The 123,869-nt window shown below is 39.3% G+C and overlaps 1 protein-coding gene across 5 annotated transcripts; it reads right to left on the bottom strand.

The window, feature by feature from the left end:
* Nucleotides 1-5,118: 5,118 nt before the first annotated feature.
* Nucleotides 5,119-65,995, bottom strand: CHD1L (chromodomain helicase DNA binding protein 1 like). Of its 5 annotated transcripts, none has more exons than XM_061121009.1 (23): nucleotides 65,833-65,995; nucleotides 50,662-50,774; nucleotides 47,970-48,076; nucleotides 47,300-47,414; nucleotides 46,693-46,724; nucleotides 42,171-42,252; nucleotides 39,077-39,239; nucleotides 37,614-37,769; nucleotides 36,866-36,958; nucleotides 34,042-34,138; nucleotides 32,086-32,159; nucleotides 31,699-31,809; nucleotides 28,465-28,579; nucleotides 27,692-27,845; nucleotides 23,071-23,239; nucleotides 18,560-18,708; nucleotides 17,675-17,838; nucleotides 16,931-17,127; nucleotides 15,419-15,517; nucleotides 7,897-7,967; nucleotides 7,676-7,790; nucleotides 6,829-6,937; nucleotides 5,119-5,938 (listed from the first exon to the last, which is right to left on the bottom strand). In XM_061121009.1, exons 1-23 carry the CDS (start codon nucleotides 65,963-65,965, stop codon nucleotides 5,860-5,862), a joined length of 2,697 nt encoding a protein of 898 aa, XP_060976992.1. In that variant the 5' UTR covers nucleotides 65,966-65,995; the 3' UTR covers nucleotides 5,119-5,859. The 5 variants fall into 5 exon arrangements, with proteins under 5 accessions (XP_060976992.1, XP_060976993.1, XP_060976994.1 ...); XM_061121010.1 differs by lacking the exon at nucleotides 65,833-65,995 and adding an exon at nucleotides 65,490-65,640; XM_061121011.1 differs by lacking the exon at nucleotides 65,833-65,995 and having other exon boundaries at nucleotides 50,578-50,774.
* Between the last annotated feature and the right edge of the window lie 57,874 nt (nucleotides 65,996-123,869).

Here is a 123,869-nt window from a genome sequence, read left to right on the forward strand (position 1 = left end):
AGGAAAGGTTTATAAACTCAAACCCAAAACAACAAAGCAAATGGCAACGGGATCATACTTATCAATAATTACCTTAAATGTAAATGGGTTGAATGCCCAACCAAAAGACAAAGACCGGCTAAATGGATACAAAAACAAGACCCCTATATATGCTGTCTACAAGAGACCCACCTCAAACCTAGGGCCACATACAGACTGAAAGCGAAGGGCTGGAAAAAGATATTTCAGGCAAATGGAGACCAAAAGAAAGCAAAAGTAGCAATATTCTTATCAGATAAAATAACTTTGAAGTAAAGGCTGTGAAAAGAGACAAAGAAGGACACTACATAATGATCAAAGGATCAATCCAAGAAGAAGATATAACAATGATAAATATATATGCACCCAACATAGGAGCACCGCAATATGTAAGACAAATGCTACAAGTATGAAGGGGAAATTAACAGTAACACAATAATAGTGGGAGACTTTAATACCCCACTCACACCTATGGATAGATCAACTAAACAGAAAATTAGCAAGGAAACACAAACTTTAAATGATACAGTGGACCAGTGAGACCTAATTGATATCTATAGGACATTTCACCCCAAAACAATGAATTTCACCCTTTTCTCAAGTGCACACGGAACCTTCTCCAGGACAGATCACATTATGGGCCATAAATCTAGCCTTGGTAAATTAAAAAAAACTGAAGTCATCTCAAGCATCTTTTGTGATCACAATGTAGTAAGATTAGATGTCAATTACAGGAAAAAAAACTATTAAAAATACAAACATATGGAGGCTAAACAACATACTTCTGAATAACCAACAAATCACAGAAGAAAACAAAAAAGAAATCAAAATACGCATAGAAACAAATGAAAATGAAAACACAACAATCCAAAACCTATGGGATTCAGTAAAAGTAGTGCTAAGGGGAAGGTGCATAGGAGTACAAGCCTACCTCAAGAAATAGGAGAGAAATCAAATAAATAACCTAACTCTACACCTAAAGCAACTAGAAAAAGAAGAAATTAAGCACCCCAGGGTTAGTAGGAGGAAAGAAATCATAAAAATTAGGGCAGAAATAAATGCAAAAGAAACAAAGGCGACCATAGCCAAAATCAACAAAGCTAAAGTTGGTTCTTTGAGAAGATAAATAAAATACACAAACCATTAGCCAGACTCATCAAAAAAGGCGGGGGGGGGGGGGGGGATCAAATCAACAAAATCAGAAATGAAAAAGGAGAAATCACAACAGACAACACAGAAATACAAAGGATCATAAGAGACTACTTATCAGCAACTATATGTCAATAAAATGGACAACTTGGAAGAAATGGACAAATTCTTAGAAAAGTATAACTTTCCAAAACTGAACCAGGAAGAAATAGAAAATCTTAACAGATCCAACACAAGCACAGAAATCGAAACTGTAATCAGAAATCTTTCAACAAACAAAAGCCCGGGACCAGACGGCTTCACAGCTGAATTCTACCAAAAATTTAGAGAAGAGCTAACATCTATCCTACTCAGACTCTTCCAGAAAATTGCACAGGAAGGTAAACTTCCAAACTCATTCTATGAGGCCACCATCACCCTAATTCCAAAACCTGACAAAGATGCCACAAAAAAAGAAAACTACAGGCCAATATCACTGATGAACATAGATGCAAAAATCCTTAACAAAATTCTAGCAAACAGAATCCAACAACATATTAAAAAGATCATACATCATGACCAAGTAGGCTTTATCCCAGGGATGCAAGGATTCTTCAATATTCGCAAATCAACCAATGTGACACACTACATTAACAAATTGAAAGATAAAAACCATATGATTATCTCAATAGATGCAGAGAAAGCCTTTGACAAAATTCAACATCCATTTATGATAAAAACCCTCCAGAAAGCAGGCATAGAAGGAACATACCTCAACATAATAAAAGCCATATATGATAAACCCATAGCAAACATTTATCCTCAATGGTGAAAAATTGAAAGCATTTCCCCTAAAGTCAGGAACAAGACAAGGATGCCCACTCTCACCACTACTAGTCAACATAGTTTTGGAAGTTTTAGCCACAGCAACCAAAGAAGAAAAAGAATCCAGATTGGAAAAGAAGTAAAACTCTGTTTGCACATGACATGATCCTCTAGGTAGAAAACCCTAAAGACTCCACCAGAAAATTACTAGAGCTAATCAATGAATATAGTAAAGTTGCAGGATATAAAATCAACACAGAAATCCCTTGCATTCCTATATACTAACAATGAGAAAACAGAGAAATTAAGGAAACAATTCCATTCACCATTGCAACAAAAAGAATAAAATATTTAGGAACAAATCTACCTAAAGAAACAAAAGACCTATATGTAGAAAACTATAAAACACTGGTGAAAAAAATTAAAGAGGACACAAATAGATGGAGAAATATACCATGTTCATGGATCGGAAGAATCAATATAGTGAAAATGAGTGTACTACCCAAAGCAATCTATACATTCAATGCAAACCCTATCAAGCTACCAACGGTATTCTTCAGAGGAGTAGAACAAATAATTTAACAATTTGTATGGAAATACAAAAAAGCTTGAATAGCCAAAGCAACCTTGAGAAAGAAGAATGGAATTGGAGGAATCAATCTGCCTGACTTCAGGCTATACTACAAAGCAAGTCATCAAGACATGGTACTGATGACAAGACAAGGTATGGTACTGGCACAAAAACAGAAACATAGATCAATGGAACAAAATAGGAAGTCCAGAGATAAATCCATGCACCTACGGACACTTTATCTTCGACAAAGGAGGCAAGAATATACAAAGGAGAAAAGACAATCTCTTTTAACAAGTGGTACTGGGAAAACTGGTCAACCACTTGTAAAAGACTGAAACTAGAACACTTTCTAACGCCATACACAAAAATAAACTCAAAATGGATTAAAGATCTAAATATAAGACCAGAAACTCTAAAACTCCTAGAGGAAAACATAGGCAAAACACTCTCTGACGTAAATCATAGCCAGATCCTCTATGACCCACCTCCCATAGTAATGGAAATAAAAGCAAAAATAAACAAATGGGACCTAATTAAGCTTAAAAGTTTTTGCACAATGAAGGAAACTATAAGCAAGGTGAAAAGACTGCCTTCAGGATGGGAGAAAATAATAGCAAATGAAGCAACTGACAAAGAATCTCAAAAATATACAAGCAATTCCTGCAGCTCAATTACAGAAAAATAAGTGACCCAATCAAAAAATGGGCCAAAGAACTAAACAGACATTTCTCCAAAGAAGACATACAGATGGCTAACAAACACATGAAAAGATGCTCAACATCATTCATTATCAGAGAAATGCAAATCAAAACCACAATGAGGTACCATCGCACGCCGGTCAGAATGGCTGCCATCAAAAAGTCTACAAACAATAAATGTTGGAGAGGGTGTGGAGAAAAAGGAACCCTCTTACACTGTTGGTGGCAATGCAAACTAATACAGCCACTATGGAGAACAGTGTGGAGAGTCCTTAAAAAACTGTAAATAGAACTGCCATACAACTCAGCAATACCACTGCTGGGCATACACACCAAGGAAACCAGAATTGAAAGAGACACGTGTACTCCAATGTTCATCGCAGCACTGTTTACAATAGCCAGGACATGGAAGCAACCTAGATGTCCATCAGCAGATGAATGGATAAGAAAGCTGTGGTACACATACACAATGGAATATTACTCAGCTATTAAAAAGAATGCATTTGAATCAGTTCTAACGAGGTGGATGAAACTGGAGCCTATTATACAGAGCGAAGTAAGTCAGAAAGAAAAACACCAACATGGTACATTAACATATATATATGGAATTTAGAAAGATGGTAACGATGACCCTATATGCGAGACAGCAAAAGAGACATAGATGTAAAGAACAGACTTTTGGACTCTGTGGGAGAAGGCAAGGGTGGGATGCTTTGAGAGAATAGCATTGAAATATGTATATTATCATATGTGAAATAGATCGCCAGTCCAGGTTGGATGCATGAGACAGAGTGTTCAAGGTTGATGCACTGGGATGACCCTGAGGGATGAGTTGGGGAGGGAGGAGGGAGAGAGGGTCATGGCTGATTCCTGTGAATGTATGGCAAAAACCACCACAATACTGTAAAGTAATTAGCCTTCAATTAAAATAAGAAAAAAAAGTTAAGGAATCATGAAATTAGTCTTCAACTAAATTGGTTTTCAACACAGATTATAAATTGTTGACGGGTGAAGAGGCCAGGGAGGGAGTCAAATAGAACAGTACAACCCAGATGCTAACAGCATTGCTTTCCTTAGAAGGTCATGGCCCCAGTTCTGAGACCCCCCAGGAGGCAAGGTTCCCTGAATCAAGGGCCCAGGCCTGAGGCCCAGGTATTAAGGGCCTCAAAGCAGCAGAAACCAGGTTGGTTGAGGACAGCCAGCCAAGACTGAGACTTCATGTATAAAAATGTGAAAAGTCGCAGCTTCTACAGTGTCTCCTCCTCCTTCTCTGGTGGTTCTCAGCCCTCTGCCCTCCCCAGTCTGACATTTGCTGTCAGTTTTGTGCCACTTCCACAATTCCCTTCTTTTTATTTTTTTTAAATTCGTCTGTGCCAAGTCTTAGTTGCAGAACATGAGATCTTCCACCTTCGTTGTGGCATATAAACTCTTAGTTGTAGTACATGGGACGTGGTTCTCTGACAGAGATTGAACCCGGGCCCTTTGCATTGGGAGCACGGCGTCTTAGCCAGTGGACCACCAGAGAAGTCCCCACAATCCCCTTATTTCTTGAAGCTGAACTGAATTTAATGGGAGGGGGAAAGCTGATCCTTGGTTTCTCTGAAGCCACATATGTTCCTCTGGATCTGAGTGCTGAACTGTATGAAGAGAAGGCAGGAGGGACTCTGGTTGTCTGGATCAGCAATCTCTCTTCTCAGTCTTTCCCCTAGAGACCTATCTTTCCAAGGCATGAACTGACTAAAGGCATTTCCTTCCCCCAGAACCAACCTGTTCTATTTCCCTTCCTTTCTCCTCAATGCACTTACCTTTCTCACCATAAAGAAATCAGTCTGAGAGGACGAAAACTAGATTGAGGAGAAAACAAGCAAAGACACCTTTAGAGAGGGAAAAGGTATTTATTATTATACAAATAGCTATGCATACTGGGGCAGTGGCAAAGTGCCAAAGAATTTTCCCAAATAGAAGTAAGCCAGAAAGATAAAGAACATTACAGCATACTGACACATGTATATGGAATTTAGAAAGGTGATAACGATAACCCTATATGCAGAACAGAAAAAGAGACACAGAAATACAGAATAGACTTTTGAACTTTGTGGGAGAATGTGAGGGTGGGATATTTCAAAAGAACAGCATGTATACTATCTATGGTGAAGCAGATCACCGGCCCAGGTGGGATGCACGAGACAGGTGCTCCGGCCTGGTGCACTGGGAGGACCCAGAGGAATCGGGTGGAGAGGGAGGTGGGAGGGGGGATCGGGATTGGGAATACATGTAAATCCATGGTTGATTCATATCAATGTATGACAAAACCCACTGGAAAAAAATAATAATAATAAAAAAAAATAAAATAAAATAAAAAAAAAATAAAAAAAAAATAAAAAAAAAAGAATTTTCCCAAATAACTTTTGCATAGCTGTATTACAGGTATTACTCATCAGTAACACATTCAGGAGAACAAAATTAGAATTCAGAAAACAGAGTCTCTCAGAGCCCCACCAGATTCTGATTCCTTGTTGAAATACTCTATTACAGTGGCTTTGAGCAACTAGCTTTTCTTTTCCCCCAGCTTTTTCAGCTGGTTGCTGAAGGCTGGATCTGATGCTGAGCTGATTGTTAAGATACTAGCTGTCCTGAGGATGAAGATGAGGCCTGTAGATGAAGGACAGCAGCTTTGCTTCTAGGAAAATAGTAGCTGAATAGGGTGGTCAAGGAATATTTTACATCACTTTAAAATCAATTGTACTAAAACTACTAGTTCTTTAGTAATTACTGAAATAATCACTCCAGAGGTGTACACCTTAATTTCCTTTTACCATATAATAAATCTTTTCAATATTGTTAGCACTTATTACTGTAGAATTATGATGATATACTAAAACTCTTCTGATACTGTCTGAATTGTGCAAATGTATAAAACCTAACTTCTGTGCTAAGTTTTTATAGTGATTTAAATAAACCCCCACCAAGTGAATTAATTTCAGTAATTGTCTAAGTAAAAGGAGGAAGTTTCTATATAAGTATAGCACCTGGTAAATTCAGCTTCTTCTAATAATTCTGGACTCAGTATTGTGGTTCAAACAATGCTAACTTACAGCAAGCGTATCACTGGAAGAAAATACTAGTCCAGCAAAACTAGATTATACGCTCATGGTCAAAATGAATTTCACACTGCTTAAGAATACACTGAATTGGTTCAGAAATAAAACAGGTCACTTGCTTGCTTGCTTATTTCAGTGAACAGAGTGAAGTTCTTAGAACTAGGCCTTGGTCTGTGGACCTGAAGGATCTCCAGAGAAGTGATGTGAAACATTCAACATGAGGGCAAACGGCAGTTGTTCAATTAATTCCCCTCTTCATGTATCTTTTAGCTGTTGGCACGTAGAAATGCTGGGGTGTGTTTATCTCCTTGGATATAAACATGGTAGAAAATCCTTCTTACTTTTTTCTCATTGAAGTGGGGGCAGAGTGAAAAACATGGCAGAAGAGGACTTGGCCTTGGATTAAAAAATGGCATCAGAAAAATGCAAGACATTTTCCCCTTCTGAGCTGAAAGTGCACACCATTAGGATAATAAAAGGATACATGTAAGTTGGGATGCCTCTTGAGGCCAAGTGTTTCCGAATAAGTCGCTCAGTACCATACCAGTTAAAACCTTTCGTGGCATGTCCAATGCGTGGAAGATGGACACTTGCTGTTAAAAAAAAAAAAGTTCGTGATGTCTTCATCAAATTGAGTAATGTGTATAAGATATACATAGGAGATGATAGGGTATTCTGAGTCACTTTGCTGTTTCCAATGAATAAAATGTATATAATCTTGGTGAGTGACACTCAAAGCATATGATTATTATATGAGGAGTGACTGTAACATGGGAAAACTAATTCTATAGAACACGAGGACCTACATACAGGCTCTGGTAATAAGTAGGTACAATGGGAACAGAATATGATTGATGATTGAGATGTAATTTAAAAAGCAAAGATTCTTTAACAAGTCAATCAGTTCGACAAACTCTGAGACATGCTGGGTTTGGAAACAAAATTAAACTCAGGTCTTTTGGCAGAGAACTGTCTGCTAATGCAGACTGTGACTCTCCGAGAGGGGACAGGATAAAAAGCGTTTCCCAACAGCGTGTGACCAGTTTACCTCATTTCTGGTCCTCTGCTTCCTCGTCTGTAAAATCATGATACAAATACCCAGAGGATGCAGGTGGTCCAGAGACAAAGGATACAGAAGTGATCAAGAAAGGAAAAGGGCTTTGAGAATACAAGATGACGAAAGTGTTACTTGTGTGGGCTCTCATATTGGGGCTTCCCTTCACCACACAGACTGAATGGGATCTTGGCATTTCTCACCTCCCTTTAAAAATCACATCCTATGCTTGGAAACAGAAATTCATCTATTCCTGAGCACAAATGGAAGGACTTACCTTTCCTTTTCTTTGCTGCTAAAAATATCTTCTTCAGGGCCTCTTCTAGGGCTGCCATCTTAATGCCAGACAGGACATTGGTGCGATCTCGGTGCTGGGCCACAATCAAGGCCAACTACGAGGAACAATCATTTACTGAGTGGGAGCAGGAGCAGTTTCCAGAGGAGGTGATGGGAGTCAAAGTTTAGCTCCAATAAATTGATGTGGTTTTTTTCACTTACCAAATCTTGCCCTTCGTTTCTTGACTCTTTATCATCAATAGGAAATAAAAGGACACCTCCCAAACTCAAATCTGAGGTAAAACAAGAAGAAGCAACAGAAAGAACATAAAGTTCACTACAGAATGAGACCCCTGAGGAAGGGCTACTCTGAACCGTCCCTATGCTGTGCCTTTTCCAAAGCTACTCAGGTATATGTAACAGTGGTGCCCTATCTTGTTCCTGATATTAGAGGAAAAGTTTTCAGTTATGTGGAATATAATACATGCTGTGGGCTTGCTGTAAATAGCTTTTGGCTCAGTGGTAAAAGAATTGGCCTGCAATGCAGAAGATGCACAGGAGACCGGGGTTTGATCCCTGGGTCAGGAAGATCTCCTAGAGAAGGAAATGGCAACCCACTCCAGTATTCTTGCCTGGAGAATCTCATGGAAGAGGAGCCTGGTGGGCCCCAGGACACAACTTAGCAACTGAACAATGAAACAAAAAACGTACTGAGGTATGTTCCTTCTGTAACCAATCTGCAGAGGGTATGTCATCATGAATTTGTACTCTGTCAGATGCTGTCTCTACCTCTATTGAGAGGATCACTTTTATCTTTCATTCTATTAATGTGATATATAACATTTATTGATTTGTGTATGTTGAACCATCCCTACATCCCAGGGATAATTCCTACTTGGTCATGTGTGTAATCCTTTTAATAAGTTCCTGAATTAGGTCTGCTAATATTTTGTTGAGAACTTTTGCATTGAAGTTATCAAAGATATTGATCTATAGTTTTGTTTTCTTGTAGTGTCATCTGGCTTTGTTACCAGGCTGAAACTGGCCTCATAGAATGAATGAGTTTGGAAAGGTTCCCTCCTCTTCAATTTTTTGGAAGAGTTTGAGAAGGACTGGCGTTGATTCTTCTTGAAATGTTTGGTAGAATCAGCCAGTGAAGCCATCTGGTCCTGGAATTTCCTGTATTGGGAGGTTTTTAATTACTGAGTCAATCTCTTTGCTCATCACTGGTCTGTTCAGATTCTCTAGTTCTTACTGGCTCAGTCCTGACAGTTTGCAGATTCTATAAACTTATCCAGTTCTTCCAGGTTACCTAGTTTGGTGGTGTATGATTATCCATAGTAGTCTCTTATGATTCTATGTATTCCTGTAGGGTCAGTTATAATTTCTTTCCTGGTTTTATTTGGGTCTTCTCTTTTTTATTCTCACTAAAGATTTATCAACTTTATCTTTTTGAAAAACTCTTAGTTCTATTAATCTTTTCTACTGTTTTTTTTCTGTCTCTATTTCATTTATTTCTCCTCTGAACTTGATTTCCTTCCTTCTGCTAGCTTTGGGCTTAATTTGTTCCTCTTTTCTAGTTCCTTAAAGGCTAAAGTTAGGGTGATTATTTGTGATCTTTCTAGTCTCTTAATATTTGCATTTATTGCTGTAAGCCTCCCTCTTAGAACTGTTTCTGCAGGGCCCCATAGGTTTTGGGGTGTTGTGTTTCCATATTTTTTTTGAGATATTCTTTGCTTTCCCTTTAGGTTTATTCTTTGACCATTGTTCAGGAGTATACTGTTTAGTTTCCACATCTTACAGATTTTCCAGTTTTCCTCATTTTATTTCTAGTTTCATGCCATTGTGAGCAGAAAAGATTACTTGGTATGATTTCAATTATCTTATTTTGCTAAGACCTGTTTTTTGCCCTATTGTATGATCTATTCTTGAAAATGTTCCATGTGCATTTAGAAGAAGTATATTCTACTGTTGTTGGATAGAATGTTCTATAGATGCTTGTTAGGTCCATTTGGTCTACTGTTTGGTTCAAGCCATCATTTCCTTGTTCATTTTCTGTCTGGATGATTTATGTACTGCTGAGAGTGGGGTACCGAAGTCCCCTATTATTGTATTGTCTACTTCTCCCCTCATATGTATTAATATTTGCTTAATATATTTAGGTGCACCAATGTTGGGTGCACATATATTTACACTTGTTACAACTTCTTGATGAATTGATACCTTTATCATTATATAGTGACCTTCTTTGTCTCATTACCATTTTTGGCTTCGAGTCTATTTCGTGTAATACAAATATAACTACTTCTGCTTTCTTTTGGTTTCTACTTGCATGGAATATGTTTTTCCATAATTGGGTCTTGTTTTTTATCCATCTAGACACTCTGTGCCTTTTGACTGATAAATTCAAACAATTTACATTTAAAGTAATTATATGTAAGGACTTACTAATGCCACTATGTGCATTCCAGTTGTTTTGTAATTCCACTGTTTCTTTTTCCCTCTGTTTCTGCCTACCTTTGTAAATAGATTATTTTCCATGGTGGTATGCTCTCGTTCCCTTTTGTCTTTTGTGGATCTGATCTAGGTTTTTACTTTGTGGTTACTATGGGGCTTTACATGAAACATTTTATAGATAGAACAGTGTATTTTAGGAGGACAGCAACTTATAACCAATTGCCTATAAAAGCTCCACCCTTTTACTCCTCCCTTTTATATTATGCATGTCACAATTTACCTCTTAGTATGTTGTGTATTCATTAGCAATTTATAGTAGCTGTAGTTACTTTTACTATTTTCCTTTAAGCTTTATATTATAGTTGAGTGGTTCACACACCATCTTAACACCAAGTTGGTTTTCTAAATCTTACTGTACATATTTTACCTTTACCAGTGTGTTGTATACTTTGACATGTGCTCATATCACTGATTAGTGCCTTTTCATTTTGACTTGAAGAACTCCTTTCAGCATTTCCTGCAAGGCAAGTCTAGTGGTGGTGAACTCCCTCAGCTTTTGTTTGCTGGGAAAGCCTTTATTTCTCCTTCATAGCTGAAAGATAACTTTGCTGTATAAAGTATTCTTGGTTGGCAATTTTGATCTTTCAACACTTAAAATATGTCATTCTACTCTCAGGACCTGTTTCTGCTAAGAAATCTGCTAATAATCAAATAGGGGTTCCTTTGTACATTACATTCTTTTTATCCCTAGCTTCCTTTAAGATTTTTTATCATTGAAAGTCTTGGAGAAGGTCTTTTAGCATTGAGATAACAGGGTGACCTATTAGCTTCATGGACATGCATGTTTTGTCTTTCCCCAGGTTGGCAAAGTTCTCAGCTACTGTTTCTTAAACTCTTTTTCCCCTTCTCCTTCTAGAAGCCTAATTACTCTGATTTGTGTTTTCTTGATTCAGTCTCATAGCTTACACAGGCTTACTTCACTCTCTTTAAATTTGTTATTTTAAAATTCCTATCTCCCACAAGTCACTTATTCTTTCTTCCATATGGTCTCCCCTGCTATACATGCATGCTCAGTCATGTCCAACTCTTTGTGACCCCATGGATGTTAGCCCACCAGGCTCCTCTGTCCATGGGATTTTCCGGGCAAGAATACTAGAATGGATTGCCATTTCCTACTCCAGAGAATCTTCCCAACCCAGGGATTGAACCCACGTCTCTTGCATCTTCTGCACTGGCAGGTGGATTCTTTACCACTGCACTACCTGAGAAGCCTACCTTGTTCTCTATTGTATTCTTCATCTCATCCACTGACTTCTTCAGCTCTACAATTTGTTTGGGTTTTTATTTTATTTTTCCTCTGTAAAATCTGTCTTTTCAGAATTTTTAAATTTCCATTAATTTATGTATAGCAAAATTAATCAATTTTAAGTGTGCAAGTTTGTCACATACACATAGTCATATAACCACTACCATTCAGTTCAAAATAATTTTTAATTTCTCTTATGACCTTTTTCTTTGACCTGTAGATAATTGAGAAAAGTATTGTTTAATTTTCAAATATTTAGAGATTTTCTAGATATCTATGGTTGAATTCTACTTTAATTTTATTGTTGTTAAAGAACATACTTTGTGATTTCATTCATTTTTAATTTAATGAGAATTTTTTAATGACCCAGAATATGATTCATCTTGCTGAATGTATATATTTGAAAAGAATGGGCAGTTTGATCATTTGATGGAGTATTAATAGGTAAAGTGAAAGTGAAGTGAAGTCGCTCAGTCATGTCCGACTCTTTGCGACTCTATGGACTGTAGCCTACCAGGCTCCTCCCACCATGAGATTCTCCAGGCAAGAATACTGGAGTGGGTTGCCATTTCCTTCTCCATGTTTGGGTTTTAAAATTTCAATCTCTTTGAAGAGAAGTCACTATGTTAACATATTTTATTCTTGAATTTATTGAGTTGCTTTTCTGAGTCTTTTTGTAATTCACTGAGTTTCTTCATAACTGCTATTCTGAATTCTTTGTCAGTTAGATCACAATATTCTGTGCCTTTGAGCATGGCTGCTGGAGAACTGTCATTTTCTTTCTGTGATGCCATATTTCCTGATTTCATATTCCTGGTACTTATGCTCTGGTGCTTTTGCATTTGAAGTAGCAGACATCTCCTTAACTCAGTGCTCATTACCTTTAGCAGCAGACAGGGTATTATGTTATATAGTATTGGTATCATCTCAGTTTTTCCTGTATGTTTGTGTTCCACTCTTCTTGCTCTGTCTTGTGGCCAAATTTTTAAGCTTTTGTGTATTCTCTGATTTTTACAATTCACCAGGCTGGCTGGATACCGTTTTTCCCAGAAGGTGGAGCTATAGCTCAAGTCTGTGGTTTCTTCCTTGCCTGCCAACATGACCTGTTTTGAGTAGGATCCTGGTCTACCAGAGTTCACTTTCATGGATACGCCAGGGAGCCTGCACAGGGAGCTGACATCAGAGCTGAGGGAAGGTGTGGGTTTAACACTTAGCGTGTTGGGACTGCCACACACCTGCAGGGAAATTTTCAGGTACTTGTGCATGAACTTTCTACTGAGCACGTGTCTTTGACATCATTTGAAATTCTTATCTGCCTCTTTCCCAATATCCTTCCTCCGCCCAGGTGGGGAACACCTTAGTACTCCAGATGCTGGCAGAGAGAAACAGGTTTTTCCAGCTGCGTTCCACCTGGTGATGGTAGCTGCCAGAAAAATCAGCCCTCGCAGTGTTTTCCTTGGCGGGCCAGGGCTGGGGCTGGGAAAGTTTCCCTTACCACCTATGCTGCAAACAAACTCATATTTCTCTCTTTTCTCCAATGATGTGCGAGATCTTCCTTCAGGAAGGATGGACTTCAGCAAGTTCCATGTGTGAGCACCTGTGAGGGCAGCACTCACCTGTTTTTTGCCCTACTGCAGTGAGAGGGGTCTAGGCAGTTTCACAGGCTCTGCTGGTTCTTGCCTGTATGGAGATTTATCTGTGTCTTACCAGTTACAGTGGTGGGTGAGACTCCTCTTGGAGTCTTTTAGAAGACCCACCAAGGTACTTTTGTTCAGGTGGGGATGTCTAATCCGTGGGGTGAAAAAGAGGGATTAAAAGCACGAATGTCTTTTGCTACCATGTCACCCCCTTCACTCCTGAATTTTTATGCTCTTCTACTTCAATTTTTATGCTCTTCTACTCCTCAAACATTGCCTACGAAGTATTCCTGTAGGCACTGGAGAGTGAATGTAAAACCCAGAAGTATCTGGGCTGGGAGGGGGTGGGTCACTATGAACTTAAAATTCCTTTAGAAGAGTCTGATGTTTGTTTTAAATTATTCAAATACTGTATTCTACTATACATAATTGTATTTGTATATTTTCCTATGTCATCCAAATAAAATTCTCTACAGAAATGTGTTAATTCTAGGCCTTGCATATTTCAGTTTGAACTTATTCTCCTCTCAATCCATCCTGCATACCCCAATCTTTTTAAGTCACTCTAAAATACTGGGCTGGCCAAAAAGGTTGTTCAGGTTTTTCCATATGATGATATAGAAAAACCTGAACAAAATTTCTGGCCAATCCAATATTTGCTCTGCTATGTCATTCTTCTACCCAAATCTCCCATGTCTAGCCATTGGATAAGGTCCTGCCTTAGAATGCCATCTCCCTGGACAAGCCATAAGTCATGTGCAGTCTTCTATAATGCGGCCCAAACCTCTCTTCTTTAAAACCTAACTTTATTCCTCAGCCTAAACTTTCTACTCCAGTCTGTCTGGCCTATACACCATTCCCCTAAAATATTCACTGTGTAACTACCTGGGTCATTCAATACCCCATACTGGGAATGGTGGGGTTACAGGAGATACCAAGAAGAATGAGATATGGTTATGAACTCTCCTACCCTTTCTCTCCACCTATTTAATCTCAACCCATCCTTCCAGGCCCAAGATAACTTTCACCACTTCCATCAAGCCCTTCCTGGTAATTCAAACCCACATTTCATCTACCCTGCTATACCCTATTCCAGTCCTCCTTCAGAAAAGAGTGCACACTCCCATCTGTTTCCTTACTGACCACTTACACCTTAACTCTATGCAGCCAGGTTTTACTTTCCACACTTTCTTCAAAATGCTCCAAGGTGATATGACTGCCCTTGGGGGGGAAAATCCAGTGGCCTTTTCCCAGTGCTCATCCTCACTTCAGTGTCTGACACTACAACCACTTCTTGACACCTCTCCTCCCTTGTACCCCAAAACACTACATTGTCAAGGTTCTCTTATTTTTCTGACAATTCCTTCTTCCCTCTTCTCCTAAATGGAGGTGTGTTCTCTGTTCTGTTCTCTGCCCTCCCATTTCTCCATCCTCTCTCCTTCAGGGTTTTAAACAAGGATCCAAATGGAGACTCCTCAGTCTGTATCTCTAGCTCCAACCTCCCCTGAATTCTCTCCTTTTCAAACTGCCCAGTCAGTATCTAGATTGGGTTAATTATAGCAACACATATTAAGCCCTGTAATGCATTTTAGTAGAAAGACCATTCACTCCAAGTCCTTACATCCCTTTCTACGTTAAAGAAGTGAGCAAAAAAACCAATTTCGAAGAAATCTGAAGAGCTCTTCTCTATTGGACAAGATCCTTTAACCTCTCAAGTTCCACAGGAAATAATCACAATAATCATTTTACTCCTCTTGCCACTTTGTGATTTCACACATAAAAAGGAGGTGTGTGGCCCCTTCTCTCTGTGAGAGAACACCATTCAGCCTTTAAGTTTCCCCAAACAGCTCTGCTTCCGTCTCCAGGGAGTGTTACACCCCAGTCTGTGCTAACTTCATAAAACAACCTCCTTCCTCTCAGCACTCAGCTCCTGTTAGTCCTTCAATGGTATATCTGATTTCTCTCCCACAGGTGTCTGACAGTTCCAGGAGATATTCCCTCAAGAAAAGAGTGTGAACTGGGTAAACAGTGAAATGAACTTCAAGCCAATACTTCAACATGCATGCAGCGATTGACATTTATCAAAATACTTACACATTCATTATCCTCATTATAGTCCCATGAGGTAGATGGAAAAAGTATTATTTTCAAATTACAAATGAGAAGACAGGTACAGGGAGGGGGAAGGGATTGCCTCAAAGTCACGTTATCAACTAGCTTTAACTAATGACAGAATTCAGACTCCAACTAGCTCTTCTGACTCCTCATCTAGTGCTTTTTAATGCACCTAATGTCCTCTCCCTCTTATTCCATCCTTAACCCTTCTTTCTGCGTTGCTCCTTACCTTTCATTTTCCCAGCCAACTCATATCTTTTTCTTGGCTCAGCAGATCTTGTTTCCAGAGCTGTGAATAAACCACCTCTGCCCCAGCGACCAGAGTCATCTGATAGGAGAAAGAGAAGATTTTCTTCTATAGGAGGCAAAATCAAGTCCACAATTTAAAAAAAAGAAAAAAAGGTATGCCAAGTATACTTGATTTTTCAAAGGGCAAAAACAACAATCTAACCTCCAAGCATATTACACACTGGACTTGTCAAGTATGTTTAGGTTTTCTGGAGTATACCTGGCCATCATAATAGAAAAGCATCAAAAGAATCAGTGTTCTGAAAGAGCAGAAGCTCTGTAGTCCTTCTGTAATTCCTGGAAGATGGCTAAGGAAGGATGTAGAGTAGATGTAAAACCAGAAAGAGTTGAAGCATTGATAATACAACAGCTTACAGCTCCCATTTCATAGGTAAGAAAGTGGAAAGGTTAAATGACTTATTCAAGCTGGTACTAACACAGCTGGTTAATACTCTGCATTCAGTCATTCATTCGATCATACTATAAATATTTGTCAGTATTACATGTCAAGAACTCTTTTACGCTCTAGGGTTACACCAAGGGGGGAGGGGGGAAATCACTGTTCCCATAAAGTTTTATTTTCTAGTTCAGTGAAAGTGTGAAAACTTAAGTGTTAGTCACTTAGTCGTGTCCAACTCTTTGCAGTCTCTTGGACTGTAGCCCATCAGGATCCTCTGTCCATGGAATTCTTCAGGCAAGAATACTAGAATGGGTGCCACTTCCTATTCCAGGGGATCTTCCTGACCCAGGGATTGAACCCAAGTCTCCTGCATTCCAGGTAGATTCTTTACAGTCTGGGCCACCAGGGAAGCCCAGTTCAATGAAACACCACATGATACATTATGAATATATTTGCTTGTTTCATTGTTTGTTTGTTCAATGAAACAAACAAGCAAATACATACATAATATGGCACGTGGTGATGTGTCATCAAGTAAAATAAGGTAAGAAAGTAAATAGAGAAAAACAGGGGTGAGTACGGGGTGTGGGAAGTCAGGGGAGACCTCTCTCTGAGATGTAGACATCTGAACAAAGCTTGGTGTGGCTAAGTGGGGAAAGAGCATTCCAGGAACAGGAACTTGCCTGGAAAAAAAAAAGTGCAAAGGTCATGAGGGAAGAACATGTTTAGAGTTCCGTGTTTTCTCAAAGGATTCATTTGGCTTATAGATGTAGCCTCTGTGTGCTCTCTTAAAAAGTTTGTGCAGGGAACAAGGCAGGTATTATCCCATGACACAGATAAGGGAACTGAGGCCTGGAGAAGTTGGATTCAACTCTTACCTTTCTTCTTTACCTGGTTGGGCAACCCTAATCTCCTGGTTCTAAAGTTCACATTCTTTTTGACCACACAAGACTGCCCTAAGCCCATTAAGCACCCCTAAGACAGGGTTCTGCCTTGTCTTCCTTCCCCAGATCTTGGCACCTTGAGGATTGAGCCCCCACCACTTCTACCTACCTACGCAGTGCACAATGACAGCATCCTCCGCCCCAGCCTGGGGGTGGGTGACGTCACCGCTGACATACTTGATGGAGGTTGAGTCTGGGTCCTCATACTCCAGTTGGGCAGAGCTCTCATCTTCCCCGTCCTCTGGTTCGCTCTCCTCAGAAGGCAGGCAGAAGGACTGGTAATTGTTGGACTCCCACCAGGCCATCCTTCGAGAAACCAGAGGGGAGAGGAATTAACTGGGCCTATCACCATTTCCCTCGAAGCACATCCTGGGCTGCGATTCACAAACGGTGAGTACCAAGTGAGATGCAATTAGAAACTCACCCTTGTCCTTCTGCCTGTTTGTAAATAAACAAGAAGCCTTACTGATTAGCCTAACTGCCTCCTGACTACACTTCAAAAATGAGCAGCCACCAGATGTCACTGTTTTTAAGAACATGTGACTAAAAGGAACTGTTCAAGTAAACTACTCTTGTCAGACAGCTGCAATCAAGTCCTAAAATGTTCTCGCTTCAGCTGAATGCATCTTCTTTGCCTGAGGCACTCGGGACTGTTCTCTTAAGTAGATGGACTGCTAAGGTGAAAGTTTAATCTTTATAAAAGTATTCTATTACCAGTGGGAACTACCAGCATTACAGACACTTTCTGCAGTTTTAAAGTGATGTTTGACGGTGGGCTCACTATGCAGTAATGATCCCTTTACCAACTGTGACCTTCAGTTATATTAATAATACCAAAATAACACACACGTACTTTTTCTTATGTTCTGCTTCTTCCTTCTTCTTCCTTTTCTCCTCTAACAGTCTCTTTCTCTTGGCCGCTGCTTCTTGTCTTTTCTTCCTTCTGTCCTCCAGTTCTTCTGGGCTCAGAATCCGCTTCCTTTTGGTGGACCCCTCCACAAGGCCTGGGATGGGAACCTGCAGGAAGAACAAGCTCATAACCAGGGAACTGGGGTCTACCTGTTCCTTCATGAGTCTCATTCATCACCTTGATCAATGTGCTCAATATTTCACCATGGGTGGTGAGAAGTGCTGGCAAGATACTTCAGTTTACACATCTGGTAGGCATGGTAACCAGGATACTATGCTCTAAACTCAACCAAAGCACTGGCATGTCAGTATAGCAATATGTCGTTTTGATTAGTTTCATTAGGAATAAGGTACTTCAGAAAATAACTTGTTTTTTAATCGAAATGCCGATTTAGGTTTAACTAATTTTAATAGAAATATTCCTTAATGTATTTTATCATTCAGTCTTAAACACAATATTCCAACATCATGATCACCTTAACAATAACTAGCATTTAATGTATCCAGACTAATTGCCAAATGCTATGGACATTACAAACATCGTTTATGATTGCCATCCATCCTTAATGACATAGGGTCATGACTGTCAGCAGCAGGGTATGGTATTTTGATGTAAGACAGTGATCCCTTCAAGGGTAGCTTACTATCACCTGCATTAAATGGTAAAATATAACCTCCTTGTTATTATTTTTAGGCCATCTTCTTATACTTTTTTTTCAACAAATAGTTACATTCTTATTTCTTAACAGATCATTCTAAGCATCACTTTCTGTTCATTTTTGTTGAAACTTTGGAAGAATTTATCCTCACATAAATTAACAATTCTTACACTGCCTTTATTTCGGAGTAACCGGCCCTCTTGACTAGTCTTCTCCAAAAGGGTTTTCTGAAGATTCACCAGTTGCTCAAATGATTCTCTGTCTTCTTTACTAGGCTCCTTAGAATAATCTTTACCTTCAAATAAGTACATGTGGTTTTCTAAAAACATAAAACACAGAGAGAAATGTTAGATACTAAAGAAAACTAGATTGATTCTAGCCAAAGCAATAAGGAGGGTAAACAAGAGAATGGTATGTATTCTAAATGGGCCAAGAATAGCTTGTGATGAAGGTACTGGATTCCCATCCCACTAATGCTGACAGATTTGGGATCCACCTGGGGATTTCATATATTTACTTTTTAAAGGAGCAAGCATGGTTAAAGCCCTTTTGGTCCATCTTCAGGTGGTCTGTAAGTCTCAGTTTGAGGCCTGCCAAGTCCTGGATCACTTATCACTCATTCATTCCACACTACTCCCCAGCACAAATCTCACTGACATTAAGATCACCTACCTAAGGGGTAACCAACAGCGCATTTTTTTAAAATTACAAACAGACTTTTAATAACCACAAAAATAATCCCTTAGATTTACAACTTTCTTTGTAAAGCTCATGAAGCATCTTCATGAGCCTCACCACAGTCTTGGTATGATTAACCAAGAAAAAGAGAAAATTGAGGGCTTCCCTGGGGGCTCCATGGTAAAGAATCCACCTGCCAAAGCAGGAGGCACAGCTTTGATCCTTAGTCCAGAATCAGAGAGTAGCCCCCGCTTGCCACAACTGGAGAAAAGCCTGTTTAGCAACAATGACCCAGCACAACCAAAAATAAATAAAATTATAAAAAAAGCAACCCTGAGGTTCAGAGAGTTATTAAGCACTTCCCCAGTTCAAATGCTAATAAGTGAAGAAGACAGGATTTTCTGAGTCTGCTGTCAATGTGCTCTTTTCAGTATACAACTGTGTCTATAGAAGGATGGAAAGATAACAGGCCAGCAAATAGTAACTACAGTAATAACACGAATGGTGATAGTGTGAACTTGAATAGCAGTTTATGCTGTCAGAGCACCTTTACATTTATAATCACGTCTGATTTTTGCTACGCTACTAGCACCACTTTACAGATGAGGACACAAAGGCTCAAAGAGGTTGGGTAATTTGCCAACATCGTGAATCACATGCTAGAAGTCATAACAAGCCAAGCCTAGTGACCAGAGAGAGGTAAGACAACGATTCTAAATTGAAGCATATTTAACAGCACACGTTACTAAAGAATGTATTTTCACAGCATTATAAAATCAGCTATGAATATAAGTATGTTTTTCCCTAGAGAATACAGAAGCAAAATATTTTCATTCTCAAGAGATCAACTGCTTCACACTTGTACCCAAACCCAACCAGCTGTAATTCTAATTGGCATTTACTAATTAAATCAGCAGGGGGCTTTCAATGAGATGCTCTATCAACAAGTAGGGAAGAAAGAGCCAAGAAGAGGCAAATACGATCACACATGTAGCTGCATGTGATTCTCAACTTACAGACGTGCTTTAAAAAAAGACCCTGGCATTCAAGATGAAAGCCATCCTGCTTTTTAACTTTCGTAGGGGATGCTGTAGTTATGAGTCTTTCATGTTCATCTCTATTCTTTTAACCATGCTCTGTCTTCACTCTGCAGCCAAGAAAAGGTTGGAGACCACAGGCATGGACACTCATCTATATCCTGCCAATGGAACCACCTACCACAGACTAGACCTGTACTCACTGATCAAAGACAAAACTCCAAATTTTAATACAACTGGGAAATCTTTCCTGGCAGTTGGACTGCCTGAAAAAATATATATAATTTTTTTTGGCAGTTGGACTGACTGAAAAATATAATTATCTTTCTGGAAAACACTGCAATTTTACTTTGTTCTACTAAACATTAGCAAAATAAGCTGAAATTAATCTAGATGAGTGCAGAAATGAGTGCAGGCTTCAGTACTTAATGTAATCAAAATGCAACTTAAAAACATACATCTATTTCTCCTCCCACCTAAAACCTACATGGCAGTAAAGGGATTTTTAAAAGATATATTACAGTGGACGAAAAGTTCAACAACTTTTTAGAAAATTGTAAGTGGCTCAAAGGATAACAGAATTAAAAGAACAGTGGAAGAAAAACACAGGTGCCTGGTCAAGGGATGATTATGAGAACAGAGACCCTTTCAATCCTCCAAAAGCTCAGAACTTCCACAGACAAGGAACCGCAGGGAGGGATAACTGAGAGAAAGTCTGCACACCAAGTAACAGGAGCTAAAAGAAATATTGTACATTAATGCATATGTGCTTCTAGGAAGCACAGTGGTAAAGAATCTGTCTTCCAAGGCAGGAGATGCAAAAGGCACAGGCTCGATCCCTGGGTCAGGAAGATCCCCTGGAGAAGGAAATGGCAATCCACTCCAATATTCTTGCCTGGAAAATTCCATGGACAGGAGTCTGGCGGGCTATAATCCATGGGGTTGTGACTCAGCACACACAACACATGTATGTGGAATCTAGAAAAAGGCCTAGAAAATATGTATTTGCAAAGCAGAAATAGAGACAGAGATGTAGAGGAAAAAACATACGGATACCAAGGGGTAAGGGGGTGGTGGTGGGATGGATTGGGATTGACCTATATACACCACTACATATAAAATATTTAGATAACTAATGAAAACTGACTGTGTAATATAAGGAACTCAGTGCTCTGTGGTGACATAAATGGAAAGGAAATATTAAAAAGAGGTGATATATGTATACATGTGGCTGATTTGCTCCACCCTACTAACAGAACACTGTAAAGCAACTATACTCCAATTTAAAAAAAAAAAGTAGCAGGAGCACCCTGAACCCCTTCATTCATGTTGTCTCCTCAATCTGAGCAAACAGGCTGCTGCTACTGCTGCTAAGTCGCTTCAGTCGTGTCCGACTCTGTGTGACCCCACAGACGGCAGCCCACCAGGCTCCCCGGTCCCTGGGATTCTCCAGGCAAGAACACTGGAGTGGGTTGCCATTTCCTTCTCCAATGCATGAAAGTGAAAAGTGGAAGTGAAGTTGCTCAGTTGTGTCTGACTCTTAGCGACCCCATGGACTGCAGCCCACCAGACTCCTCTGTCCATGGGATTCTCCAGGCAAGAGTACTGGAGTGGGGTGCCATTGCCTTCTCTGAGCAAACAGGTTACTCCAGACTCTATTCATCTCTTCCAGAAAGATATTAAAGGATTCATCTTTGGAGAAATGGAGTTGCCCAGAGAAAAGACTACAAATACAGACATCTGGGAGGGCCCCTTCAGTGAGAAGGCCAGCTCACCAACCAGTGATGCTGGAATAAGACCCAGGAATCCACATACCTGCTCAGGCCAGACCTGCCCATCAGCTCTGCATTTCACCTGCATACATGAACAGATAGCCAGGGCATACCAGGTATTTCAGAGAAACTACCAACAAGGACAAGACAAATATACAACACGGGGCATAAAGGAATACTTTTTTAAAAAGCTATAATAAAAGTCTTCAGAGAGGATATTCTATTTCTGCAAACAGAACAAGACAATTAAAACAACAAGCAGAGAATCAGAAAGGGTTCTTGAAGAATAAAAATGGAATGCTAATATTCAAAAATGTAAAAGCTAAACAATGAGAAAAGTTAAAGAGCAGTGTCTTAGAGAATAATGCCAGCTGTCTACATTCTGATCTTCCCAAACATCCTATAAAAACCATAGGGAATAACAACGACAACAAAGCCACCCTGAACCCACACCTTCTAAAAAGCTAGGAGTCGGAGAGTACTACAAACTTCAATTTGCAGGAAGGTAGAGAAATGAACATCCCAAATGAGCTGAATTAGCTCCCACGTCCACAGTGGAGTCAGGCGGAAAAGAGGCGGCAGGGTTCTAACATCAGACACAGATCAAATTTGTCCCCCACGAGGAGGACACATTCCAAGTGGGAAAATAATGAGGAAAGGTCTGCAACCAGGAAGATCAGAGAAGCAACTGCTAAGGAACTGACAGGAAGAGACTAGAAAGTACTTGAAGCTAGCAATTTGGGAAGGCACTGCTTCCAGGGGTCGTGCCTTGACAGTTTGGTGGCAAAGGGAAAGAATGAAGCAGGTGATGGAAATTCAAGGTCCTATGGAAACGAAAAAGAATCACAAAACGAGAAGTCATGCCAGCCTACTCTCCACTCAAAAAAACGAAGCAGCATCGGGTAAAGAAACTGCCCTTCTCTGCATGAATGGAATAAAGTACTCTCGAATCAAGAAGCCTAGTAAGACTAGCAGACCTCTCAGCCCATTCCACACTGAATTTGTGTTGCCACTGGTACAGACAAATAAATTCATTACAAAATAACCCTAAGCCATCAAGGAACATCCTTACAAAGCTACCACGTGGAAAAAAACATTTCAAATCAGAAATCCAAATACTACAGAAACAGAAATGGGGACCTGCTCTAGCTTGGGGTGGCCAGGCCATTAGCTGTGTTCTCACCCACCACTTACTTCCTTCCTCTGGCTCTCTGCTTCCTTCTTCTGCTGTAGTAGGCAGGGCATCAGAGACCCAATGGCCATCTTCTGTTTCTCCCAGGATAGACTCCAGGTCTATTTCATCCATGGTGCTCCCCTCTGAGGACAGCAGTTTATCCAAACCAAATTTGAGTATCTCGCTCAACTTGAATGAAGAAAACAAAAAAGTCCGGTTGGCCCTCATGAAAACAAATACTGGGCACCAGTGATTTGCAAAGTGGCTTAGACACCAGGGGTACCCCTGTCCTGACGCTCAGCCTTTCTTCCCTCCCTGTGACAGATGACACCATCAGGGCTGTTCTGTAGTTGGCTGATGGATGAGTAGAGAGGTGATAAATGACAGTCAGAGCCTAACTTTGACAATTCTCAATAAACAGAAAATCTGACCCTCCAATCTTTACTCTGAAGAATAACAGTCACTTCTGGCATCATCTTAGCACTTCTCACAGAGTTTTTCACAGGCATCCTCAGCAGTCACATGAGATGTCACAGACCCTGTTAGCTACTCTCTCACCCCTCCTACTGCCAAACTTCCTGGAATGAGAAGGCTACACAGCATATTTCTTAAGTGACTTTGCTTTGGCAGTTTTGTTCCTACCACAGTGCTCAGTGGAAACCATCTTCACTAAAGACCAGTGACAACTCCTGACCACTAGACGGGAGAGTCATTTCTCAATTCTAACGTTGCTTGCTGGACATGCCTCTGGCATTGCATTACCCTGCTTCTCTTTCCTGCTCTCTAACGAACCCTCAGCCTCTCCCTAGGCTTGTAGGAACCACCTAAAAAAGTTCAGATCATCTTTCCTGGCTGTAGTTTCCTCCTTTCAATTGCGTACTTCCCGAAGTGCTAACTCTTAGGCTCTGAACCAAGCTGCATTCACACTTCGGCTCATTTGCATCTTGTCTTTTTGGGTTAGCTATCTCTAGCTGGTTTATTTTGTGTGAAATCTTATGATACTCTGCAACAACTGGAAAAAAAATTTAGATAGATAGCTCACTGGAAGTTTAACCTTGATATATACAAAAAAGCAACTGACTGGCAACTGGCTTCCCCGATAGCTCATTTGGTAAAGAAAATATAGCGCTAAGTTGTATCCACCTTTTGCCATCCCATGAACTGTAACCTGCCAGGCTCCTCTGTCCATGGGATTCTCCAGGCAAGAATACTGGAGTGGGTTGCCATTTCCTTCTCCAGGGAATCTTCCAGACCCAGAAATTGAACCCAGGTCTCCTGCATTGCTGGCAGATGCTTTACTGACTAAGCTACATGGGAAGTTGGTAAATAATCAGCCTGCAATGCAGGAGACCCCGGTTCAATTTCTGGCTCGGGAAGATCCCCTGGAGAAGGGATAGGCTACCCACTCCAGTATTCTTGGGCTTCTCTGGTGGCTCGGCTGGTAAAGAATCCGCCTGCAATCTGGGAGACCCTGGTTCAATCCCTGGGTTGGGAAGATCCCCTGGAGAAGGGAAAGGCTACCCACTCCAGTATTCTGGCCTGGAAAATTCCATGGACTGTATAGTCCATGGGGTTGCAAAGAGTTGGACATGACTGAGCAACTTTCACTTCAGCAACTGGCAGCAAAGATAGAAGGCACTATTTATGAAAAAGACTGGTCCATACTGGGATACTCCCTTCAGTCTACCTTTCACTTGTGATGTGTCTCAGTTATCAAGGGACCACATGTATTTTTAGAGAAGAAATGTGTGTGCATGCTAAGTCCCTTCAGTTGTGTCTGACCCTTTCATGACGATACTATGGACTGTAGCCCGCCAGGCTCCCCTGTCCATGGGATTCTCCAGGCAAGAATACTGGAGTGGGTTGCCATGCCCTCTTCCAGGGGATCTTCCTGACTGGGATCGAACCCACATCTTTTATGTCTCCTGCATTGGCAGGCGGGTTCTTTACCACTAGCACCACCTGGGAAGTCCATGAGAAGAAATATATTACAGTAATTAAAGGCAAGGGCATGTGCTTGGAGGTTACAGAGTCCTTGGATTGGAGTCTTAATGAATGAACATTCTTAGGCAAATTATTTGAAATGGGAATAAGGTGAGTGCCTACCTCATTCTTCTGTTATTCATATCACAGAAACAATTGGAAAGAAGCACTTCATATGATACTTAGCACACAGTGAGCATTCAATAAATGTTCACTCCATCTGTCTCTGCCTCTGTTTCTATTATGTTCTTCCTGCAGGATAATGAATCCACTTCCTTCTTTGAGGATTTCATGATCCAGTACTTCTTAGATTTACTGAAACACAATCACATCTTTGACTATCGGATTCTTTTTATTAGACAAACCCTGCTTTCTCTGGAGATAAGGGCACTGGGGTGTTATCTTTGCTTCTGGCAACCAGAGATAACTTGCAGAGGCTTGGTAGGTAAGAGAAAAATCAGAAGTAACCTTCTACTAACCATGAGCTGGGAGAGATTCTGACAGAGCCCCTCTCAAACAGCTAGGGGGGGTCTATGTTCCCATTAGGATCTGGCCCATGGCACAGAGACATGTTTACACAATCACACGGACATGCCCAGCAGCCTACGTCACAGGGACACCATCACTGAATCCCCTGAGCCCCTCCCCAATTGGGAGAGAGTTCAAGCTCCTTACTGACAGCTCCCACACACCAAGGCTCAGCCATTCATTCCCCTCACCAGACCAATGAACTTGTCACTCACAGGTTCTACAGAGAACTCATGCTTGGAGAACTGTAAGAGTCTCTGCAGTCTGCCCATACCTTTCTCTCAAGCTGCCATCTTACATTTGTAACTGCCTCTTGGAAAATGTGAACACATATACAATCTGCTTTGCCACCAGCATGGACAAGCGTGCACACATCAATTGGGAACCAAAGAAAAATACAGAAAAAGGGGAAAAAACCACACTTTGCACCTTAAGAGAAACAAGAACCAAACAAGTAAACATACAAAACCCAGGGTTACTTTCTAGTTCAAGTTCCAAAATAAATGAAACCTTGAGCCTTTCCCGTTAAGTTACTGACTTCCTAACAAAATCAACGTGAGCCCTGTCTTCTGCAAAGCAGATGTGTAAAGATACGCACTGGTCTTTGTGGATATGATAACCATGTGAGAAAAACCAGACTGACCAAACACTTGGCAATTCCACTTTTAATAGTAATTTTTCCTTTTAAATACTTGTTGTATTTTCTGTTTGATAAACTAGTCCCTTTAAAGTCTACTCTCTTACAAACTTTTGCAAATGAAATTTTTATCTCTGAGCTTTTCCTCTAACAGTAATTTTTTTAATACGTTTTTACTGCAAACTCTGTTGACTAAAGCCTAAATTATCTTCCCCTTCCTAAATCTCTACCTAACCTTCTTGCTTCCTAATTTCTATCCTCCTCATTATCCAGGCTAAAGACCTTACAGACACCTTTAAATTTTCCATTCTCCCTAGCTTCCCACCTCTAAGCAGCAGCTCCTGTCATTTCTTCTTCTGTAGTGTAGCTCACATCAGACCCTCCCATTGCTACTGCCTATGTCAGAGGTTTATAACTCATTTCATGCCTGGATCTTTCCAGCATCCTAGAAGTCAGTCTCTCTGCTTCCAGCCCCCTATCCCTGGGTCAAAATGGGAGGACCTGGGCTATATCATAATATGGATTCTAATTTAAACCCAAGGGCTGCTACAGAATATCTCCAAGTCCTCTTCCAGAAGAGTTTTCTCTAACATCTTCCAAGCCTGCATCTGCTTCCTAGCTGGTGTCTCCTCCTTTAAGTAATTAACTCTAGTTCTTTCATCTGTTTTTCCCATGGCATAATTCTGAATTCCTGATCTTGTCTACCCTCCCCTGAGTGTGAAGAAGGTGATGTAAAGCACTGATCAAAGGGTCTGGGGTTAAGATGGAGGTACAAGATAAATGATTATTTATTATGCTGAGTTGTTTATTTTACCTAATTCTCTTAAGGCCCACTAATGGAACCTGTGGTATCCTCATTTTCAGAAAGCAAAGGTTAAGCTACCTGCTCAAAGCAACACAGCCAGTAAGAGACAAGGCTTGGATCTGAATCCAAGTAAAAAGGATCCAAAGTCCACCCTTATTCTGTATTCTGCTGCCTTTATTTATCATATTCATTTTCACTCCCACAGCAGCCTGCATGTAGTATAGATATTATCTGCATGCATGCTCAGTTGTGTCTGACTCTGTGACCCCATCGACTACAGCCCGCCAGGCTCCTCTGTCCATGGAATTTCCCAAGCAAGAATCCTGGAGAGGGTTGTCATTTCCTCCTCCAGGGGATCTTCCTATGGCAGGAAGGAATTTGGCCAGGGAACAAATGTGTAGCAGGAGAGAGTGGGTGGTTAATTCATCTACTTTCTCATCCATGAAAGCACTGACTAAAACCATGACATCTTCTAATATGAAGAACAGGGACTTCCCTGGTGGTCCAGGAGCTAAGACTCCATGTTTCCAATGCAGGGGCCCTGGGTTTGATCCCTGGTCAGGGAACTAGATCCCACACAATGCAACTAAAAATTCCACATGCTGCAAACAAGACCCATTAAGGCCAAATAAATAAATAAGTTAAAAAATAAATAAATAAAAACAAAGTGAAGAACAGTGTGTCTTACCTGGAGGTCGGCATCCGCAGCAGGTTTCTGGGCTCCCAGAGTGAAATGGCCCCCTTCTATGATTATGTTGGTGAGCTGCAGTTTGGAGGCCGCTTTCCTATAGACAATCTCTTCCACAGTGTCTCGGCCAATCAGCCGAATAACTTTAACAGACCTGTAGAGAAATCACAGAAAGCTAATGTGCTAACACAGAAGGGTCTGCAAAGAAGCACGCAAGCATGCCAGGTCAAGACACAAAAAAGGAAACAAACCTAAAATGCCGTGTTCAGGGTACAACTAATGGGGGATTGTTGTACGTGAACCTGAGTTATTTGTTAGAGAGAATCTGGCCTCTAATTCTCACTGAACCTTTCCGAAAGAGTCAAGGGAGGGATGACGAGGTGGTCATGATTGGGGTTCCTTATCTGTGGTAGAGGAAAACCTCTGTTAGATCTAAATCATCACCAGGTCAGAGAGTAAGACTTATCTTTTTATTTTAGGTCCATAAACCCATAACTTCATTTTTAAACTGAATCACACCTTAACTCAGAAAGGATGTCAAATAATTTCTCAAAGTTCCTCCTAGTCCTTTCACAATTTGACTTTGCTTTTTACCAAAGCAAGTCCCAGCCCAGTACTACTCTGGAGTCAGCAACAGAGATGGGCTAAAACCTACTGGTCTCTCACCCTCCAGTCTAGAACTGTCACCAGCCCACATTCTTCACCTTCCCCCCAAACCCAGAATTACTGAAGAGCCAAGGAAGTGGAGCCAGAGCTGTGCTTAAATCTCTCACTTGTTCTGGCCAATTCGGTGAGCCCGGGCAGCTGCTTGCAAGTCATTCTGAGGATTGAAATCACTGTCAAAAAAAATAACAGTATCTGCTGCCGTTAAGTTCATGCCAACTCCACCTGAAAACAATACAAAAAAGAATGTTAGCAGCAGTACTTGGGCTAAGGACCAGACTATGATGACACAGGCCACAGCATTCAGACTGATAAACTGAAAGCAGCCAAAATGACTGGTTTCATCCTTCAAACTGACACCCCCATCCTCAACGCTAGACAGAGCTTTGTAGTGGTTAAAAGTCCTACCTGGGCTCTTATTGCCTGACTCAGGAAAGTTTAACAACTGCAAGTAACGGAAATGAGTGGAGCAGGGTAAGGAGCAAAAGTAGGTACTTAAGTTAGCACCCTGAATCCATTTTAAATCTCTTCTGTTTAAAAATCTTCATTGAACTTCGTTTAGAATAGTCTGTGGAAAAGGACACATGCTCTTTCAGAAACAGTTTTAGATATGAGCGAGGTCTGGCTGTGGGCACCAAGAGAAGACCTCTTAATGTCCACTGCAAGTTATAACCAGGCAGCACAGGCTCTGAAACAAGTTAACGAGAAGAGAAGATGTCATGCATTACACCCCCAAGCAGAGCAGGGGGGCTATCTCCCTCTGATTAGAGAAGACTTTAGGAATTCTCTTCTGTTACTTGTCTCCACATTAATTAAGGAGAAGGTAACAAAACCAACCAAAGGGCAAAAACACTCCCTGGGACAACTTCCCAGTCTTTCTTTAGGAAAAGGGCTGTGGAGGCTCCTTAGACTACAGGAATTAACGAGAAGAACTATGAAGGCAAATTATAGCCTTCTCTTTGATTAATGTGGAAACAAGCACAAAATGGACTCCCTCTTGCCAGGGTCATTACAGCTCGTTGCTGAAACAAGCAAGCCTGAAATGGCTTGTTCCTGGAGCCAGAACTAAGGACTAACTTCTGAGATGGGCTACTGCCTCTAAGCTGGATCTTAAGTCAGGCAGGAACATTCTAATTAAAGCCTTTATATAAAATTAAAGTCAGAATAAACAGATAATAAAGACTGATTACCGAGAGATGCTAATATGCTGAATAACAATGACAGCTACCCAGGTGCTACGCTTTACTCTCTGCAGGCACCATTCTGAAGTGCTTTACATATATTAACTCCTGTAATCCTGGCAACAATCATGGGTACTCATTTTATAGATGTTGCAATGGAAGCACAGAGAGGTTAAGGGATGATTGGAAGCTGCAGAAAGAGCCAGATTCAGTACCACACGGTCTGGCTTCAGAGCCTATGTTTTTTAACTCCATAATACTCCCAGGCACTTATTTCATTGAAGTGTTTTTAATTTTTTTATGAAATTTTTATTTCATAAAAGTTTTCTTCTTCTTCTTGGGTTACTGTTAAGTTCAGCTCTTCTTCATTAAGGGGTGATATTTTATAAATAAACTATAGCCAGAGTTGTCTGAGACATATTCATGAGCTCTCACTGCCACCTGCTGGCAATATGACTCAATCAGAAATACCTAAAAGTCGGAAAGAAACTTGAATAAATGATAATGATGCAAATCAACAACTAAAATGTGACAGCAAACAGGACAGCTAGTGTTTGGAAAAGGCTCAGGACTGCTTTGGCTCCTATGAGATCCCTCTGTTCTGACTAATTCTGAGAACTCCAAAGAGATTAGTTGAAAAGCAGAGATCTTTCTTCCTAATTTCAGATGTTTCAAACAATGCTGCTGAGTATAACGGTGTTGAAATCAGTAAGGCATCAGTTCAGTTCAGTTCAGTTGCTCAGTTGTGTCCGACTCTTTGCAACCCCATGGAGTGCGGCATGCCAGGCCTCCCTGTCCATTGCCAACTCCTGCAGTCTACTCAAACTCATGTCCATTGAGTCAGTGATGACATCCAGCCATCTCATCCTCCATCATCCACTTCTCCTCCTGCCTTCAATCTTTCCCAGGATCAGGGTCTTTTCTAATGAGTCAGTTCTTCACATCAGGTGGCCGAAGTATTGGAGTTTCAGCTTCAGCATCAGTCCTTCCAATGAATATTCAGGACTGATTTCCATTAGGATGGACTGGTTGGATCTCCTTCTAAGATCACAGACTGCACCCTCGATCTCAGCCACTTACTCAGCAACTTATTATCAGGTTACCTAATCAGTCTCTCCTAAGACTACGCCAAGACAACTGCAACATGAATAAGGGGCTGAGATCGAGGGTGCAGTCTATGATCTTAGAAGCAAGCAGGACCAAATGAATTTCACTATATCTCTGTAATACAGAGATGAGACATACACAGGTAAAACAATCTCCTTATGGTCAAGGATTATATTCAACACTCCATTTTAATACCCTATAGTACCAGGCACTTAATAAATACTTAGTAACTAAGACTGAACTCTCTTCTCATAAATATACTGATCTCTTTACAATAGAGGACATACATCCCTTTAGAGCTCCTAATTCTATTCCATCAAATTTAGGTCTACCAAAAAAAGAGAGAGAGAAAAAAAGAAACTTAAGATTCTGTGAATTCAAAATTAATTTAAGGTCTGCTTGTTCCATGACATGAGAATAATTTCATCTCCAAGAGCTGACACTATTTAAGTAAATGACAGTATTCCATAAGTGGTATGGAACTACAAATGTCATATAAAATATTTATGACTTAAGTCATATACAGACAATGTTACAATTAATTCTAAAGAGCTGGAAATTTCATTACAATCACACTTTTTTAAAAGCAAATTTTTTACTAAGTTTTCACAACACTTTCAGAGCTACTTGTCAGAAGGACAACTAGTAGGCAGGTTGCTATCTCATTTCCCAAATTCATGGTTGGGAAGGACAGCTGTCTCTATTGAACATGACGAAAACTAAAATTTCTATACAAAAGTATAGAAATCTTTCAGGATGATCCCAGGTCATTGGTCAAAAGAGATCAGAATTACTTTCCAACAACCCCAGGTTTTAGCCTTACTTCTCTGATGAGATGAAAGCTTAAGTCAGTTTGACAGAAACGAGTACCATGCTAGTCTAGTACAGTGATAAACTGATGTAACCTACCTCAATTCCCTCCACCCCTTTTTTTACACTCCTCAGTAAAAACCTCACCTTTCAGGGAATTAAGGAAAAACATTCTAATGATTAGGATTTAAATGTACTGTTTCACCCTTTAATTTGTCTGCTTTCATCAACAGGGATGTGGCTTACCTGCCCTGGTACTCAAGAGAAAAGTAAAGATGGGCTGCTGTCCAAAGTTCTTAATGGCCAAGTGTCTCTCTTCTCCTCTCACAGAACCATCCACACGCTCATAGCTGTAGCCTTCACACACAGAGGGAGAAAACAGAGAAATAGAAAGCATTTTCAGTTACTCACTGTGGAGTAAAACACTGTCTGCTCAAAACCAAACTCGAATTTTGTCTCTTCTCATATACAGGCATGCCCCTGCTGTAAGCTATCTTCCTTTGATTCTGAATAATATTCTTACACTGTTGTTCTCTGTAACATCCCCACACCCCAGATAATTCTTCACGGGCCCATCTGGACTGTTAAGTCTAAAAGTCTTGAGTAATGTAATGAATGGCCAAGGGATGTCACCTCTATAATCCAGGTAGTCTTGGAGAATATCCAACATCTGGGTCATCTGGGAGAAAAGTAAAACTCGATGGCCTCTGGCAAGAAAAAGAAAAGGAAAAACTGCCAACTCCAATAGTATATAGGGTGGATTCCCTGCAGGTGAAACTTAGCAAAGAATCCAAGTTTACAAAGAAATGAAATCCTGAAGTAGAAACATAAGCATCATAAACATTTACAGAGCCTTCTTCAGTAATGTGAAATGTTTTATATAAGGATGTAACTGCACCAGTAGCTGAGTCCTTACAGCACTTCTCACTAGTGTTGGGATATTCCCAGGAGTCTGTGTCAATGCACCAGAGGGTATAAGAAGCCCTAGATAACCAAGGTGCTTCTTTCCAGGATGGCAATTACTAAATGGAAAGAAACATACAGTTTTAACAGCAAAATAAAAGATATGTGAAGAGAAAAATGCAAAATTCAAATGTACAAAAAAATGAAACAAAAACTGATGACCCTAAAGAGCTTGTGGCTGGCACTCCATAGCTCTTCTCTACTTTGGGGTGAAAGTCACTATCCTTTCAATTACAGCTCTATTGGTTGAAAATTTTGAGAAGCATCACTTTAGAGAAGCAAGAGGCAGGTGGCATTTCATATCCATATGATACATGAGAAAACTTACGCAGGGAAAGGAGAGAAGAAAGGAGGTGGCAAAATGGATTAGGTCAAGGACAAATTCAAGGGAATTCCCTGGTGGTCCAGTTATTAGGGCTCTGCACTTTTCTCTGTCAAGGGCCAGGTTCAAGCAAAAGCTTCACGGTATGGCCGAAAAAAAAAAAAAAAAAAAAAAATCAAACCTACAGCCCCATGGTTATCAGCTATTAAGTTTTCATAAACAAAGAAGTACTGTACGGCACTGTCTAAACAACATTCTAGTAGGAAAACTAATTTAATCTGGGTTTGCGATAGGTGCAGATGAACAATTATGAAAAACTCCTTCAAGACTCTAGCCTCAAATTGGTAGAAAAGGTATTGAACTTAAAATCTAATCCTCATCTAATCCCATTAGATTAGAACCTCATCTAATCCCATTTCTGTCATTTGCTGGCTGTAGTGGCCTCAGACAATCCACTCAGCCTCTCTGGGCCTGTTTCATCACCTGTGAAATGAAAAGGTCGAAGAGAAGCTATTTATGAGTCCTTCTGCAACACTAGGACACTTAGAGGAGATACATCATAGCCTATAAAATACAATCAGGCATGCAGTTGTCTGACTTGCACATTCCTACTGTTGGACACTTTTGCCAAATCTGAGGTTTTAGGTTGGTTCAGGCCTTCCTGGGTCAGTTGTCCCAAAGGGACAACTTAGAAATCCTTGGGAAACTGGGATGTTTTTCTAGACTGCTCTGTCCCTCCGAGGACCAAAGGATCAGATACAGGCCGGACACCAGGCCACTGAATACTTAGCTAAATCTTTATAGGCCCCCAAAGTGGCTTATTCTTCCAATACCCAACTTGCATCTCAGGGAGAGTCCCCGAGTTCTCCCTGAGTTCAAATCAAGCCCCACAAGTTAACAAGAGTAAATATTTGCTAAGTACTTAATATGTGCCAATTCAAAGCAAGGTACACCAGCAGGCCTTTTAAAAAGAAATGTTTGATGGTATCTTTGTCTCTGTAGAACTAAAGAATACAGCTGGAGTGACATGGTTTATATAGCAATTAACCAGATAGCAGATTAAGGCAGTACATTGCCAAGTGCTGGATTAGGATCCTAAGTGCTGTAGGAATTCAGGAAAGGAAAGGATGATCATAGAGGGGATGGCATGGGATGAAGGGTGTACCTGCAGAAAAGGCAGAACCTGAATCAGGGTCTTGGAAAAAAGGAGAACTGGGATTAGTCTCAAGAAATCAGTGAGTTGCTTATTATTCTGGTTTTAACAATCACCAGCTCAGAGTAGAAAATATGAACCTATCACCTACTTGGAATACAGGAATGCCAACAGTTTATCCAGCAGGTGAAGTTTCCCGCTAGCCTCAATCAGGTGGTCTCCAATTTCAAAAGGCTCTGGTTCCACACCTGGAAAAGAAAGGACCCACTCCCAGTAAATGTATTCCCGCTGGGGCAGACTCTGAATGGAGAAGCTGATGGCAAGGCTACAGAGAAGCCACGATCCTTCTGACTGATAATGGGCCAAAGTCTCATATCTCTTTGAGGCATTTCATAATTATTTGTTTATATTATGATACCAGCGCTACCCAACATCAACCACAGAGTCTGGCACATCCAATATGTCTCAGAAATGTTTATCCAAGGAGCAAATCTACTCTTTGGGAAACTGAAACACAGGGAGATGCTAAAGACCAGACACATCCAAAACTGAAGCCTTCAGGTTCTCACTCTAGAAAACAAATCAAGACATAGGGTTAGATATAAATTAGTCATTCTCATGCTGAGGATAGCAAAATAACCTGGAAGGCTTCTTTCGAAATCTACATGTTCCCAACAACTCTTCACATAAAAGAAAAGCTCTGACGTGTACCTCATTAAGATTCTGCAACATTTTTAAACAATTCATACGGCTTCTTGCCATATTGCATTGATCATATCAATACTAGAGCCCTCACAGCATAAAACGCCTGGAACTGTCGGCTACCCATCAGAGTGAATTAAAAAAACAAAACCAAAACCAATTTGAATGAAAATGAAAACACTACATATCATGTGTAGAATGCAGCTAAATTAGTACTTAAAGGGAAATTTACAGACATCCATGAGATGAAATTCCCTCAGCAAAGGAGGCAGAGAAAGAGAAGACATAAGGCAGATGGAAAAGCAAAAGTATTGTCTCAAAAGCCAAAGGAAAAAGGTGTTTCAAGGAGTGATCAATTCTGCCAAAGGTTTTGAGAGATTAACTTAAAAAAAGTGAACTGATAACATCAGTTGAGCCACACAGCGACCACTGATGAACTAGGAATGGTGATGACAAAAAAGGTTCACTGAGTGGGTTAAGACAAAGGGATAGCCAATCATAAAAAAATTCAGAGTATGAGACATCCCATAAAACATACAGCCATGATTCTTCCAAACTGTCAATTTAATGAAAAAGTTAAAAAAAAAAAACAAAAACTGAGGAGTATTTCTAGATGATAGAAGAATAAAGAGACATGACAAATGCACTGTAAGATCTCTGACTGGATCTTGAATTTGAAAAGAACAAAGATGGACACAGGCAGATTCACAGGAGAGAAGTATTCACATGATTTCCCGTAAGTTTCATGTGACACAGGAAGCTCTCCAAAATAAATGAAGACCCAGAAAAGTGGCAAAATTTAAATGCTTTTCTATCATAATGAAATCAAGATTGCCAGGAGAAATATCAACAACCTCAGATATGCAGATGATACCACTCCAGTGGCAGAAAATAAAGAGGAACTAAAGAGCCTCTGGATGACGGTGAAAAAGGAGAGTGAAAAATCTGGCTTAAAACTCAACATTCAAAAAAATGAAGATCATGGCATCTGGTCCTATCACTCACTTCATGGCAAACAGAAGGGAAAAAAGTGGAAACAGTGACAGATTTTATTTTCTTGGCCTCCAAAATCACTGTGGATGGTGACTGTAGCCACAAAATTAAAAGACACTTGCTCCTTGGAAGAAAAGCTATGACAAGTATAGACAGCGTATTAAAAAGTAGAGACATCACTTTGCTGACAAAGGTCCGTATGGTCAAAGCTATGGTTTTTCCAATAGTCACGTACAGATGTGAGAGTCAGACCATAAAGAAAGCTGAGAGCCAAAGAATTGATGCTTTTGAACTGTGGTGTTCGAGAAGACTCTTGAGAGTCCCTTGGACTGCAAAGAGATCAAAACAGTCCATCCTAAAGGAGATCAACCCTGAATATTCATTGGAACGATTGATGCTGAAGCTCCAATACTTTGGTCACCTGATGCAAAGAGCTGACTCACTGGGAAAGACCCTGATGCTAGGGAAGATTGAGGGCAGGAGGAGAAGGGGGCAAGAGAAAGGAGATGGTTGGATGGCATCACTGACTCAATGGACATGAGTTTGAGCAAGCTCCAGGCGTGAACTATAGGGAAGCAAGAGAGCTGCAGTCCGTGGGGTCACAAAGAGTCAGATATGACTTAGTGACTGAACGATGAACAATTATACTGAACAAAGAGAAGCAGTTGTGGAAAAGGAACTACAGTATGTGAGGAGGCTGAGTAAAATGAGAATTATGTTTAACAAGGTCTGTTCATGTGCTCAGCCACTCAGTCATATCCAACTCTTAACGAGGTCTACTTATATAGAATTCTCTGTCTCCAGTTTCTGCCCTTGAGGATAAACATGTCACTCCTTCCAGCAGAGGGAGGAGATCTTCATGGTGGGAGGGGATGGGGGAATGGATATGCTATCATTTCTGGACCTGCGGTTTTGGGGGTTGTAGTGTTTTGTTTTTGCTATTGTTTCTTTTTTAAGTGTTCATAGCTCAAAATGATAACAAAATGTAGATCAGATCCTATCGGTCCCCTGATTAAAAATTCTCCTGTGTTTTCCCATTGTATCTAAAATAAAAATAAACTTGCTTTAAAAAGATTTTTTTAAAAAGTCATAAGGGACTTTTAAAACTGAAGAAATCTGAATATGAACAATACATTAGATAATCAACATAAAAAATTAACAACAGAAGATGGGGAAAAATAGATAGTAAATATAGGCAAATCTTTTGAAGAACTTTTCTATGAGGTTGGCCATAAAACGACAACAAAAAGTAATGCTGAGAAAAAAGGGCACTGTCTCACCATCAAACAAATATGGGTGATCCACACACTTCCGAAGCTGGGACAGGACATTCTGAAGTTTAACTTTCTTCGCCATCTCATTTTCAAATGCATCTGAAATTTAAAAAAGAGAGAGAGAGACGGATTACTGAACAAAAACAAAAAACCCTGCAAGTTTCCATACATAACCTTACTTATTTCAATAATGTATCTTTCAAATCTATATTAACCTCCCAAATTTCACTGAAGTGCATTAAGAACAGCACACTGATAAGAAGTTTTCTTAACCATCAGCTTGTTTTAAGACAGAAAAGTAAAGTGTTAGCTGCTCAGTCGTGTCCAACTCTTTGCGACCCTATTGTAGCCTGCCAAGCTCCTCTGACCATGAAACTCTCTCAGCAAGAATACTGGAGTGGGTTGCCATTCCCTTCTCCAGGGGATCGTCCCAATCCTGGAATCAAACCCGGGTTTCCTGCATTGCAGGTGGATTCTTTATCATCTGAGCTACCAGGGGAAGCCCTTTAAGGAAAACCAGGAGTGGGGGGATGGGGAGGAAGTCTCACAAAGTCAACGAACAACAAAGTCATAGTTACACTTTGACTGGCAAAGATACTCTGCCAGTTTCACTCTAGTTGACCTGACTACTATTCAGAATAAAAAATCCCATCCCATATTCTTGCTATACAAACTGAGTGTGATTATAAAATATTTCCTTGCATGAAAATCACATCCTGATTAGTTTCTAAATGGACAAGTACCCTCTGATTACCTAGGTCTTTCATCAAAATGGCCTTGTAGTATTTTTTCTGCAGTGCTGACATGCCGTGGTATATCACTACTTCCGTCTTCCTGGGAAGCTCTGTGGCTACCTCAGCCTTTACTCGCCTCAGCAGAAATGGCTGCAAGAGTTTGTATAGCTCACTTGCTGTACAAGGAAAGAAAAAAACACACACAAGTGGTGTGGGACAAAAGCAAAACCAAGGCAATGATCTATTAGAGAGTATACCACAGTTTACTTTTGCTTCTCATTTTCATACCAATTCTGCCTTCTAGGCCAGCAAGGTGATTTTTCACAGTATTTCGTCCTTCCTTGGATTCTTCTTTCCAACTTCTTCTGTTTCTAACAATCTCATTTGCATAGAGCTATTCTTTTTCCAAGATACTTCTGCATTTGATCAGCATAACAGCTCAGAAATGTAGGCAAGTTGGTAACATTGTCCCTATTTGTATAACTAAGTGAAGTTCAGAGAGGTTAAATCCCTCATCCAAAGTCACACAGCTGGCTGCTAAAGGTGCTAGTACTCACACTATGTTCTTTGACTTCCATACCCTTTTTCCCTCCTGAGCTGTCGGAAACTTTGAAAACTAGCCTAAACTGGAATTACACTGCAAGCAGGATTGCCAGATACAGAAAATAAAAATACAAGTGCCAGTTAAATTTGAATTTGATAAATAATTTTTAAAAGATCAGTATGCCCTGTGTAATATTTGACTTGGAATATTTTATATAGCAACCTTAAACATGGGAACAATCAGAGTAGGTTCCCCAGGTAAAATTCAATCTGTGGTATGGAGATTTCTGCTGTGAGAAGCCTTTCCAACTCATCCTCAGCTAGTACATACAGACCCACTAGTTGGCATGTCTATCAGTTATTTTGAATAATGATCCTGGGATAGTATCACATAGATAGACAATTTTATGAGGCAGAGGAGCAAAGGTATGAGAGGAAAACTAAGAATGACCATTGTACAAACCAGAATGGCTTCCTCCTTTACTTCTACCACCATCCAGCACAGACTTTTGGTTCTTATGCACTGATAAAAAGTGTTAAAAGAAACACCAGTGCTAAGGAACCCTGAATGACAGTTTCAGACTACGGCACACACATATTTCTCTGCCTCAAGAAGTACCATGGGAAGTTATCCAAGTCCTCACAGAAATTACATGTTGGAAAAAAAAAAAGTCTGCAAACCAGCAGACACCCTTTCTTCTGATAATGACCCAAATAAGCACTATTACAGAGTCACGTGACAAATAAGAGACTCACGAACAGCAGGCACCAGGAACAACAGGGGAGCTCTGACATCACCTCATCTTTGTGCGGCTCTTTATTTCCCCAGCAGGGGTTCTCTGGTTATGGATTCTCCTTCTTTTCTATCTATAATCCTTAAGCCCTAGGGAAGTTGCTGGGCCCAGACCTCTTGGACGTGATTTCTAAGAAGGGAACTTGCCTGACTCAGACTCTTTCTCAATGTCCTGGTAACGCTGAACAAAATCTTCCACCTGCTCCTTGGAAAAGAGATCAGGCTCCACAAAACTGAGGAGTGCGTAGAGCTCCTGGAGGCTATTCTGGATGGGTGTTCCAGTCAGCAGGAGGCTGAAGACAACTGAGAACTCAGATACAGAAATGAATAAAGTGAAAATCTGTAATGCTGGAAAGCAAGACTGAGTGACCCATTACAACCTTTACAGAGAGAGGCATGATTCAGTGAAATGAATTCAGGGACATGAAGTCAGAAAGCTCAGGTTCTAAATGTACATAGCTATTTGATGTAGGAAATAATACCTCTTCAGTTTCAACTATAAGAAGGGGATAATAATCCTCTGAAGGAGATACCATTTATAAAGTAAAATCACTCTGTGAATGCTAATGTACTGATGAGTATTCAAAATGGTTACTGTTATGCAACCCATGTGGAAATTCAAGCACACAGTAAATACTCATGCAGTTTGAGAAGCCCAAAACTACAGCAGCAGGACCCACCACTACAAGAAAGAAGATATGTTTTTTAAAAACATCCTTTTGTAAAACTTAACACGTGTAGCCAATGCAAGACATCAAGAATTCTGGACATTTTTGGACTATATACCACCCAAAATGGAAAGACACTTGTTAAATTTTGAGCAGAGGAATAAGAACACCATGAATAACAGACTAATGAAGTAAAAGGTTAGGAAAAACAGTAACAACATTTGTTAGGTCAAGCAAAGGACAATCTCTTAGCTAACTTAACAAGACCTTATACTATTTGAGTTAAATAATACAGCACAAAGAGAAAGCTATATCCTGTGTGTATATATATATATTAAACATGGACATACAATACGTGTGTATATATGCACATATATATGCATGTATATACTGAATTCTGATATTTAATATATTTTTATTTTTTTAACAATGTTGGAGAAGGAAATGGCAACCCATTCCAGTATTCTCGCCTGGAGAATCTCATGGACAGAGGAGCCTAGAGGGCAACAGTCCACGGGGCCGCAAAGAGTCAGACACGACTGAAGCAACTTAGCATGCACACACACATATATTTAGGTTTGGGTGCACACATGCGCTGCAAAGAACGTGGCAGCATATATACCGAATACTAATATACACAGTGGAATAGGATTATTGGCGGCTTTTACTTTTCCTCTTGTGTTTCTATACTTTGATTTGGGAGGGGGTCATAAGAAGATATCAAAGGTGATACAATCAATGAAAAACTGTTTTCAAAATCTTTTGGGGGAGCACTTTCACTTGGTTTGTTTCTTTTTAAATTGTCTAATCAGCGCCCACCCACTCATGCCTCTTGTAGTGCAACATAGTCACAATATTTCAAGTATGGAAAATGGTTAACAATGAATGTTTCCAATAACTAAATCACATTTTTACAATATGTCCAAAGAACTAAAGTAGCCAAAAAATATGAAGTCAACAAGGATAACCAAGGTTGTCAATCACTAAAATGAAATTACACTATCACATGGATTAACATTTTAATTCAAAGCAGTGTTCATTTCAGCATCAAAACTTATAACTGGGAAAAAAGAAGCCTAGAGACAATCTCTGCTTGTATAGAAAACTTTGGAAACTTTTTTGTATAAAATATTTTGCAAATATTTTATACATTATTAAATATTCTTCTACATAATTTTTCATGGCAGCCTTACTCTGTAAATATAATGTATGGGTATACCACAAATTGTACAGTATAATCGATTCCTATGTTGACATTTAGGTTTCTTCCAAATTTTACAAACAAGCTGAAAACAGTATTTGGAAGAAGAGAAAATAAAAGGCAGTACCCTTCTGCCCACCTCTCAGCCCAATCAATAAATGTGTTTTTTTTCCTGACCAACTAGCTGTCTGCAGTTCAAACCTCACCTAAAAAGGAATACTCAGATAACATAGAACAACCTCCTCTGAGCCTGTTTCCTTATGAATAAGAAGAAAAGGCTCTGGAGCCAGCAACAGACTTTAGCTTCCCCACTCCAAACACAGGCTTCCTTTACTACACCTGCTTCTCTTACCCACTATAAATCAATAAACCGGCATAGCAGTTGATGAAGCCCTATCTTACAGTCTCTTGGGTGCCGGGTATGACAATCTCTTGGGAAAGAGACAGTGTTAGGCAGTCCTTAAAAAGAAGGCAAAGGCCACCACAGAGCAGGGGGCGGGGGCCCTACTAGGGGACAGCAACCTTTGAGATCGGGGTAATAATAATAATAATAGTGGCCATATCTGCACTTAAACACTAAAAACTGTAACTTTTAACCAGTAAATAAAGAATTCAAATATAAGGCTTTCCTCCAAATGACCTCTAAATTCATTAATTGATCTATTATAGGAAAGGGACCAAAAGTCAATGACGATCCCAGAAATTTGCACACGAGGTCGCAGGAATGAACAAGCCTTTACTAGGTCAACAACAAGCAGGGCACTTCATACTCATAAGCTGTTCCACTGGCTCCTCAGAAAAGAGGGCAAATCTAAGGCTATGATGCCATTTCTCATCTGCTTTGCCAGAATGATTCCAGAGAAGTAAATGGAGTAAGATCAAAGGTTTCATACTTAAAAAAGTATGACAGAGACAGGTGAGACTGAAGGGAATATTCAATGGCATGAAATTAGTCTCTTCATGACTCTGAATTGTCAAATTTTTTAAACAGGTAAATGGGGGAGTGGTACAATAAATATGTCAGATATGTTTGTTATTGCAGACAGAAAAACTACAGTAAGATTATTTTTAAAGACACTAAAGCTCAAAAAGACAGTTGAAACATTTCCAAAAATACAACGTATTATCCTGGGGTAGAGTCCTATTCATTTGACAACCAGATTTTTAATAAACATTATCTCCTATGTAAAAGACAAGAGAAATTAGGCCATGTTAAGTATTACTTCTGTCACCATAAAATGTTCATTGAACCCTGCAGAAATCTCACTGAAAAAAATGTGCCAATTTAATTGGCTCTATATGGGACCAAACTAATATTAACATTTTTTAAAAAGGGAGTGATATACAACCTAAAAGTATCCGATGAGTTTACCTCTGAAAGAGTCTTATGCAGCAAGGAGCTTTGGTTTTTCAACCTGTGAGCTTCATCCACAACAAGAACACTCCAAGGGAAGCTGTGAGGGAAAAGTCCATGTTTTCAGTTTTGTATAACTCAAACACATATCTCACACTCAAAAGTCTTACTACAAAACTAAGACTCTGGGAAGACTAATATCAAGCCATTCTGTTAGAAACACACCCAAATTGCCTTCTCCAAGAGCCGACGAAGTACATCAGGCAGTATCTGGATAATGTAGTAAAATTAAGGGAATTTATTTTCTGAGATGGGAAAGTTCTATGCATTGAAGGTAGAAAAGAAGGTGCTGGAGACAGAAAGCAAAAGGAAACACTAATGACCACTTACTATGTGCCACTTTAACATACCTAAAGCTTGGGGATTTAGGTATGTTATTTAACCCCCAAAAATAAAATGAGTAGACATACTGTGCCCTTTTTACTAACATGGATACTAAAGCTCAGAAAGGCAGATGACTTGGTCAAGGTCATAAAGTTAGTATGAGGCAGGACTAAGATACAGACCCAGAAGAAAAGTCAAGACACAATGATGTCACAGTAGCTAAAAAAAACAGTGTGATTTTAACATGGGGACATGGTAGACTTCCCAGGTGGTACAATGGAAAAGAATCTGCCTGCCAATGCAGGGAACACAGGTTCAGTCCCTGGTCTGGGAAGATCCCACGTGCTGCAGAGCAAATAAGCTCCCACACCACAACCACTGAGCACACAGTCTCGAGCTCACGAGTCACAGTCTCTGAAGTCCATGTGCCCAGAGCCTGCGCTCTGTGACAGGAGAAGCCACGGCAACGAGAAGCCTGTGCCCCACAATGAAGAGCAGCTCCTGCTCGCCACTACTAGAGAAAGCCGTCAAGCAGCAAGGAATACCCAGTGCCACCAATAAACAAATAAATTATTAAAAAATGCGGACGTGGTGAACAGATCAAATGTTACAACAGGAAGATACATCACTGGCTCTGTTAATGGAAGTCACTGGTGGCTATGCCATAATAGTTATGACCACAAATTCCCAAGAAGATATCCTCTGTATACACTCCTGCGAAGCTGTTTTGCCCACAAAAAAATTTAAAATATGTATGTATTAATATGTTCAAAGCTGCATTATTTAAAACAGCAAAAACCTGAAAATAATAATAGGTCCAATGATGGGTGATGAAACATAGCATTTAAAATGATAAATACGATTATGTTATAATTTCAAAGGCCTATGTAACTAAAAAAGATATAAATATTATATATATATATATATTTATATAACATATATTTAATAAAACCCATGCAAAAGATAATAAAGTGGAAGTTATAAGGCTCTTATCTCATTTGTAAATATTCTCTAATCCCATTACATTATTCTTATACTTAAAAAACTAAATGTAGGGGACGCCCCTAATGGTTCAGTGGTTAAGAATCTACCTTCCAATGCAGGGGACGCAGGTTTAATCCCTGGGCGAGGAACTAAGATCCCACGAACTGCAGGACAACTAAGTCCATGGTCCACAACTACTGAGCCTGTGCACCTCAACTAGAGACCCCAAGGGCCGCAAACTACAGAGCTTACACACTCTGAAGCCTGTGAGTCACACCTAGAGAGAAGCCTGAGCATCGCAACAAAAAGCCCATGCACCAGCACACCACAATGAAAGATCCAGCAGGCTGCAACCAAGAGGCTGACACAGCCAAAAATACATATATACTCACAAATTAAAAACAACTAAATGTACTTGCAAGTAAAGCAGAACACTGGAAAGATATATGGAAATCAAAATCCCTCAAATATTAGAGGAAGATCTTGAGCAGAGGTTGGCCTTAAAAGAGGAGGAAGCCTTCTTCCTCTGAGGCCACAGAGAAAATTCAGAAAATGGGTACAGAAACAGACACCTAGGCCCATTCACGTACTGAGTGCTGAGTGGTGCAGACAGAGGGAAGAACTGGGTCCAAGAGAGGGTGCAGGAATCAGGATCATTCCTGCCGGGTAGCAGGAGTTGCACTGAAGGATCATGAGGAGTAAGAGTCCAGCTGATCTTGGACACTGGTCATGGCATGACAAGTGTGTGAGCCCTTTTCAAGGGGCTACAGGAAAGTGCCTGGCTCCTGTTTAAATTGCCATTCAACATAGATTAGGTATTAATCTATTAAGATCATTACAGTATTGTTATGGCATTAAGAGCTATATATTCAGATTTTTTAAAATTTCTAGTCTTTTAATTTATTTTGCCACAGAGTGTGGCATGTGGGATCTTAGTTCCCCAACCAGGGATCAAACCCATGCCCCTGCAATGGAGGCATCAGTTGTTCCTAACCACTGGACCACCAAGCAAGTCTCAATATTCAGGTTTTTACATACAGAAGCAACCAATAAAAAGTGTGTTTAATGAATCAGACTATAAGGAGGTGGATTTGGACTCAGTGACAGAAGGTCATCAAATTATTCTCTAAAGGACATGCCAAGGGATGCTCCCTGGAGAGGAAGAGGTGGAGGGAATTTCAGGACTGAATGGAAAGTGGGAAAAGTAATTTCTAATCCTCTTGATCCAAAGATTTTGTAAGTTTATTGTCAAAAAATTTTCCTATTTTTCATATTGTTACATGCACAGTCTCAACCCTCCCTAATAAGCCTCTTTAGGGCTGAGATTGCATTACACTTTCAGGATGTTCTCAGTATGCAGTACAGTAATACACAGTATAACCTTGCCAAAAACATCAAAAGAACACAACTGTGTTCTTAGGGGTCATACTGAGTAAACATTATAAATGTCCCTTTACTACTTAGTTTCTTAAATTCACTAGGAATGGATTCACGATAATGATCTAATATAGAAAGATTATATTTCTACTGAAAAAGTGAAACTCCAGTGCACCTAGATACTTTGGAAAGTTCTCTTTAAAAAAATCTCTACAACAAAGTGGGTTTGGATGTCTGCTTTGCCATTTACTAGCAACGTGCCCTGGGATGGGTCACACCTAATCTCTTACCATTCTCATCTATTAAATGGATGACGATACCTACTTATTCGGGTTTTCATGCAGATTCAATAGGATAATTTATGGAAAGTACCCAATATCACCTATGTCCTAATCTTCTTGCCTTTTGAGACTTTCCATATATTGCCTAATATTATGGATATCTGTACACTTCTTATTAACTCTACTGGAGTTTATGTTCTCTTGGGGATCACCATATGGTTTACTTTCCTGGTATTGCTGGTAACTCCCAGAACAATGTCTTTCCAGAGGAGAGATCTTTAATACATATAAAGTTGGCTATTGACAATAAAAAAGAAGTGAGAGGGAAAGCACATCCTTTTCTTAAGAAAAGTAAAGTAATACGCTTACTTAAATGAAACATGAATGAAACAAAACACTACATGGAAGTCATGAAATCTATGACTGAGTCTTTAGTGTTTCAAAATAAGATGAAAATAAAGATCCAACTCAGAAGAGCCTGGGTATGTAATAACATTTATAATATTGATAAAGCACTCTGTAAAGGTTCTGAATATTAAAGAAACAAATCCCACCTAACCATAAGTACACATGCTATGAGAATGAAACTGTCAATGTATCTTCTTATTCACCCAAAACTGAGCTCTTGTTCAATGTATAAGGTAACTGTTGGCTTAACCACACACTACAACACAGCATCCCTACCATCGTAAGTACCAGGTAGTATCAGGGGTTACACCTAAGTTTCCTGCACTTTATGAGCTGATTTGAGACCTGTAAGCCAATAACTGGAAAGAAATTTACTTAAAAATTCCTTTCTAAAAAGCTAATTTTAGGGCTTCCCTGGTGGCTCAGTGGTAAAGAATCCACCTGCCAATGAAGGAGACACAGCTTTGATCCCTGGCCAGGAAGGTCCCACATGCTGCAGAGCAACTAAGCCCATGCACCACAGCTCTTAAGCCTGGGCTCCGCAACAAGAGAGGCCGCCACAGTGAGAGGTCTGTGCACCACAACCAGAGAGTACCTTCTACTTGTTGCAACTGGAGAAAAGAAAAAGCCTGTGCAGCAATGAAGACGTAGTACAGCCAAAATAAATCAATAAAATTATTTAAAAAATAAAAAGTTAACTTTATAGTGCTGATGGCTATTTTAGGATATTTCCAGAAAACAGCTCAAATAATTCCCCTCCTATGTTGTAGTAGAATTTCCACACAGCAGTCCTGACAGGCATCTATACAAGTTGTGATGCAAAGAATCTGGTATCTACTAACCGCCCACCACATACAGCTTATCTCACTCAATCCTCACAGCAGCGGTCCTCATTTTACAGATAAAGAAGCTGAGGTTCACAGAGGTTAAGTTAGGGAATCTACGCACACACAGCTAAGGAGTAGGGGCTTGGACTGTAAGACTCCTGCCATACCACACACCCAGTAAGACTCACGGATAACAAACCAGGGGAAAAAATGGGAAGGAAAGACATAACTCACATGACACATTCAGGGCAAATTCAGGAAGTAGTGCAACATACTCACGACTTTAGAAAAGATGCATCTTTCAAGCAAATCTGAAAAATTAAGGAAGACACATTGTAAAGGCTGATATTGATATACTTCTGACATTAATAAGCTAGTCTTTTATTAACTCCTAAACTACCGGATTTATCGGTCTCATTCACCGACTATGTACGAGTTCCGAGCATAACCTCTAGGTGGCAGCATCTTACAGACAAAGGGAGGCATGAACGTGTGGAAGGTCTTGCTTACAGGAGTCTGGACATTCTTAGCTTGAAGAATGAGAACAGAGACAGGAACTAAGTATCTTCACCTTCCTTTCCCATCCTCTAGTAACAGATGATGCCTCAGCCCATCCTACCTTTTTCTACTCATCGGCCAAGAGACAGCTCAGGTGCTGCCTCCCTGGGAAGCCCTCCCCCTTGATCCACCAAGAAAGAGGGAGAGATATCGAACTAACAGTTTTTCACTCCCTTTGCTCACAGGACCTCTGTGAGAATCAAATGAAAACAGATTTTCCTCCTAGAATAACATTAGCCCTCAAAAAAACTAAATATAATCCCAGAGGATTCTACAACTTCTAAGGTCCCAGGTTAAGAATTCTGGCTGTAGAAAAACAAACAGATACCTCATAGGTAGTTAGCAACACATGAAAACGCGACTCCTGCTTCAGGTCTTGCTGTAGGCAGGCTCTCTTGTCCTTGTCACCGGCATATACTACACAGGAAAAACCTGGAGCAAGTCTGAATCCAAGAAAAGAGGTAGATGAACACACAGAGCCATGGACAAGGGGTGCATGTCTGGAAAATAACATTTCATGGAAGGATTGCAGATGTACAGACCCCAGGATGCTCTGCAGCCAGAACAAGTCCTGAGACCCTGAAACCTCAACTAGAGTAATGGGTAAACCTAAGGGTGACTAAGTCCCCATGTAAAGAGGGAGAAGGGTCAGATGAACATCTGAAAGGACCTTGTATTAATTCTTAAAAGAAAAAATATTTTCCCACATTCATTACTTCCTATGAAATGTCACTGTATCACTATGAAAAGGATGGTTTCTCCTTCAGTTCAGCAAAATTTACTAAAAATGAGTACTGACCTTCAAACTGCCAAAAGGCAACAAAAACATCCATTGGACCCTCCCTCATCTGATCCTCATTCTCTATCTACACTGCCTCAGGTCAGAGTTTTCTGGAAAAAATAAACTCATTGCTTAGGACAATATGTTGTTTTATCATATTTCACATAGTACCCAGAAAAAAAAGTAAAAAAAAATTTCAACTACATCTACTCTGTACCTCTCCATCTCTTCTTTCCAGTTGCTCAAAACAGACAAGGGACAAAGAATCAGAAATGGTCCTTCATCATTTAATCTTCCCGCCAAATAAATGAAGAGTGCAATAGTCTGGAACACATAAAAAGAAGGCAGTTTTGATCACCTTTCCACATGAGAAATAATTATAAAGTTCCCACAGCCTTGCAGAGACAATTATAATTGCATCAAAAAGAATAAAGTACAAACACAATCTATTAAACAAGACTGGCTTTACAAACAAATAATGTACAATCTTCCACACATTAGGAGAGTCATCCATTCCAAGAGTGAAATCAGGTAAGCCTTGATACAACTGCCGAAGACATTTATGGTACTCAATTACATCAACAGTCAACAAGCAATAGTGCTCAAAACTTAAGTAACTGAACCTTTCATACGAAGGAAAGCATCAGGAACAGACAACAGAAATCAATGAAAACAATGCAAATGAGGCACAAAGTTAGGAATGCTCTAAAAACATATGCTAAGAAGAATCAAGATATGACTGTGAAGATGACCAACCACACGCTGGTCTCTTCTGTTGGCCAGGTCTCCTAAAGGAGGATATTTTCCCTCCTTCCTAACTTCCCCCCACATGGATTTATGCTAAGCTGCATCGGTCTATCCAACTCAGCAACCCCATGGACTGTAGTCTGCCAGGCTCCTCTGTCCGTGGGATTCTCCTGGCAAGAATACTGGAGTGAGTTTCTGTGCCCTCCTCCAGGGGATCTTCCTGACCCAGGGATCGAACCCACATCTCTTTATGTCTACCTACACTGGTAGGGAGGTTCTTTACCACTAGCATGAGGAGGGCATGGCAACCCACTCCAGTATTCTTGCCTGGAGAATTCCAAGGACAGAGGAGGCTTGGTGGGCTACAGTCCATGGGCTCGCAAAGAGTCGACCACAACTGAGTGACTAAGCATCGCATTACCACTAGCACTACCTGGGAAGCCCGTGCACTAATGGAGTACCCTCTACCCACCAGGCTCTACTCTGAACTCTGGTGTAGAACAGTTAACAAAACAAACAAAACTCCTAGCTCTCCTGGGGCACACATTCCAGTGAAGAAAACAAACAATAAATAATGCTTCGTAAACTCAGGTCAGGGTCTAAATTGAAAATCTCTGTAAAGCCTAATAGCCTATTTTAAGACACGGCTGTACACATTTTTGACTAGAGAAGTTTCTTTAAAAGCTTGCCATGATAAATGGATACTGCACAGGAGACTACGTGGAGGGCTCTGTACCTGAATATAACAGTCCATTGGCCTGCCTCCCAGAAACACTGGGATACTTATCTTTGTTCCATAGCTCTCAGTTCAGGAATATACTAGAACCAGGATTACTGCCTGAGACATCTGAGGGTGATAAATAGCTACCTTGGGGAACCATGCTCAGAGGTCATACTGTACGCTGAATAACCCCAAGATTGATGAGATACATCTAGATTAAGGCATTGCCAACATGGTCAGGGGCCTCCTTGATAGCTCAGTTGGTAAAGAATCCACCTGCAATGCAGGAGACCCTGGTTCTATTCCTGGGTCAGGAAGATCTGCTGGAGAAGAGATAGGCCACCCACTCCAGTATTCTTGGGCTTCCCTTGTGGCTCAGCCAGAAAAGAATCCACCTGTAATGCAGGAGACCTGGGTTTGATCCCTGGGTTGAGAAGATCCCCTGGAGAAGGGAAAGGCTACCCACTCCAGTATTCTGGCCTGGAGAATTCCATGGACTGTATAGTTCATGGGGTCGCAAAGAGTTGGACACGACTAAGCAACATTCACTTTCACTTTCAACATGGTCAGGCTAGACTCTGAGCAGAATTGCTCCAGCTTGATGTTTACTATGTGACGTCAGACTTAAGGGGGGAGGTTAGTCCTTCTAAAACGACTAATGGGAACTTCACTCACTCTGTGGGTTCAATGATGAAACCTTTGGAATCAAGAAACTTATGCTTCCATGGTTTCTGCTCAATTGCCTCTGCTGTATACTCTGACTGCACGGACTTTCTTTGGTACACTACAGAGGAATAAACCTTGTGTGATGAACCCAAGGGGTATCTGTGTCTGGACTTTCCATCAATCCAAGACTGCCACTGACCTCTGTCAACATGAGCTGTACTGGTGATTATCCTACCGGCAGGATCAATCTCAAGACAAAACCTGGTAATCCATGCCCAAGGAAGTCACATCTGATTCTACCCAAGGAGGTAGGTCTGACTCCTAACACTGGAAGGCCAGGTCATTTTAGAAAACAGAGTACCTCCTCTGTAATTCTCTAGCATGGCGGAGAAATGGGAAGTAGCCCCACCATCCACTGAGGGAGACTGATATTAAAGTGATCCAGTTAACTAGTAAAGTATTACTAAAGAGGGAAGAAACAATTTGATCCCTGGGACAGGCATATTTGCTTTAATATAGAAAATCCTGCCCATTAATTGTAATTCTATATGTCAAGGGTTAGATTAAAACAAAGGTAGTGACAGTTCAAAACTACCCCCATAATGAGAAAAGCCAAGTCCAAGGTCATGATCTCATAACAAAGGCTCAGGTATAAAAATACTTGTATATCTCCTAGTATAAAAATACATACCAATAGTTGGCAGCTAAAAACAGGAGTGAGTTGTAAGGAGGTGTTTCAGCAGAGGTAAGCAGTACTTGCTCCACACTAACATACCTGGCAGGTCTTACCCAAGCCCATCTCATCCCCCAGGATGCAGCCATGCTGACAGTGGAAGCACTGGGCTAGCCAGTTGACTCCCTGCAGCTGATAAGGGCGTAGATGTATCCCTAGAAATTTAAAAAAAAAAAAAAAGAAACAAAAAACAGCAAGTCAGAAGAGCAGACATTTCAGCACACACACAAGCTATGTTCAAGACCTTCAACCAAAGAACACAGCCTAATTGCCCATACCCCAAGCCTTACTGGCCGTATCTTTTGCTGAGAAGTTACAGATATGCAGATACTTGCTGACTTCCAAGCTATTTTTGAACGAACTTTGCCACCACTATAGTCAAAGCCCTAAAACAGCCTGTCAGTGTTACAGGATCCGCTTGACAGATGAGAAAATCAACCTGGGATCTGGCCTCCAGACTGCCTGAGTCTCATGCCAGTGTCCATTCTAGGGAATGAGGTTTTACTGATGCAATGTAATAGCAAACAACAACACACGGGTAATACACGTGTCTGCTTGCTTAACTGCAACCACTTAAACCTGCCACCAGATGCTAAAGAGAAAAAAAAAATCAAGACAGGCAGGACTAGATTAAATCAAGTTTGAATCAAGAAGCAGTGCTCTTAAGAATGGAAACAGTGTTGCACAGGAGGTGTTTACCAATGTACAAGGACAGCAGAAAATAGATGTCTGAAATCCATCACCTCATCCCTCATCCTCTGGGGTGGGGGTGAGGGGAAATCCAGTTTCAGAGACTAGTCATATCTTCTGAAGGGGGGAAACCCCAAACATACTTTATAGAAAAACTATTAACAAAAGTAAAACTCTGGTTTGAACTCGTCACCTTTAAAAAGAAACTGGGCAACATACAATTGTAAAACATTTAAAAGATTAACAAATTATTTTTTATGTAGGTACATAATTATAATTTTTATCTAAAGATATTTACTTTATATATGTAATTTTTATTTAGAAAATAATAATAGATTAAAAAAAAAAACCTCCATAAAAATAAAAGGCAGACCTTCCTGGTGGTCCAGTGGACACACCTGCCAATACCAGGGACATGGGTTCAATCTCTGGTCTGAGGAGATTCCACATGGTACAGAGCAACTAAACTCCTGCACCACAGGTACTGAGCCTGCACTCCAGGGAGCACTCCGGTGCTGCCAGCTACTGAAGCCCACACACCCCAGAGCCTGTGCTCTGCACAAAAGAAGTCACTGCACTAAGAGGCGCGCACCACAATGAGACAGTGCACTGCAACTAGAGCAAATCTGCACGCAGCAACGATGACCCAGTGCAAACACAAATAAAAAAAATTTTTAAAAGGCAAATGACAAATGAAGAAAAGACACTGATGGCAAGTAAGGCAGATAAGGGAGTACTATTTTTGATATTATGCACTTACTAAATACCAGAGAGAGTAGTAAACAATGTACATTAATTTACCCAATTTAAAGCTAGTAACAATCCCATGCTGGGTATCATCCCCATACTGTATGTGGGAAAATACAGAAAATTTAAAGAAGATTAAAATATGAACCTTGGAGACTTCTGCTTTTGGGAAGATAGAGATGTTCTTTTCACCATTCCTCTTGATAATACAACTAAAAATTCTGAATATTACAAAGAAAATGAACATAACAAGATGACTCTGAAAAGGTGGGGCCAAAGAAGGCAGACTGGTTAGTAACCTTGGGAGCCACCAAACAACAGTTATGAGTTCTCTGGGTTTCTTTTTGCCTCATATAGCTCAGACTTAGAGGTGAAGAAACTGACCACCCAGAAATGCCAATGTACACAGCAAAGAAAAGTTTAACAAAAGCCTGTTTCCATAGCCAAAGGAAAAAGACAGCCTAGAGAGACAGAACTTTTAAACTTTTGGACAATAACCACTCTAGTTAAGCCAAACACTCAAGGAAAAATCTGTGGCCCTACCCACATTAGCAAAGGCCAAATGGGAGCCTCCACCCTCAAGAGATTCAATGAAGTTCCCATCACCCCTAGCAGGAAGGTACCAGAGACAGCTAAGCAGGCAGTCAGGATCTTCATCCCATTCACCAATAATGAAGCCGTCCCACTTCACTTTTCCCTCCCCTGCAGCGTCAGGGAGCCCACATAGGGAGCCTGAACTTACACTCCTACTAGATCATATGAGCCCCCCCCCAACGGGCCCTACAAACAGCTTTAAAGGAGGCCTAGTGGAGACTCAGGATTTTTATCACTGCCTAGGTTAATGGGACCACCCCAGCACAGTGTCCGTGGGGACCAGATTAGGAGCCAGTACTTTCATTCTCACCCGGAAGTAAGGAGAAATCCCCTCCCTATCCCCAGGTATTAAGAAAAGCTCAATATTCTTCTTCTTTTTTTTAAATGTATCAGTTCAGTTCAGTTCAGTCGCTGGACTATTTTCTAGTTTTTTTAATTGTTTTTAAATTTATTTTTGGAAATCAAGATGTAAAATAAAATAAAACATAAATCTCTGTTCAGATGAAAAAAAAAAAAGATAAGCTCGGGGGGAATCTGATATCTATTTCACCTGGTAGCAACAAGGCAGCAACCACCTTCCCCTGCTAGAGCAGCATAGACAACTCAACAAAAGGTTTAAATGAGACCTTGAGTCTCAACACGTAAAGTAAGAACTTCCCTGGTGGTCCAGGGGATAAGACTTCACCCTCCCAATGTAGGGAGCCCAGGTTCAATCCCTGATGAGGAAACTAAGCAAGATTCCACATACTGAAACTTAATCTGCACACTGCAACGAGGGAAGCCCATGTGCCACAATGAAGACCCTGTGCAGCTAAAATAAATTTTTTAAAAAAAAGGATTAAAAAAAAAAAAGTCCAATTTTAATAAACATTGATTATACCAAGAACCAGGAAGATTTCAAATTGAATGAAAAAAGACAATCCATAGATGCCAACATCTAGATGACACAGGTGTTACATTTATCTTAAACCAGCAATGACAAAAGTGCCTCAACAAGCAACTATGAACATACTTATTAAAATAATTGAAAAAAAAATAGAAAGCATCAGTAAAGAAATAGAAAGTACAAAGAAGGATAATATACTAACAAATACAATAACCAAAGCAAAAAACTCAGAAGATGGACTTAGTAGCAGAATAGAATAGAGAAAAGAATCAGTGAACTGGAAGGCAGAACCACAGAAGTTACTCAATCTGAACCGAGAGAAAACATACTGAACACAGAGCTTCAAGGAACTGCAAGTCTCTAACAAAAGATCTGCATTCATCCATTGGCATCCCAGAAAGAGCTGAGAGACGGGACAGGGTTAAAAAAGTAAGAATGGCCGAAAAATTTCCACAGTTTGGCGAAAGATCTATAGTTTCAAAAAGCCGAATGAACTTCAAATAGAATAAAAAAACAAACCCAAAGAAATATATACCAAAACACATCATAATTAGGTTTCTGAAAACTTAAAAGAAAGTATCTTAAAAGCAGTCAGAGGAAAATGACATAAATTACCAGAAGGAAAAAATCAGGAGGCCAACTGTCAGCTTTCTGCATATTCAAAAAAAAAAAAAAAAGAAAAATGCAATCCAAACACACCTTTATTTGCTTATTTAAGTCAGTAATTAAGAACCTGGAATAAAAATTAGACTCTCAAAAGCACAGTGTAAAAATGTGGATTTATTTCAAAAATAAGTTTTTTGTTTTTTTTAGAAAGGTGAAAGTAAGCTATAAAAAAAGCTAAAGGAGTAATAAAGAACTGTATTACGACAGTATGAGGGGAAATAAGAAAAATAAGAGGGGAAGAAAAAAAAATCTTATTTTTGAAATAAATTCCGTATTTTTACAGTGTGCTTTTGAGAGTCTAATTTTTATTCCAGGTTCTTAATTTTTGCTTTTCTACCTTTTGTTATTAATTTTGTATCTTTAAGAGCCTAATTTTTAGTACCCATTTTCACTTAGGGATTTGGTTATTGGCTTGACCGCTCTTCCCTTTTGACTCCTTTTTTCTCCTCCTGGTCACCTCTCTCCTTCCTCCCTATTCTCTTCTCTTTATAAACTCTGTGACTCCCTTTGGGGTTCCTGGCTGTGGAGAGTTGTTTCATCATTAACCTACGGGGTTTGTCTTTTGTGCTGTGTGGATGGAGAAGTCCTGATGCTACTGTAAGATGTCAGGACTGAAACCCAGAGGCAGGAGGCTCAACTCCAGAACTTCTGACCATCATAAAACTCCTGACAACAGAAAACATTAATACATAAGAGTCCACCCAAAACCCTCCATACCTACACTGAGTCTAAGCTCCACCCAAGAGCCAGCAAGCTCCAGGGCAAGACATCCAAGCTAATCCTCCAGCAAAACAGAACACAATCTGTAACATTAACAGCCAGGCTGCCCAGAGCCACAGCAAATCCACAGATACCCCAAAACTCTCTACTGGACACCGCACTGCCCTCCAGAGAGATGAGATCCAGCTCCATCGACCAGAACACACACACAAGTTCACCCAATCAGGAAATCTTCACAAGCCACTGGTCCAACCCTACCCACAGGGAGCAGACTCCACAACTAAGAGGAGCTACAACCCTCCAGCCAGAAGAAAGGAGACCCCAAACATAGCAAACAAAATGAAAAGCCAGAGAAATACCCAGCAGGTGAAGGAACATGTAAAAACCCACCAAACCAAACCAAAGAGGAGATAGAGTCTATCTGAAAAAGAATTCAGAATAATGACCATAAAGATGACCCAAAATCTTGAAAACACAATGGAGACACAGACAAGCACACTAGACACGTGGATTGAGAAGATGGAAGAAATGTTTAGCAAGGATCTAGGAGAAATAAGGAGCAGTCAATCAGTGACGAGCAACGCAATAACTGAGATGAAAAACACTCTGGAGGGAACCAACAGTAGAGTACCTGAGGCAGAGGAAAGGGTAAGTGAGCTGGAGGACAGAATGGTGGAGATAAATGAAGCAGAGTGGAAAAAAAAAAGAAAAAAGAATAGGAAGAAATGAGGATAGTCACAGAGACCTCTGGGACAATGTTAAGCACTCCAACATTTGAATCATAAGCACCCCAGGAGAAGACGACAAAAGGAAAGGGCATGAGAAAATATTTGAGGAAGTAATAGTTGAAAACTTCCCTAAAATGGGGATGGAAATAGCCACCGAAGTCCAAGAAGCCCAGAGAATCCCATACAGTACAAACCCAAGGAGAACATGCCAAGATACATATTAATCAAATTAACAAAATTAAATACAAAGAAAAAATATTAAAAGCAGCAAACAACATGCAAGGAGACTCCCATAAGGATAACAGTCAATCTTTCAACAAAAACTCTGCAGGCCAGAAGGGAATGGCAGGATATACTTAGAGTGATGAAAGGGAAAAACATACAACCAGGATTACTCTACCCAGCAAGGATCTCAATCAGATTCAAAGGAGAAATCAAAAGCTTTCAGACAGAAAAAGAAGAAGAACAACAAAATACCCAAAGTTAGTAGAAGGAAATAAATCATAAAACTCAGAACAGAAATAATGAAAAGGAAATGAAGGAGACCAAAGCAAAGATCAATAAAACTAAAAGCTGGTTCTTTGAGAAGATAAACAAAATACACAAACTGTTAACCAGACTTGTCAAGAAAAAGACTCAAATCAATGAAATTAGAAATGAAAGTGGAGAAATTAAGACAGACAATACAGAAATACAAAAGATCATAAGAGACTACTATCAGTAACTATATGCCAATAAAATGGACAACTTGGAAGAAATGGACAAATTCTTAGAAAAGTATAACCTTCTAAAACTGAACCAGGAAGAAATGGAAAATGTGAACAGACCAATCACAAGCATGAAAATCGAAACTATAATAAAAAAATCTTCCAACAAACAAAAGCCCAGGACCAGATGGCTTCACAGCTGAATTCTACCAAAAATTTAGAGAAGAGCTAACACCTATTCTACTCAAACTCTTCCAGAAAATTGCAGAGGAAGGAAAACTCCCAAACTCATTCTATGAGGCCACCATCACCCTGATACCAAAACCAGACAAAGATGCCACAAAAAAAGAAAACTACAGGCCAATATCACTGATGAACATAAAAGCAAAAATCCTCAAAAAAATTCTAGCAAACAGAATCCAACAACATATTAAAAAGATCATATAGCATGATCAAGTGGGCTTTATTCCAGTGCAAGGATTCTTCAATATTTGCAAATTAATCAGTGTGGTACACCATCTTAACAAATTTAATGATAAAAACCATATGCTGATTTCAGTAAATGCAGAGAAAGCCTTTGACAAAATTCAACACCCATTTATGATAAAAATTCTCCAGAAAGTAGGCATGGAAGGAACATACCTCAACATAATAAAAGCCAGATATGATAAACACACAGCAAACATTATCCTCAATGGCAAAAACATTGAAAGCATTTCCTCTAAAAGCAGGAACAAGACAAAGGTGCCCACTCTCACTATTACTATTCAACACAGTTTTGGAAGTCCTAGCCACAGCTATCAGAGAAGGAAAATAAAAGGAATACACATTGGAAAAGAATTGACTCTCACTGCAGATGACATGATCCTCTACATAGAAAACCCTAAAGATGCCACTGGAAAATTACTAAAACTAATCAATGAATATAGTAAAGTCACAGGATATAAAGTTAATACACAGAAATCCCTTGCATTCCTATACTCTAACATTGAAAAATCATAAAGAAATTAAGAAAACAATCCCACTCACCACTGCACTGAAATGAATAAAATACTTAAGAATAAATTTACCTAAAGAGACGAAAGACTCATATACAGAAAACTAAAACAGTGATGAAAGAAATCAAAGATGATACAGAGAAGTATACCATGTTTTGCATTAGAAGAATCAATATAATGAAAATGAATATACTACTCAAAGCAATCTACAGATTAAATGCAATCCCTATCAAAACTACCAATGGCATTTTTCACAGAACTGGAACAAATAACTTCACAATTTCTATGGAAACACAAAAGACCCTGAACAGCCAAAGCAATCTTGAGAAATAATGGAACTGGAGGAATCAACCTTCCCGACTTAAGACTATATAACAAAGCTACAGCTATCAAAACAGTATGATACTAGCACAAAGACAGAAAATAGATCAATGGAACAAACTAGAAAGTCCAGAGCTAAATCCACTTGCCTATGAAGAGCTTACCTTTGACAAAGGAGGCAAAAATACATAATGGAGAAAAGATAGCCTCTTCAACAAATGGTCCTGGGAAAACTGGACAACTACATGTAAAAGAATGAAACTAGAACACTTTTTAACACTATACACAAAAATAAAATGCAAAATGGATTAAAGACCTAAATCCAAGACCAGAAACTATAAAACTCTTCAAGGAAAACACAGGCAGAACACTCTCCATCATAAATCACAGCAAGATCCTCTATGATCCACCTCCCAGAGTAATGGAAATAAAAACAAAAATAAACAAATGGGACCTAATTAAACTTATAAGCTTTTGCACAATGAAGGAAACTATAAGCAAGGTGGAAAGACAGCCCTCAGAATGGGAGAAAATAATAGCAAACTAAACAAGTGACAATCTCCAAAATAAACAAGCAGCTCATGCAGCTCAATACCTGAAAAGCAAACAACCCAGTCAAAAGGTGGACAAAAGACCTAAACAGACATTTTTCCAAAGAAGTCATATAGATGGCTAATAAACATGAAAAGATGTTTAACGTCACTCATTATTAGAGAAATGAAAATCAAAACCACAGTGAGGTATTGTCTCAAGCTGGTCAGAATGGCCATCATCAAAAAGTCTACAAACAATAAATGCTGGAGAGAGTGTGATGAAAAGGGAACCCTCTTACACTGTTGGTGGGAATGAAAACTAGTATAGCCACTACACAGAACAGTGTGGAGATTCCTTAAAAAACTCGGAATAAAACAGCTATATGACCCAGCAATCCCACTGCTGGGCGTATACCCTGAGGAAATCAGAATTGAAAGAGACACATGTACCCCAATGTTCACTGCAGCACTATTTACAATAGCTAGGACATGGAAGCAATCTAGGTACCTATTGGCAGATGAATGGATGAGAAAGTTGTGGTACACATACACAATGGAATATTACTCAGCTATAAAAAGAATGCATTTGAGTCAGTTCTAATGAGATGGATGAACCTAGAGCCTATTATAGAGTGAAATAAGCCAGAAAGAGAAAGACAAATACTGTATACTAATGCATATATATATATATATATATATATATATATGGAATTCAGAAAGATGGTACTGATGATCCTACATACAGGGCAGCAAAGGAGTCACAGATGTAAAGAACAGACTTTTGGACTCAGTGGGAAAAGGAGAGTGAAGGATGATTTGAGAGAATGGCACTGAAATGTATAGATTACCATATGTAAAAGAGATGACCAGTGTGAGTCTGATGCATGAAGCAGGGCACCCAAAGCCAGTGCTCTGGAACAGCCTCAAGGGGTGGAGTGGGTATGGGGGTAGGAGGGGATTCAGGACTGGGGGGACATGTGTGTAATGTACCTATGGCCAACTCACGTTGATGTATGGCAGACACCATCACAATATTGTAATTATCTTCCAATTAAAATAAATAAAAATGAAATTAAAAAAATACACTTCAGTTCAGTTGCTCAGTCGTGTCCGACTCTTTGCGACCCCATGAATCGCAGCACACCAGGCCTCCCTGTGCATCACCAACTCCTGGAGTTTACTCAAACTCATGTCCATTGAGTTGGTGATGCCATCCAGCCATCTCATCCTGTCATCCCCTTCTCCTCCTGCCCCTAATCCCTCCCAGCATCAGGGTCTTTTCCAATGAGTCAACCCTTCTCATGAGGTGGCCAAAGTATTGGAGTTTCAGCTTCAGCATCAGTCCTTCCAATGAACACCCAGGACTGATCTCCTTTAGGATGGACTGATTGGATCTCCTTGCAGTCCAAGGGACTCTCAAGAGTCTTCTCCAACACCACAGTTCAAAAGCATCAATTTTTTGGCACTCAGTTTCTTCACAGTCCAACTCTCACATCCATACATGACCACTGGAAAAACCATAGCCTTGTCTAGACAGACCTTTGTTGGCAAAGCAATGTCTCTGCTTTTTAATATGCTATCTAGGTTGGTCATAACTTTCCTTCCAAGGAGTAAGCGTCTTTTAATTTCATGGCTGCAATCACCATCTGCAGTGATTTTGGAGCCCCCCCAAAAGTAGAATCAATAGCAGGACAACTGAGACAGGAGAATGAATAAGTGAGCTAAAAGGTAGAATAGTGGAAATAACTGCAAAGGAGCAGAATAAAGAAAAAGAATAGAAAGAAATGAGGAGAGTCTCAGAGACATTAAACTCACCAATGTTCAAATGACAGCGATTCCAGAAGAAATAAGAGAAAGAGAAAGGGTCTGAGAAAATATTTGAAGAGATTATAGGCAAAAAATCCCCTAACATGGGAAAAGAAATAGCCACCCAAGTTCAAGAAGCACAGTGGGATAAACCCAAGGAGAAACATGGCAAGACATATATTAGTCAAACAAACAAATACTAAATTCAAAGAAAAAATACTAATGCAAGGGAAATGCAAAAAAAATAACATACAAGGGAATCTCCACAAAGTTATCAGTTGATTTTTCAGAGGAAATTTGGCAGGCCAGAAGAGACTGGCAGGATATATTTAAAACAATGAAAGGGAAAAACCTACTTTACTCTACCTAGCAAGGATCTCATTCAGATTCAAAGGAGAAATTTTTACAGACAAGCAAAAGCTAACAGAATTCAGCACTACTAAATCAGCTTTACAGCAAATGCTAAAGGAACTTCTCTAGGCAGGAAACACAAGAAAACAAAAAGACCTACAAAAACACACCCAGAATAACAAAGAAAATGGTAATAGGAACACGTATATTGATAATTACCTTAAATGTAAATGGATTAAATGCTCCAACCAAAAGAAACAGACTGGCTGAATGGATACAAAAAACAAGACCTGAATGTATGGTTCATCCATGGTGGCTCAGATGGTAAAGAATCTGCCTGCAATGCTGGAGACCTGGGTTCGATCCCTGGGTTGGGAAGATCCCCTGGAGAAGGAAATGGCAACCCATTCCAGTATTCTTGCCTGAAGAATTCCATGGACAGAGGAGCCTGGCAGGCTACAGTCCACGTGATCGCAAAGAGTTGGACACGACTGATCAACTCAGCACACAGCACATTAGAGACTTACTTCAGACCTAAAAACACATACAGGCTGAAAGTGAGGGGATGGAAAAAGACATGCCATGCAAATGGAAATCAAAAGAAAGCTGGAATAGCAATACTTATATCAGATAAAACAGACTTAAAAATAAAGACTTACAAGAGTCAAGGAAGGTCACTACATAATGACCAAGGGATAAATCCAAGAAGATATAACACATAAATATTTATGCATCTCAATACATAATGAAAATGCTAACAGCCATAAAAAGGAAAACTGACAGGAGCACAATAATAGTGGGGGACTTTAACACCCAACTTACACAAATGGAAACAACACCTAGACAGAAAATAAGGAAACACAGCTTTAAATGCCAATATAGACCAGGCAGGTTTAATTGCTATTTATAGGACATTCTACCCAGAAGCAGCATATTACACTTTCTTCTCAAGTGCACATGGAACATTCTCCAGGATAGATAACATCATGGGTCATAAGTTAAGCCTCAGTAAATTTTTAAAAACTGAGATCATATCAAGTATCTTTTCTGACCACAACATTGAGACCAGAAGTCAATAACAGGGGGGGAAAATGTTAAAAAAAAAAAAAACAAACAAAAAAAAAACCCACAAATACAAGGAAGCTAAACAATATGATACAAAATAACCAAGACATCACTGAAGAAATCAAAGAGCAAATTTAAAAATACATAGAAACAAATGAAAATAGAATGACCCAAAATCTAAGTATGAAGCAAAAGAAGTTCTAAGAAGGAAGTTTATAGCAATTCAATCCTACCTCAAGAAACAAGGAAAAACTCAAACAACCTAACCTTATACATAAAGCAATCATAAAAATCAGAGCTAAAATAAATGAAATACTGAGTTGGCCAAAGAATTCCTTTGAGTCTGTCCATAAGATGTTATGGGAAAACTTAAATTAACTTTTTGGCCAACCCAGTAGAAATAAAACAACAGCAAAAATCAACTACAGCTGGCTATTGATAAACCTTTAGCCAGACTCATCAAGAAAAAAAGGGACACGATTCATCAATAAAATTAGAAATGAAAATGGAGAAATTACAACTGACACCACAGAAATACCAAGGATCAAAAGAGAATACTTAAAGCAACTATTTGCCAATAAAATGGACAACATGGAAGAAATGGACAAATTCTTAGAAAGGTACCATCTTCCAAGACTGAACCAAGACTAAACCAATAGAAGATACAAACAGACCAATCACCAGTAATGAAATTGAAACTATAATTAAAAATCTTCCAACAAACAAAAGTCCAGGACCAGAATGGCTTCACAGGCGAATTCTAACAAACATTTAGAGACGAGCTAACACTCATCCTTCTCAAACTCTTCCAAAAAATTGCAGAGGAAGGAACACTCCCAAGCTCAATTTACAAGGCCACCATCACCCTAATACCAAACCAGACAAAGATATCACAAAAAAACAAAATTACAGACCATATCACTGATGAACACAGACACAAAAATCCTCAACAAAATACGAACAAACAAAATACAACAACATATTAAAAGGATCATACATCATGATCAAGTGGGCTTTATCCCAGCGATGCAGGGATTCTTCAACAAATGAAAATCAACATGATATACCATGTTAACAAATTAAAGAATAAAAACCATATGGTCACCTCAATAGATGCAGAAAAAGCTTTTGACAAAATTCAGCACCTATTTATGATAAAAATCCTCCAGAAAGTAGGCATAGAGGGAATCTACCTCAACATAATAAAGGTCATATGTGAAAAACCCACCACAAACATCATTCTCAATGGTGAAAAACTAAAAGCATTTCCTCTAAGATCAGGAATAAGACAAGGATATCCACTCTCACCACTATTATTCAACATAGTTTTGGAAGTCCTAGCCATTGCAATCTGACAAGAAAAAGAAATAAAAGGAATCCAAACTGGAGATGAAGAAGCAAAAGTGTCACTGTCCACAGATGACACGAAACTATACACAGAAAATCCTAAAGATGCCAGCAGAAAACACTAGAGCCGATCAATGAATCTGGTAAAGCTGCAGTATACAAAATTAATGCACAGAAATTTCTGTTACTTCTACACACTAACAACAAAATATGGGAAAGAGAAAAAAAAAATCCCATTTACCACTGCAACAAAAGAAATAAAATATCTAGGAATAAACTGACCTAAGGAGGTAAAAGAACTGTACTCAGAAAACTATTATGAAACTGATGATAGAAATCGAAGATGACACAAACAGGTGAAAGAAAGATATGTTCTTAGAAGAATCAATACTACCCAAAGCAACCTACAGATTCAATGCAATCCCTATCAAATTACCAATGGCATTTTCCATAGAATTAAAAGAAAAAATGTTTACAGTTTGTACGGAAACACAAAAGACCCCACATAGCCAAAGCAATCTTGAGAAAACAAAATGGAGCTGGAGGCATCAGATCTCTGGCTTCAGACTATACTACAAAGCAATAGTAATCAAGACAGTATGGTACTGACATAAGAACAGAAATATAGATCAATGCAACAGGATAGAAAGCCCAGAGATAAAGCCACATTCCTAAGGTCACCTAATCTATGACAAAGGAAGCATGTAAGTACAATGGAGAAAAGACAGTCTCTTCAATAAGTAATGCTGGGAAACTGGACAGCTACATGTAAAAGAATGAATTAGAACACTCCCTAACACCATACACAAAAATAAACTTAAAATGGATTAAAGACCAAATACTATAAAACTTTTAGAGGAAAACATAGGAAGAACACTCTGACATAAATCACGGCAAGATCTTTTTTGACCTACCTTTTACAGTAATGAAAATAAGAACAAAAATAAACAAACGGGACCTAGTTAAACTTAAAAGCTTTTGTACAGCAAAGAAAACCATAAATGAGATGAAACAACAACCCTCAGAATAGAAGAAAATATTTGCAAACGAAATAAATGACAAGAGGTTAATCTCCAAAATAAAAATAAAAAATGAAAAAAATCAGCCTGTACCTACTAAATATGCAACCCACGCCAGTGTTCTTGCCTGGAGAATCTCATAGACAGAGGAGCCTGGCGGGCTACAATCTACAGAGTTGCAAAGAGTTGGATGTGACTGAAGCGACTTAGAACACATGTACACACTAAATATATTGAAGAAGACTAAATGACAATAAGGAAAAAATTTATGGTTTCAGAAAAATGAAACCCCATTTTTGCACTTCTCCCTCAGTCCTGGCCCCATCCTGGAAAAGAAAGAGAAAAAGAAATTGTATATACAAACATATGCATGCATGCAAAGGCCAAGGACTGGCAGGAAACATAATAGTATGTCATAGAATTATGTATATTACTGTTTTTCTTTATGCATAGAATATTACCCTAAATGTTTTACAGAAAATATATACTACTTCTGTTAAAAAAGGAAAAAATCAGAAGGAAAAAAACACACAAAGAATTTTTTAAAATACAAAAATTAAAAAAATAAAAATTCAGTAGGCATTTTTAACCAACTCACAAAGAATAGTTTCTCAGAACATTAATTTATTCAAATAGAAATAGGAATTTCAAGTTACAATATTAAATGGTTATTCCTCTGAGTATACTTATTTTCTACTTTTTCCTTTCTCCACACTACGCACTTATCCATGCCCACCACCAAACTTAGGTATTTGTCTATTTAACTCTTCATTCACTCACTCTAATTCATCCAGGCAAACCTGCTATCTCGTACCTATCTTCTCAACTTTACTATAACAGCACTGGTCCATGTGTATATTTCTCCAGGTGTATTATCAACAGTCCAGTATCAATGTGCACATTTGATCTAGCCTTCTCTAAAACATCGTATCATACCCAAAATCACATACAAGGAAATAGACAGACACACAATCACGTATAAACTTTGGCTTTATAAACTGATAAACTTTACACCGAACACATAAGCATCAGACCATAAATTCACATTTAAGATGGATAAACACTTCTTACGAGCTTCCCGGGTGGCTCAGTAGTAAAGTAACCGGCTGCCAAAGCAGGAGACGCAAGAGACATGGGTTCGACATCTGGGTTGGGAAGGTCCCCTAGAGAAAATGGCAACCCACTCCAGTATTCTTGCCTGGGAAGTCCCACGGACAGAGGAGCCTGGAGGGCTACAGTCCAGGGGGTCTCAAAAGAATAAGGTACGACTTAGCGACTAAACAACAACAAACGACAACTCTCCATCCTGAGGGCTCCATCCAGAAACGCGCTCCGCCTCCCTGCCTGAAGACCTCAAGGGGATGCAAGCTTTGCTCTTCTAAGATTCTAGGGAAGGGCTAGTACAAATAAAATAGTTACACGCAGAAAAGCGCTGATGAACTTTGCTTAGCTGCATATTTCAAGTTATAACGTTGGAGGAGAATTAACCAGTGGAGAACTATCAAAGAACTATGCGAGCCGGGTAAACGAAGAAGAGAACTGAAGCTCGGAGACGAGTTCTGATCGTTTTGCAGAAGCAACCAATTAAACGCCCCAAGCTAGGCCTCCAAACCCACCGGAACACAAACTTGAAACCCAAACCCTTCGGGCGCCAGGACGGTCTCCGCCTCTTGAGAGAGAGGAACGTCTTACCTTTGGGACAGGGGCCTCAATAAGTTCCCCATCCCCAGGGCCGGCGCGCCGGGTAGCGGGAGCCGCGGGCTTCCGCTCTGGGAATCCCATTTCTTCCGCGTCCGCCAGCCGCGCGCGCTGCGCAGGCGGGGCAATGGCCACCCGGCACCAGGCGGGGTTCCTCTCCGCCCAGCCTCGCCGCAAGGGCGGGAAGGGAAGGCTCTGCTGCCGTAGGTTTGAAACCGACAGGAAGGTCCACCCGCGGCGCCGCCGGACCGTTCCTGGCACCGGATACAGGGGCCCGGGCGAGCAGAGTCCCAACGAGTCGGCCGGCGTGGGCCGAAGTTCGCCTGAAGCCACTGACCTGTGAGGCCCCACTGCCGCAAGTCCTGCTCCTGCACCCGCGCCCGCGGCGCCTCGGCTCGGCTCTCGCTCTGAAGAGCCAGAAGAAAGCCCGGCATGTCGCCCTCGGGGGTCGCGGCGCCCGCACGCTCCATTCAGCCGAGCGAAGCGCCGCCCCGCGCCGCCGCCCCGCCCCTCGAGCTTCCTTCCCGACTCTCTCGGCCCGAACCCCCGGACGCCGCCGCCGCCAGAGGGCGCTCTTGCTCTGAGTTCTGGGTGCCGACGGTGCTCAGAAGGTCCCCTACCCCTCTGTTGAATGCTTGCAGCCGGGTGCACGTGGGCCCGCTCACACTTGTGCCTCTGGCTGAGCTTTCGTCCGTTCTAGGCGACTGATCACCTGAAACGCTCGTCATTCACTTGTTATTTAATTAACATTGAATGTGCTTTGCTGGACTCTGGGGTTTTGGCTCTTCTCCCCAGCGATTTTCGGCAATATTGTAAAGTTCAGTTTACAGTATTAATAAATTGGTTTGGGCCCTGAAATCCGTACTTACTCCCTGTAGTCTGTGGGCCAGAACCTCTGAGTGGTGTAAGTTTATGAAGAATGTCATGGCCACAATGGATTTCTCAAGTGAATTGCTGCTGCTGCTAAGTCACTTCAGTCGTGTCCGACTCTGGGCGACCCCATAGACGACAGCCCACCAGGCTCCCCCGTCCCTGGGATTCTCCAGGCAAGAATACTGGAGTGGGTTGCCATTTCCTTCTCCAATGCATGAAAGTGAAAAGTGAAAGTGAAGTCGCTCAGTCGTGTCCAACTCTTAGCGACCCCATGGACTGCAGCTTACCAGGCTCCTCTGTCCATGGGATTTTCCAGGCAAGAGTACTGGAGTGGGGTGCCATTGCCTTCTCCTCTCAAGTGAATTACAGGGAGCAAACTGAAGCTATGTGTTAGATCGAGAGTCACCATGACTCAGCATCAGCTTTGATTGAATTTAAGGTGTAATAATGTATAATTAGTAGTGTACAAACAAGTTGCTGCATTTATTGATGCAGTTAGAGTTACTCCCCTAAGGGCTTTCTGCGATTTTCTCATGTAACACACCCAATAACCCTATTGTTATCCCCGATGTCTGAATCCCCGAGCGGGAAGAGAGAAGGCTTCCAAGACAATGCAACTCACAAAAAAAGGGAAGTTTATTGCTGACTCGAGTCAGGGCTCACTGCCACAACCAACGCAGTGGTGCAGGGTCAGAAAGCGCTGAGCCCGAGCTGTTACCCAATTTATAAGGTGTGCATAAGCAGTTGGTAGCTGGCTTAAGTGGATTGGTTACATGTTTGCAAAGTAATCTTATTGGCTCAAACCTTCCAGGGCTTTTCAGCTTTCCCCTGATAGGTTCCCTTTTCCTTACTGGGCGCATATTGATTGGCTGGCTCCAGGTGGCCTGATAATCATGTTACCCTGGAAAACCAGGCCTACTCCTAATCTAGGCTGCCTGTCATGGTGCAGCCTCACACCTATGAATAGGTACCATAATTGTCCCTACATGACAGCTGAGGAAACTGACTTGGAATGGTAATTGAACAAAGCTGAGCAGGACCCATAGGAAAAGGCAATGGCAACCCACTCCAGTGTTCTTGCCTGGAGAATCCCAGGGATGGGGGAGCCTTGGTGGGCTGCCGTCTATGGGGTCACACAGAGTCAGATATGACTGAAGCGACTTAGCAGCAGCAGCAGAGCAGGACCCATGTACTATTCTCTGGGTAATATAAAAATACTAAATTCCCGTTTAGGTTAATCTTGGCGCTTCCACCTTCAGTAAACACAGATTCCTACATCTTCACCCCCTTTAAATAAAGGGTGAAAATTGCTACAAAAGACATGCCTTCTAGTTGGTTTATTCATAAAAATACTCGAAGCATTGCAAAGCTAATGTTGAGTCTTGAGTCATTCTGTCTCAAAGATGTCTGATTGAACATCTTTGTGCCAAGAACTCTTTTGGCCCTGGAGACAGAGGCCACTAATTTCATCTATAGAACATTTAAGTAAATTATATTGTTTATATTTTAAATTAGGGTTATGTTTTAAAAGGAGGAGATAAATGATAAGCAAATAAAATCAGGTAGTGATAAATGTTAAGTTGAAAGAGAAACAGAGTTGAAGGAGTCTTTGGGCCTAGAAAAGAAAACAAGGGTCTCAAAGGCCCTTGCTGAATCATCTAACTTCGGAGAAAACAAAACCGAACTTTAAGTCCCACCCTGATGCTCCGGGCCTGTTGCATCTACCTGGGACTTATCATCCCCTGCCCAGAAACCTCCCACCTCCTACATCTGCCTGGGACTTATCACCCCCTGCCCAGGGGACTTATCACCCCCTGCCCAAAACCTCCCACCCCCTGTTCAATTACAAATGTCATCTCAACCAAAGATTACTCAAAACGTCCCACCTGACTAATGTTTCCCTTATCGCTTCCACAAACCTCCCTTTAAATATGAAGCCTCCCTGATCCCTCTCATGCTCAGCCTGGTCCTTAGGCTGACTGTCACCCCTCCTTGCCTGAATAAAGGTATCCTACCTCCGTTGAGATCATCTCTCCTTTTCTGCCTAGGCCTGAACTATACCTAACAAGAGCCACCTGATGGGTCTACATTGATTTCCTAATTGGGTATTTTCTCAAAACCTTAACACAGACTTGTATCCTCCAGCTTCCCTGGAGGAACTTCTGTCCTATGTGGTTACTCCTGAGTGGTTTTTGCATCCTGGTTTCTGTGTTTGACTTATTTTCTGCCCTCCAGGTTCTGTGGATAGACTTATCCACTAAAGCTGCAGTAACAACCACCTGCAGCTCAAACAAAAGGGTGTTTGTTATTTTTAACTTAAAGTACATTCATTTTCTTATAATGCCAGAGATAGGATACTAGCTATAAGCTAAGTGTTCTGTTGGTATATTGAATCTGGCATCTAAAATACAGCTAGGTAACTGTATAAAGGTAGCTGCGAGACTCTAAGTCATCTGGTGAGATGACACCTATTAAGTTCTACTCTGAATGCTGTATGAAAAGTCTATAGAAGAGGGCAGCGTGGCTGCAGAGAGACTAGTTAGGAAACTATTGCAGGAGTCTGGGCAAGAGATGATAGTTGCTGGGTCAGGGTGGTGAAGGCAGTGGAATAATGAGGAGTGGTGACATCCTAGGTATGTTGAAAAGGCAGAGCCTATAAAATATGTTGAGTATCTGAGAGAAGAAGAGGAATAAAGGGTGATTTCAGGGATTTGGTCAAAGAAAATGATAGAATGGATTTTCCATTTATGGAGGAGAGAAGACTGATAATGAGATTTGAGGAACATGAATTCATTTTTGGACATAGTAGCATGAAATGGTTATTAGATATTCAGGTGTAGGTTTGGACTAGATAATTGGATTAGTCTGGAATTCAAAGGAGAGATTGGAACTGAATATATAATATAAATATGGAAGTCCTCATTTTAGGATAGACCTTATGCCTTGATACTAGATAAGTCCCCCTAAGAGACGACTGAAGCTGTAAAAGAGACTAAGCCTTGGACAACTAATATTTAGAAGTCAAAAGATGAGGCAGAACCAGCAGAAGAGAGTAAGAATAGTCTGGGACATGGTATAGGAACTAAGAATGTGGTGTCCCTGAGCCAAATGAAGAGGAGTTTCAAGAAGAAGTGATTGTGTCAAATGCAGCTAAAAGCTGGAGTAAAAATAGGAGAGAAAAATAAGCATTGGACTGGGAGATATAGTGGACATTGATGACCTTGACAAGATGATTTCTGTATATTGAAGTGGACTTTTAAAAAGGAAATAGGAGAAAAAGTGGAGACAAAATGTCTCACGCGTCTTTGGTTTGTTTTGCTTCAGTGGTTCTTTTAAAGAATTCAAGATGTAGTCCACAGGTTGGTAGCTAACACCAATTTGTCAGGTACTTCGCCTAGTACAAATCAAGCCTCAAAGGTAAAGGAAAGACGTGAATTTATAATAGCATTTATTAAATGAATCTCACCAGTCCCGGGGAAAGCACCTTCATCTGGCTCTCAGCAGCTGGTCAGTGCACCAGAGGGAGCAGCTGGTCAGTGCTCCCCAGAGGGAGCACCATCCACTACATACATCCATGCGTGGAGGGGACCTTGCCATGAGTATGGGGGTCTGCGATTTTATTCCTTACAATGTTCTTTGTTCTCAAAGGAGTTCAAAGAGTTTGTGCATGAGGGTAGTGGAAAATAATCTGGTCCCCCCCTTTGATTAGCCAGATCAAAGAAGGAAAACAGTATTCCCCAAATCCTTACTGTTTCTGATCTTTATCTACTTGACACCTTTCCCCCTTTCTTGGCAGATGTTTTCATGATGTTCTCATTCTTTATTGTGTTTAAGTACACAGTTGTTTAAGTATAAGTAATGTTTAAGTATATAAGTTGTTTGGGTGCAAGCAATGAACACAATATATCAGGTCACCATCTGGTGAATGCTTCATCAAAATGGTGACCGAATAGTGCAGTAACATTAAGTTATTAACCATAGCATTACACTCTTCCAAAGAGTTTTGCTGTAAAGGGGAACAGAAAACAGGGAGCAATAACTGAAAGAGGACATTGTACAGGAGGCAGGGATCAAGACCATCCCCAAGAAAAAGAAATGCAAAAAGGCAAAATGGTTGTCTGAGGAGGCCTTAAAAATAGCTGGGTAAAGAAGAGATGCAAAAGGCAAAGGAGAAAAGGAAAGATATACCCAACTGAATGCAGATTCTAAAGAATAGCCAAGAGAGATAAAAAGCCTTCCTAAGTGAACAATGCAAAGAAATAGAGGAAAACAATAGAATGGGAAAGATCTCTTCAAGAAAACCAGAGATGCCAAGGGAACGTTTTGTGCAAAGATGGGCACAATAAAGCACAGAAACGGTATGGACATAATACAAGCAGAAGATATTAAGAAGTGGCAAGAATACACAGAAGAATTATACAAAAAATATCTTAATGACCCAATAACCACAATGGTGTGATCACTCACCAAGACCCAGACATCCTGGATTCGCAAGTCAAGTGGGCCTTAGGAGGCATCACTACAAACAAAACTAGTGGAGGTGATGTAATTCCAGATAAGCTATTTCAAATCCTTAAAGATGATGCTGTGAAAGTGCTACACTCAATATGTCAGCAAACTTGGAAAACTCAGTAATGGCCACAGGACTGGAAAAGTTCAGTTTTCCTTCAAATCCCAAACAAGGTCAATGCCAAACAAGGTTCACACTATGACAAAACTGCACTCATTTCACATGCTAGCAAGATAATGTTCAAAATCCTTCAAGTTATGCTTCAGCAGTATATGAGCTGAGAAATTCCGGAGGTACAAGCTACATTTAGAAGAGGGAGAAGAACCAGAGATCAAATTACCAACATACTTTGGATTATAGAAAAAGTAAGAGAATTCCAGGAAAACATCTACTTCTGCTTCATTGACTATGTTAAAGCCTTTGATCATGTGGAACACAAGAAACAATGGAAAATTCTTCAAGAGATGGGAATATACCAGAACACCTGACCTGCCTCCTGAGAAACCAGTATGCAGGTCAAGAAGCAACAGTTAGAACTGGACATGGAACAAAGGACAGTTCAAAATTGGGAAAGGAGTACGCCAAGTTGCTTATTGTCATGCTGCTTATTTAACTTATATGCAGAGTACATCATGCGAAATGCCGGGCTGGATGAAGCTCAAGCTGGAATTGAGACTGCTGGGAGAAATGTCAATAACCTCAGATATGCAGATAATACCACCTTTATGGCAGAAGGCAAAGAGGAAATAAAGAGCTTCTTGATGAAGGTGAAAGAGGAGCATGAAAAAGCTGGCTTAAAACTCAACCATTCAAAAAACTAAACTCATGGCATCTTAGTTTTCTTGGGCTCCAAAATCACTGCAGATGGTGACTGCAGCCATGAAATTGAAAAATGCTTGCTCCTTGGAAGAAAAGGTATGACAAACCTAGACAGCATATTAAAAAGCAGAGACATTACTTTTCCAACAAAGATCCATATAGTCAAACCTATGATTTTTCCAGTAGTCATGTACAGATGTATGAGTTGGACTGTAAAGATGGCTGAGGGCTGAAGAATTGATGCTTTTGAACTGTGGTCTTGGAGAAGACTCTGGAGAGTTCCTTGGACTGCAAGGAGATCAAACTAGTCGATCCTAAACCAAATCAAACCTGAATATTCATTGGAATGACTTATGCTGAAGCTCTGATACTTTGGCCCCCTGATGGGAAGAGCCAACTCACTGGAAACGACCGTGATGCTGGGAAAGACTGATGGCAGGAGAAGGGGACAAGAGGACCAGATGGTTGGATGGCATCATTGACTCAATGGACATGAGTTTGAGCAAACTCTGGGAAATAGTGAAGGACAGGGAATACTGGCATGCTGCAGTCCATGGGGTCGCAAGGAGTTGGACATGACTGAGCGACTGAACAACGACGACAGCAAAGGGAGAAAATGTACCTGCACTTAGAGAGCTTAGATTCTGTGATGGAGACATACAAAATGGGGGCTACAAATGAGTTATCAGGTAGTATTAGTGCTAATAAGATGGTTAAGAAAACAGGTAATGAAATTAAGAGCAGGGCTAAGGAGCAGCTCTGTATAGGAAGGGTTGAAGAACATGTCACTAACAAAATGACATTTGGGCCAAGATCTGAATGATGAGAAGCCAGCTCTGTGAAGTCAGGAAGGACCATGTTCAAGGCAGAGAGACCACAAGGGCTAAGACATTAAGGTGGGGTTAGCAAGGGAGTAAGATTTTTTTAATTGGTGAGGGTACACTTGAGAGGACTATCATTGACTGGATAGAGGACAGAGGGAAAGAGAAACATTGAGACTGACTCCCAGGCCTTTCTGTCTCAGGCAACTGGATGGATGTCAGTGCCACCCCCGAGACAGAAAATAGATGAGATAGAAGCTAGTTTGAGGAAGAGAAGATAATGATATCACTTTTGGATATGTTAAAAATTCAACTGTACCTAGAAGAGTGTCTAGCACAAAAGAATGTTTGAATGAGGTGCCTGTTCTAAAAGCCAGGGCCTAGGGTTGCTATCCCCTGGAAAAGAGCATGGCAACCCACTCAAGTGTTCATGCCCGAGAATCCCTGGCCTGAGCCTGGTGGGCTACAGTCCATGGGATTGCTACAACTTTGAGGTGTACAGAGGATCTTTCACAATGGGCAAACTAAAGCTCACGGAGTTTGGGCAACTTGTGCAATGTTTCCCAGTGAGTCAGTGTTGACTTCCAGAATAAAGTGTAATCCCGGTTTCTGTTCCATCCGAGTTACATAAGTTCAGGTTCTGTAAACATGGTGTTCTTATTAATGCTTTGTTTGTTTGTTTAAACCATGGAGGCACAACCTCTGGTAACAGCAAACCAATAAAGATTAATGATATTCAAACCATGCCAGTGATGGATTTTGGCCTATGCCAACCCTACTAAAACATGTTTGATCAAATACAGTTTGTGAAAAAGTTGTGTCTGCTGTCTGATATGTCCCTGCTCTGTTGGATCACAGTAGTACACCAGCTGGCAGCATCTAATGAGTCCGATGTGGAGCTTGAGTGAAAGTTGTGATCCTGGGTGAATATCTGGATAGATTTCTTCCTGAGCACATGGATTTAGACCTTTCGGTCCAGGTTAGGATTAGGTCAGTGAGTAACTAAGAAATAAATAAAAATCACTGCACTAGGATGAAAGAAACTGGGTTTCCTTTCTCCCTTGAAAGGAAATACCGTATTTTGCTTTTCAATGTAATTATACAACTTTGGGATCAAATGTGTGTGTGTTAGTGGCTTAGTCATGCCCGGCTCTTTGCAATTCCACAGACTGTGCCCACCAGGCTCCTATGTCCGTGAAATTCTCCAGGCAAGAATCCCGGAATGGGTTGCCAATTCCTTCTCCAGGGGATCTTCCCAACCCAGGGATTGAACCCAGGTCTCCTGCACTGTAGGCAGATTCTTTACCATCTGAGCTTTACCATCATATAACACATAGTAAACAAAAAAATCCAGAATATCACTCAGCCATTAAAAAGAATGAAGTAATGTTATTTGCAGCAACACGGATGGACGTAGAGTGTCATACTCAGTGAGGTAAGTCAGACAGAGAAGGAGAAACATCCTATGACATCCCTTTTATGTGGAATCTAAAAAGAAATGATAACAATGAACTTACAAAACAGAAAGAGACTCAGAGACTTACAGAGTGAACTTAAGGTTGCTGGGAGGAGGATGGGGGGAAGGGACAGTTAGAGAGTTTGTGATGGACATGTATACACTGCTATATTTAAAATGGATAGCCAACAAGGACCTACTGTATAGCACACAGAACTCTGCTCACTGTTCTGTGGCAGCCTGGATGGGAGGGGAATTTGGGGGAGAATGGATATGTGTATGAGTCCCTTCCCTGTCCACCCGAAACTATCACAACATTGTTAATTGGCTATACCCCAATGCAAAATTAAAAGTTAGAAAAGTAAATAAATAAAATTAAAAAAATAAAATCCAGAATTCCAGGGGGAGAAATAAATTAAAAACACTTCACATTTTAGCATATCAACAAAGTAAGTCTTCTTTACAAGACTCTTGCCCAGTCCACTTCAGAAAATTGTTGGTAGCCTTTACCATCAAGGGTAAGGTCATAATAACACTGAAATATTATTAAGGAAATCTTTGAGAACAAAATATAAAGGTTGTGAACTTGAGCCATGCACTAAAATTTGCCCACAGATCTTTTGTTGACAGGACTGTGTTTATTTTCCTTTTTAGTTATTTATAAATGTCTTTTGACTGTCATGCCTTGCCATCAAATTAGTCACATGTGATTTCACTCTTCCTGTTCTTCACCCAGCAGTACAATGTTTATGCATAGCTAATCCCCCAAGTCTTTCAAGTTTTCCAACCCTGGAATTTAACTTTTGTGACATTTCCACAGAAGGATCAAGAAATCTCAATAATAAAATCATGATGTCGAATGTTTCTCATGATTCAGCCTACATTGAGTAACTTTAGACAAGGTGGACTTGGTACCTGAAGCTATAGTCCTAAGAACCACCTTCTGCTGTGGTTGACAAGAACCCAGAGCCATCTCATGCCCTCACCCCACAAAGCTGGGTCTTAGGTTTGAAAAATAAGCACACCTGTTGGACACATATCTGTATTCTGAGACACTGTTGTAACCTTGATGCAAGGGAGTTCTCCCATCCCTCAAAACTGCATGTGAACTCTTAGTTATGACAGCTGAAATCTAGTTCCCCAACCAGGGATCAAACTGGGGCCCCCTGTATTGGGAATGCAGAGTCTTAGCCACTGGGCCACCAGGAAGTTCCTGAATTCCTTATTTAGTATTATTTATACACTGGAGTTTTGAATTTGCACATGTAAGACTTTTACTTCACTGTTCTTAAATTTTTGTGTCTTATTTATGAATGCTTTTCTTTTCTCCCAGGTTATACAAATATTTTCCTATATTTTCTCCTATTTTTCTCTAGTTTTGTGTTCTATGTCTATTTCTGGAATTTGATACAGTGCAAAATCAGGACCTAACTTTTTCCCCAAATAGATAATACACATTATTTATCGATAATTTATTTTTTCTTACAATGATTAGAAATAGCATTTTTATTGAAACTAAATTCCTTTTTATGCATGAGGCTATCTTTTTATATAACTAATACAACACTGCTTCAATCACTATAATGTTAGTTTGCTTTTAAATATTTCTTTTCAGCTTTTGTCTTTTAATTTTTTCAAATATTTTCTTTTCCAATATTCAATATAAATTTGAGAATCAACTCATCAAGGTCCATGAAAAATTCCACTGAAATTTTGACTGGGTTGCCTTGACATTACCAATTAATGCTGACAGACAAACAATAATTTTTTTTATAATACTAAGACTCCCTATATGGGAAGAAGTCATATTGAAGTCATATTTTATGTCTTTTAGTCAGGTTTACTGTTTACTTCACATAGATCTTGCATATTACTTTTTGGTTTATTCTTAGGAGGTGTTTAGTTTTTCTTGCTAGTGTTAATGGAATCTTTTATTCTCTTACTTTTCCTAATTGATGCATAGGAAAAATACCAATTTGTAAATGTTGATCTTATATTTTGCCCCTTTATTGAACTCTTTTTAGAACAAATTGTTATTCAGTTGGTTCTTCTAGATTTTTTGCAGGGAGCCGGCTTGAACGTACAGGCCCCTTACGGCCCTAAGAGAGAACAAAGGGTCTCTCTTTGTCCTGCCACCCCTTCTTGTTAAAGTATAGACTGGCATTTGTCTCCTTCAGGGAAAAAACACCCTGGTGACCTTTTGCCTGTTTTCCTGGTGCTGATAAACTCATCATGCTCGAAACCTGTTTTCCATCTAGATAATGTTCTATTGATGAAGCCTGTTTTCTATCTAATGTTCTATTGATCTTAATCATGTTGGGCGCTAGGGTAATTAATGCTTTACTGATCTTGAGTGTGGGAATTTAAAACATCTGTAGTTCTGCACGTATGCAAACCCGCGATCTATTCTTAGTAACTCCTGTTAGTATATATATAGGCGTGGTATTCTTCAATAAAGTTGGTGGAGTCAGACGCAAGCGGACTCCCTCCCTCTCAACCCCATCTTTCTGAGTCTTATTTTTCCTAGGTACTCTGGTAATTGCGTTCTCGACCAGTTCGTTTGCCGGCAGGCTCTGGCAATTTTTAAAATTACCACTTATGTCCATCAACAGATGAATGAATAAAGAAGCTGTGCTGTGGTACAAATCTACAATGGACTATTACTCAGCCATAAAAAGAACACATTTGAGTCAGTCCTAATGAGGTGGATGAACCTAGAGCCTGTTATACAGAGTGAAGTAAGCCAGAAAGAGGAAAACAAGTATCATATATTAATGCATATATAAGGAACCTAGGAGATGGTACTGATGAACCTATTTGCAGGGCAGGACAGAGGAGCCGGGTAGGCTACAGTCCATTGGATCGCAAAGAGTCGCACATGACTCAGCAACTTCACTTCTTGAATGGAGACACAGATGTGGAAAACAGACCTGTGGACATGTTAGAGGAAAATGAAGTTGGGGCAAATTGAGAGGAGCATGGAAACATATACACCCCCATATGTAAAATAGATAGCCAGTGGGAATTTGCGGTATGACCCAGGGAACTCAAACCAGGGCTCTGTGACAACCTAGAGGGTGGGATAGGGTTGGAGGTGTGAGGGAGGTTTGAGAGACAGGGGACATGTGTATACCCAAGGCTGATTCATGTTGATGTATGGCAAAAACCAACACAATATTGAAAAGCAATTATCCTTCAATTAAGAATGAATTTTTTAAAATTCCACTTATAAAAATATTATGGCATGTTAGTGTGACCTTTAGTATATGGTTTAAAAGGTAAACTAAGTTTGTTTTCAGAGTTAGAATACGTCAGCTATGACTAACAGAACTATAGATAATGAATAAAAGATATGGGCGCACGTGGGCCACAATATATGGATAAATAGCAACTATCATATTATATTGCACTATCACTCATTAAACTGTAGGTTATGTAGACTTTCAGTTTGACCCAAGATGAGTCCAACCTCTAGTATATTTCAACTTATTTATCTATTAATTGTTTTAAAGTTTACATGTAGCTAATTCACTCTTTTTGTTTCTATATGTTTGTATATGTTTATCTTATATTTTGCCCCTTTATTGAACTCGTTTTAGTACAAAGAGTCATTCAGTTGGTTCTTCTAGATTTTTAAAATTACCACTTATGTCCACCAACAGATGAATGGATAAAGATTTTTGTTTCGTTTATTGTTTTTTGAGTTTTAATAATACATAGATTCTTATAACTACCACCACCACAAGCAGAATAAGAACAAGTCTAACACTCCTTAATCCGTTTCTTAACCCAACCCTAATCCCTAGAAACTATTGATCTGTTTGTCATTACTATACTTTTATCTTTTCCAAAATATCATATAAATGGAAATATACATTAAGTAAGTTTTTGAGACCGGCTTCTTTCACTTAGCATAATGCATTTCAGATTTATCCATGGTGTTTGTGTATTAATAGCTAATTTCTTTTACTGATGAGTAGCACTCCATTGTATGACAATTCCACAGTTTATCTTTTTGTCTGTTGATGGACATTTTGAGTTGTCTTCAGTTTTTGGTAGTTATGAATAGTGGTGCTATGAACCTGTGTACAAGTTTTTGTGTGGATATGTGTTTTCATTTCTCTAGAATAAATACTTATTAATAGAAGTAGGAATTCTGGGTAACATCGCAGGTATTTGTTTAATTTTTTAAAAAATATCAACCTATTTTCCAGAATCATTATTCTATTTTGCATTCTCACAAGCTAGGTAGGAGAGTTCAAGTCGTTATAGATCCTCACCAGCACTGGGTATTGTCATTTTTTAAAAAATTTAGCCATTATAATAGGTGTGCAAGAGTTTCCCATTTGGTTTCAATTTTCATTTATGTAATGACTAATGGGTTCATCATGTGTTTTTTGCCATCCATGTATCTCCTCTGGTGAAAGTGGATGAGTTAAAGTCACTCAGTCATGTCCAACTCTTTGTGACCCCATGGGCTATACAGTCTATGGAATTCTCTGGGCCAGAATACTGGAGTGGGTAGCCTTTCCCTTTTGTAGGGCATCTTCCCAGCCCAGGATTGAACCCAGGTCTCCTGCATTCCGGGCAGATTCTTTACCAGCTGAGCCACAGGGAAGCCCAAGAATACTGGAGTGGGTTGCCTATCCCTTCTCCAGCGGATCTTCCCGACCTAGGAATCGAAACAGAGTCTCCTGCATTGCAGGCAGATTCTTTACCAACTGAGCTATCAGGAAAGCCCTCTGGTGAAGTGTCTGTTCAAATCTTTTGCCCTCTTTTTTTTAATTGTATTTTTTTCAAGTTTAAGAGTTGCTTATGTATTCCATGTAAAAGTTCTTTGTCAAGTGGATGGTCAGTAAATTTTCTCCCAGTCCATGGCTTTTCATTCTCTTAATGTCTTTTGAAGAGAAAAAGTTTTAACAAAGTCTAATTTATCAATTTGTTCTTCTATGGATCATGCTTTTGGTTTTGTATCCAAGAAATGTTTGCCCTATCCAAGGTCATGAAGATTTTCTTTGATATTTTCTTCTAAGAGTTTTATATCTTATACCTTGTCTACTATCCATTTTGAATTCATTTTCTATATAACTTATGAGACATAGGTCAAGGTTCACTTTTTTTTTTTGCATATGGATGCCTCATTTTTCCAGGATCATTTGTGCAAAAGACTGTCTTTTCTCCATTGAATTGCCCCTGTACCTTCACTAAAAATCAATAAACTGAATTTACAAAGGTTGTTGCCGTAAAGGTCCAGGAGTGAGCAATGAGAATGAAAACAACACGAAATCTGGTGCAATGGGTCGGGGGACCTGCAGCCTCTATTGGACTGAGGTGCAGAGTCCACTGTGAGTCCAGCTTTTATTCCTAATTGCAGACTACAAAACTTTCTTTGATCTATCTTTCCCAAGACACTACATTGACATAGTCCAGATCTCCTTGTTTTTATCCCAAGCTGTTTCCTTCTGGGATAGTCTCAGGAACAATCAGCAAGTGTGTAGGCAGTGTTCATACCTAATGCCAACTCGGTGTTCCAAGCTCCATGCTTTCATGATCCCCATCATACTCCCTTCTGGGTCTGGCCTTGGGGTCTGTAACAAGGCTATTATTCTAAGAAAAACATGAAAAATAATCATCAATACAGTTTCTTGATATATGCTGTTTTTCCAGGTGTTATTTCTATGATATTTCTCAAGGCTGTGAAAGTATATTATTAGAAATTCCCACTACAAAAGGTCAAATTCTGGAATCTATTCTGCTCCACTAATCTATGTGTCTATCCTCTTACCAATACCACTGTCTTCTCTAGATTCATGATATATCTTAATGTGAGTCTTCCAACTGTGTTCTTGCTTTTCAAAATTGTTTTGACTACTTTAGTTTCTTCACATTTCCATATGAACTTTAGAATTATCTTTTGTAAAGATTTGCAAAAAATCTGCTGGGATTTTAATTGGGATTGCATTAAATCATTATATCAACTTAGGGAGAATTGACATCTTAACTATACTGAATGTTTCAATCATTGAAAATGGTATGCCTCAATGTCTCACCATTCATTAAGTTCTTCTGATTTATTTCATCAATGTTTTTTGATTTTCAAAATAAAGATCCTGTATATCCTATTATAATTATATCTGTTTCATTTATGAAGAGCTATTGGTGCTGTTTTTGACTTTGGGATTCCAATCATTTATAAACAAAAAATCAACTTGCATTTCTATATATTTATATGTTGACCTTTTTAATACTGTGACCTTGCTAATCACTTGTAAGTTCTAGTAGCTTTTTGTGTAGATTCCTTGGAATCTTCTACATGGACAAATGTATTCTCTGCAAGTAGGGACATTTCCTCCTTCCAGTTTAAATATCTCTCATTTATTTTTCTTATTTTGTTACACCATCTAGGATTTCTAATACATTTATGTCTATAAATTGGAATCAATATTTTATAGAATATGAAATAAGAATCAAGTTTTGTGGGTATTTTCCACACAGCACCATTTATTGATAGCTACTTTTCCAATTGCTTTGCAGTGATAACTTCATCATAAATCAAATGTCTTTATGTGCATGAACCAGTTTCTGGATTCTCTATGGTGTCCTATTCAACTATTTGGCTATTCTTATACCAACACAACATAACTGTAGCTTAGTACAACATGTCTTCTTTTTAAACAGAACTAATGAAAAAAAAATTTAAGATTCCATTTTTCCAGACTTTACTTTTTTAGAGCAGCTTTAGCTTCATAGCTAAACTGATAAGAGGTATAGAGATTTCCCTTATACTCCCAGCTCCCACACAAGCATAGCCTACTTCATCATCAACATCCCCAGAGTGGTACATTTGTTACAATCAAAGAATCTACATTGACACATCATTATCATCCAAAGTCCATAGTTTACATTAGGGCTCACTCTTGGTGTTGTATATTCTATATGTTTGAAGAACTATATGATGACATGGATAATTATAGTATCACACAGAGTATTTTCACTGCCTTAAATCTCTGTGCTTCACCCATTCATCCCTTTTTCCCTCAAACCCCTGACAACCACAGATCATTTAAGTATCTTCATAGTTTTACATTTCCCAGAATGTTATATAGTCAGAATCATATAGTATGTAGCTTTTTTAGTCAGGGTTCTCCATAGAAACAGAACTAATAGTATGTATGTAATGTACATATATATGTATGTATGTGTGCACAAATATGTGTATACATATATAGAGGGAGAAAGAGAGAGTAAGAGACTTATAATGAGGAATTGGTTCACTGACTATAGAATTTGAGAAATCCCAATGTCTGCCATATGCAAGTTGGAGCATAGGAAAGCCAGTGGTGTAGTTCTAAATTTGAAAGCCTGAGAACCAGGGAAGCCCCAGTGATTTAAATCATAGTGCAGTCCAAGAGCCAAAGAACAAGAAGCACCTGTGTGTGAGGGCAAGAAAAGATGGATATTCCAGCTCAAGGAGAGAGCAAATTTGCCCTTCCTTCACCTTTTTGTTTTATTCAGGATCTCAGTGAATTGGATAATGCCCACCCACATGGGTAAGGGGTGATCTTCTTTACTCAGTCTGCCAATTCAAATGCTAATCCCATCTAGAAACACCCTCACACTCAGAAATAATGTTTTACCAGCTATCTGGGTATACCTTATTTAACCCAGTCAAGTTGACACATAAAGTTAACCATCACAGTAATCTTTTTCATTTTAGTTTCACTTAGTAAGATGCATTTCAGTTTCCTCCATGTCTTTTTTATGGCTTGGTAGTTAATTTCCTCTTAACATTAAATAAAATTCTGATGTCCATATGCACTACAATTTATCCATTTGCCTACTGAAAGACATCCAAGTTGCTTCCAAGTTTCAGCAACTACAAGTAAAGCTGCTATAAATACTTGTACCCACAAAAGACTCCAAATAGCCAAAACAACCTTGAGGAAAAAGAACAAAGCTGGAGGAATTACACTTCTTGATTTCAAACTATATTAAAAAACCTACAGCAATCAAAACACAAAGGTAGTGGCATAAAAACAGACACATAGACCAGTGGAAGAGCATAGACAGCTCAGAAATAAACTCACATATACACAGTTAACTAACCTTTGACATGGGTGCCCAGAACATAAAATGGGAAATGGATACTCTCTTCAATAAATGGTGCTGGGAAAGCTAGATATCCACATTGCAAAAGAATGAAATTGGACTCCTCTCTTATATCACTCACAAAACTAACTTGAAATGGATTCAAGACTGAAATGTAAGATCTGAAATCATAAAACTCTTAGAAAAAAATATAGGGAAAATCTCCTTGATATTGGTCTTGGCAATGATTTTTTAGATAATCCAAAAGTGCAAGCAACAAAAGCAAAAATAAGCAACTGGGACTACATCAAACCAAAAAGCTGTACAGCAAAGAAATAACCAAGAAATGAGAAGACAAGCGACAGAATGTGTGAAAATATTTGCAAACCATGTGTTTGATAAGGGGTTGATATCTAAAATATATAAGAAACTGGTGCAACTCAATAGCAAGGAAACAAACAATCTGATTTTAAAAATAGTCAAAGAGCCTGAGTAGACATTTTTCCAAAGAAAATATACAAATGGTCAACAGATACATAAAAAGGTGCTCATTACCAGAAACCGTCAGGGAAATGCAAATCAAAACCATAATGAGATATCACCTCATACCTGTTATAATGGCTATTATAAAAAGAAATATATGTAAGAAATAACAAATGTTGGCAAGGTTGTGGAAAAAGGGAATTCTTGTACATTGTTGGTGGGAATGTAAATTTATACTGCTATTATGGAAAACAGTATGGAAGCTCCTCAAGAAATTAAAAATAGAACTATGATAAGATCCAGAAATTCTACTTTTGCATATGTATCCAAAGGAAGTAAAATCAGTATCTAGAAGAGACATGCACACTCATATTCATTATAACATTATTCACCATAGGCCAGGTATGAAAACAACCTAAGTGTCTGCTGACATACTAATGGAGAAACTATGTTATATACACATAACAACAGAGTATTATTTAACCACAAAAAGGGAATCCTGTCATTTGTGACAACACAGATGAACCTAGAAGGCATTATACTAGGTGAAATACACCAGAAGGGAAAGATAAATATTGTATGCTATCACACACAGTGTGATATGGAATTATTATATGTGGAATCTTAAAAAAAAAAGTTGAGCTCATACATATAGAATAGAATGGTGGTTACCAGGGGTTAGAACATAGAGGAAATGAAAAGATGTTCGTCAAAGGGTATAAACGTTCAGTTATAAGATGAATATGTTCTGAGGATCTAACATACAGCATGGTGTGTGTATATATATATATATATATATATATGTAATCATTAATAATTCTGTATTGGATACTTGAAATTTGCTAAGGAAGTAACTGTAAAGCATTCTTCACCACACACACACAAAGTAACTATGTTAGGTGATGGAGGTGTGAATCAACTTGATTGTGGTAATCATCTCAACAATGTACAAATACAGCAAATCATCATGGTATACCCTTTAAATATGTATAATTTTGGATTTGTCAATTATACCTCAATTGCTTGGTGATTCAGACGGTGAAGAACCCACATGCAATGCAGGAGACCTGGGTACAATTCCTGGGTGGGGAAGATCTCATGGAGGAGGGCATGGCAACCCACTCCAGTAGTTTTGCCTGGAGAATCCCCAGGGACAGAGGACCCTGGTGGGCTACAGTCCACTGGGTGGCAAAGAGTCCAACATGACTATGTAAATAAGTACACACACATACCTCAATTAGGCTGAGGGCGCAGCATGGAAATCTGAGTGCAAGTTTACATATGGATGAAAGTTTTCACCTCCTTCAAGTAAATGGTGAGACTCATAATTGCCAGACACATGGTAAGAATATGCATAGTTTGTAGGAAACCTGCAGTGTGGCTGTACCATATTACATTCCCATCAGCAATGAAAGAGTATCTGTAGCACTGTAGTCTTGCCAGCATTTGATGTCATCAATGTTTTTGGGTTTTGGCCATCCTCATAGATGTGTAGTATTACCTTAATGTGATTTCAATTTGCATTAGCCTGATGACATATGACACCTTTTCATATACTTATGTGACATCTGAGTTCGATCCCTGGGTCAGAAAAATCCCCTGGAGAAGGAAATGGCAATTCACTTCAGTATTCTTGCCTGGGAAATCCCATGAACAGAAGAGACTTGTGGGCTACAGTCCTTGGGTTGCAAAGAGTTGGACACGACTGAGCAACTGAGCACTCAACTCACACCATAACTTCTTTGGTGAGCCTTGCTCTTTTTGAGGTGCCTAGGCTAAGTTTTTGTTTGTTTGTTTTTTCTTTTAGTACAGAAATTAACTTGTGTTTTATTGTTATTGATTTTTCATCCAGCTTTATTGAGATAAAACTGACACACAACACTATAAGTTTAAGGTGTACAGCATAATGATTTGACTTACAGGTCATGATTATCACAGTTAAAATCAGCTACACACACACAAACACTTCCACACCTTGAGATTCTAATAGGAACTGCTTTGAATCTGAAGACTGAATTGCAGTGACCTGACATCCTTCCAATATTGACTCATAACACGGCATCTCACACCACTAATTTAGGTCTCTGTAGTTTCTTCCAATATTTTTTCCACTTTCTGCATAGAGGATTTGTATGTCTTTTGTTAGGTTTATTACCAGGAATTTGGTATTTTCATATGGTATAAATGGTAACACTTCAAATTTTTCACTTCATACTCTTTTGAAAAGACTATTTGCTGCATAAAACAATACCTTCAATATATTATGGGGTTCATAACAGGTTGACATAACATATATGACATTGATGACACAATATTCAGGAAAGATAAATAAAATTATAATTATACTATTGTAAGGCTTTAGTACACTGACAAATGATTAAGTACTATTTCAACATAGAAAGAAAGAAAGGATGCATGTTGTAATCATTAGAGTAACTACTAAGTATATATTGTATGTAAAAAGACAATAAAAGAGGGAAAATGGAGAACTAAAACATACTTGACTAACCTGAAAGCAAGCTGAAAAGGAGGAACAACAACAACAAAAGTAACAGATGGAAAAAATTAAAACACAAATATGGTATACTTTAAGCCAACCATATCAGTAATCACAAATTTAAATAGACTAATTGCTCTTTAGGACGTCCCAAATGGCTCAGTGGTAAAAGAATCTGCCTGCCAGTACAGGAGAAATAGGTCAGGGAGATTCCCTGGAGAAGGAAATGCCAACCCACTCCAGTATTCTTTTTTTTTTTTTCCATTTATTTTATTTTTTATTTATTTATTTTTATTATTATTATTATTTTTTTTTTCCAGTGGGTTTTGTCATACATTGATATGAATCAGCCATGGATTTACATGTATTCCCAATCCCGATCCCCCCTCCCACCTCCCTCTCCACCTGATTCCTCTGATTCTTCCCAGTGCACCAGGCCGGAGCACTTGTCTCGTGCATCCGACCTGGGCTGGTGATCTGTTTCACCATAGATAGTATACATGCTGTTCTTTTGAAATATCCCACCCTCACATTCTCCCACAAAGTTCAAAAGTCTGTTCTGTATTTCTGTGTCTCTTTTTCTGTTCTGCATATAGGGTTATCGTTATCACCTTTCTAAATTCCATATACATGTGTCAGTATGCTGTAATGTTCTTTATCTTTCTGGCTTACTTCACTCTGTATAAGGGGCTCCAGCTTCATCCATCTCATTAGGACTGGTTCAAATGAATTCTTTTTAATGGCTGAGTAATATTCCATGGTGTATATGTACCACAGCTTCCTTATCCATTCATCTGCTGATGGGCATCTAGGTTGCTTCCATGTCCTGGCTATTATAAACAGTGCTGCGATGAACATTGGGGTGCACGTGTCTCTTTCAGATCTGGTTTCCTCAGTGTGTATGCCCAGGAGTGGGATTGCTGGGTCATATGGCAGTTCTATTTCCAGTTTTTTAAGAAATCTCCACACTGTTTTCCATAGCGGCTGTACTAGTTTGCATTCCCACCAACAGTGTAAGAGGGTTCCCTTTTCTCCACACCCTCTCCAGCATTTATTGCTTGTAGACTTTTGGATAGCAGCCATCCTGACTGGCGTGTAATGGTATCTCATTGTGGTTTTGATTTGCATTTCTCTAATAATGAGTGATGTTGAGCATCTTTTCATGTGTTTGTTAGCCATCTGTATGTCTTCTTTGGAGAAATGTCTGTTTAGTTCTTTGGCCCATTTTTTGATTGGGTCATTTATTTTTCTGGAATTGAGCTGCAGGAGTTGCTTGTATATTTTTGAGATTAATCCTTTGTCTGTTTCTTCATTTGCTATTATTTTCTCCCAATCTGAGGGCTGTCTTTTCACCTTACTTATAGTTTCCTTTGTAGTGCAAAAGCTTTTAAGTTTCATTAGGTCCCATTTGTTTAGTTTTGCTTTTATTTCCAATATTCTGGGAGGTGGGTCATAGAGGATCTTGCTGTGATTTATGTCGGAGAGTGTTTTGCCTATGTTCTCCTCTAGGAGTTTTATAGTTTCTGGTCTTACATTTAGATCTTTAATCCATTTTGAGTTTATTTTTGTGTATGGTGTTAGAAAGTGTTCTAGTTTCATTCTTTTACAAGTGGTTGACCAGTTTTCCCAGCACAACTTGTTAAAGAGGTTGTCTTTTTTCCATTGTGAATCCTTGCCTCCTTTGTCAAAGATAAGGTGTCCATAGGTTCGTGGATTTATCTCTGGGCTTTCTATTCTGTTCCATTGATCTATATTTCTGTCTTTGTGCCAGTACCATACTGTCTTGATGACTGTGGCTTTGTAGTAGAGTCTGAAGTCAGGCAGGTTGATTCCTCCAGTTCCATTCTTCTTTCTCAAGATTACTTTGGCTATTCGAGGTTTTTTGTATTTCCATACAAATTGTGAAATTCTTTGGTCTAGTTCTGTGAAAAATACCGTTGGTAGCTTGATAGGGATTGCATTGAATCTATAGACTGCTTTGGGTAGAATAGCCATTTTGACAATATTATTTCTTCCAATCCATGAACACGGTATGTTTCTCCATCTGTTTGTGTCCTCTTTGATTTCTTTCATCAGTGTTTTATAGTTTTCTATGTATAGGTCCTTTGTTTCTTTAGGTAGATATACTCCTAAGTATTTTATTCTTTTTGTTGCAATGGTGAATGGTATTGTTTCCTTAATTTCTCTGTCTGTTTTTTCATTGTTAGTATATAGGAATGCAAGGGATTTCTGTGTGTTAATTTTATATCCTGCAACTTTACTATATTCATTGATTAGCTCTAGTAATTTTCTGGTAGAGTCTTTAGGGTTTTCTATGTAGAGGATCATGTCATCTGCAAACAGTGAGAGTTTTACTTCTTCTTTTCCTATCTGGATTTTTATTAGTTGGAGGCTAATTACTTTACAATATTGTAGTGGTTTTTGTCATACATTGACATGAATCAGCCGTGGATTTACATGTGTTCCCCATCCTGATCCCCCCTCCCACCTCCCTCTCCACCCGATCCCTCTGGGTCTTCCCAGTGCACCAGGCCCGAGCACTTGTCTCATGCATCCAACCTGGGCTGATGATCTGTTTCACCCTAGATAATATACATGTTTCGATGCTGATCTCTCGAAACATCCCACCCTTGCCTTCTCCCACAGAGTCCAAAAGTCTGTTCTGTACATCTGTGTCTTTTTTTCTGTTTTGCATATAGGGTTATCATTACCATCTTTCTAAATTCCATATATATGTGTTAGTATACTGTATTGGTCTTTATCTGTCTGGTTTACTTCACTCTGTATAATGGGCTCCAGTTTCATCCATCTCATTAGAACTGATTCATTCTTGCCTAGGAAATCCTATGGACAGAGAAGCCTTGCGGAATACAGTCCATGGGGTCACAAAAGAAGCAGACGTGACTTAGTGACTAAACAACAATAATAGCTCTTTAAAAGAAAAAGATCGTCAGACTATTTTTTTAAAAGACCCAAAAATATCCTGAGTACGAGAGACTTTAAATATAATTGATTTAAATATAAATAATTGGAAATAAAACACAGGAAAAGATACTCTGTGAAAACAGTAACCATGTGAAAACTAATGCAGTTATATTATTAATGGTCAAATAAGATGTTAAGGAAGAAGTAACAGAGGGAAAAAAAGAAATTCATAATAATTAGAAGATAAATTCCACAGAAGAAATACATAATCCTAAATGTGTATGCACATAATAATATAACTTCAAAATTTATTAAGCAAACAATTGACAGAATTGTATGGGAAAGACAAACCTAGAATTAGAGTTGGAGATTTTAACATACCTCCCCAATAATCAACAGGATAAACAGACAAAATATTAGTAAGGATAAAGAACATTTGAGTAACAATACCAAGCAACTTAACTGATACTTGTAGGAAACTACACTCAACAGCTGTAGATTGTACCATCTTTCCAAGTGCATATGGAACAACGAACAAAATATATCATATACTGAGCCATAAAATTAGTAGTCAATTTCAAAGCATTAGAATCACATGAAATGTGTTCTTTAACCACAGAAAAGTTAAAATGGAAATCAACAACAATAAGATATCTGTTACCGAAACAAAATTTGGGTTCACTTGCCTACACACAGGAAAGCCAATCTACTGACACCAGGTTGTGATGAAGCAAAGAGCAGCATGTATTGTAAGGTGCCATATAAGGAACGCTGGAGGAGGAAATGGCAACCCAGTCCAGGATTCTTGCCTGGAGAATCCCCATGGACAGAGGAGCCTGGGGGGCTACAGTCCATAGGGTCGCACAGAGTCAGACAAGACTGAAGTGACTTTGCACACACACAAGGGGAAATAAGATCCCACCTGTCTTGGTGCAAGGAAGCCAGTGAGCTGCAACTACTGAGTCATACGGCCCAGCATGCACTCTGTAGCCCAAGCACCAAAACTAGAGAAGTTCTTGTGCTGCAGTGAAGACCCAGCATGGCCAAACTGAAAAAGAAAGAAATAAAGAAAATAGATGGGAAAAAATTCCAAATGAAATACTAACAAATCAAATACAGTGTTAGGTAAGAATGATACATATCATGGTTTTGTGAGTTTATTCTAGAAAGACATAACTGGCTTAACACTTAAAAAATCATTCAATATAATTTTAACAATGTGATCATCTTAAAAGATACAGAAAAGGACTTTCCTGGTGGTCCAGTGGTTAAGAATCTGCCTGCCAATGAAGGGGACATGAGTTTGACTCCTGGTCCAGAAAGATTTCACATGCTGCAGAGCAACTAAGTTCATGTGCCATAACCACGTTGCTCACATGGCACAACTTTTGAAGCCCCTGCACCCTAGAGCCCATGCTCTGCAACAAGAGAAGCCGCCAGAATGAGAAGCCCGTGCACCACAGTTAGAGTAGCCCCTGCTCGATGAAACTAGAGAAAGCCCACACAGCAATGAAGATCCAGTGCAGCCAAAATAAAAATAAATTAACTAGTTAAAATTTAACAACAACCAAAAAAGATACAGAAAAAAACATTTTATAAAATGTAACACCCATTCATAATAAAAACTATTGGCTGACTAAGAATAGAAGGAAACTTTCTCAATTTGATAAAGTTATTTACCTAAAACATACAAATAACATCACAATGGTGAAATAGTGAATGTTTCCCTCTAACAAGACAAGATTATCTATTATCACCACTTCTATTCAACACTGTATTGGAGTTCCTGTCAGTGTAATAAGGAGAGAAAAAAATTTAATTGCAAAGGAAATAGTAAAACTGTACTCGTAAATGACATGATCATGTACATAGAATATCCAAGGAACATACAAACTACTAGAATAAGTGAATTTAGCAAGGTCATGTGATATAAAGTCAATATACAAATATCAATAGTATTTCTTTATACTTGCAACAAACAACTGAAATATGAAAATGTAAAAATAATACCATTTACAATTGTATATGAGGCCCATCCCTGGTCAGGAAAGGAACCTGGTCAGTTCCATTCCTGCCCACATATTGCAGAGCAACTAAGCCCATGTACCACCACTGCTGAGCCTGGGCATCACGACTACTGAAGCCTGCATGTCCTAGAGTGTGCTACACAACAAGAGAAGCCACTGCTATGAGAAGCCTGTGCACCACAACTAGAGAGAAACCTCTACTCGTGGATACAAGAGAAAACCCACATGCAGAAATGAAGACTCAGCACAGCCAAAAATAAATAATTAATTATTTTTAAAAAGAAAGTGAAAAGTCACAGACTGGAAGAAAATATTTGAAATACATATATCTGCAAACGATTTGTAACCAGATTGCACAAAGAATTCTTACAACTCAGTTCTAAAACCACTGAACTTTTTAAAAATGGGCAAAAGGTTTTCACAAACACTTTGCATATATAAAGATCTATAAATGGCCAAGAAATTAAGTGGAAAGAGGTTCAACATCATCAGTCATCAGGGAAATTCCAATTAAAAACACCATGAGATAATACCACATGCCCACAAGTATGGCTAACAGTACCAAGTGTTCAGAGGCTATGGAGCTACTATATGGACTATTATATGGAATAGTCCATACTACTTTGGAATTTTTATACATTGCTAGTGAGTGTATAAATGGCACAACCTCTTTTGAAAACTTTTTGGCATTGTCAATTTAAGTTAAACATTATACCTACCTATGACCTAAATCAAATCCCTATGACCTAAATCAAATGACTATACAGTGGAAGTGAGAAATAGATTTAAGGGACTAGATCTGACAGACAGAATGCCTGATGAACTGTGGACGGAGGTTCATGACATTGTACAGGAGACAGGGATCAAGACCATCCCCATGGAAAAGAAATGCAAAAAGGCAAAATGGTTGTCTGAGGAGGCTTTACAAATAGCTGTGAAAAGAAGAGAAGCAAAAAGCAAAGGGGAAAAAGAAAGATATTCCCATTTGAATGCAGAGTTCCAAAGAATAGCCAGGAGAGATAAGAAAGTCTTCCTCAGCATTCAATGCTAAGAAATATAGGAAAACAATAGAATGGGAAAGACTAGTGATCTCTTAAAGAAAATTAGAGATACCAAGGGAACATTTCATGCAAAGATTGGGTTTGATAAAGGACAGAAATGGTAGGGACCTAACAGAACCAGAAGATATTAAGAAGAGGTGGCAAGAATACACAGAAGAACTGTACAAAAAGGATCTTCACAACCCAGATAATCACGATGGTGCGATCACTCACCTAGAGCCAGACATCCTGGAATGTGAAGTCAGGTGGGCCTTAGAAGGCATCACTATGAACAAAGCTAGTGGAGGTGATGGAATTCCAGTTGAGCTATTTAAAATCCTAAAAGATAATGCTGTGAAAGTACTGCACACAATATGCCAGCAACTTTGGAAAACTCAGCAGTGGCCACAGGACTGGAAAAGATCAGTTTTCACTCCAATCCCAAAGAAAGGCAATCCCAAAGAATGCTCAAACTACCGCACAATTGCACTCCTCTCACATGCTAGTAAAGTAATGCTCAAAATTCTCCAAGCCAGGCTTCAGCAATACGTGAACCGAGAACTTCCAGATATTCAAGCTGGTTTCAGAAAAGGCAGAGGAATCAGAGATCAAATTGCCAACATCTGCTGGATCATTGAAAAAGCGAGAGAGTTCCAGAAAAACATCCATTTCTGCTTTATTCACTATACCAAAGTCTTTGACTGTGTAGATCACAATAAACTATGGAAAATTCTGAAAGAGATAGGCATACCAGACCACATGACCTGCCTCTTAAGAAACCTATATTCAGATCAGGAAGCAACAGTTAGAACCGGACATGGAACAACAGACTGGTTCCAAATAGGAAAAGGAGTACATCAAGGCTGTATATTGTCACACTGCTTATTTAACTTATATGCAGAGTACATCATGAGAAACACTGGGCTGGAAGAAGCACAAGCTGGAATCAAGATTGCCAGGAGAAATATCAATAACCTCAGATATGCAGATGACATCACTCTTATGGCAGAAAGTGAAGAGGAACTAAAAAGCCTCTTGATGAAAGTGAAAGAGGAGAGTGAAAAAGTTGGCTTCAAGCTCAACATTCAGAAAACCAGGATCATGGTATCTGGTCCCATCACTTCATTGGGAAATAGATAGGGAAACAATGGAAGCAGTGACACACTTTATTTTTTTGGGCTCTAAAATCACTGCAGATGGTGATTGCAGCCATGAAATTAAAAGACTCTTACTCCTTGGAAGGAAAGTTATGACCAACCTAGATAGCATATTAAAAAGCAGAGACATTACTTTGCCAACAAAGTTCTGTCTAGTCGAGGCTATGGTTTTTCCAGTGGTCATGTATGGATGTGAGAGTTGGACTGTGAAAAAAGCTGAGCACTGAAGAATTGATGCTTTCGAACTGTGGTGTTGGAGAATATTCTTGAGAGTCCTTTGGACTGCAAGGATATCCAACCAGGCCATGCTAAAGGAGATCAGTCCTGGGTGTTCATTGGAAGGACTTATGCTGAAGCTGAAACTCCAATACTTTGGCCACCTCATGAGAAGAGTTGACTCATTGGAAAAGACCCTGATGCTGGGAGGTATTGGGAGCAGGAGGAGAAGGGGACGACAGAGGATGAGATGGCTGGATGGCATCACTGACTCGATGGACATGAGTTTGAGTAAACTCCGGGAGTTGGTGATGGACAGGGAGTCCTGGCGTGCTGAGGCTCATGGGGTCACAAAGAGTCAGACAAGACTGAGCGACTGAACTGACTGACTGAACTGATGACTCAGCAATTCCACTTGAGCACACAAGAAAACTGAGAGCAGAAATCCAAAAAAAAAAGGCTTGTTCAAGAATCAAACACCTTCTTCATTACACCAAAAAGTGGAAATAATCCAAATATTCATCAATAAGAGAATGAATAAAACTTAAAAACACTACATTGTGTAATGATTCCAAGAATAGAAAGTATGTACTGTACAATTTATATGATGTTCAAGAACAAATTAAAGTATCAGGTGTTCTCCAGACTTATTGTGGTGATCATTTCACCATATACAAATATATTCCGATGTATAAATTCTGAACCCCAGAAACTAAATATATGTCAATTATACCTCAGTAATAAAAAAATAAACAAAAATGAAAGGAATCTACGGTGATAAAAGAAAATAATGCCTGCTTCTGGAGGTGGGTATTGGCCGGGAAAGTGCACAAGAAAACTCTGTATGACTCCTCTGCTCCACATCCATCGTTACGGTCAATCTACCTCTGAACCATTCCTAGAATCATCTGCTTCTCATGATCTGTACTGTCCCTACCCTAGACCACATCTCAACAGTCGCTGATGTGCAGGTCAGCAGGACCCTGTGTCTGAGGAATGAATGGAAAGACAAGAGCCCCACAGACTCATCTGATATGACTGTTGTTCTTCTCTATGTGATTGAGCCATCACCACAAAATTTCCATTCCCCACTGATCCAGAATTTTAACTGATTTTCTTTTGTGCCTCAGTTGGTTTTCACAACATTTCCAGTGCCTTAACCATGGAAAAAGATACTGTTTCTAAGGGGAAATGTATTCTGATTTTCAACAATTTATTAAAATTGCTTAGCTTTTCAGAACCCAGCCATTTCTTTTTTTTTTTCCCATTTATTTTTATTAGTTGGAGGCTAATTACTTTACAAGTTTGTAGCTGTTTTTGTCATACACTGACATGAATCAGCCATGGATTTACATGTGTTCCCCATCATTGGAGACTTTCCATCTGCTTTTTTTTTTTTTTTAATGGTATTTTTAAGTATCTTTAAATCTTTTTGATTGGTTTACATTCTGTGTGTCCAATCATCTTTGAAAATCACGAAGGGAAGGGTCTTCCATTGCTTGTTTTTGTGCACAAGAGCATGGTATGCAGCACTGGATGCATAGGAAGCACACCTGAAACGAGCACCCCAGCATGTCCTCTGCCTGCCTTTCCTCTGTAGAAAAACTTTAGTCAAAGTTGAGCCTATGTATGTGTTGTGCTTAGTCACTCGGTCGTGTTGGACTCTTTGCAACCCCATGGACTGTAGCCTGCCAGACTCCTTTGCCCATGGGCATTCTCCAAGCAAGAATACTGGAGTGGTTTGCCATGACCTCCTCCAGGAGATCTTCGCAACCCAGGGATCGAACCGGGGTCTCCTGCATTGCAGGCAGATTCTTTACCAGCTGAAATACCAGGGAAACCTGAGTTTGTATATACTCACTTGCAAATCTGCAGTTAGCCTAAATAGAGAGAAAATTTGAGTTAAGGTTTAAGACATTTCAGAAGAATTAAAAAATGACATCCATGCCAAGTTTGAAAGTAATTAATTACAAGACAGTGAAAGTAGTAGAGCATTAAAATAAAATTACATTTTAAAATACTAACTTTTAAAGGTAATTCTTGTAGTATTCTGAAATGGTAAAACTGATTCAGTAGGGACAGGCTACTATTCAGTTTTTAAACATATTCATCAGTTTTCCTATCACTAGGTACCTCTAGTGAATTCAAAATTATCCAATTTATAAATAATTTAATTTTAGGTTATACTTCCAGTATATAAAATGGTTGCATTAAGACACTTTTTAGAATTTTGTTTAAAAGTACCTATTGTAAGTTCATATTTATAACTGAAAACTTTTATGAAAGATATTAGTGTTTAAAAAGCTACAGGTCCAAAAAATATTGATGCTAAGATTAATTAGAGTTGTAAAAAGTTGTAAAAGCAGTTGTAAAAAGTAAAATTGAAAATTCAATAGCACAAACAAAATAGCAATTTATTATTTCTCATATAACTGACCAAGATTAATAGATCAGATTAGGAGATCCAGTCTTTTAGAGCCCCAATCTGATGGTGGACCTACTTCAATACACAGTTTCCAAAGGTCTCTCTAGTTATCAATATTCTAGGCCACAGGTAAGAAAATAGGTCAGAAGTCCAGGGTAAGCCAGGGCAAACTACTGCCTTTTTAAATAGATTGGGCAGAACTTGCCTAATCACCTCTTTTTACATTCCTAAGTGAGGACTTAGTCAAACTTAGACAAGTAGCTGCAAGGGAAACTGGGAAATACAGTTGCTATTTGGGCAGCCCCATCCCACTTCCAGTCCTACAATGCTGTAATACGAGGAAAACAGATTTCAATGAAGAGTTAGCAGTCTGACACCCCTCTAGTCACTAAAATTCTGTGTTCTTCCTTCTGTTCTGCTCATCCCCACCCCAAGGGACACAACTCCAAATTCCATGCAGGTGCCAAATCCATCTCAAACTCAGGGATCTCTGGGTAATGTAATCACCTCCCTCAGACATGGATTGGTTTCTTGTAGTTGAGCACCTCATTAACGCAAAGGAAGTCACTTGCTTCTCCAATACCCAATAAATCATGGTCTACTCGAAGAGACAGGATGATTGTATGAGAACTTCTTCTTCTTTAGTATTCAGTGGCCCTTCCACCACCATAACTCTTGGGCAGTGATAAGATGAGAGATTAATATTCTGAAATCTCAAGGAAGATTCATTTAGGTAATGGAAAAAAGAAAAGACCCTGCTTTTTCTTTCTAGGAGAAAGTAGCGTTAGACAGAAGAAAAGATATTTGGTGACAGAAGGCATTCTATTTTGTGGTATTTGATGGTAAGGACACTAGTTAAATAAGAGATTTCTGAAGCAAAGTGAGAAAATAATCCAGAACAATAGTAAACAGTGGCATTTTTAGAAAAATGAGAAATTTTTGATCAGCTCATTTTAATGTCACTCTTGAGAGATAAATGGCATTTTGATAAATAAGAACCATATCAAAAAAGATAGGACCACATTAAAAAAAACCCACTTTTTAAAATTACTGAGAATTTAACCTCTATCCTTAAGCTTCTTTCCCTTTATTCTCTCATTGGGCTATGTTGATGTCATGTGTTCCCCAGTGCGCATGTATGTGTCTGTGTTTTCATATAATTCAGACCATATTGTGAGCAGAAGTCTTCCTGATGGAGCCAAATGATTTCCCAAACCAAAGATCTATTTTTAAACATATTTTAAAGTAGTCAAAATAAGATAAGCTATGATCAGCTAAGAGCAGTTCAACAGAAGTATAAACTGTAAAGGCAGGATTTAGGCAAAGAAAAGAGAGATGAGAAATGGAAGAAAGACTTGTGACTAAATTAGATGTAAAAAATATCCTCATAAAGGAGAATTATATATGGTGATTGACACCCAGGCCCAAAGCCAGATTGCCAGTGTACCTCTCTGCATTTTCACTTGCAAAACACACACATTATGAAATTGCTCAGAAGGTTACATGTGTCCATTCCCAATTATGTCTGTTGCACCATACAAGGTAAACCCTTGAAAAATAACCATTGGTCTGGGAAGGATACTTTTGGGGTGAGGTCAGTCAAAACCCAGTGTTGGCATTATTGGCATCAAACCATCTTCAGTAACGCTGACTCAGGGAGTAGCACTGCCGGGGTCCAGCCCCAGCAGGATCCAGGGGAACCCTCAGGATGAACCGCGTCGGCGAAGGAGAGAGAGAGTGAGACAAAGCTCGGGGCTGAGTCTGAAGTTTATTTTTGTACTGCCCCTTTATACCCTTAACAACATCTTTGGGGGAAGTGCACATTGCTTACACACAGGTCATCTCAAAACATTACAACAACTTGACCTTCAACAGAAACAGGACGTCACCCACATACTTTCTCGTTCACAAGAGTCTTTCTTATCATTTGGCCTTCAGGCCTGCTAACATTTTATGGCTTGCACCTGGTGTGGCTTAAGCAACTTCAGTAGCCGACCCTGTTTTTCTTATAATTAATCTATTTTCTTTCTAATAAGCATCACCTGTATGGGAACTAGATAGGATTACATTTTTACAGAACAGAAATGCGAAGGACTGCAGAAACAGCAGATATGGCACAAAACAGGCTCTTAGTCTAAAAGTTAACCACCTGCAAGAAGTCGCCAGCTAATCTCTGTCTAAAGTGTTTTCTATTAGGCACATTTGTGGCTATCATATTTGTGGAGCTTTTTTCACCCCGTGAAGGGGCCTATGCTTAATAGTTTCTTTTGTTAGCGTACTGTGCTTATGATGTTTAGAACAATCAAGAGCATTTTGTGCAATGAGAGCACACATTTATGAAAGAAGCCAGAATGCCAGCAAAATGTTTGAATGGAAGCATTTCCTTCATCCCTGGTCCCTTCATAGGGTACCAGCGTCCAGGAGATTTATTAATTAGCGTTTAAGTTGGTCCTCATTCAGTGAAAGAGGAGCAGGAGAGCTCTCGGCAGGCAACACAAGAATCTGCAACAGGGCAAACAAGAACAACAGCAGAAAAAGGGGGGAGGATACAGGGTGGGGTAGAGGCCGAGGCCAACCTGGAGGGTCCCTTATCCTAGACGGCCTTGCCTGTCAGGTTTTTTCCTCGTGACCTCGTCATGGATGGGGTCCTGGACGGACTTGCCTGCCCGGTATTTTCTTCATGACCTCGTCACGGGCGGGACCCCCCATAACGGCTCCCGACATCTCCCCCTTTTTTATTTTTCAAAACAGCCAGATGGATCTCAGTTGCGAGATTTTGAGTGTTCTGCCGAAGAGTTCTGATGATACAAGGGAGAATAACAATAATAATAAGAATCAGCGCTATTATAGCGGTGTAACTGAGAACAGTAGATAAGATATTTTTGGCAGAGATAAAGTTGGAGAAGGTCTTAAAGAAATCACTGGCAGCTCCAGCGGCAGTAAAATTTAATCAGGGTTGCTCGATTGTTCTAATCTGTCCATGTAATCTGTCTGAATCTAAACTTATGCTGGAGCTATTTCACAGGGACCAAAGCTCTGATGGAGCAAAGGTGTTTTAAACAACATGGAATGGGCATATATACTGTAGTTATTTTCAGCAAAGATAAAGATTAAAATTCCAGACTTACAGAATACAAGGGGATCTCTATTAAAGAGAGAAGAGGGTACTTATTACCATAATGAGAAACTAACAAAGGAAATGCCTGGATTTTTTTAGCCTCTGGAAAGGTGAGCCTCTCTCCTCAATTCCTGAATATTCAGGAATTAATAAGGGCCCGAGGTTTCCTGACAGATCCATAACAGCACACGGGAAGCCTCCTGTTAATTGCTTTTTGACAATTCTTCTTATTTTATCACACCTGCAAAAAAGGTCTTGACCAAATGAGTTTGGCCAGTATTAACTAACCTTATAGAAAGGCGATGATAAACAACAAATACAATTATCAAGACAATCACCAAAGTTACAGTTCTAGACCCGATGTTGTGGGTAATACTTTAAAACCATCCTTGTGTGTTTAGCCCGGATAATTTGTTCAGCTAAAGTTTCCAAATTAGTGGAAGAGGGCAGACATTTAGAAAGTGTTTCAAAGATTTTCTTTTGCAGTAATAGTACATTTAGAGAGGCATTATCATATAAATGAAGTTTGATTTGTTCCCAGTTGTAGGTACTATGATTGAATTGAACAGGAGTAACACAAAATTGGCAATTAACACAAGTTACAGATTAAATTGTAAGTAGGACACAGGCCTGTATAAAATATGACTGATTATAGCGAAAGAAATACTTACAATGATCACAACTGGTCCCCGTGAAATGTCCGGTCCGAGTCTCAAGTTGTCTGGTGTTGGCAGCAAGTTTTTATGTTTTATATATGTCTCACAGTTCAGGCCCAATTTGTTTATTGAGGACGATTCCAGGAGTAGAAGGAGGGTGTCATTCCACTGTCAAGCCAGCCAAGAAGTCCTTTGTCATGGTAATGTTTCAACTTAGTGTTAGTAACCTTTTAAGCCACTTAAGCAGCATAATATATAATGTTTTTTGTTCTTTCCCTAACTCTTTCCCTAAAGTTTTAGTAGTATAAACATGGCTTACAGACAGAGAAAGGGCCACAATGTCCGAAAGCCTTCTTTTGGAGGTAGGATGAAAACCTAAGTTTGTCGGCCGACGTTTATGCATAATTTTTCTGGGCCCAGGCAATGGAAGGACTTCATAGCCTAAAGAAATGTTAAATAGTTTTTTTTCTCTCCAGGTTGTGAGGATTTCAGGGAGGGAGCATATGGGCGGAGTCATTGGTTGACATGATCCATCTTTTCTATTTTTCTATTTTATGACTTGTATTAAAGTGGGGGCTGGGTAAGTAAGCTCAGTTAAGTTTGGGAGACACAGGCTAGTGGGAAAATGTATTCAGGACTCCGAGGCATTCCCTGTTGAGAGACCAAATTTTTTCTATAATTAGTTTGAGAAGAAGGTTTTTCTTACTCCCAGAAAACATAAGATTCAAACCTGTAATTTTTCAGATAGAAACCATAAAATTTATAAACATATTTGCTGGTTCATTCAGTCCTTTGTTAACTTTTGTGAAGTCATCAGGTTTTTCATTAGAATATTAAGACATATCAAAATGTTAAGAACTCTATATAATTTGTAGGACATCCGTATTAGTAATTTTTACAGATATCTTAAAAATACCATATATTATATATGGTATACCATACATTATAACATGAGCAGATTTATTACTCATTTGATAATTTTCATGTAACTTAACCAACCAAATAAACTTATATTAGTATCTTCCCCTGGGATGTTTCAGGGGTCCTCTGAAGCATCCCAAAGTTAACTAGAAGCTAAAAGCACTTAATCAGAATAATTTAGGAAGTTTTGTCAACAAATAACAGAAAGGTTTAGAGCATTCTGTCAGATGGGACTACAGGTCACTGTGAAACAACAGCTATTTACTCAGCCAAAGTAACAATGTAGGATTTTAGAGGCAAATATAGAACAGACCATTTAAGAGGTAATATAAACTTATATCTATTGTCAAATGCAGTTTAACATCTGAAGAAAGTGTGTTTTTTTTTAACAGAGAGAAAAGTCAAATTCAAGTTTTTGCATCAGCTTACTTTTATTCATCAGCAGTCCCAAACTTCTTTAGTTTTTCTGTAAAAGGAAATCAGTGTTTAGTAGTAAATGTTTTAAAATCTTATTTTATTTTGAAAATGACCTAATTATTTAATAGACTTTTAATACTTTGTTTAGCACAACCCTTAGAAATTCAAGTTACACCAATCTAGAGAGACTATTGTAGACAAATATTCCTAAAGAATAATTATTTTTAAGAGTTTATATATAAACTCATATTTCATTTACATTTATTAGAAGTTTTTTTATTCGAGGTAATTTTTTTGTTGAAAAACTTGTAACAGATATAATATTTAACATATTAAACCTAGGTACAATGAAAATATTTTACTTGATGTTAATTGTTTTAAGACATGTCTATATTAGATAGATCAACAAACAAACATTAATATCAGGTATTTAATAGTGAATATTTTCCAGTTTATCTGAACCTGGAATTTATTGTTTAATTTAGAATTATTTGATTTGTAAGCACTTACCCTTTCTTAAAGCCAATTAGAGCTCATTTACAAATTAACCTAAAAAATATTACCCAGAGACAAAGACACACCAAGACATATTTAGACAGACACAGTGCAAGATCTAGCTTCATTTTCTAAGTTTGGTCATGAATTAGATATTACAGTACAAGATTTACTAGTTTACAAAAGGTTGAAACAAATGAAAAAATTAAAGACTTGTTAGATTCCTGCGTCTAGGACTGGGGGACTAGAAAAATGGAAGGATAGGAAGGGCTAAGGAGAGGAAAGAGAGAGAGAAGGGGAGAAAGGTCAATAAAGTCTCTTGTTCCTCACCGGTCAGGGCACTCTGGCCAGTTGTCCACGTCAGGAGGAGACCAGGGACTAAAGGGTCCCGGTTGTGGTCGCTGGGTCTGGTCCATTGGCAGGCAATCTGGCCTCTGAGTACCCTGAGTGGTCAGGATGTCAGCCTCAGCAAAGAAGAGTCCCCACCAGTAGCAAGAAGGGGGACCCCTTGGGTCAAATTTTCTGAGGAAAAAGTCTGTTGGATCCATCTGGGGGAATACAAGCATACTCCTTCCCCCGTAAGATTAATTTCTCAGATTTTTATTGATTATTGAACCCGTCTTGGTACCAAGTGGGGAGAGGAAGAGAAGTATCTAATTTTTTGAAATGTCTTTCTGCTCTTATCAAAATATTTTCCTGTGGTAGGTTCAAAAAATCTAAAACAAATAAAGCTGTATTAACATTAGTTATAGGCTTAGAAAACATCTTATGTTGGACTCTAGTAAAGTCTGCTTTAGATAAGGAAGGCAGTAGTGTACCTGTGTATCATAAGGAATACCGGTAATATGTTTAATAGAAAAAGACGGTAAAAATTGTTTAAAGTGTTTAGAAATACAGGCAGAGACATTGTCTGTTTTAAGAGAACTAGGAGTTTATGGTGGAAGTTTCTCTATTTCTTAACACAAAAACTGAATATTTAGAGTCAGAGACTATACTAATGGGGTAAGGGTATAGGCAAATAACTTGAATAAGAGCATATAATTTATTTTGTTGAGCAGAATGGAATTTAGTATAAAAGAGTTTATGTCTTTTAAGAGACCCGAATGAAGCTTTGACACTTTTAGTCCAATCTATATAAAAGAAATGTGAGAAACAATAAATTCAGTGTTTTTGAAGAAATTCCACAGCTTACCAGAAGGATAATGAAATGAAATTTTTCAAAAATATTTTAGAAAAGCTAATTGGAAATTGGTAGAAGTTTGTAATGTGTTCTCAAATTGAATAAAGTTTTCTTAAGGTATAAGGGAAATAGAGAAAGCTTCTGACATAGGCATCAGAAGGGGGCAGAAAGGCTGCCCCCCTGCTAGTCTTCAGCCAGGTGTCATATAACTACCAGCAGTCTGCTAATTAGAGAAAGGAAATGTCTCAAAACTCAAAGAATAGCACTAGGCCCCTCACCTATAACATGCATTTTGAGATAACCTTGGCATCAGGTGAGTTGTCCCGGGCCTCAAAATGATTGACGGGAATCTTAAAGAAAGGCAGGTTTCCAAGCAATTACAGTTTCATTAACATAGCTGAAGAGAATATTTGTATAAGAAAAACACATTGGTTAGCTCAAGGTTTGAGAAAAGTTAAGTTCAGGTGGAACCAGGTGTCGTTATTGCAATACAGAATTTTAAGAGAAACCTCTTTTGAAATTTGTATAGAGAAGGAAAAAGAAAAAAAAGAAAAAAGAAATATCACTAGTTTGTTTCCTCTTACTGCTTAAGAGAGATAAAAATGTCTGACATGTGCAGCCTATTTTCTCTATTTGGAGACCCCTGGCCTACCTGTCTCTTAAGTCAAACTAGGTTGGCCAAGTGAAATTTTCGACGCAAGTTTCGTGGGGGCAGGGGCACAATTGGAGATATATCTCTTAGACTTTTAGGAGCGCCTTTGGCAAAAAAGGTCCAATCCTCATCAGAATGATAGTGAGCTGTTGCTTCTTCTAAATCTTGTTCATCTTGGGGCAAAAGCTGTTCTTCTTTTTTATCCCCGCTTTCTTTCTTTCTTTTTTTTTTTTTTTTAATTTTTTCAGTGGGTTTTGTCATACATTGACATGAATCAGCAATAGATTTACACATATCCCGATCCCCCCTCCCACCTCCCTCTCCACCCGATTCCTCTGGGTCTTCCCAGTGCACCAGGCTCGAGCACTTGTCTCATGCATCCCACCTGGGCTGGTGATCTCTTTCACCATGGATAATATACATGCTGTTCTTTCACACATTCCACCCTCACCTTCTCCCAAAGAGTTCAAAAGTCTGTACTGTACTTCTGTGTCTCTTTTTCTGTTTTGCATATAGGGTTGTCGTTACCATCTTTCTAAATTCCATATATATGTGTTAGTATGCTGTAATGTTCTTTATCTTTCTGGCTTACTTCACTCTGTATAATGGGCTCCAGTTTCATCCATCTCATTAGAACTGGTTGAAATGAATTCTTTTTCACGGCTGAGTAATATTCCATGGTGTATATGTACCACAGCTTCCTTATCCATTCATCTGCTGATGGGCATCTAGGTTGCTTCCATGTCCTGGCTATTATAAACAGTGCTGCGATGAACATTGGGGTGCACGTGTCTCTTTCAGATCTGGTCTCCTCACTGTGTATGCCCAGAAGTGGGATTGCTGGGTCATATGGCAGTTCTATTTCCAGTTTTTTAAGAAATCTCCACACTGTTTTCCATAGCGGCTGTACTAGTTTGCATTCCCACCAACAGTGTAAGAGGGTTCCCTTTTGTCCACACCCTCTCCAGCATTTATTGCTTGTAGACTTTTGGATAGCAGCCATCCTGACTGGCGTGTAATGGTACCTCATTGTGGTTTTGATTTGCATTTCTCTAATAATGAGTGATGTTGAGCATCTTTTCATGTGTTTGTTAGCCATCTGTATGTCTTCTTTGGAGAAATATCTGTTTAGTTCTTTGGCCCATTTTTTGATTGGGTCATTTATTTTTCTGACAAGTGTTGCTTGTATATTTTTGAGATTAATCCTTTGTCTGTTTCTTCATTTGCTATTATTTTCTCCCAATCTGAGGGCTGTCTTTTCACCTTACTTATAGTTTCCTTTGTAGTGCAAAAGCTTTTAAGTTTCATTAGGTCCCATTTGTTTAGTTTTGCTTTTATTTCCAATATTCTGGGAGGTGGGTCATAGAGGATCTTGCTGTGGTTTATGTCGGAGAGTGTTTTGCCTATGTTCTCCTCTAGGAGTTTTATAGTTTCTGGTCTTACATTTAGATCTTTAATCCATTTTGAGTTTATTTTTGTGTATGGCATTAGAAAGTGTTCTAGTTTCATTCTTTTACAAGTGGTTGACCAGCTTTCCCAGCACCACTTGTTAAAGAGGTTGTCTTTTTTCCATTGTGAATCCTTGCCTCCTTTGTCAAAGATAAGGTGTCCATAAGTTTGTGGGTTTATCTCTGGGCTTTCTATTCTGTTCCATTGATCTATATTTCTGTCTTTGTGCCAGTACCATACTGTCTTGATGACTGTGGCTTTGTAGTAGAGTCTGAAGTCAGGCAGGTTGATTCCTCCAGTTCCATTCTTCTTTCTCAAGATTACTTTGGCTATTCGAGGTTTTTTGTATTTCCATACAAATTGTGAAATTATTTGTTCTAGTTCTGTGAAAAATATCGTTGGTAGCTTGATAGGGATTGCATTGAATCTATAGATTGCTTTGGGGTAGAATAGCCATTTTGACAATATTGATTCTTCCAATCCATGAGCATGGTATGTTTCTCCATCTGTTTGTGTCCTCTTTGATTTCTTTCATCAGTGTTTTATAGTTTTCTATGTATAGGTCTTTTGTTTCTTTAGGTAGATATATTCCTAAGTATTTTATTCTTTTTGTTGCAATGGTGAATGGTATTGTTTCCTTAATTTCTCTTTCTGTTTTTTCATTGTTAGTATATAGGAATGCAAGGGATTTTTGTGTGTTAATTTTATATCCTGCAACTTTACTATATTCATTGATTAGCTCTAGTAATTTTCTGGAAGAGTCTTTAGGGTTTTCTATGTAGAGGATCATGTCATCTGCAAACAGCGAGAGTTTCACTTCTTCTTTTCCTATCTGGATTCCTTTTACTTCTTTTTCTGCTCTGATTGCTGTGGCCAAAACTTCCAACACTATGTTGAATAGTAGTGGTGAAAGTGGGCATCCTTGTCTTGTTCCTGATTTCAGGGGAAATGCTTTCAATTTTTCACCATTGAGGATGATGCTTGCTGTGGGTTTGTCACATATAGCTTTTATTATGTTGAGGTATGTTCCTTCTATTCCTGCTTTCTGGAGAGTTTTAATCATGAACGGGTGTTGAATTTTGTCAAAGGCTTTCTCTGCATCTATTGAGATAATCATATGGTTTTTATCTTTCAATTTGTTAATGTGGTGTATTACATTGATTGATTTGCGGATATTGAAGAATCCTTGCATTCCTGGGATAAAGCCCACTTGGTCGTGGTGTATGATTTTTTTAATATGTTGTTGGATTCTGTTTGCTAGAATTTTCTTAAGGATTTTTGCATCTATGTTCTTCAGTGATATTGGCCTGTAGTTTTCTTTTTTTTGTGGCATCTTTGTCTGGTTTTGGAATTAGGGTGATGGTGGCCTCATAGAATGAGTTTGGAAGTTTACCTTCCTCTGCAATTTTCTGGAAGAGTTTGAGTAAGATAGGTGTTAGCTCTTCTCTAAATTTTTGGTAGAATTCAGCTGTGAAGCCATCTGGTCCTGGGCTTTTGTTTGCTGGAAGATTTTTGATTACAGTTTCGATTTCCTTGCTTGTGATGGGTCTGTTAAGATCTTCTATTTCTTCCTGGTTCAGTTTTGGAAAGTTATACTTTTCTAAGAATTTGTCCATTTCATCCAAGTTGTCCATTTTATTGGCATAGAGCTGCTTGAGTAGTCTCTTATGATCCTTTGTATTTCAGTGTTGTCTGTTGTGATCTCTCCATTTTCATTTCTAATTTTGTTAATTTGGTTCTTCTCTCTTAGTTTCTTAATGAGTCTTGCTAATGGCTTGTCAATTTTGTTTATTTTTTCAAAAAACCAGCTTTTAGCTTTGTTGATTTTTGCTATGGTCTCTTTAGTTTCTTTTGCATTTATTTCTGCCTGATTTTTAAGATTTCTTTCCTTTTGCTAACCCTGGGGTTCTTCATTTCTTCCTTCTCTAATTGCTTTTGGTGTAGAGTTAGGTTATTTATTTGGCTTTTTTCTTGTTTCTTGATGTAAGCCTGTAATGCTATGAACCTTCCCCTTAGCACTGCTTTTACAGTATCCCATAGGTTTTGGGTTGTTGTGTTTTCATTTTCATTCATTTCTATGCATTTTTTGATTTCTTCTATGATTTGTTGGTTATTCAGAAGCGTGTTATTTAGCCTCCATATGTTTGAATTTTTAACAATTTTTTTCCTGTAATTGAGATCTAATCTTACTGCACTGTAGTCAGAAAAGATGACAGGAATGATTTCAATTTTTTTGAATTTTCCAAGACCAGATTTATGGCCCAGGATGTGATCTATTCTGGAGAAGGTTCCGTGTGCACTTGAGAAAAAGGTGAAGTTGATTATTTTGGGGTGAAATGTCCTATAGATATCAATTAGGTCTAGCTGGTCCATTGTGTCATTCAAGGTTTGTGTTTCCTTGTTAATTTTCTGTTTAGTTGATCTATCCATAGTTGTGAGTGGGGTATTAAAGTCTCCCACTATTATTGTGTTACTATTAATTTCCTCTTTCATACTCGTTAGCGTTTGCCATACATATTGCGGTGCTCCTATGTTGGGTGCATATATATTTTTCATTGTTATATCTTCTTCTTGCATTAATCCTTTGATCATTATGTAGTGTCCTTCTTTGTCTCTTTTCACATCCTTTATTTGAAAGTCTATTTTATCTGATATGAGTATTGCGACTCCTGCTTTCTTTTGGTCTCCGTTTGAGTGAAATATTTTTTTCCAGCCCTTCACTTTTAGTCTGTATGTGTCTCTTGCTTTGAGGTGGGTCTCTTGTAGACAGCATAGATAGGGGTCTTGTTTTTGTATCCATTCAGCCAATCTTTGTCTTTTGGTTGGGGCATTCAACCCATTTACGTTTAAGGTAATTATTGATAGGTGTGGTCCCGTTGCCACTTACTTTGTTGTTTTGGGTTCACGTTTATACAACCTTTCTGCATTTCCTATCTAGAGAAGATCCTTTAGCATTTGTTGAAGAGCTGGTTTGGTGGTGCTGAATTCTCTCAGCTTTTGCTTGTCTGTAAAGCTTTTGAATTCTCGTTCATATCTGAATGAGATCGTTGCTGGATACAGTAATCTAGGTTGTAGGTTATTCTCTTTCATTACTTTCAGTACGTCTTGCCATTCCCTTCTGGCCTGGAGGGTTTCTATTGATAGATCAGCTGTTATCCTTATGGGAATCCCTTTGTGTGTTATTTGTTGTTTCTCCCTTGCTGCTTTTAATATTTGTTCTTTGTGTTTGATCTTTGTTAATTTGATTAATATGTGTCTTGGGGTGTTTTGCCTTGGGTTTATCCTGTTTGGGACTCTCTGGGTTTCTTGGACTTGGGTGGCTATTTCCTTCCCCATTTTAGGGAAGTTTTCAGCTATTATCTCCTCGAGTATTTTCTCATGGCCTTTCTTTTTGTCTTCTTCTTCTGGGATTCCTATGATTCGAATGTTGGGGCATTTCACATTGTCCCAGAGGTCCCTGAGGTTGTCCTCATTTCTTTTGATCCTTTTTTCTTTTTTCCTCTCTGCTTCATTTATTTCCACCATTTTATCTTCTATCTCACTTATCCTATCTTCTGTCTCCGTTATTCTACTCTTGGTTCCCTCCAGAGTGTTTTTGATCTCATTCATTGCATTATTCATTTTTAATTGACTCTTTTTTATTTCTTCTAGGTCTTTATTAAACATTTCTTGCATCTTTTCAATCTTTGTCTCCAGGCTATTTATCTGTAACTCCATTTTGTTTTCAAGATTTTGGATCATTTTTATTATCATTATTCTAAATTCTTTTTCAGGTAGATTCCCTATCTCCTCCTCTTTTGTTTGACTTGGTGGGCATTTTTCATGTTCCTTTACCTGTTGGGTATTTCTCTGCCTTTTCTTCTTGTTTAGATTGCTGTGTCTGGACTGGGCTTTTTGTATTCTGGAGGTCTGTGGTTCCTTTTTACTGTGGAGGTTTTTCCCAGTGGGTGGGGTTAGACGATTGGCTTGTCAAGGTTTCCTGGTTAGGAAAGTTTGCGTCGGTGTTCTGGTGCGTGGAACTTGATTTCTTCTCTCTGGAGTGCAATGGAGTGCCCAGTAATGAGTTTTGAGATGGGTTTATGTGTTAGGTGTCACCTTGGGCAGCCTGTATGTTGACATTTAGGGCTATGTTTCTGCGTTGCTGGAGAATTTGCTTGGTATGTCTTGCTCTAAAACTTATTGGGCCTTGGGTGGTGGTTGGTTTCAGTGTAGGTATGGAGGCTTTTGGACGGTCACTTATTACTTAAAGTTCCATGTAGTCAGGAGTTTTCTGGTGTTATCAGGTTTTGGGCTTAAGTCTCCTGCCTCTGGATTTCAGTTTTATTCTTCCTGTAGTCTCAGGACTTCTCCAACTACACAGAACTGATAATAAAACTTCTAGTTTAATGGTGAAAAGATTTTCCCCCATTAGGGACACCCAGAGAAGTTCACAGAGTTACATGAAGAAGAGGAGAGGGAGGAGGGAGATAGTGTTGAGCAGGAGGAGAAAAAGGGGGACTCAAGAGGAGAGAGACAGAGCTACGCAGTTGTCTGTTCCCAGAGTGTTCTCCGTAGCCCAGACACCCACCAAGATTCACAGAATTGGATTGGGAAGAAAAGGGGAAAGGAGGAAATAGAGGTGTTCTGAGGTAGAAAACAGAGAGTCAAGATTGGGAGAGAATAATCAACACACTCCTGAATAAAAATGGGAACTGAATATTGGGTTCTTAAATGTTCACAATTTATATCATATATTGAAAACAAAAATTAAAAATCTAGAGTAGAGATTAGACTCTTAAAAATACTATATTAAAAACAAAAACCAAAACACACACACAAAAAAATTTTTTTTAATATATATGAAGTTCAGTTTAAAAAATAGGTCTTCTCTTTTTTTTTTTTGTAAGGTTATAGTGTATTGAAAATGAAAATTAAGGAGTAGTAGAGGGGTACTAGAGGACTTTAAAAGAAATAAGAGAAAAAGAAAAATAGAAAATTGAAGAGAAAAAGGAGAATAAAAGAAAACAAAAAAAAGAATTTTCCCTAATTAAAAAAATCATAAAAATCTATGAAAATGAAAGTTAAGGAGTGATGGGGGAGTAATAGGGAATTTTAAAGGAAAATAAAAGAGAAAAAATAAAAAAGAAAAAATAAAAAAAAATTTTTTTTTATTTAAAAAAAAAAAAAAAGAAAGTAAAAATATATCTAGGAATTTCTCTGGAGCTGTTGCGGTCAGTGTCGGTTCGGCTCAGTTTCAGATATCTCCTCGTTCCAGCTTACACTTCTCGATATCTACAGGCCTCTTCCGGTGTAATCGGTGTTTTCTACAGGGATTTTAATCTGTTGCACCGCTCTCTTCTGAAGCGGTTCCCTTTGTTTATTTGGCTTCTGTTTGCCAGTTTCTTCAGAGCCTCATTTCCGCCCTGACACAGGCGGGCGGAGGTGGACTCTTATTCAGGTAGCTAGTTCTGTCGCGCTGCTGGGAGGGGCTGACGCTGCAGGGATGGGCTGGCGCTGCAGGGAGGGGCTGGCGCTGCCGGGAGAGGCTGGCGCTGCTTTCTCGGTCTGCGCTGCTCAGGATCCCGGCTGCTCTATATGGAGCGCGCCGCGCGCTGTGCGCAGCTTCAGCCCTCGGGTGTTCCACAAAAGCGTGGAACAAAAGGCTGCGTCCGCTCTTGTGCCTTCCCCGTCAGAGCGGTCCAGGCAGCCAGGAGTTTGACAGGCGCACTCTCTCCGGGTGCAGCGCACCCGCTCCCTTCCACGGTCCCAATCTCGGTTTCCGCCGGCGCCAGTCGGGTGTGTGCGCCTTCTGCCCTCTGCGTCCCCAGCCCGTCCCCGCCCGCGCCGGTCGGGTGCCTGCGCCCTGTGTCTCGCCGCGACCTGCTCCAGCCTCCGGCGGGTCCGGGCCGGTCCGCAGTCTGCGAGCCCCTCTCCGGACTCTCTCGGTCCCCCCGTTCCGCAAACGGCCGGCAGCGTATTCGCGCCGGTCAATTTTCTCTCTCTTCCCTGCTCTCCCACAGTTCAAGTTGGCAACTCACAAAAGCTCCCTCCGATTGTCCTCAGGGCACTCAGGCCCGGACCCTGCCCCAAACAATGCTGCCAGCTCCTCTCCGTGCCGCCCCCACTTGCTGGTGGCGCATGCGGGTGTCTGGGGGCACTTTTCTGCTGAGAGTTGCTTTTGGGCACGTAATCTGTGGGTTTTATTTATTGTTTCCCTCCCAGTCAGGTTGCCCTCCTAGATTCAAACACTTCCCCCAGGCCCGACAGTGCGAGGGTTTCCCGGTGTCTGGAAACGTCCTCTAAAGACTCGCTTCCCGGGATGGATCTCCGTCCTTAGCTCTTTTGTCTCACTTTTTATCTTTTATATTCTGTCCTACCTCCTTTCGAAGACAATGGGCTGCTTTTCTGGGTGCCTGATGACCTCAGCTAGCGATCAGAAGTTGTTTTGTGAAGTTTTCTCTGCGTTCAGATATTCTTTTGATGAATTTGTAGGAGAGAAAGTGGTCTCCCCGTCCTACTCCTCCGCCATCTTTACAAGTGTCCCCGCTTTCTAAATGACTATTGGTGTTCATGGCAGCTAGCTTCTCCCTTAGCTGTCGATAACGAGGTTTGGAATCAGTATCTTTTTCCTCCTCTTTAATTTTTACTCTTTCAGATTCATGAAGGGGATCTAAAGCATCTCTAATCATATTGCACAAAGAAAAGGTGTAAGTTGGCACTTTGTCAGGGCCATGCAGGGTATAGTAAGCTTTTAGTTGTTTTCCTACCTTTTCCCATGTTTCTAGTTTTACAGTGCCCTCTTCTAGGAACCATGGACATTGCGATTGGACAAATGTAAAAAAGGACTGAACACTGGTCTTTTTAACTTTAATTTCTCTATGGTTAAGAGGTTGCTGTATAACTCCAATAAAAGGCTGCCTTTCTTTTGACTCACTGTTACCATTTTTTGTTAGTAATTAGAAGAAGAAAAAGGCGAGAATGTTAATCTTAGAAAAGAAAAAAGCTGGAACCTACCCACCTTTTTACCCTACCTTTCTTACGTAGGGGGGACTTTATCGCCCTATTGGGGTCTTTTCTCAAACCTACCCACGTTTTTTGCCCTACCTTTCTTATGTAGGGGGGGCTTTTAGCGCCCTAGTGGGGTCCTACCCACCCTCCTTACCCTACCTGTCTTATGCAGGGGGGCCCGCGGCGCCCTGGTTGGGGTCCTAGCCGTTCCGAAAACTGGACGATAAGAAACTTAACTTTCGGTCCCTGTTCGTGGCGCCACTTCCCGGGGTCCAGCCCCAGCAGGATCCAGGGGAACCCTCAGGATCAACGGCGTCGGCGAATGAGAGACAGAATGAGACAAAGCTCGGGGCTGAGTCTGAAGTTTATTTTTGTACTGCCCCTTTATACCCTTAACAACATCTTTGGGGGAAGTGCATATTGCTTACACACAGGTCATCTCAAAACATTTACAGCAACTTGACCTTCAACAGAAACAGGACGTCACCCACATACTTTTTCGTTCACAAGAGTCTTTCTTATCATTGGGCCTTCAGGCCTGCTAACATTTTATGGCTTGCACCTGGTGTGGCCTAAGCAACTTCAGTGGCCGACCTTGTTTTTCTTATAATTAATCTATTTTCTTTCTAATAAGCGTCATCTCTATGGGAACTAGATAGGATTACATTTTTACAGAACAGAAATGCGAAGGACTGCAGAAACAGCAGATATGGCACAAAACAGGCTCTTAGTCTCAAAGTTAACCACCTGCAAGAAGTCGCCAGCTAATCTCTATCTAAAGTGTTTTTTGTTAGGCACATTTGTGGCTATCATATTTGTGGAGCTTTTTTCACCCCGTGAAGGGGCCTATGCTTAATAGTTTTTGTTAGCATACTGTGCTTAGGATGTTTGGAACAATCAAGAGCATTTTGTGCAATGAGAGCACATATTTATCAAACAAGCCAGAATGCCAGCAAAAGGGTTTGAATTGAAGCATTTTCTTCATCTCTGGTCCCTTCATAGGGTACCAGTGTCCAGAAGATTTATTGATTAGGGTTTTAAGTTGGTCCTCATTCAGTGAAAGAGGAGCAGGAGAGCTCTCGGCAGGCAACACAAGAATCTGCAACAGGGCAAACAAGAACAGCAGCAGAAAAAGGGGGGAGGATACAGGGTGGGGTAGAGGCCAAGGCCAACCTGGAGGGTCCCTTATCCTAGACGGCCTTGCCTGTCAGGTTTTTCCCTCGTGACCTCGTCATGGATGGGGTCCTGGCGGCCTTGCCTGCCCGGTACTTTCTTCATGACCTTGTCACGGGCGGGACCCCCCATAACGGCTCCCGACACCAGAGTGTAACCAAATGACAATATGTGAAATGGCTAGACAATTTAGAATGGTTACTCTTGGTCTGCATTAATCAGTAAGTGATCTAGAATATAGTTTACAGCTCCTTCCAGGAATTCCTCTTCTAATCTTACTGTTTTAGTTTGTTTGTTTGTTTGTTTCTTCCTTTCTTTTAAAAATCCTAGTAACTTTAAACAATTCTCTAATAATTCCAGTCCCTGAATAGGATATAAAACCTGGCCTAAAAGAATCAAAAAATTCTTTGAGCCTTTTTTTTGCTTGAGAAATCAAATCAGTAGTCCTATCTTCAGAGGAGGGCAGCAGGCACATGCAACTAGGCTTTCTTGTCCTTGCACAGATAAAGTTGTTGCTTTAATATGCACACCCAGCCCTGCAACTAACATATTAAGGTATCGTCTAACTTAATGATAGTTAAGCTTATTATTTGTCAAAGAATATTAAGCTCCTTAACTGCCTCCAAAGCAACATCCACTGGGTTTGCTTTTAAACTCACTTTTTAAAGCCACTGAATGGTACTAAGGTGTCCAGATTTGTTTCATATTTCATAAAGACAAACATAGTGTTTGTTAGCTACTTCAAAGTGGTTTCACAGCATTCCTGCTGTTGTGCATCTTGCCTCTGTCTTGGCAACTAACTGACAATGGTTCTTATTCAGATCCAGGTGAACACCCCTTAGCACACCACCCCTGCCTCGGTCATAGTCAGTCTTGCACGTGGACTGAGAAGGATGTTAATTAATATTTTGTAATCAATAGAAAGAAACCCAGCCATAACATAGTGTAGAGTTTAAGGGCATAGTCTGGGTTCAAATCCTGTGTCTGCACCAACTAGCATTACTGTGACTTTGGGGAAAATCATTAAATCTCTCTGTACCTCTATGTTATCATCTTTAAGAAGGAGATACCCGCGTCACAGAGTTATTGTGGAGGTTAAGTGAATAATTATGTCATCACTAATAACAGTGGCACAGTAAGTGCTACACATCGGTTGTTATTCAGTAGGCCAAATGTGGGGCCCACATATTTGGTGTCTGGTAAGCATCCTAGGCAGGTTTGGCAACTACTGATCAGGTAGGAAATTGGTTAAAGGTTCACCATCCTACCTGATTATCAGGTTTCTAGCATTTATCTCCAAAGTGGCTTAAACTTCTTCTCTGTTAAAAACTCAACTTGCAGTTTGTTCTGATGATACTCTTGGCAAAATTTCAACACCTTATGAACTGCTTACTTGAAAATAAATAAGCTATATTTCATCGTAATGCTCTGACGTCTGTTAAGACAGACCACATCTGTGTCTATTATATATAACATATATTTTTTACATCTATTATACACACACACATACACACCACTATAATTCTAGAGCCAAAGGCCATGCCTGGCATGTATTAGACACCAAACATATTTGCACTTTATAAATGAATCCTTGAGAAGGAAAATTTCTTGGGTGGCTGCTTAGACTGCTTGTGGAAATAGACCTTCATTCTCACATATTCCAGTTACACAGTTGTGACACCTGAGGTATTTATTAACATTTGTTAATTGCAAATTAAACCTGTGTGACTTGTTGATGCTGGTTTCCTCCAACATTTCCTTTGAGATCTGTTTTCTTTCACCTCCTTGCTTGTTATTTGGAGCCTTCTCCCCCACCCTACCCCTCTCACATTTTTGTAATTTCATTGGGGGTTTCATTTATATAAGATCATCCCAAGCATATTGGAATTCCACTGTTGCTACAAGGTGTCCAGTAAGTCACTGGGGACTCAGGGCTTCCATTTTCTTTTTTGTAATAGGTCTCAGGGATTCAGGATACATGCCTTTCTTCTTGACCTCTTCATTAATGTTAGATCAGACTGAGGGTGAAACATAGGTAGTGATGTGAGACATATCGCTTTAATGTTCATTACTACACTATTACTTTATAAACAAAGTGGCTTAAAATGATAAATCGCTTGGGAAATGTTGAGGTTTTAATAAGTATGCAATGCTGTAGAATAATTTTTAATTTTAGTTAAATTGAAAAAATCTCAATGCATACCAACTGAAGCAATGCAGCAGCAGCAGCAGCAGCAGTGCTTCTCAAACTTGAAAATTAAAATGAATCACTGGACATTTTGCTAAAATGTACTTTCTGATTCATTAATCTGGGGATGGTGCCAAGATGCTGTATTTCAAATAAGCCCCCAAGTGATGTTGATCCTGCTGATAATTACATTTCGAGTAGTAAAGTTCTAAAGTGTATATGTTATACAAAGATACCATATTGATACAATATAATATAAAGTAAGGCATGTTTAATACATTTTGATTTAAAATATAAAACTAAGTAATAACCACTCTTAGATGGATAGGTCTTTTAAATTCTTAAATATGTCGCCCTCCAAAAAAGACAACTGAATGGATACAAAAATACTTAGAAGGTTAACTGTAGAGCTGCAGCTACTGCTGCTGCTAAGTCACTTCAGTCGTGTCCGACTCTGTGCGACCCCATAGACGACAGCCCACCACGCTCCCCCGTCCCTGGGATTCTCCAGGCAAGAACACTGGAGTGGGTTGCCATTACCTTCTCCAATGCATGAAAGTGAAAAGTGAACATGAAGTCACTCAGTCGTGTCCGACTCTCAGCGACCCCATGGACTGCAGCCTACCAGGCTCCTCTGTCCATGGGATTTTCCAGGCAAGAGTACTGGAGTGGGTTGCCACTGCCTTCAAATTCAACATAGTACTGAAGTCCTAATGGACCAATTCAGCAAGAAAAAAACATTCAAATCAGAAAGAAGTATCTCCGTTTGCAGGTGACATGATCCTATATAAAGAAAATCCTAAAGAATTCACACAAAAAAACCCGGAATTAATAAACAAATTCAGTAAAGTTTCAGGATACAAAATTGATACATAAAAATCAGTTGAACATACGCCAACAATGAACTATCTGAAAAAAATTTTTTAAAGCAATCCCATTTGTCATTTCAAACCTATAAGATAGTTAGGAGGTGAAAGATCTGTACACTGAAAACTATAAAATATTGATGAAAGAAATGGAAAAAGACATATAACTGAAAAAATATGCTATGTCCATGGATCAGAAAAATTAATATTGTTGTTAAAATGGCCATACTACTCAAAGTCATCTATAGATTCATTGCAAGTGGATATAGATTCTTTACCAGCTGAGCCACAGGGGAAGCCCCTCAGATTCATTGCAATCCCTATCAAATTCCAAAACATTTTTCATAAAAATAGAAAAAACTCCAAAATTTATATTGAACCACAGAAGACTACAAATAGGTAAATCAATCCTAACAGGAAAAAAAAAAAAAAAAATGGAGGCATCACACTTCCTAATTTCAAACTATATTATGAAGGTACAGTAATTAAAACAGAGGTACTGGCATAAAAATAGACACCCATACCAATGGAACAGAATTCAGGGCCAGAAATAAACCCATGAGTATACAGCCAACTAATATTTCATAAAAGACCCAAGAATACCCAATGGGGAAAAGACAGTCCCTTCAGTAAATGACACTAGCAAAAGTACATGCCCACACATACACAAAGATGAAATTGGACCCCTGTCGTACACCACTCACCAAAGCTAAGTCAAAATGGACTAAAGACTTAAATGTAAGACCTGAAGACACAAAAATTCTAGATGAAAACAGTGGTAAAATGTCCATTGACATTGGTGTTCGCAATTTCTTTTGAATATGATACCAAAAACACAACAAAAGAAAAAATAAAAAAGCAGGATTACATCAAACTGAAGATTTTGTACAGCCAAAAAAAAGAAAAACTCAACAGCATGAAAAGGCAACCTTAAAAAAAAAAGAAAAGGCAACCTGTAGAATGGGAGAAAAATATTTGCAAAATACATATCTGATAAGGGGTTTACATCCAAAGTAAGGAGCTTATAAAACTTAACATCAGAGAAACAACCAATCAGGAAAGGGGAACTTAATAGACATTTTCCAAAGAAGACATACAGACGGCTTAAAAAAAAAAAAAAAAAAAAAAAGATCCATTTAAAAAACGGGCAGAAGGCTTGAGTAGACATTTTTCCAAAGAAGATATAAAAATGGCTAATAGGAAAATGAAATAGTGCCCAGTAACATTAATCCTCAGGGAAATGCAAATCAAAACCACCATCAAAATTTTAAAATGAAATATCACTTATTAGCATGGTTATAGAGTAGGGCACTAAAGAGCTGAGTGAAAGGTCAATAGGATGGATGGGGCTTGCTGACAGTGGTGCTCACTGAAGAATGATCTGACTAAGCCGTGTCTTGGGGAACCCCCAAAGAATCTATCTGTAAGTCTTTCCTTCTTGGACTTCTTACATTCACTAGAAAAAGTTCTTTCCATCTCGCTCTGACAATATATGTCTGATTACCTACATCCTGTGGGCTGACAGAGAAGATTGGAAGTCTCAATATTCAACATGCAAAAGTTTCATTTATTATCCCTGATTTCAACAGAGTACCCACCTGTCTTCTGCCTTTTACTATTCTGTGGTGTTCCGTCCTGGTGCGTTTATTTCACCCTTTATAGAAAATCTGCTTTTAGACTGCTGCCATGTAAGACAGGCACTGTAACCCAGCTATATGGTGAGAAGGACAGGCTCTTGGAAACCAACTGCTTAAACAGATTTTTAAATCAGTTCTCTTGTTTTTAACCCCATTTTAACTCCCATTTCCAGAGGTACCCAGTGTTTCTAACTCTGAGTAGTATGAATTCCTGGTATATAAATCAGTTTTCTCAGTTTTCCCCTCTGCCAACTTATAATTGCCTTTTCTCAGGTCTGCTAAGTTAGTTTGCACTCATACATCTGCTTTTTATCTTTCAAATTTTGTAACTTATCTCCCATTTTCTTTGTCTTTTTGAGTTTATTTTTTTAAGCCCTTTAGTTTCCTTTTAAAGGGGCTTTGGGAAGAACACGAGTTGTCAGTGTATGTTTAATCTGTCAGGTCTAACCAGAAGTCCTTTCAATTTTTTTTATACTACATTTCAATAATGAATAGAAAAATCACAAAGCAAGAAATTAAATTTAGGCTCCAGCTATCTCTTTCCAAATCTAGCTTTCTATAAGCTCCTTCTTTCTGAGTATGACCACTGGTTATTTTATTTTAATAAAACCAATAAACTCATATGACAAATATTTTACTGTGATTTAAAATGGATAGATGTTCTAGCATAACTTTTGAATGTGACTAAATAATCTGCTAAATTATAATATACCCAGCTAAAATATTCTTTTCTGATTGAATCAAATGAATTTTTTCAACCTATAATAAACACTCTTTATTTTCTGTGGAATATACATTTTTATCTGCCACTGCCTATATTTCAGATTATCTAGGACAAATGAATATAAATTCATTAATATGTTTTCTAGTTATAAACACATTATGTTCTGATAACAAAACACTTTAAATCAGATGCCTACATAAGAAAACCTAGATAATTCACTTATGATTTTAATTTGGAATATAAAATTTTTCTCAACAGTTTTTATCAGTTATTACTAACTGATAATGTGTGGCTGTTAACTTTGGCTACACACTGAACAATCACCTGGGAACTTTAATAAACTTTAACAAATACTGCCATCAGCCCATCCAGATTCTGGCTTTAATTGGCCTGGAGTACCAATAAAACTCTCCACTAGTTATTTCTAATGCACAACCAACATGGAAACCTTTGGCCTTCAGCCTTTACCCCTGCTTTCCCACGTGATAAATGAGGACGACATTGCATCTTTAAAACAAAATCAGTAATAGTCTATTGAAGAAACATTTCTGGACCTCAGACTATATTAGATGGCATGGTGAAACAGAGTTATATAACCTCCTGCCTCAGCCCTCAGGTATTTTGCAGTTTAGCTCAGAATGTGTGGAGAAAGGACTTCTGAGGTGGATGGGATAAACTCTGGTGCCCTGAGCTTTCTAGGGCCAGCACATGACCTCTTATCAGTAGATCTCAACCTTATCTACATGTTAGACGAGGAGTAATTAAAACAGGGTCTCTGGGAGAAGGGACCAGGCATTAGTATTTGAGAGTTCCCCATGTGATCCCTGTGTGAAGACAACATTGAGAACAGTCCTAAGACAGCTGGGGTCCCATGGGATTCAGAGAGTGTCAAAGGAACAGAAGGTCCACACTGTTCTCATTCCTCCTACTGAAGGCGAGTCATTTTTCTCTGTTCTTCTGCCCTTACTATTGCCTCCAATCCCTTCAGTTTAAATTACACTACCCTATGTCCCCATTCTCTTTTTTCACATGAATTTCCTATTCAATGCAAGTCGTGTGCTTTGGCAGGAAATATGATCAAGGTATGTCTGTATAGGGGAAGATTATTCACTGATGGTAGAAAATACTAAAATGCAGGAGTAGAAGCTCCTTTTTCTACTCACTGACCTGATACTGCTCTGCCCTCACATATAAAGTAGTGAGCTGAGAGTAATAAGCACTAGCAAGGATCCAGTCGGGTGTTTAGAAGGGCTTGAAGGTTTTTGTGGACATACAATATTTCATTGTCTTAATTATTTGAAAATTAATAGAAATATATGATTATTGTCACATATAAGGGGTAAGATCTGTGATTCATTTAGCTCAGTGACCCTCAACAGACCTGCTGTGGAAAGCATCAGTCTACTCCTTCTACTTGGAAACTTCGAACCTTTGGAAAACAAGGACAGGCGTGTATTTTTTAGCATTAAGATAGTGGGGTTTTTTGATTTGTTTTATTTTGGCAGTGCTGGGTCTTGGTTGCAGCATGCAAGATCTTTAGTTGCAGCATGAGAACTATTAGATGTGGCATGTGGGATCTAGTTTCCCAACCAGGGATCGAACCTCTGCCCTCTACTTTAGTACAGTGTGGAGTTTTAGCCACTGGACCACCAGGGAAGTCCCTAATATAGTGTTTTCATTACTTTAGAAATATCTGTTGAATGAATGAAGTCAAATTTAATAGTTAGGAATATTTCTACCCCTGCCCTCACAAACACCTTGTTTTCAAAAGGACCTAACCACTAATTAATTTTTTTAATGTGCTATTACAAACAACATGTTTAAATAAACTTTAATTTTAGAACTGTGTTAGGTTTGCAGGATTATTAGGAAAATAGTACAGAGTTCCCATATACCTCATGTCCAGATATTATTAACATCTTACATTAGTGTGATAACATTTGTCATAATTAGTGAACCAATACTGATACATTATTATTAACTGAAGTCCATGCTTTGTTCAGATTTATTTGGACTTATTTTCCTAATGACCTTTCTCTGTTCCAGCTGTCGTGTCTCCTTAGGCTCCTCATGGCTGTGTCAGTTTCTTAGCCTTTCCTTGTTTTTGATAACCTTGACAGTTTTGAGAATCACCAGTTAGATATTTTATAGAAAATCCCTCAGCTGGGATTTGTCTGATGTTTTCATCATGGTTAGACTGGGGTTATGAATTTTGGGGAGGAAGACCTTAGAGGTAGAGTGCCATTCTCATCACATCATATGAACGCTACACTCTATCACACTTATCACACTGATTGATGTTAACCTTGACGACCTGCCTTGAAATGGTGTTTATCAGGGTTTGTCACTGTGAAGTTTCTCTTTTTTCCTCCTGTGTCATACTGTACTCATTGGAAGACATTCACTGCGCACAGTCCACACCGAAGAGCAAAGTTGGCTATTCTAGGCTTTTTGTCTTTCCACATAAAATTTAGAATCAGTTTGTCAACATCTACAAAATAGCTAGCTGGGATATCGACTGGGACTGCATTGAATGTATAGATCAAGTTGGGAAAACTGACATCTTAACAATATTGAGTCTTCCAATCTATGAGTATAGACTATGTTTTCATTTATTTATATCTTTGATTTTCTTCTTCTGTGTTTTATATTACCTGGATATAAGTCTCATACATATTTTGTTAGATTTTTACCTAAGCATTTAATTTGGGGAGTCTTATTATAAATGGTATGGTATTTAATTTCAAAGTCCAATTTTTCCTTTCTGGTATATAGGAAAGCACTAAGGTTTTGTATATTACCAGTGTAGCCTGCAGCCCTGCTATAATTGCTTATTAGTTCCAGGAATTTTTAAAAATTCTTTGGAATTTCCTGCATAGACCGACAGTCATATCATCTGCAAATAAAAATCACTTTACTTATTCCTTCCCAATATGTATACCTTTATTTCCATTTCTTACCTTATTACATTAGTTAGGACTTCTAATACAGTGTTTAATAGAAGTGTTAAGAGAGGCTGTCCTTGCCTTGTTCTCAATCTTATGGGTAAATTGTTCATTTTCTCACTATTAAGTACAATGTTGTTGTGTTAGTCACTCAGTCGTGTCCAACTCTTTGCGACCCCATGGATGGTAGCCCACCAGGCTCCTCAGTTCATGGGATTCTCCAGGCAAGAATACTGGAGTGGGTTGCCATTCCCTTCTTCAATGTATAATGTTACCTGTAAGTATTTTGTAGATGTTCTTTATCAGATTGAAGGTGTTTCCCCCTATTCCTAGTTTGCTGAAGGTTTTTATCATGAAGGTGTGGTATAAATATTTCTACAAAAATAAAAGAAAAATCCTACCTCCTTAGTAAATCAATTTGTTTTTCCTACCTTCAAGTTTTATTGATTTATAATAAATAAAATATGCTCATATAACAGGGAAGAGATTATATGTTGTATAATTATGTAAACATGGGTAGATGCAGGCAGACAGTTTCACCAGGCATACATAATATTATATTTGGTGATTACAATGTGAATTTAATTTTGTCTATTACTTTTTCCACTTAAAGTTATAGCATAGGCTAGTTTAAGTGTTCCTTTACAGATTTCAAAATCACATTTTTAAGTGTCTCCAAATTCAATCTCTATAATTCATTCATTAATTCATTTCAAATCATTTATTAAGCATCCACTATGTATCAGGTTGGGAAGATATACACTTCCTGGAGTAGGAAATGGCAACCTACTTCAGTAGTCTGGAAAATTCCATTGTCAGAGGAGCCTGGCAGGCTACAGTCCATGGGGTTGCAAAGAGTCAGACACAACTGAGCGCGCACGCGTGGGCGCACACACACACACACACACACACACACACACACATCAGAAATACAAAAAATAAGACACAAACTCTACTTTTCGGTACCTCACAGTCATAATAACAAGTGTAGACTACTGTATATTCTAAGTTGCCTTGATGGCAATATGAGCAGAGAGTTTTGGCAGCTTGGAGGTTGAATGGGGGCATTTAACTCAGTGGAGAAGAAGTACTTCACTAAAGAAGTGACATTTGATGGGACTCTTGAATGACTGATAAGCATTTTCCAAGTGGAGAAGCAGTAGTATTACAAAATTTTAAAGCTGTAAAAGAGTCTAGAATGTTTCAAAAACAATTTAATGACCCAGAAGCTTGAAGTTAATTGAGGAGAACAATAAATGAAGATAATAAGGTAGATTAGGATTGTACAACATGCTGAGTTTTAGAATAAGAAATCTGGTTTCCCACATGGAATCAGTAGAAGCCAGTAAGCAGTGGGCTGACAGGATCTGCTTTGAATTTAGCAGGATACTTAAGAAGTGGTGTGGAGGACAAATTCTACATCATACTAAGATCATAATTTATTAAACCATTTGCCTATTGAGGGAGGGGCCATTTTAAGTGATTTCTAATTAATAGCTATTTTAGATAATATAAATATCTTCATTTCATTTTATATCATTTTACGACAAATTTTTATAAGATAAAAATATCTTATTCAACACTTTTTGAAATGAATTTGATGTATTTCGTTAGTTTGTTATGCATAATGTGAAATTTACTTCTTTTTTCTATATGTACCTTTCTCAGTGTAATTCAGCATACATCTATTAAATATCCACTAAGCGCTATTTATAGTTTTTTAAGTGTGGGAAAGATCATAAATATAAGTCAAGGGGTTTACAATTGAATTGGGGAGATAAAGAATATATAAACTATAAGACATTATGGAGGTCTCTGAATCCTAAGCTGAAAAACATAAACTAAAAATGGAACATGGAGCAGCATCCAAAAGTTTTATTAGAGAAGAGATACAACCATACCCTAGAAGGAACACTTTGGTTGAAATTTGTAGGATAGGTTAGAAGAGACTTGAAAAGAGACTTGTGAAAACATTATTAGCAGCCAAGAAGAATGAGATCCTGAACTATGGGGCAAAGAAATGGGAGTGATCAATTCAGGATTCTGAAATTCAAAAATTCTTCTCTAAAAACCAGAGGAAAATCATCTCTAATGTGGGCAAAGCCAATGAACACTCTCCTTTATGGCCATTTAATGCTCGGTAATACCCAACATCCAAATATCTTTTTGTTTATGGAAAAAAGGGAAGACTGTCTCTGCCTTTTGTTGTTTAGTCTCTAAATCATGTTGGACTCCTTTGCAACCCCTTGAAATATGGCCTGGCAAGCTCCTCTGTCTGTATGATTTCCCAGGCAAGAATGCTGGGGAGATTGCCATTTCCTTCTCCAGGGGATCTTCCAACCCAGGATTTGAACCTGTGTTTTCTGCATTGGCAGGCAGATGCTTTACCACTAAGCCACCAGAAAAGCCCTAAAAAGGAAGTGCATGGGTGCGTGCTCAGTCATGTTGGAATCTTTGTGATTCCATAGATGTTACCCACCAGGATCATTTGTCCATGGGATTGTCCAGGCAAGAGTACTGGAGTGGGTTGCCATCTCCTACTCCAAGAGATCTTTCCCACCCAGGGATCGAACCCACATCTCTTGCATTGGCAGGCAGATTCTTCCCACTGGGCCACCTGCAAAGCCCAAAAAGGGAAAAGGGGGTCCAAATTGGTTAAGGTAACTGTTCATAATGAAAACAATTTAAAAAAAAGTTGAAAAATCATCGTTTGTGATGTTTCAGTGAAGGCTAATATAGATACTGTGCTATTTTATGTGATCAGTACAACACTCCTGTGTGTGTGTGCTAAGTCACTTCAGTCATGTTCATCCCTTTGCAACCATATGGACTGTAGCCCACCATGCTCCTCTGTCCATGGGACTATTCAGCAAGAATACAGGTGTGGATTGCCATGCCCTCCTCCAGGGCATCTTCCCAACCCAGGGGTCGAACCTGTGTCTCTTGCATCTCCTGCATCGGCAGGCAGATTCTTTACCACTGAGCTACCTGGGAAACACTTGAGGATTTTGCTAAAAAGGCAGGTTTCAATTCAGTAGGTCGGGGTGGGGCCTGAGATTCGGCATTTCTAACAGTCTCCCAAGAGATACCTCTGCCTGCTAGTTCACAGATCATACTTCAGGTGGCAAGGATCTAGAGTAGCGATTCTCAAATACAGTGTATTTTGTTGGGCATTAAATGGTTTTAAGACCAATGCCAGTGTGTGTGGGTGTGTATGTGCATGGGTGGGGGGTGGTCCCCAGACACCAACAAACAATGTTCAGATATTAGCAAGATGTCCAAGAATTAAACTCAATTCTATTTACCCAGAGATAGTTTCAGATTCCACAAATTGAGAGGTCAGTCCTACAAGACTGCCCCCTCAGTCCTACTGCAGACACCAAGTCATAAACTCGGGTTGTTACCAGTGCTTCTGACCAACTGGCTACAGTTTGGAGATTCCAGTGACGCCCCCCCACCTTGGACTTTGCACTTCAGATGCCAGTTGTTACCAGGTTGTTACCTAAACTTCTGACCAACTGGCTATAAATCAGAAATTCCCATGACCCTTTCCTTGGTTTGCTTAATTTGCTAGAACAGCTCACAGAACACAGAAAACTCATTTGTTTACTCACTGGATTACCATTTTC

Source organism: Dama dama, chromosome 20 (assembly GCF_033118175.1).
Source record: "Dama dama isolate Ldn47 chromosome 20, ASM3311817v1, whole genome shotgun sequence".
Taxonomy (NCBI): Eukaryota; Metazoa; Chordata; class Mammalia; order Artiodactyla; family Cervidae; genus Dama; species Dama dama.

What these genes read in the sequence shown, in the direction of transcription:
- CHD1L (XM_061121009.1), bottom strand. Translation starts at nt 65,965, where the DNA reads ATGGAGCGTGCGGGCGCCGCGACCCCCGAGGGCGACATGCCGGGCTTT. An exon ending in GCTTGGGTAAGACCTGCCAG is followed by an intron (nt 48,077 to 50,661) that starts GTATGTTAGTGT and finishes TATGTGTTCCAG; the next exon opens with ACTATTGCACTCTTCATTTA. An exon ending in TCTCTTGAGTACCAGGGCAG is followed by an intron (nt 28,580 to 31,698) that starts GTAAGCCACATC and finishes TATTGTTTTCAG; the next exon opens with GTGGAGTTGGCATGAACTTA.